Raw genomic sequence first — 144179 nt, 5'->3', positions numbered from 1 at the left:
GAAAGAGAGCAATGGTTAGCCTTGACCGCCTAGTAAAGAGCAGAGACATTAGTCTGCCAACCAAGATCCGTATAACCCGTGCTATGGTCTTTCCAGTTGTGATGTATGGATGCGAGAGTTGGACTGTGAAAAAGGCTGACCGCCGAAGAATTGACGCGTTTGAATTATGGTGCTGGCGAAGACTCTTAAGAGTTCCTTGGACTGCCAGAAGATCAAATCAGTCGATATTGTCGACCATAAACCCTGACTGCTCATTGGAGGGTCAAATTCTAAAGTTAAAGCTCAGCTACTTTGGTCATCTGATGAGAAGAGAGGAGTCGCTGGAGAAAGATTTGATGTTGGGAAAGGTTGAGGGTCGCCGGAGAAGGGGTAGGCAGCGAACGCGATGGTTAGATGGCATTCTCGAGGCGTTGCAGATGAAGCTATGTGATGTTAAGAAGATAGTGAGAGACCGGAAAGCGTGGCGTGACATGGTCCATAGGGTCACGAAGAGACGGACACGACTGAACGCCTGAACTGAACTGAGAGAGGAAACAAGAAAAATAAAAGGGCTGAACGTTATTTAGTCCGGGAAGAGCGCGATGTGGGCGTGCTAAAAGTGACGCAAATGAGAAAATCCTCTCTATATACGCACACGAGCACACTGCAGAGTTGCATTAGATGAAGATGCCTTTTATCAGCATGTAAGAGTGAACCATAGCTGCTTGACTCAAGCATCCTGGAGGTTGTTAAGAAACTCTAGGTTCACTAGCGTCGCTGGAGAACTACGGCTGGAGATAAAAGATAGAAGTCCTTTTTTTTTAACAGAAAGTGGCTGATATGATGTCAGTCTATTCGCATATTTCAAAAAGTAAAGTTTTCTTTGTTTTTTTTTACGATAGCAATATCTTTACAAATTTTATTCAAGGTTTACTTAAATGTTTTTTTTTGTTTTTTTTTGCAAAATAAAATGTTTGACAACGTATAATTTGTTATTCGACCTGTGCTGAAAAATTGCATTCATAGCTTTCATGTCGTGCATTTCAAAAAATTTTAGACGTAACATTTTTTCCAGAAAAAAAAAAGTCTAGTGGAAGCCTCTTTCCTGTGCAGTTACAAAGAATGGATTTGTTTTCAGTCAAACACAGTAAGTGCAAGAACGGCAGTTAGTCGATTGCATCGTGGCGAACTGAGGCCTTTGAAACTTGTGTTCTTGCCACCAAGCAGAGCCGGCACGCGGAGCCCAGGCGTTAGGGGAGCCCAGGGGTTTGGGGAAGGATCGTGCATAAGTTACTGCGTCCGACAGCACACCGAGGACGCTGCTTGACGAGAATCAGATGCCGCAGAGACAGAAGGACGGATGGGGGGTGTGATGGCAAAGGGTGGGAAGAGGGGCTAGGGGTACAGCAGTGTGCGTGACCCCTACTGCGTGTTCGCCTTCCTTGCGTTTCCGCTTTGTTCATATCTTTGTGTGTGTGTGTGCCTGTTAACGGCTTAGCAGCTTCGTGGTATGCTCTCGGTGCTCAAAAGTAAAGCGCCTCGTGAGCAGCTACTTACCATTGCCTCTTTCAGTTTTAAAGAAAGGGAATCTGGAAATGTGGTTAACTTTGAGGGGCCAGAGCATCTGTAGGGAACTCACGCGGTACTAAGCCAAGCTGTCTCAGGGCCTGTATACCGTCTGAGCGAGCGCCGTCAACCAAGTCTCACAGCAGTTTCAAGCTTTCTTTAGTATCGAGTATCTTTAATATACACGATACTTGAAAGATGTGTTTTCGATACCGATACTCCGATATTTTCATTTTCAATACACGATACCTAATACCAATACACAAAATGTATCTAAAGATAGTATCGAAGATACGTGTATGTTCGACACTGCCCATGACTGGTGGGAAACAATTTAGGCTAGCAACTACTAGGAAGTAGCCCACGGCAACAGCGCAATTGTCCGCCTCGTCAGCGTGCGGCGCCGCTCTGGTAATCTTCCGGCGTCCGCTGCTGGTAAGCGTTGCAAACTTGTTGTCTCTTTTAATGGCGCAGTTGAGGCCGCACGTCTTTTGACATTCAACTCAACAACACGCCGCGCCGTCGGACGTATAGCGTGTTGCACAATTAGAGGCGCGATGTAGAATGCTTCTCCCAGCTAAACCGCGGAACACTCGCAGTTAAAATTTAGCACAGAAATGGTATTTTGTTGCTAGTATTTTTTAATACCAAATTTGTTTGGGGTACTTGCCTGATTCGATCAAAAGCAGTCAGATGTTCTCATCTTATGCGGCGGCGACGACGCCAGACCACGGTGTAAGAATAAAATTATTCTTACACCGTGCGCCAGACGAGCAGCTGCCCCAGCGATGGTACTGGTGGCGCCACCTGATGCTTCTTACAACAACTAAAACCTTCTGCCAGAAACGTTCGCCCCCTCTTTTCCTGCTACAGAGTTGTTGTAGCAGCATGAGGTGGCGCCACTAGTACCATCGCTGGGGCAGCGGCTCGTCTGGCGTCGTCGCCACCGCATAAGAAGGGAACATTTGACTTCTTTTGATCAAATCAGGCAAGTACCCCAAGCAAATTTCGTATTAAAAAATACTAGCGACAAAATGCCCTTTCTGTGCAAAATTTTAACTGCGAGGATTCCACAGTTTAGCTGAGAGAAGCATTCTACATCGCGCCTGTAATTGTGCAACGCGCTGTATATACTCAAAGGCTGAATAAAAACGCCGTCGGACGGCGCTCTAGACATGGCTTCTTTTATGTCCTGTTCGTGAAAAGTGATTTAGCGTAAAAAGTTATTGAGGCAGGCCAGCTCGATCATACGCTTTTCGCACTCGGGAGCCGGGGCACGACAAACGCCGAAATTGGCCAAGCTTGATTCGCGATAGCAGCGGTTAGTGGTGTAACCGAGGTGAATGCTGCCCATGTATAACAAGCCTCAAATCTTTCAATGCGAATGAAGATGGCGCAATATCGAATAGGCACTGTCGAGAGAAAATACAAAACATGAAATTGGTCGCACTTCACGTAAATGCGGCGTAAATGCGGCGATGAATGGAAACCATCTCTCGTAGTAAATCCCGCGTTCGGTAGCTGCCCATATGGTTCATTCGCTGTGCGCTTGTGTGTACAGTTGCCATTACAATTCTGAAATTTAATTGCAAGCAGAGACATCCTCTTAGTTAACTATGCCACTCATCACTAATGAAAGTGCTAAAACAAAACACAAAATAGCACGACGCCGGACAAATTGTACGAACAGCACGCAGTAGCCGTTGTACACTGCCGCTCCGCAGCACCATTGGCGCACGCGCAGCCCAAGATGGCGTTGAGTAGAACCGGCATCGTTTATAGATCCTTAAAGGGCAACTCCGGAGGTTTTTTTGACATTCGAATATTCAAATAAAAATTTTACTTCAGATTCTACTCTCCGTCCTGACGCATTCTACAAAATTTGGGCGCCGTACAATAATCCGTTCACGCGCAACACGACTTTAAAATATGCTGTTTTCATGGCTTAAATTGAGACTATTTCTGCCGGCAACACTGAGTTTCTGACGTCACAAACAGTATACCAGCGTTACTGTCCACTTCCCGCATGATTATGAAATTGTGAGGCTTATATTGAACTACCTCAGACATTTTATGCAATGCTTCATGATTTCCATATGTTATTTTCACCATCCAACGCGCGTACGTGTGTTTTTCTAATACTGAGTGAGACGTCACCATTTCGTCAAGTGGGACGTGGTTTCTGGCCGTGAAAACAGTTTCGGTTTCAATTTGCTGTTTTTCCTTTTTAAAAATGCTTCTAATTGGAATTTCGAAAAACGGTTTTTTGTGTTGGAGTCAGGACGTGCCGAGGAATGTAATTCAACCAAAAACACAAAATGATGGAAAAACCACCGGAGTTGACCTTTAAACGTTACGAACCGGTGCGCACTTTCCCTGTTTGGCTCATACGGGGCGCGACTATAAAATGAAGATGGCGGCGCCCAGGCATCGAAACTGAAATCGCGCCTAGATTCCTCTAACCGCCTACGCATCCTGGAACATATTCGCCCATCGGTCCTGACCAGAGGCGTACGTCATTCATTACTTATAATGAATTACGTTTGTGAGTAAATCTGTAAATGATTACTTTTTAAAAAGCAACGTTTCGGGAAATCCGGGCATTTTTTCGGCAATTGATCACCAGTTATTCTTTGCAGAAAAGGTTAGAGGGTCGAAGCATCAGTGACATGATTGCATCAAATTGTTCGTCCTCATCACGACGGTGCGTAAAGATGCCTGTCATGTTGCGCTCTTCGTGGCCTTCCGTTATTGGTGCAGCTTCTTCTGGCAACTCTTCTCATTTCTCAGTTTTAGGCTAGACGGGTGTCTAGTAACGGATGGCGTGAGAAACTTTTTCAAGGTTGAATAGGCCTTGTCATGTTTCCACATGACACGTCGTCTCTGGTCTTCCAAAGAAAATACCGACACGATTTTTTCAGCATTTTGCAACCTTACCTGCAGTTCCAGAAAGAAACAGGAGCGCAGTCATAATATGCCACTCAAGCCAGTCTCTCCCACTATCATCCTTAGCGGCGGACGTGGGACGTCCTGTTATTGCCAGCTTCACGTTGTACCGTTGCCTTTTTTTATTATTATTCGGGACATTTGCCATCAAGCATAGTGAAAAAGGGAGCGGGAAGCAGGAGAAAGTTAGAAAGAGTGTAAATTGGTCTATTTTAAAAATTCTCAGAGGTTCCAGATAAACTTATTTTGTAGCGTCCACTTGTAGTCACATTCAAAGTCCCACCGCAGGCCTACTTAGGTAGCACTGTCTCACGGATGAAGTAGCTGGGCAGGTCTACAGCAGATGTTTCATATCGCACAGTTCCGGGGAAGCACCACAATGCGGGTACTTGTCGATGACTTGAAGTCGTTAGTCACCCCACCGATGACACACAGAAGGGGTCAGAGCCGTTCCTCCCGGATCCGGCGCACAGATACTTCCTCTTCCCGATCAAGTGAGATTACGGGGAGAGGGTAAGAACACGGAGGAATTAATTAGAGCGCATGTTCGCTGGCGCAAAGATTCTTTCTCGGAACCACGGGACAGGAACGGGTCTGGATCTGGAGGAAGAGGGGAAGGACAGAGAGGGCGGAAGCTGTGTGTCAACCCTCTTACGCTACCTATGGCTTCAAGACTACCAGAATCGAGACCACCGCTAAGGATGAGGGCGGCGCTGGTAAACATTCTCAAGGTTTGTTTACAGGCAACATTAATACTCAAACAAGTAGCAGATTGGACAGCCGTCGGTGTATCTCAGGTAATAAAGGGAAAAAAGTCGATGTAGCTCCGTTACCAAGAGCACCGGACGTGATATTCGGAGGTCGTGGGTTCGATTCCCACTATCGGCGCCTTGTTTTTTCTTCTACTTTGTACTTATCTTTCCAAAATTATCACTAATTCTGGTCGATAGAAGAAACCTAAATTAAAAAAAACCCTACGCTTTCCTTGGCCACGCCGACTGTTGCCTTCTTTCATCCGTGTTTCATAATGAGCACATTTCCCTTGCAGTTCTCTGCTGTAGCTAGCGTGGCATGAAAAAAATTCTAGAGGGCACTTTGGACCCCTAAAGTGCGATGAGGCGAAAGCCATTATAGCGCGGTGCATCGTAGCCCTCCACTACAGCAGGCGAAAAGCAAGGCGCCCGTGTACTGTGCGATGTTAGTGCACGTTAAAGAACCCCAGGTGGTCGAAATTTCCGGAGTCCTCCACTACGGCGTCTCTCATAGCCTGAGTTGCTTTGGGACGTTAAACCCTACAAACCACCAACGACCTCTATCTCCATCTCTTCTTTTACTCCCACCTTCCTCCCTTCCTTTACGGCGTGGTACATGTGTCCGCGGAGAATTGTGAGATACTGCGCCTTTTCTATCCTGTAAATAAATGTCAAACGCCGCTGATGCCTGCTGTACTCCATTGAACGAACTTTCTCTGCGAGCTTCATGCGGCGCGGCGGAACGCCGGCGCACCGTTGCCGTGCCGAGCCACATACCGCGAAAAACTGCGGCTGGCGGCGTCGGCGCCCGAGTAAGTAAACGCACGAGCTGGGTCCCCTTCAACAGCGCACTTTTCACACTAAATGTCATTTCAAGAGCAACACATAAAATAGGCAGCGTCTCAAATTGCGCGCTTGTAACTGCCTCCGAGTGTACGTCCCACGCCGTAGCAACAGCGTCACAGGCGCGTCTCTCTGAAGCAGGGTTTGGGCGAGTGTTGTTGAGCGGAACGTCGAAAAAGGTCCCGCTTCAGCTGTATCACCAGAGTAGGCAAATTCGAAACGCTTACAGCACCTTATGGCGCGACCTTACCAAAGCGGTGCGGACGACAGTGCTCTGGCCGTGCGCTGCTCCCTAGTCGTCGCTAGGCCTATTTTGTTTCGCATCGATGGTTCATGAAACAGCACTGTGATATACCCTCGTGCGATGTAAATGGTCTACTCATGAACTGCCTGGCTCTCAGTTCAATTATCTAACAATAAAAGCAAAGTATGGTTAATTTTGGCTCCGCTTTTCAGCGGAGGTGACGTGCGGCAGCCGTGCCGCAACGACGGCAGCTGGCTGTGAGCAGGAACTTGCTTTGCATCGCAGCTGTCGCTTCTATATCAGCCACTCGGTACGGCTTAGCAGTCCTCAAGAAGGATTCAGTATTGACATTTGACTTATTATTTACGGGAGCAATAACCTTTAGCACACTTTTCTGAAGTTTTTCGTATCGTCGGCGAGCACGACTAGAAGCTGCAGCCGGCGCGGAGCGGCAGCAAGTGCTGCCATCTCACGTGGTCGCGCCCAGGAGCGACCGTTCGCCCGGCCGCCGGCGAAAATATCTGGCCCGGCTTGATCGGCGGCGAACGGCCGCCGGGCAACAGTTCGCAAGGTTTGCCGCGGGAAAATTACTCCATGTGAGTCGGCCTTAGCGCCTCCTAGACATCTGAGTCTGCTTCTGTTTGCTGTATGGTGCGGCGTTCGAGGAAGCGGCAAATGAAAGGCGCCGCACGGATGCCTGGATCGGACGCCTGGCGGGGTCAGCTCTCGTGACGGTACATCGCGCGCCCCTTGGCCAACACAATCAGCATTTCAGTGAACGCATCAAAGTTCACCGGCGTTCTATAATTCGTTTACAGCAAAGAAAAGGCAAAGTATCTAGTCACTCGCGGAATCCCGCTATTATCCTCATGGTAGACAAGGGGAATTACGAAGAGGGTTTCACGATCCGGGGCGTGCGGAAGATATAAGGAAAATAAAACAAAAACTAGAATTAATGGAAGAAGAACGGTATCGGGGAGCATTAGTGATGGCAAGGACAGGACACAAAAGTAGGGGAAGCGCCATCAAAGCGAGCACTAGGGTTGGAAAAAGCAAATGCTGAAAGAAACTACATCGACAAAATAGAATGGCGCGGGAACTTGTCAGCAGCCAACGATCACATCTAAGCGGCTTTCAGGAACATTACCAGGCGCTTTTCGCGTCGCATGTAATAGACACTAGCACATTTAAAGATAAGTTTCTGGAGCTGATACTGCTAGAGAACGAGATAAGTGAGACAGAATTCGAGAATGCAATTGACAGTTTACACCACAGTAAATCACCGCTTGACCAGATGGATTCCAGCGCGGGTTTTAAAAAATTACAAGGTTTCAACGCTGCTGAGTCAAATATTGAGCGAGAGCATTAGCTGCGGGTGACCGAGCGTTCTTCTCTTTTTCTTCTTCTCAGGCCACATATAAACCCCCGCTCTAACCAAGTCGTATGAACGTGTCTTAGTGGCCTGTAGGAGGTATTCACTGAGGTTGTACGACCAGATAGCGCGAGCATTATTACGCCTCGCCTGCCATGTCGGAGGTCGCAGGTGGCACCAGCGAGCATCGGCTCGCACAGTATAAGGTTCGCTGCCCGTCGTACATTGGAAGTCATCCGTAAATATTTATCAAGTTAAATACTTCCGCATCCACTTTTCAATGGGGAGCCCTCTATGCGCATGGAGTACACTGCATTGGTATTTTCGTGCTCCGGGGCATAACACTGCCTGTTCGGTGCTGCAACAGGCATTCACCCATGCAACAGCTCAACAGCAAAAGTGGCCGGCTGCCCATTGCGCGCAACCCAACTTGCAGCTCATTAAATCCGTTCTTAGCTGCCACTGAGGCAGAACACATCTTAAAGAAAAAGTGCATTAATCGCCCCAATTCAAAAGCTGGCATGGTCCCGAAACGCACATTTCTAGTGGCGGTAGTCGGCAAACTACCGATTGAAGCTTTCACAGGCACTGTTCTCACAGTAGAGCTAAGCAATAAATTTGCGTAATTTGGGTGACAGAAGGTCGAGCAAATACTGTTAAGCGCTCGCGGCGTAAACGGCGCACACAGCGAGAATTGTTTACAAATTTAGTGTCGGCAACGTAGCTCTCTTTGAAATGCACATAACCCATGAAACCTATAGGTTAGCAACAACGCGATGTGCGGCGATAACTCTTGATATAGTTGTAACACGTTACTTGCAAGTCGGCAGAGGTGACAGCGCTAGCTAAAAGAACAGACACGTCGCTATTTACTCACCTCTAAAAACAGCACGCCGGCCAACGACGCCCTCAGGCACGCGTGGCTTCTTAGCTTCGCTCGCGTGTCAAAATATTAAAACGCTTTCATAGATTTGTGCGTTTTAATTTATTCACCTGTCACAAAACTTAACAGCACACTTCACAAGCAGGCCAAGATGTCGGAGAATTCAACGCGAAGCAGTGGTCTTGTAGTACGCTGCACACCACGCCGACGTTACAGCAGTCGTACGAGCTGGTGTTTTCACCGATCGACGTTTTTCTTGTTCCACGAAGTGCTCGGGTGTAAGTATAAGTATTTCTCACTCGCACGGTTTTCAATGGCGCACGCAGAAATTCTGGTAAGACGTGAAAAGCTCACCCCGGATCACGAGTTGAGTACTGCGGCTGGTTACAGCGCCTGCACACACGACCACGCATATGGCGAATGCCGCGCCGGCCGTTAGCACCCCTTGCAGATGACGTCACGTGCATACCTCCTATAGACCAACACCGTGTTTACAAACAAAGGGGGCGCTCGCGGCGCCGCAGCCAACTGGGGGTGAAAAATATATGGGCTTAGCGTCCATAGGAATACATGGAATCGAAATATTCGAAAGCAGTTTTCTCATTTCACGGGGCACCTTTGATGTCCTTATTCGGTTCAAAGCAACTGTGAACATCCTAGAACAGATCGTCAAAATATGAAATTCATTACCGAGGCGAAGTATTTTTAAAATACCGCGAAACATGTTGGGACGCGAGTTGGGAGGGCGACCCGTAGAAATACATGTAAACACAACTTACCGGAACATTTTTATCATCTCGCAGAGCATCAGAAGTGGTGGCCGGTCGTTAAACGCTGACCAGCGCTTTGAAGAAGTGTGTGATAAAGTATGGTGCGTCATTACGGAGGCAGCCTACTTAGACGTGGCTACCGGCCGCGCTACGCTGAAGGCTCGAAACCTAGAGTAGTATTGTTTTCGCAATAAAAACACTTCGAACATGAAATTACCCCTATCTTGAACTTGATTTTTAACAATGCTTTCAATGTTAATTCACTGCCTCACCATACGCGTCATCAGACACGGTCCTTATACCTGAAATGGATCAAATAGATAAATTACGACTGGTTACAACCAACAGCGCTTACAAACATTGAATACAAAATATTTATAAAGGCACTAGATCGAAGGTTGCAGACCGTGATTAAGGACTGCGCCTTTGCTTTCCTGCAAATCAATCACAATTATATACACCACTACAACAAACGCCGCTAAGAGGCAAACAATGAGAGGCAAAGGCCATGTTGGTCCCCACCTGACGTGTGGTATAAAAGGATGTGCTCGATTCTTTCCAATATTCATAAGGCGCGATGTGTTCTTGAGTGTTGCGATGACCGGAATTGCCGCGTACCATACATCAGATCGACTTCGAGAAAGCATTTGACTGTGTCGCTCACGAAATTTTGCAGCCCATTTAGGATCATGTGAATGAATTGGTTCAGTTATCTGCAACGGCGTTGCCCTGGCATACCAAAACTGCACAAGATTTATTGTAAACAAGCCTGGGGGGCTCCATTAGCATGCAGTGTTCAATGCGGCAAGGTTGCCCCTTCAGCCCTCTTTTCTTTTGTATTTACATTGACCTATAGCGCCCGCCGATGCTATAAAGCGGAGGCGCTGAGATCAGTGTTAGAGGAAAATTAAGATGGACAGCGCGTGCTCAGAGCGCAGGCTGACACGGCACGGGCTGTTCAGAATGAGAAGCCTGCCACGCTGGTCATCTTGCTCTGGTGCTCCATCGCAACAGGTGCTCCATCGCAACGACCAAGCCAAACTCTTGGAGGCGTTGAAAGAGTTCCTCCCGGCGGTATTCGTCTACATCGGCGACATCCTCGTCGCGAGTCGTTCTCCCCAGGATCACGAGCGTCACTTCCGGGAACTCTTTCAATGCCTCCAAGAGTTTGGCTTGGTCGTCAATGCCCAGAAATGTGTTTTCGGCTCTTCTGAGCTCGAGTTCTTGGGCCACCACATCTCGGCGCAGGGAATTCGTCCATTGATTCTCACGTCCATGCTGTTAAGGACTTTCCAGCACCCACTACCCTACGCGAGCTCCGTGAGTTCCTGGGCCTAGTGAATTTTTCACGGCGCTTTATTCCGCACTGCACCGAGATATTTTTCACCCCCTGACATTCTCCGTACCACCAAGTCCTCATCCTCCGCGATTTCCTGGTCTCCTGAAGCTCAGGCCGCTTTCATGGCTGCAAAACAAGCCCTCGCCGATTCAGTCGTCCTCATCCACCCTAGGACTTCCGCACCCACTCGCATCATAGTGGGTGCTTCTAGCGTGGCCATTGGTGCGGTTCTCCAGCAGCAGATCGACTCCGAGTGGCACCCATTGGGTTCCTTTTCTCGGAAGGTCCAGCCTGCCGAGACTCACTACAGCGTATTTGGCCGTGAGCTGCTTGCCATCTACTCCACCATCCAGCACTATCGCCACTTCTTGGAGGGCCAGCCATTTTACGTTCTCACGGACCATAAGCCTCTGGTGTATGTGTTCCGTACGAACTCTTCGAAGTACGTCGCCCGTGAACTTCGTCAGCTGGCCTACATATCGGAGTTCACAACCGATATTCGACATATCAAAGGCACCGACAACGGGGCAGCTGACACACTTTCACGCATTACCACCATCGGCGTGTCTTCACCTGCTGTGGACTGGCAATCTCTGGCCCGGGCGCAGCTTGAAGACCCTGAACTGCAAGTCCTGCGTTCCCACCCCCGAGACCTCCGTCTGCAGCTCGTGCCTCATCCGTTTGTACCCGGATCACTCTGGTGCGACATATCATCGGCTCTACCGCGACCGTTCATCCAGGAGGCCTTCCGTCGTGCCATTTTCCATTCCCTCCACGACATCTACCATCCTAGCATTCGAGCCACGCAGCGCCTCGTTACCCAGCGGTACGTCTGGCTGAACATTAACACCGACGTTCGCCAGCGGGCCCGCCCGTGCCTTGCTTGCCAGTCCGCCAAAGTGACACGACCTACCAAGACTCCCCCTCAGTCTTTCCTGCCACCTGGATCGCGCTTTGACCATATTCATCTTGACCTGTTTGGTCCGCTTCCCCCCTCTCAGGGCTACAAGTATATTCTGACGATGGTTGACTGCTTCACCCGTTGGCCCGAAGCCGTGCCAATTCAGGACATTACTGCGCAAACAGTTGCCAGAGCTTTCGTTTCAGCGTAGGTTTCCCGCTTGGGCTGCCCCGGCATTGTTACCACGGATCGCGGCCGCCAGTTCGAATGTGCCCTCTTCCCTTCGCTTACACGGCTACTCGGCACTAAACACTGCCGCACCACATCATAGCCATCCTTGTGCCAACGCCATGGTCGAGCGGCTCCATCGCCAGCTCAAGGCTGCCCTCACTGCGCGCCTGGATCGCGAGCACTGGGTCGACCACCTCCCTAGGCCTACGTGCTCCTAGGCCTACGTGCCATCCTGCGTCGTGACCTTGGCCGTTCGGCGGCCCAACTCGTCTTCGGTACATCCCTGTGGCTTCCCGGAGACTTGTTCGTACCTTCGGCTCCCTCGTCCCAGCCCCTACAATACATTCATCACCTACAAGACTGTCTTCAGCATCTGCACCCAGTGCCGCCTCGCTCACCTGCCCATCAAGTCTTTGTGCACTCAGACCTTGCTTCCTCGAATCATGTGTTTCTCAGGCCAGACGCTGTAAAGGCGCCTCTTACCCCTCATACGACGGCCCGTACCGCGTCAACAGGACGGCAAAGTCAGCGACAATCCTGCTGGATGGTCGTGAAGAGGTCGTCTCTCTATATCGCCTCAAACCCGCGTACCTCGAGACACCTCCCCAGGAGCTCCCCTCAGATGTTCTCGGCTTATCTGCAGACCTGCTTGCCGCCGTAACACCCCCATCTCTGCCCCGTCGGCGCGTACATTTCGCCATTCCGTCTAGGCGGGGGGGCGCCGACGCTATAAAGCGGAGGCGCTGAGATCAGTGTTACAGGAAAATAAAGATGGACAGCACGTGCTCGGAGCGCAGGCACGGCACGGGCTGTTCAGAATGACAAGCCTGCCACGCTGGTCATCTTGCTCTGGTGCTCCATCGCAACAGGCCTTTTATATCAAAATAATGAAAAATGACACTATTAATGAGTTTAAGTTACAAGCAGCCGAGGTGAAATTGTTGGCGTACGCGGACGACGATGTTGCTGTTCTTACGGTTGGCTAGGATCGAAAGCGTCCGTGAGTTTTCCCATGTTACCGGTAGTAGGGTGACTGGGCCAAGTACCTTGGGCTATAGCATGGACAGTGGCCATCGAAGCCTGACCACTTTGGGATTATTGGAAAGGGAAGGCGCCGGGAGAAAGCAGAGAAGTGGAAAGGCGCCAACAGATCCATTTCCACCAGAGCTACAGTATGTAATATTTTTTTTTTTTTTCATCAGCAAGCTACGTGTTAAGTGTTGCATTGTTCGCGTGTAAACTTACAAAAGCTTCACAGGATTTTTGCCGTTTTCATTTAGGGGGCGGAATGGGAGCGCTGCAGCCGGACAAATCAGTTCCGGCGGATTAAAAATGGGGGTTTGGGGCTCGGGCATCTCTTTTTACGCCAGGTGATATATCGATTTTTGTTTTTTCGCGACGTTTCCGACCCATTCTTGCGCACCGTCTGCCAAGTTAGCCTGCGGCACCTGTTGCTGGAGTTTGTTGTCTCCACCGAAGAAGTATCATGTGGGATTTCTGGATATTACAGGGAGGTCATCGAGAGTGCTAGGTTTTTTCCAGCGCATTTCTCTCTGGAATATTTGTTTGGTGCAATGAGAAGAGAAAAAAAGTACCGGATCTGGGATATTGTCGCGTGGTGGTGACCAGGGTCGATGACACAAATGAAGAGTCGGTGATTGCACTGAAGAAACTCTTTATTGGGCTGACTTGCGCCCGCAAAAGAACTAAGCAACTTGGCGGTGGTGATAGCAACAAACGTGCTCGTCGATCATTGAACAAAGAATGCCCGTCACACTCGTCAACGCTCAATTTAAAGGCTACTCAGAACAATCTAGATAACATCGCAAACTGCTACTAGCACAACCTGGAACATTGTAGAAACATACGCAAGTGATCGGAATCTTCGAGACAGATCTCGGCGCATCGTTTGCGACAAAGAAAATGATAACGCGTCGTATCGCGACAACGAGTATAACAAACACGGGATACAGAATTGATACGTGTGCCAGAATCACAGTGATAAGGTCGCATGCCGGCGGCTGTTAAAAAAACAACAAATACAGTTTTGAAGGTTTCGCGACATTACTGCCCCCTTAAAAAAACATCGCCTCGATGATCCAAAATAAACAAAGCAACTTAAATAGAAACATTACAAAGTTTAAACACCACGGATTCATTAACGCGCGTAATAAGGCTTCGGACGAACGCCATGTACGATTTCTGGGCGTGCGCGTCGCCGTTGTGATGCTGACGTTTCGTCGGGAATGACTTCATAGTCCAGTGGTCCGACGCGGCGAATAATATTGTACGGCCCAAAGTATCGACGCAACAACTTTTCACTTAGTCCGCGGCGGCGAATTGGTGTCCAAACCCACACTTGGTCTCCTGGATTGTACTCTGCGTGGCTTCGTCGTAAGTTGTACTATCGCTGTTGGTCTTTAATACGCAGCTGTGCGGGTCGTCGGGCTTCCTCTGCACGCTGCAGGTAGGCGGTGACGTCAAGATTGTCCTCGTTGGTTACGTGCGACAGCATTGCATCGAGCGTCGTCGTGGGCTCCCTGCCGTACACAAGCTTAAACGGGGTCGCTCTGGTCGTCTCCTGGACTGCCGTGTTATACGCGAAGATCACGTACGGCAAGATGGCGTCCCAGGTCTTGTGTTCAGCGTCGACGTACATGGCGATCATGTCCGCGATCGTTTTGTTCAGGCGCCCCGTAAGGCCATTGGTCTGGGGATGGTACGCAGTTGTTCGTCGATGGCTTGTGTGACTATTCCAGGATGGCTTGCGTCAACTCTGCCGTACACGCCGTTCCCCTGTCCGTGATGAGCACTTCTGGGGCGCCGTGTCACAAGAGAATTTGTTCGACAAAAAATTTGGCAACTTCTGCCGCGGTACCATTGGGCAGTGCTTTTTCTTCGGCGTAACGGGTAAGGTAGTCAGTGGCCACGATGATCCACTTGTTACCCATAAACGAAGCTGGAAAGGGGCCGAGGAGATCCATCCCAATTTGTTGAAAGGGTAGGTTTGGGGTTGGAATCGGGTTTAGTAGTCCTGTCGGTCTGATAGGCGACGTTTTGCGTCGTTGGCACTCACGACATGTCTTCACGTAGTGGGAAACTTCGGTGGGCAGTCGCGGCCAGTAGCACTTAATTCTCCTGTATTCGGCGCAACGTGCGTGCAAATCCTAGATGACCTGCTGTGGGCTCATCGTGCAACGCCTGCAGAATTTCCTGCCGGAGGTTTTTAGGCACTACAAGAAGTTGCGCGGTCCTGTTGGGTGCGAAGTTCTTCACGAGGAGGCCATTGCTTAACGCAAATGATAAATGTCGCCTAAACACACCAGGAGGGGAAGCGGTCTTTCCTTCTAAGTAATCGGCTAGCGCTTTCAGCTCAGGGTCTGATCGCTGTTCAGCAAAACTGCTGGCGCTTACCGGTCCCAAAAAGGCGTCGTCGTCATCGTCCTTCGGGGGAGCGTCGACGGGAGCGCGTGATAAGCAGTCTGCGTCGGAATGCTTCCGGCCCGACTTATAGACTACAGTCAAGTCAAATTGTTGAAGTCGTAGGCTCCATCTGGCAAGGCGGCTGGAGGGATCTTTCAAATTAGCCAGCCAGCAGAGTGCGTGATGGTCGCTTACCACCTTGAATGGTCGGCCGTATAGGTATGGACGAAACTTAGAAGTGGCCCAGATGATCGCGAGGCACTCCTTCTCGGTCGTCGAGTAATTGACTTCGGCTTTTGTGAGGGACCTGCTAGCATAGGCGATCGATCCTGTCCGGCACTCTTCTGGACGAGAACGGCTCCTAGGCCCGCACTGCTCGCGTCGGTGTGAATTTCGGTCACGGCGTTTTCATCAAAGTGACCAAGTACAGGAGGGCATGCAGGCGACACTTGAGTTCGTCAAAGGCTTCTCCTTGCGGCGCTTCCCATTTAAAAGGTACGTCAGCCTTTGTAAGCTGCGTCAACGGTTCGGCGATGCGCGAAAAGTTTCTGGCAAATCGTCGATAATAAGCGCACAACCCGAGGAATCGGCGCACAGCTTTCTTGTCGACAGGCGGTGGGAATTGTGATTGCAGCTGTTTTCACCGGGTCTGGACGAACGCCATCCTTACTAACGATGTGACCTAGGAACTGCAGTTCGTCGTAGGCGAAGTGGCACTTCTCTGCTTTTAGCGTTAGTCCCGATGACTTGATGGCTTCCAGCACTGTCTGCAGTCGTTTTAGGTGGTCTTCAAAGTTTAACGAGAATACAACAACGTCGTCCAAATATGAGAAACAAATCTGCCACAATTCAAGCCTGCCAGGACTGTGTCCATTACTCATTGAAACGTGGTTGGTGCGGAGCAGAGGCCAAATGGGATCACCTTGAACTCAAAAAGGCCGTCTGACGTGATGAATGCGATCTTCTCGCGATTTCTTTCGTCGACCTCAACTTGCCAATATCCGCTCTTCAGGTCCATCGATGAGAAGTACCTTGCATTGCAGAGCCGGTCGAGAGCGTCGTCGATGCGGGGAAGCGGGTAGACATCCTTCTTAGTTATGCTATTCAAGCGGCGGTAATCAACGCAGAAGCGAAGTGTGCCGTCTTTCTTCTTGACCAAAACGACTGGTGCCGCCCAGGGGCTGTTCGATGGCCGGATTACGTCATCACGCAGAATTTCCTCAACTCGATCGCGTATGGCCTGACATTCTCGCGGCGATACACGATATGAGCTTTGGCGCAGAGGTCGGGCTTGTTCGTCCGTTATAATGCGGTGCTTGGCCAGTGGTGTTTGTCGTACCTTCGATGATGACTAAAAGCACTCCCTGTAGCTTCGAAGAAGACTGCGAATCTGGTCTTTCCTGCTGTGGGTCAATGCCGGGTTGATGTCAAATGTGGGCTGACGGAATTGGTCCGGTGCGTCTTCCAGGGTTTAGTCGTGGAGGGCGAATACATCTTTGAGGTCTGCTAATTTGTCGAGAAAAGCGATCGTTGTGCCCTTGTTGAGATGCCGGTATTCTTCAGTGAGGTTTGTTACCAGCACCTGAGCTTGTCCTCTCCGGAATTTCGCGATGCCTCTTGCGATGCCGACACCTCATTCCAAGAGCAATTGGATATTTCCTTCAATGATTCCTTCAGCAGTTTCGATGTCTGCGCCAACTACGCAGACTGCGACGCTTGATCGGGGTGGCACGGTCAATTCTCCGTCGAGGACGTTTGGAGCGACGTGTTGCGTCGGAGTCATCGTAGCAGGTATAGCTTTGTCTGCAGAGAGCTTGATGAGCTTGGATCGGAGGTCGATGATAGCCTTATGTTCATTTAGGAAGTCCATGCCTAAAATCACGTCTCGGGAGCACTGCTGCAAGACCACAAAGCTGGTGGGTAAGTACACCCATTTACGGTCACTCTTGCAGTGCACCGTCCCGATGGAGTAATCAAGTTGCCATCTGCGGTGCGAATCAGCGGGCCATCCCAAGCGGTCATAACTTTACTGAGCTGAGAGGTTACGGTCTACTGATGACTGAATAGTCAGCTCCGGTGTCTACTAGGGCAGTGACTCTGCGACCGTCGACATCAACTTCAAGGTCGCTTATTCGCGTCCTCGCATTGCACGTGGGCCTTGGTGTCCGATCTCGGCTCCGTCGTTTCTTCAGGTCATAGCCGGAGCAACCATTGTTATTTCGTAGGGCGGCGGTGTCGGCTTGCACTCTGGTAGTGTTGTCGTCGATGTCGTCGTGTGGAGCGGCAATGAAATGGCTGCGTCGTCGTTAGTGGTCGTCGGCGGCGAAGGATCTTCGTCTTTTTGCCGTTGAGCAATAACCTCACCTCCAAAGGTTGCTGCCTTTAGTATTCCCCTACGAGACCTAGGAGACCGTCCTTGCAAGTAACCGCGGCCCGGCGACGCCAATCGGGCATTGTACGGCGATGGGGAACGTGACAGACGCCTTGGCGACGAGTGCTCTCCGCTGCGCAGGAAGTTGTTGATTTCCTGTGGTCGCTCGTCAGGACGGGGTCGTGGGGCGTCGACACCACGGAGGCCGATCCGCCTGTACGGGCAGTGACGGAGGATGTGCCCTGCCTCACCACAATGGAAGCAGAGCGGTCGATTGTTAGATGTCCTCCAGGCGTCGCATTTCCTGGGGCTTGGAGATCGTTGGTAGACTTGGCGGGCGGGGCCAAGGGGCGGCTTTCGGGGGCAGGATGGTAGCGACGATGGCTTGGGAGGTCGCATCGAGGTGCAGGACAACGTAATGCAGCAGCATAGTTCATCGCTGCTGATTCATGCACTGGAGCCGTCGGAGTCGTCGCTTAAGGAACGCCTGCCTGCTGGACTTCTTGACGTACGACGTCCGCGAGCGTCGCCACCTGGGTTGGTTGTGATGATGGCAGCAATCGGCGGAGCTCCTCTCACACGATCTCCTGGATGAGGTCCCGAAGATTCTCTCTGCTTGCAGATGCGCTGGGGTATTGGCTTGAGTAGTCCGGTTGAAGTGGTCGCGGCGAATCCGGGTGTCCAACGTCTTCTCGATGGTAGACGCTTCCGTTTCAAGTTCCGCCACGGTTTTTTGGCGGATTTCGGACAAGACCTGCAAAAAGTGATTCTTTAACGCCTCGCATTAAAAATTTGACTCTCTTACCTTCGGTCATGTTAGGGTCGGCGTGGCGAAAGAGGCGCTTCATCTCCTCAACGTACGACAGGACAGGCTCGTTATAGGAAGCCTGGGCTTTTTCCTTTTGGACGGCGCTTGAAAAGGCAGTCAAAAACGCTTCCTTGAAAATCTCCCAATCCTTCATAGCTGCCTCGTGATTTTCGAACCAAACTCGGGCATATCCTTGAAGAACAAAGTAGACTTGCCTGAGTTTCGCGGCGTCGTTCCAGCCATTGAATTCTGCCACATATGGTCGAAAAGGTTCATCCAGTCTTCCGCATCTTCACTGGGCAATCCTTGGAAGATGGGGGCTCCCTGGGCTGCAGAAAGACGACTGGTGCTGTTGACTGGGCGATTTCCAAAGTTGATGCCTTCCGGAGTCGAACGGGGTCAGGTAGCAGACTGTGTTCGGGTTGTAGGCCTTGGAGTTGACGGCTGGCTCGGTGACCTGTAGGCTGGTCTTCCACGGCGACAAGAACAAGGCTGAAGTCTTCGCTTGAAGGATCAAGGGCAGCACCTCCACCAGATGTCACGTGGTGGTGACCAGGGTCGATGACACAAATGAAGAATCGGTGATTGCACTGAGGAAACTCTTTATTGGGCTGACTTGCACCTGCAAAAGAACTAAGCAACTCGGCGGCGGCGATAGCAACAAACGTGCTCGTCGATCGTCGAACAAAGAACAACGCTCAATTTAAAGGCTGCTCAGAACAATCTAGATAACGTGCAAACTGCTACTAGCACAACCTGGAACATTGTAGAAACACGCGAGTGATCGGAATCTTCGAGACAGATCTCGGCGCATCCTTCCCGACAAAGAAAATGATAACGCGTCGTATCGCGACGAGTATGAACACGGGATACAGAATTGATACGCATGCCAGAATCACAGTGATAAGGCCGCATGCCGGCGGCTGTTAAAAAAACAACAGATACAGTTTTGAAGGTTTCGCGGCAATATTGTCTTCCCAGAACCCTTGTACAGGGCCATATACAGTGACCCTGGCAGATATATTAAAGAGAGTTAAGGGCAAGTGCCGCCAGGAGCTATGACCTTTTTTTTTAATTACATGCCGGAACATCACCAGCAACCCAAGCAGCACCGAAAATTAGAATAATGTTATAAATTTGTTATCTAAGTTGCCTGAATGTTGCTTAACATTCTGTGACATAAATATAGCATTAGTAGAACATTCAAAAGAAACGTTAGTAAAAATGACTTTTGAATGTTATGATAATAATGTTTATTTTGCATTATAAACATTATTTTAATGTTACAAACAAATATTGTTCTAATATTGTCTCCTAAACGTTAAAGTAATATTTGGATCATAACTATAAAGCAACATAGCATATATATTTCAAACACTGAGCCCCAGCACTTTTGCCCTTTTTCTTCCAGTAACCATGTTTTGTTTTTTTCAATAACACTTCTTTACAACTAGAGCTTTGAGATGATGACCGCTGTAAAATGCAAGCACAGCCCTAATATTTTGCAAGAAACTATTGCTTATTATCCATTCGCCACTATCACTCATGGAACACCCATTGGCGATGGATATAAAAGGTAGACTCTGCTATTTGTTCATAGGCGAGTGTAGGAATGGTGCTGTGTTATGGAGTTGTGCTTATTGTGGTCTTTGTAAAGCATGAAAGATGTGTACCATCATGAGCAGTGGTCTTAGATGTTCGTGCAAGGTTGCTCTACTTTTTCACGAATGTTACGCAAATATTAGATTTGTTGTTTAAATTATTATGGAAACATTATGCCAATATTTATATGTTTGGTTTGGTTTGGTTTGTGGGATTTAACGTCCCAAAGCGACTGAGGCTATGAGAGACGCCGTAGTGGGGGACTGGAAATTTCGACCACCGGGATCTTTAACGTGCGCTGACATCGCACAGCACGCGGATGCTTCTTCGTTTCGCCTCCATCGAAACGCAGCCGCCGAGGTCGGGTTCGAACCCGGGTAACATTGCTAAAACATTAGAAAAAAGGACATTACCAGCATAAAAATAATGTTCGACTTAAACAAAAATTGCTCTAATGTTTCAGTGCTACCTGGGAAAGAAGTTTTTGGAGGCAAGGAGCTTTTTTTTACCGTAGAGAGCACATTGTTTAATCTGTAAGCAACCGAAACAATAGATCATGTTTTTTTTACATTGCAGCTAGGGAAGGGGTTTATTTTTGGGATGTATTACAACAAACCATAAAGAAGGATTTTCTACTAGACTTACACGGCATTCAATATTTAAGCATAGAGAATGAGGATGGGGTTCCATTTGACGTAGTATGCTTATGGTCCTCCACTGTCACTCCAGAATTATGGAGTGGTTTACTGTCATTCAAAAAGTGGCTGCAGAATCTCCCGAATGGCTCTCAAGGGTAGAGCCTTTGTTGTCGCTGCGGGAGATATTTAATGCGACGAAGATACAGTTTAACACTGGCTGATCATGTACATTGCCTCGTGTGTCTTCTTTCATGTTTTGATCGGAGTTTCCTTTCTTGTTATGTCGTGTGCCAAAGCCAGGCAATAAAGAAAAAATCCGGGGCATGGCTCAGTTAGTAAAGCGCTCGGCTGGGAATATCCAAGGGATGGAGGTTCGATTCCCAGTGCAGACAATGTTTATTGATTTACTTTTAACTCTCGCTCTCGAAGGCGTGACACCCTCTGCCGACAGCTCCTGCTGACAATGATGAGAGCTTAAAGGCTTTCGCCTTAATAGAGTGAGGGAAATGCTTCCGACGCGGTAATTGTGTAGTGCGCGCGTCGTCAGGGCTCGCGCTGTTACTCACGTGTGGTGCCACGTGCATGCGTGTACAGACCCTGGCTGACGAGCGGGTCGCCTGGATAGCGGTGGCGCTCGGCAGAAAGTGCGGGTTTTAAGGTACCTTGGGCATACATGCGGTCACCCGCCAGCTCACGGGCAACGTACCTGCCTTTGCTCCGCACGCAAATGATGCTGAAGCAACTGCTCTGAGTACCTCTAGCGGCGTTTACATGGGCCCGACAAGAGCGGGTTGAGTTATTGGGTTGAACTCGTTATCAGATGTATGTGCTAATGGACAAGACGGGCAATGTCATCAGCCGAGCAGTTCTATAAGTAGTGAGGACAATGAGATAGGCGCAGTAGTGAAAAGCAGTTATACGTTCCGCCATTGATGATGAACAAGGTTAAGAAAGCTTTAGAAACTGACAAGCGGGAAAACTGCTGTAGAGGATTAGGTAACTGTAGGTTTGTTGTAGGACGGGGGGGGGGGGGCGATATGTCGTGCTAGGAAAACTGGCCACCCTATATATGCACAGTGCCTGGTGTCATAGACGGTACCGGAACCATGGAAGAATGCAAGCATTTTAATTCATAAGAAAGAGGACGCTAAGGACTTGAAAAATTACAGACCAATCAGCTTACTATATATCTGTTACGTATAAGGTATTTACCAAGGTAAACACTTAGACAACATTAGACTGCAACTGCAATCAAGCAAAAGATCAAGCAGGCTTTTGAAAAGGGTACCGATCATATCCATACCATCAACCAGGTGATAGAAAAATGCTCGGAATATAACCAGCTCTTATACAAAGCATTCATTGGTTGCAAAAAAGCATTTGGCTCAGCAGAAACCTCGGCGGTCATGCAGGCCTTGAGAAATCAGGGTGCACACGAGCCGTACGTGAAAGCGCTGGAAGATATATCCAGGGGCTGCACAGCAACCATAGTTCTGCATAAAGAAACTGAATTCCTATAAAGAAAGATGTTAGGCAAGGAGATACGATCTCCCTAGTACTATTCACAGCTTGCTTAGAAGAAGTATTCCTAGACTTGCAATGGGAACAGTAATGCATAAAGGTTGATGCACTAATCTGCAATTTGCTGATGACATTGCCTTGCTAAGTAACTCAGGGGAAGAACTGCAAAGAATGATTGATGATCTAGACAGGAATGGCAGAAAGGTAGGCTTGAATATCAATATGCGGAAGACTAAGGCAATGTTCAACAGCCTCAGTAAGGAACAGCAGTACACAATACATAGCAAAGCACTGGAAGTGCATGATAGGTGAATGTCTACTTAGGACAGGTAGTAACTACAAATCCATACCATGAAATAGAAATAACTAGAATAAGATTAGAATGGAGTGCATTTGGCTAGTATGTGCAGATTAGCAGCTTATCGGTATCGCTCAAGAGGAATGTATACAACTGTTGCATCTTACCTGCAGCAACTGCAACAGCTCACAAAGGTGCTAATTGCTAACAAGCTTCCTCCCATTTCCTAAACATATGGATAGAACATTAAAGAGCCATAGCCACGTGTTGCAATGGAACTGCCGGTGTCTCATCAACACGGCAGGCGAGATTCGTACACGACTGCGCATAGGTAAATTTCCTGCATGGACATTACTTTTACAAGAATCAAATGCTCTACCCCCGCTTTCTGGCTTGATTGCCTACTCTTTCTCGAGCATCCCAGACTGTCGATGCAGTGCTACCTCCAAGACACCTGGCAAAGCGGCCACATATATAGCCAATTGGTAAAGATTGAAAACCAGTGGAAAGACGCAGACAGAGAGAGGCACACAACGCAATGCCGGACTGAAAACTGAGTTTATTCCTAAGAAACTGACATCCATATATACCCTTCAGCAAAGAAGCAATGCATGCACACATGGCAAGGGAAAATACATAATAATAATCACAAGGAAAATTACCGTAACAGCGCGCTATCTATGTGCGCTGTAAAGAGCTAGGAACTGAAATTCTTTATTGCACAAGCTAGCAGATGTTTCGCTGACACAATTTTCATCACTTTTAATAATGTGAAATGCTTCCAGAATTTCGCTGTTTTACCCTGCCCCAAAATTATGGTTTCCTTATGCTAAGGCCTGCATTTAGCTTCCGCCAGTGTTTTGGCAAATTGGCCCCTTCGTCAGAAAGTACAGATCTTTCATGCTCACGAAGTCGGGCATTTAAGCACCAACCTGCTTGTCCAACGTACATATTCCTACATGATAATGAAATGCAATACACAACTTGCGTTGCACAGGGTACAAATTTCGTCTCGTGGTTCACCATGCACTGTGAGTTCTCCTTATTACTAATTCTCCTGCACAAACTAGCCAATTCACGTGGAGCAGAAAAAACCACTTAAACACCTTTGACTTTTGGCAACCTTTTTTATGTTGTGTGAAAGCATGTGCACGTAAGCATGACTTCGATCTTTCTTTTTCTTTTTCCATTTTATCCGTCAGCTTCGATTGCTTCGTCTTTAATGCATTCAGCAGTTTTTCAGAGATCCCTTGAATTAAATGCATAGGAAACCCCGATTCTATTAAACGTTGCTCTTGTTGTAGAAAGCTATCTTGCACGGTGTAAAAGTAGCTTTTCTGCAATGTGTTCTTGAGACACAGGTTAGCTATACTTCTTTTAGTTAGCTTTGAATGGCATGAACTGTATGGTAGGCTGTGCTGCACCATCAACTTATTTGATCTTACATATGGCACTGCCATCGGCAGCACTGCTACAGGCAAAAATGGTTGTTGGTATCTGTGACAGAATCCACACAAGCAGCCTGAGGCCTGTGCGTGTGGTGTGTGCTCCTCACACTACGCAATGTCTGACAGAAACTGATGCCTCCTGTTCCCAGAGGATGACATATCTGTCTATATTAAAGTTGTCTCCAAGAGATGCCGTAGTGCCTGCAAAAGAATTGCTTCACCACTTCACGCGTGCTTTAATTCCATGTATGGATCAAACCTGCCCGGCAATCTAATTCGTCATGAGGAGGTGGCACTGAAAAGAATCCACATGGGTGCTGCATTAATGCCTGCTGTCAAATCCTCCTTGACCACCCAGACTGCTCCCCCAAACTGCGCTTTCTCCTCAGCTCCCACTATGGAGGCAACACTGGACCATTTCCTTACAACTTGTCCTGCTCTTCACGTGACCCGCAAGGTACACCTTAGAAGCCACACTTACCACCCTACCAGACCACTTGATACAAATAACAAGAGTATGGACACATGGGCCACGCCACCGAGAGCTGGTGGCATTCATTGGGGCCACAAGCCTGCATCAATATATAAAGACCCTTATGCCACAGGGCATATTTGCAGAATAAAAAAATCACCTTACCTGTGCTCACCTGTGGGGCTGGAACGTGGAGGCTAACAAAACGGGTTCTACTTAAGTTGAGGACAACGAAGAGGGTTATGAAATCAAAAATGGTCTAATGTTAAGAGATGGGCAGCATGCAGGGTGGGTCAGAGAAATAACTCGTGCTTTATGGAGGCACAAACAGAAAAAGCAATTTACCTGATTGTGTACCCAGTTAACCAAAAAATTTAAAACATTAGTTCCTTTTCAAAACAATTCTACCTAACCATGCACCTGTGTCAATTCACAAGAAAGTAAACTCGAATTATTTTCATTTGAGATTAATTCTGAAGCAAACAGGGCATGCACAGCAATGATACTTTAACAAGGGGTAACTAAATTATGCATAGCAAAACAAAATACTCTCTTGAATCTGCAAGTACACTTCAATACAAATCAAGATGGAATGCTAACAAATAATATTTATTTAACGAAACCAATGCTCACAGGTAGCTGCTTTAAGGAAGTATGCAATCAAGCGGAGCATCATCAGAGGTCTTGTCAACAGTCTCTGCCAAAACATTATTCTCGAAAGGCTGTTCAACTTTGATAGTTAGCAGAGGTTGTGCATAAACATGGATGCCAGTGACCTCCATTCTGGATCCCTGTGCCAGAAAAAAAGATATTACTTACTACATATGTAGAGGAACATACACACTTCGAAACCTGAGTCACAATCATGCCTTCAAACTCTCTAGAACAGAATGCACCACAGAGCACTATGTGAATTGAATACATTACTCCAAGTTCCAGTGACACTAATGCAAGCATTATAACCAAACATTATTTCAGTACTCAAATTAAGATCAATATACAACACATTCAGCAAAATCCAAACACAGAAGGCAAGAAGCCAGTGTAGGTTCCTACCCTGCCAGACTCCACTATTTTACTGATGAGGCATTGCTTCACCCTTTAAATTCTGGTAACAGGTACCTGTCTAAGCTTCCCATATGAATAAGCTAAAATAAGCTGGAGACATGCAAACAGCTCATTGCGATGACACTATTACAAAATGGGACCTGGCAATTAAAGGCTTAAGGTGGGAAATGATCATGTAGTTCACAAAACAGATGCATTGTAACCCAACTTGTAAGCAGAGTGAATGCACAGGCTTCAAGACAAATACGCTCTAGCATATATTATAAATATGGCATTGCTAGACCAGAAAATACAAACAAGTTTCATTCACTACAAACTTTGAATGAAACAGTACATTACCTGAAGGGGCTCCAAAAGAATGTTTCCAACAGATTACTCCCCTTCCAAATATGCATTAGAGACCATGCAAAAGCACAAGCAGATGAAAAGATCACATCCGACACACCAGACAATGACACTAGTCACTAATCAGCACTGAAGGTGCTATACTTCAGTGCCGCCTGTACTTCTGCAGGCAGGTCAGTTGAAAAATTAAGGCTGCTTGAACCCTGCTTAGAATTTTTGAGTGCAGGTGAGGTTGCTCTTTTCTACCCTCACTCATCCTTGGTTTCTAAGCTTTTGTTTATTTTCCCTTTTTTACTGCAAATCTTTATTCTCTCCGTAGTCCCCGCAGATTATGCAAAAGCACTTGCAAGTGCACTGTGGCAGATGGTACTTAGCCCTACTGATCTTGTTGAGTGCTTTTTTAGGGCTAATTTTCTTGGCAAAAGGCAACAAAGCCATCAAGCCTGCAGGCATTATTTTTGTGCTACTACTGAGAATGGAACATCAATATAATGAATGTACAACCAATCACGCAGGCAGCACCAATAACAGTGCCCACCTCACATCTGCTGCCACAGCCCACTGCTACAATGTGGCACCACTAGCATGAAATAACCATTTCTAAAGCAATTTAAAATATAAAGCATTACAGCTTTATAATTCGCAAAGGTGCGGTGCCTTCGCAAGCAATATTTGGAGATCATAGTTGGGAACCAGCACACTGCTGAAGGTGAAGACAGTCATCAGCATGGCGGCAAATGCTCCAGTGCGAGCTACCTCAAACCACACATTATCAAGGCACTGCCTGTGCAACCCAAAACATGCATTTCGAGTGCTGTGGGCAGAAGTGTTGACGACTGTACTAGAAGTGTGGATGGGCTCGGGCTGCCCGGAAGCCCTCTTTCTCAGGCTTAGGCCAAGGTACGTCTTAAGCGGGCCGGGCATGCGCAGCTTTTGTGAAAGCGCGAATACAATCATAGTGCGCAGAGCAGAATGCATAGCATTTTCCAGTGTCCTCCCCAAGTGAGAGCTTCAGAGTTCTTAATTTCTCGGCATCGACCAGCCTCCTTGCCAAAAACATTCTTTGGTACCAGTCAGTGACTGAGCAGAAGGGTACAAGAGTGTTGCAAATGCCTCAATTCAAGCATAGCTTGTTTTTGCACAATATGTTAATTGTATATGTATGTGCTGTCTCAATATATTCAGCAAATGCTAAAACTCAAAATTTTAAGATCTTGGATAAAATTCTCATTCTGAAATTATCTTTCTGTATCATCACTTCAACTGCAAATACATATGGCATGATGGGCCGGGGCGGATGGAACTGGATGAGCACCGGGCTTGGATGCGCCGGGCTCAGGCCCTTTCAGAGTGGGGGCCGGGCAAGTCTTGAGCTCAAAATTTTGGCCCGTGCACACCTTTAGATGTACTTCTGGACTGCTTTCATCATAAAAGTATCAAGCTCATCATGAAAGCAGCTATTTATGCATATTTAACTGAAGTAACTGTGCATGTTATTTTTGTTCAAGAATGATATAAGTGTCTGAAGTAATGAAAAACTGTACTCGTGATAGTACCATTACAGCATTGTGCCACAGAGACTAACATACACCCAAAATGCTTTTCAGTGAAAGCAGTAGTATATCTGCAATAAGTTAAATGGCTTCTAAGCAAGGAAAACTAAGTTTCCCAATATACTGATCAGCAAAAGACACCTGTAGTCTTATACATGCGTACACTGCAACACAAAGCACGTCGTATTGTCACGGGTTTTATCGCTACCCGGACAGCAGTTTAGAAGAACAGGGTCAAAGGATGGGGTTGGGGCGCTGAGGCAAAGGAGGTAGAGAGCAGGCGCTTGACCAGGCAAAAGCAGCGGTGGCTCAGAACCACGCGCACTCCGCACAATCTTCGTCTTCTTCCCTCTCCGGAACTGACACTGTTAGCGCGGGTTACAGTATTATGAGACTGTCAAAAAATTGAAATTTTGTATCTTGTGATGAATGTAATTAATCTTTCTTGCTCATCTATGAGCTCTATTTCTGCACTAAATGCCTCTTGCACAAAACTGCCATGGCTACTACTGCAAAAATTACTTTTCTCTATGTATCTAAGAATTTCTGGTCACAGCATTCGTGCTTAAGCAATTTCACAGCAACTTGTGCATATCATGCTCTAATCTGCATCCATGGCAATGCTGAATTTGGATTTACTTGGCTAAGAGACAGCAAAGAGTAAAATACACTACACAATTGTGCCAATACCTCATTAAGAGGCTGATGTACAATACCCAGCAGTGGAAGCAGATAATATAAAATAAGTCACATCATCTAAAAGCAACTCTATTATGTCGCGTGTTTAATTGTTCTTCAGTGAAAACAGTAATATTTCTACAATAATTTAAACGGCTTCCAAGCAAGGAAAACTAAGTTGCTAAAAATACTTAACAGAAGACACTATACATGCATACATTGCAAAACAAAGCATGTAGCATTATGGGATTGCCAAAAAATTTAATTTTTGTAACTTGTGGTGAATGTAACTGGTATGTCTTTTTTGATCACTTATCAGCTTTATTTCTGCACCAAATGCCTCTTGCACAAAGCTGCCATGGCTACTGCTGCAAAACTTTTTTTTTCTCTATGTATCTAAGCATTTCTGGTCACAGTAAACATGCTTAAACAATTTCACAGCAACTTGCTGTGCACATCATGCTCAAACCTGGATTCATGACCATGCTCAAGTCGGATTCGCTTAACCAAGAGGCAGCAAAGAGGAAAATGCACCACAGTTGTGCCAATACCTCACCAAGAGACTGATGTACGAAAACCCAACAGTGCAAGCAGATAACGAATCTGAATTAAAATAAAAGTTACAAGATCATCCAAAAGCAACTCTATTACAATTTGTGTGTTTAATCATTCTTACAAAAGCAACTCTATTACAACTTATGCGTTTAATCTTTCTTACAACTGATTAATGACAGCAGCATCAAACTGTTGAGAGCCTGCCCACTGGGTCTGTTCCAATGTTGAAGCAAAGAAATTCAATGCAACAATACTTGCAACTAAACAAAACTGTGCTAGCTCATTTAAATTTTTAATGAAGATCCAAAACAGTGCAGTGAGCTAGCAAAAAGCAAAAGCAGTTCCTGCATGCTTTCTTGACACACTATGTGATGAAATAATGAGAAAACAAATGACTCGTAATGTAAAACTTCCTCCATATCCAAGCAGCCACTAAACATAGCATATGTACTAAATTAGCCATCATACTGTAAAACTCATAAATACAAACGACTATAACAATAGCTCTAGCTTGTCTAGACCATGCAATTTTTAATTGTAGTTCCACTAACAGACAAGCAAAGATGTGCTTCAACTATTAAAAAATTACACCAATGCAAATAAAGTGATATAAAGTATTTCTAGCACTATTTACCAAAACGTCACTGCCTTGTCGTGGCGGAGGGGCTTGCGAAACTCGAAGTCGTGAGCTCTGCTGTGTAAGGCCACCCAACATAGACAGGTTCTGACAAAATGTGAGTCACTGGAGAAGGTAATGGCAACCCACTCCAGTATTTCCTACCAAGAAAACCCTATGACCAGTCACAATAGCATTAATGATATAGTACCAGAAGATGAGCCCTCCAGGTTGGAAGGCGTCCCACATGTTACTGGGGATGAACAAAGGGCGATTCCTAGTAACTCCAGGACTAATGAAGAGGCTGGGCTAAATCCAAAAGGACGCTCAGTTGTGGATGTGTCGGGAAGCAACTGGAAAGTCCGATGGTGCAAGGAGATATATCACATAGCAACATGGAATGTAAGATCTATGACGCAAGGTAAACTGGATGTCGTCAAGCAAGAAATGGACAGATTGAACATTGATATCTTGGGTATCAGCGAGCTCAAGTGGACCGGAATGGGAGAATTTAATTCCGGAGACCATTATGTCTTTTATGTCTATTGTGGGCACGAATCCAGGGGAAGGAATGGGGTCACTCTCATAGTAAACAGAAAAATGGGCAAAGCAGTGCAAGGGTACAACCCCAAAAACGACCGAATGATTTCACTTCGGATCCAAGGTCACCCTTTCAACATAACAGTTATCCAAGTCTATGCACCAACCACAACTACTGAAGAAGCTGACATTGAAAGATTTTATGCTGACCTGCAATGCCTTTTAGACTGCACTCCATCATCAGACGTCCTTTTTCTCATAGGAGACTGGAATGCTAAGGTGGGGAATGAACAAATATCCAGAATTACAGGCAAGTTTGGTCTTGGTGAGCCAAATGAAGCTGGGCAGAGGCTAGTAGAGTTATGTCAAGAAAACAACCTGACCATAGCGAATGCTCATTTTCAACAGCACAAGAGGCGCCTGTACACATGGACTCCACCGGACGGTCTGTACAGGAATCAGATTGATTATATTCTGTGCCGGCAGAAATGGAGAAGCGCTATACAAGCAGTAAAAACAAGGCCTGGAGCTGATTGTGGCACCGATCATCAACTTCTTGTTGCCAAATTTAAGCTTTGATTGAGGAAAACGCAGAAAACTAGAAGGCCTTTCAGGTATGATCTGGATCAAATTCGATCAAAATATGCTGTGGAAGTGAGGAACTGACTTCAAGAATTAGATCTAGAAGACAGAGAGCCTGAAGGCTGAGACTGATAAAACTTTATTCACAATAAGTGGGAAAAATAGCGGAAGTCAGCTAGCGTGCCGCAGGCCGTGGAGACTTGGCAATGCCGACCCATTCGACAGCCTTGAACTGAATGCCAGGGTCATCGCTGGACCTTAGCTTGTCCCAAGCTGCTTTAGAGGGATCAGGCAAGAGTTCTGAGGGAGGCTTATGGGCTTTGCACGCCCAGATCATATGCTCGAAGTTGTCTTTCTTCCCACAAAACCAGCAGAAGGGATTCCTATCCTTATTTATGAATTTTGATATGCAGTTTGGATTGGGGAGGGTCCCCGTCTGTACCTGTCTCCATATTACTTGTTGTCTGGTCAGTGTTTTATGGGTTGGTGGGAGTGTTCTTCTCATTGCTTTGTAATGTGCAGCGAGTTCCTGGTATGATACAGCTGGCTCACCGAAGAGTTCCGGTTCCCGATCTTGCGCCACCGCCCGGCCGGCTAATTCTCGAGCATATTGGTGGGCAATCTCATTTCCCGGGTTCCCCGCATGAGCTGGGGTCCATATTAATTTGATATCTCTCGAGAGAGGAGATTCTCTCATTTCACTGAGTATTTGAGAGCCTGAAGAGATGTGGACTGATGTTCGTGATATGATACAAGAAGTTGCTACTAAGGTAGTTCCAAAGCAAAAGAAATGTAAGAAAGCAAATTGGTTATCTGAAGAGGCTTTGCAAATAGCTGAGGAAAGGAGGATGGCAAAAGTTATGGGGGAAAGAGAAAGATACAAGGTTCTCAATGCGGATTTTCAGAAAATCGCAAGGAGAGATAAGAATGCTTTCCTGAACATACAGTGCCAAGCAGTTGAGGACAGCCAATTAAGGAACACAAGAGCTCTGTATAAGACAATCAAAGAAAGCTTCAGTGCTAAGCTGGACACGATAAAGGACAAACGAGGCAAAGACCTCACTGAAGCCTCAGAGATAAAAGGTGGCAGGAATACACAGAACTGTACAAGGACCCAGAGGTGCAAACCCAACATAAGACAGTTGTGATTACTGATCTTGAGTCAGGCATCCTGAAGAGTGAAGTTGAATGGGCCTTAGCCAAACAAAGCTAGCAGAATTGACGGCATTCAAGCCGAGTTGCTTCAAAATCTACCATGACGACGCTGTTAACGTTCTGTATACATTGTCAGCAAATTTGGACAACCCTGCAGTGGCCACAGGATTGGAGGAGGTCAGTTAACATCCCCATTCCAAAGAAAGGCAGTGCCAAAGATTGTTCCAACTACCGCACGATCGCGCTTATTTCGCATGCTAGGAAGGTGATGTTGAAAATTCTACAAGGTAGGCTGCAGCAGTATGTGGATCGGGAGCTTCCGGACATGCAAGCTGGGTTTCACAAGGGCAGAGGAACTAGAGACCAGATTACCAACCTTTGCTGGATCATGGAAAAAGCAAGAGTTCCAGAAACCCATCTGCTTCTGCTTTATTGATTATGCAAAAGTGTTTGACTGCGTAGATCACAGCAGTTTTTGGCAAGCTCTCTAAGAGATGGGAGTTCCAATTCATCTCATCTGTCTCCCCAGGAACCTGTATGAAGGGCAAGAGGCCACAGTCAGAACTGGACATGGTCTTACTGATTGGTTTCCGATTGAGAAAGGAGTGAGACAAGGCTGCATACTGTCGCCCTGCCTATTTAACCTATATGCAGAGTGCATCATGAGGAAGGCCGGTCTGGACGAGTCTTCCGCTGGAGTGAAGATTGCTGGAAAACGTATCAACAACCTTAGATATGCGGATGATACCACCTTAATGGCAGAAAGTGAAGTGGAACTCAAGAGACTTCTGAAGCGCGTACAAGAAGAGAGTGAGGAGTTGGGGCTTAAACTGAACATTATAAAGACAAAGATCATGGCGTCTTGCCCTATCGAGTCCTGGAGCATCAAGGAACAAGAAGTGGAAGCAGTGACAGATTTTCTCTTCTTGGGCTCCAAGATTACCCCAGAAGCAGACTGCAGCCATGAACTTAGGAGACGCCTGCTTCTGGGAAAGAGAGTCATGGCTAGCCTTGACCGCCTAGTAAATAGCAGAGACATTACACTGCCAACCAAGATCCGTATAGCTCGTGCTTTGGTCTTTCCAGTTGTGATGTATGGTTGCGAGAGTTGGACTGTGAAGAAGGCTGACCGCCGAAGAATTGACGCGTTTGAATTGTGGTGCTAGCAGAGACTCTTGAGAGTTCCTTGGACGGCCAGAAGATCAAATCAGTCGATATTGTTGACCATAAACCCTGACTGCTCATTGGAGGGTCAAATTCTAAAGTTAAAGCTCAGCTTCTTTGGTCATTTGATGAGAAGAGAGGAGTCACTAGAGAAAGATTTGATGTTGGGAAAGGTTGAGGGTCACCGGAGAAGGGGTAGGCAGCGAATGCGATGGTTAGATGGCATCCTCGGGGCGCTGCAGAGAAGTTATGTGATGTTAGGAAGATTGTGAGAGACCAGAAAGCGTGGCGTGATGTGGTCCATAGAGCCACGAAGAGTCGGACACGACTGAACTGAACTGCCGCTTACTAAAGCTTCATACACCTGGAGTCCACAGGAACAATTAAACCTCACCTTCAATTTCTGAACAATCCTAAATGTAGACTAAAGCAAAAGTGGGAAAAAATTCAGATAACAGTCACACTTTTTCGGTACATTTCAGGTGTTTTTCAAAGTCACACACAAAGGTTGATTATATTCTGGGACAATTTAAAGAACCTACACACAACTCCAATCACTTCCAATTCAGTGTTAGAAAAATATAATTTTCAACTGCAATGCTTCACACCTTCCAGTAAAAAAAGGCCACAAGAACTTCAAATTACTAGAATGGCTACCAACTTCTCACGCAAGTATTGAAAGCCAAAACTACTTCGCCTGCCTTGCTAAAGCGTCAACAGTCATAGCCCATTATACAGGGTGTTCCAATACACGTCAAGAATTTTAAACAAAGAAATTGTACATGCTGCTACACCAAAAGTATGATGGCATGAATTTCAAAAAGCTTGCTTTATTCTCAATATATAGAACAACATACAAGTAGCACCGCCTGGCGCACCATGCATGCAAGGTGATGTTGGCTTATCATGCGAGGCAATGGACGAAGCAACGAGACGGCTGTTTTCAGATAGCATCAACACGCTAAAATGGAGCTTTTTTCAGCTGCTTTTGTGCCTCGTGTTCAGGGTGTCGAACCAGAAGTTTTTTTGTTCGATTCTGTTTCCCACCTTTTGGGTTGTTTCAGCAGCAAAGACACAATCCATTGCGATTTAAACCAGCCTGACCCTGCCCGAAACCTATCTAAACAGATTCGAATGGGTTTGAAAAAAAAAAAAAGCGGGTGCTTTTTTTACCTCAGTACAGTCTTTCTGGTTTCATTTTGTAATAAAAAGCTAAAATTTCATATTGTAACCAAAATTCTTTTTATCAGATGCTGTGACATGGTCCATGTAGATTGCACACACCACAGCAAATGTTTATGGGCAATCAACTGTTAGAGCAGGACCAGAAAATTTTCAATGGTACATAACTGGCAAAAGCTGCGACACACTAAATGCACGTTAAAGCAAAATGTTTCCTGGTACAAGTGTTGCATTATGGGACCACTTTGGGTAACAAACTGGATTCCAAGGGACAGAAAGCGTAGCAGGAGATGGCAGAGTTAGGTGGGAGGATGAGGTTAAGAACTTCGCAAGGGTCAAGTGGATACAGCTAGCACAGGACCAGGTTAATTGGAATACGGGAGAGGCTTTTCGCCCTGATGACGATGATGGGACCCTTTCAAAAACTTTTTGGATTAATGCATGAGTACTAGATGAGTAATTAGTACTTAGATGTTGGATCATGAAAACTGCACAATCTGCGCAACAAGATGTTTTGTTTGGATGTGCTTTCAGGCTAGAAATCAAGGTTTTTTTATTCTGGGTGTTCTTCAAAAACTTCTATTTGAATATTAAATAGGCTTACACAATGGGAGACCCAAGAAATTTTTGAAAATTTCAGTAAATTTGTAATTAAAAACGAAAACAAATGAGAATGAAATTGAGCCAGCAAGACATTACTTTCTATTAAAATATTCCTAATCAGGTTGCTAATTGCCTCAGGTTTATTTAGTGTTTTAAGGTGAGAGCCTTTCTTTTTGCACGAGTGATCTTACCAGAATGTGTGGAAAAGGCCCATCAGTGTCCATATGAATTGACACTTCAGCAAATAAAATAGTGGTCTAATCCGAGCTATACCTAGATTTTACTGGAGGAATGATTGTGTGCTGACCCATGTTCTGCTGCCACAAACATAGTTTTTGAGGAAACTTTTCATAATGCGTGTGCTCTGTGTTGTCACGCAGGAAAGAAAGTCACAATATATAACCGAAATAAACATTTGACTCTTCCTTAGGCACAAGGCAGACCGATAGTCTTTGGAACTACTAAAACGAGACCCTCTGAAGCAGCAGAAGAGAGGCGACAATCGCCCTTGTCATCATTAACACCAAAGCTACTATTATACTCAGCGACTCTAAATTCGCCATACGCAATTATGCGAGGGGCAGAATTTCCCAGGCAGGAATAAGCATATTGGGTCAAACCAATCACAGAATTATTCAATTGATATGGGTCACGGCTCACTTGCACACATCAATGCTTGAGGATTTATCAGACGAGCAGGGGATGCGGTAGTTACTGAGTTTCTGGAAGAATGGCTTAGCATCATTTCATATTACTAATCACTTTAAGCTTGACAAGATATTCCCCCTCCAGACAAATTTTTAGATAAGAGCAGACCACCTGGAGGCGACCCCAGACACATACCTTTACGACTCCTTACCTGTTGTCAGAATTCTATCCCGTACACTGTGGCGAAGTTGCCACTTATAATCACGTTGTGTTAGGTTTTATGGCACATAGGCAGCAAAGGCCATCATATGTCAAATGCAAGGTTCACATGTTTTGTGAGAGGAAGTTAAAATACTAATTTAAAACACTACAGTAAGTTCAGGACGTTTGCATCTTTTAAGAAATCAGTCAGAGTTGTTTAAACCAGTGAATTTTCTCCTAGGAGTAAGCTGGGGTGTAGCAGAATTTATTTGTCATAGAACTGTGGGCAGTGCTTTTTTCCAAGTTCGAGTTTCGTGCAGGAAATCAAGATGTGGTTTGTGGCAAATACCTCTCTGCAGTGTTCACATGTGGGTTTGTCTTTCTTTGCTAGTACAGGGATGGAAACTGGCTCGAGCATTTTGGAGCAGCTTTGGGAGCAGTAATAAAGCCATTTTAGAGCAGCTTTAGAGCAATGAAACGAGTGTTTTGGAGCATTTGAATAATGTTTTGGAGCACATTTCTAGGTTCAAATGCCTTTGATATAATTGCAGTTTTTTCTTTTTGAAATAGAAAATGTTCAATCGGATTCCTTTTTATGCAATTTCCAAATTCGCATTGGTCTCTCACTAGACAAATGGCCAACGGATGTAAATGAGGGAGCACTGAACAAGGGTAGAGGGGAGGAAGCCTCAGTTTGCAGGTCGAGTCAACATTTCGACAAGTGGGCTTGTCTTCTGGGCCCCCAAAGTCCACTCGTTGAAGTTGGCGCGACCTGCGAACTGAGGCTTCCTCCCCTCTACCCTTGTTCAGTGCTCTTTCATACAGTGTAGCCATCTTCCTTTCATTCTACCTGGATTTCCAAAGCATGTGAAGTTATATAACACAGGCTGACCTTAGCAACAACTTAAGACTAGCAGCAAACAGAACACTTGCTAGTGCACTTCATAACTGAACACCTAATCTGACCCAAGTGTTTGCCTATTTTGACTTGATAGATTCGTCTTGACTTTACCACTTCAATGAGCTCAAGCAGCGCCACCAATTTGGGGTTCAGAGTCCACCAGCAATTCAATAAGCTAGGAGGAGGTGCTATGTCACATGCACAGTGCATTTTTTTGCAATTAATTCCCTCCAATCACCTGTGGCTCATAGTTTACTTGTGAACAAATATTTATTATACTCCATGCTTCCTTTCCTTATAAAAATTTTATTTGTATTAGGCCCAGTACAAGCTGCATTATCCCTTTGCCCCAGTGCTATGACATTGTTCCACTGGTCTACTAAATTTTATGGCAGAACATCGGGGCAGCCAGTTTGGAGCAGCGAAAGCAGTTTGAAGCAGAATGAAGCAATTAGAGCAGCACTTCTACCCCTGCTAAGGAAGTTGTGTCAAGTGCGCGTGTCCGATACGAAGGCTGCACAAAATCTCTTTAATGAAACACTCTTGATGGCTGCATGTTTTCAATTCAATAATTGGTTTTACGAGGTGTAACTTATTTACTTCACATGCTCCCTGACATTTTTGTTTTCTCTGTATAAATCTAATAGCGTCATTGTGTGGAATTTTCACTTTCTGTATTTGAGCATTACAGGCGGCCACAGCACATGCATCAGCCCTATCATTACTGCTGATTCCAAAATGGCTTTGTAGCCAGCAAAATTTAATGTTACATCCTTGTGTTTTTGCCGTTACTATCTTATGGCCTATGTTCCCTACCATAGGCTTTGTTGCATTTTTGTGATGTATTGATGTAAGTAAGCTGAGGGAGTCTAAATGATGTTCTCAATGTTTACTATTTTTTCTACTGCTAGGAATATGACGCAACATTTGGCAGTAAAACTGAGGCATGTGGCAACCTATTTTTTCTTATCTTCTACTACAGAGCTGTCAACATGTTGTTTTGGAACCATCTATAAAAAGCTGTATGATTACTGTATTTGTAATTTGGTGCCAAGAACTCTTGTATAATGTGTAATCACATATTGTGGGATTGTAAAAGGGAATCAACCCCGCAATCTCTAATACAAGTTCCTACTCTCGAGCAATGGGAGGGCGTGTTGGTAAGCTCAGACCTGGGAGTTCAAACCCAGGTCATTGTATAGGCTACTCAGGTCGCTGTCAGCTGTGGACTGATAGTCACCTAGCACGGGCCGCCTGCATTCTGGCTTTTATGACAAAATAAATGTTACGCAATCCAATTCTAAGGCAATCACATTGTCCTCTTCCGAGGTCAGTGCTCTTGCTCGTCGCTTCCGAATGGATCACGTTCTTGACAATCGGCAGCAGTATTAGCAGAGCCGATGAAAACACCGTTAGCAACGCTGTTGGCAATTGACGAGTGGGATGTACAAAACGAAAATGGTCATGCAAGCACAAGCGCCGCCAGATGGCGCCACTTGCCCAAAAATTGACCAGAAACAGCTTTGTATGCTGCCAGGCCACACACTTTAGAAAATTTCCCACTAATAATTTTTTTCCTTTGCAATGTTGTTACTGTAGGCAGTATGACCGTTCGAAATGAGTACTCCTTCACTTAACAATATTTTAAATACTACAAAATATGGAAATTTTGGAAACTCCTTTTAGCCATACTATGCACCTATGGATTTTCTCTAGCCTTGGTGGATGGAACCATGAAGGATGGATGTTGAAAATGCAGTCATTAAATGCATTCCTGCATTAAAAATGGGCACAACTGTGTTTCAAACCCATGCCAAAACGAACATATTAACTTCCCTGGCCCATACACGAGAGCACTATTTATCACTGCAGCCAATCGCACCTCGTTTAAAACTGCAACACACTCTTGCATTTTGCAGTAAACATAAATTTTCAACTGCAACATGCTCGAACTGTGCAGTGAACATAGTCATCTTCATTAACTTCAATCTGTGCCGTTTCTTCATTTAACAAAGATAAATACATCGTACGCATATGCCATCTTAAGTTCAAGCAAGGTCCACAAACACAGTGACAGGCAAATCTACCAGGCAGTGACAGAACAGAAAATTTTTTTAAATGTCAGCACATCTAGTGTTATAACAGCAGCAGAAATGGTCAGGCTTTTGCATTTCTTCAATGCAGATTCTGCAGTGTTCTCAAAATGTTTGCTAACACAATCGTATGCTTAGTGCCAGAGGATAGAAGCCATGCTCAATGTGATGCCAGACTACGTTCTCTAGGGATGAATGTCCTTTTCTGAAGTTCTCAAGCATAAATGTTTTTTCTGCACAAACTCAAAGCTCAGTGCACAAGACACACAAGTTCAATGCAAATAGAACATTTGCTAACATGAGACAGTAATTGCGGTGCTGGAATTTATTCAACCTATTCTATTGTATCATCAAATAGTTTTGTTTTGCTCCATCACTACCAAAAATAGACGTTCAGTAAGTACTCTGGTGTCATAAGCACCTAAATACAACAGCAAACATTGCTTTTGCCTATTTGCTTGTGCACCTCACATGTATTTTTGTTTGCACATAAAAAAAATGTACTGAATTTTCTTGTGCTTCATAGATTTAGAAAATGACAATTCCTTCTTTTCAAACAGTGGTATGGTGCTGCCTTATACATGAATACCAGTACAGTTTAGAGAGACTATCGCTATTTCTATTCCATTGATTTAGACATTTACAAACTACTACTACTCCATTGAGTTTCCAGAATACTTATTCTTATGCCTCCTAAGCTTTTTAGTTAAATGAGGTTTAATAGCGCACAGGCAACTACGGCCATTATGCGCCAAACACAGGGTTAGATGTCTGGATTACTATAGTTGCCATAAAAATTTGGATTTCTTAAGAAATGTTAAAACTTGTGAAAAATGGACAAGTGCATGTTCTAAAAGCAGTGCTGGATAAAATGGGATGCAGTGACTGTAAAATAAGGTAAAATATTTTTTGCTTAGGTCTTAAAGTTTTGTGCACGCGATTAAAATGACTTACAGTGAGCTCATCAACACAGAATTCATACTAATTTTCGTTAGTAAAAAAAAATAAAATAAAGCAGAAATAAAACTTGTCAGGCAAGACCTCTTGGAAGAAAGCAGCAGAGCAGGTAACAACACAAAGCGTTAGAGGCACGCACACACACACAAAGACAACGCTGTCCGGCTGACCTTTACAATGTTTAGGTTATGAAAAAGGTGAAGGATAAGTTAGCAAGGGCGATTTATGAAGCATATGCAATCTGTGACTTGGGAGACCAATGTGTCAGCATGCCATCAGTGGTTTTGTTGAAGGAAGAATTTTTGCGTAAACCAGCAGGATGTTAAAGCCAAGGAAGAAGTTGGCTGTAGACGTGAAGTGAAGGAAGATGCGCGGTTTCTAGTTAATATAGTTGTCAGTGCAGCGTTGTCCTTCTGTGTGTGTGTGTGCCTCTTATGCTTTGTGTTGTTGTTACCTGCTCTGCTGCCTTCTTTCTTCCAAGAGGCAAGACCTGATATGGAATGACTATCCAGCCCAAATACTACGATCACAGGAACGACGCACCTCTGCTTCGACAAACCGAACTGTGGCATGCGTAAAGCTGGTGCAGATTCCGTATGCCCATGGCGCGAGAACCTTGCGCATGTTTTCAGATTATGCACGTCCCTTCGTGCAAACGTCAGCAACGGATCTTGCAGGTCAAGGACCCTATTGACCTCGCTATCTATCCAGGTGTAGTCTACAAACAGGAAAATTTAAGGTTCAAGCAGCATCAAAATGACGTCGCCAAAGGCAAAACTAACTCGAACACTTTAGCGCAACATCAGGACACAGGCCATGCCATCGAATAGGACGCAGCACGTGTGATTGCAAAAAAAAATTATTACCAAAACACCTTCTCATAGAATAGTGTACATTCAATCAATGCCACACATGATTAACCAGATTCGTGGCAATATCCCAGAGATATACCTGCGCACCTTTCAAAAATTGGCCATATATAGGTCCCTTCCTGTCCTTTGCATCATTGCGATCAAGTCATCCGTACAGGTGCCGAAACGTCAGTTCCATTTTTGTTTTTCCGCACCTTTGTGAGTGTATATTTTTTGTCAAGTCAGTATGAATTTCCCTTGCTAGACGGGATTCCGTCATACCTAAACTTACAGAAAATCAACTGAAGGAATCATTCATACTAGGCCCAAATACAACTCAAAATATGGACCAGCAAGCAGCTGCCCAAAGCAGCTTTCCTACCATCCACATAAACTAGAAGTGTGCGAATATTTAATACAAATCAAATATCTTTTATTTGATTCGTGTTTGAAAAACTGATATTCAGAACTTTTTAACATCGAAAAATACCAAATACACTAAACATTTTCACAATCCGCCTTTTGCGCGAGGATGTGGCGCCTTCATGCGGGAGCGGGCAGGAAACACATTGAGCGGCAGTGTAGCAGACGACGCGAAAGCGCACCATACGAAATGGCCACGCCAACGCTGGTAGAAAGCGAAAACTTCCCCCCTTTTTTGGCCTTGGAGCGGAAAGTAGTGACAGTGATTGCAGCATATCATGTTCACGCAGTATGGGGGAAGGTAGAGCGTTTTCACAATCCACTCATAACGCACGTACGCATATACTATCTTCGTATTGTAAGAGCGTGTAGCGCGGGCCGTGTTCGACGTGACAGAATGAGACGCTCTTAGCGTGCAGGTTTTCGGCAGACAGGAGAGCGTGGGGGCAGAGAGAGAGAGAGGGATCTCAAAGGGCAAAGCAGCCAGGGGTTTGTTGATGCTGCAGAGCTAGGTGGAATCGTCTCCTGTGACTTTGAGCGGCGCATATGCGCGGGGTGTCTTGAGTTACCGAGCACAATGCGGTCACCGCGGCGCCGGCATGGTGCAATGGGCGTCGCTTCCTCCTCGCGTCATCTACAACCGTGCAGCTATAGGATTTCATCCACGAATATCGGCAGAGAGTCACATATACACACCCCGTGAAAAGGGCATTGTCCCGGCCGGAATGCACACCTGCAGGAAACGCGCTGCATTTTTCTGGCAATGGATGATTCAGAGCTGTAGCCGGTTTCTGGCCTCAGGAGTCAGAACGGATGTGGTCGCAGTGGTGAAAAGGTTCTCGGTGCGCAGAGAATGGTCATTCTGTTGTGAAAGGATCTCCAACGTTCATTTCTGCCTCCGCCGCGATTTCTGCGGAATCAACAACTTGGCGACACATGTGAATCTCCTGATGCGCATCTCGGTCAGGAACCAACCCTGTTCTACGTCCAGAGCGATCCACTCTGCAAGTGAACGAGCATGAACCCTCCAGGAGACTCATTTATTGTGCCGGGCGGTTTCCTTGCCGTTGCAAATGGTTGGACGAAGACGACGATTATCGAGCTCCCTAACGAAGTGCATCTGATTGCGTACATTAAAGGAACAAAGTCCGGATGCTTTGGCGTGCACGAAGGAGAGCCTTTAATTTAAAAAAAAAAATACTGTGCGTCGTGCAAGTGCGTCATATGCTCCGAGCGGCAAAAACACAGATACTACAGGTATGTATGCATCTAAGCGAAATGGGCATGATGAAAAGTACCTACTGGAGTTTTCACCCAGGCTGTAGCGCACCAGTGATAGCTGCAATGAGGATTTCTTCGGTTCGTGATTGCTTCAGTTGCACCGGGGCCTGAAGGCGATGTATTTTGTCCCTTCTTATCTTTATGTGCGAAAGGGCTAGGTAGCTTAGATATCACAGGCGGCTGTGTGCGCTAGGCCGTAATATTTAGCATGTTTTATCGTGACTGCCACCTCACTAACAAGAAAAAAAAAAGATACGGCGTTTTAATGCACTGCCGTTCGCGAGCCTCATGACCAGCTCAACCACTCGGCTCGCTAACGGCGGTGCATCACAACACCCTTTTTTTCTGCCTTTTAGTCAGGCGGCAGTCGCAATAAAACATGCTAAATATTACGGTCTAGCGCACACAGCCACCTGTGATATCTGCGCTACCCGGCCCCTTCGCACATAAATAAAACAAACGACAAAATACATCGCCATCAGACGCGCCGAACAAATGCTCATTGCGGCTATCACTGGTGGGTTACAGGCTTGGTGCAAACTCCGGTAGATACTTTTCATCATGCACATTTCCTTTAGATGCATACATACCTGTAACGAAGTGTTTTTCGCACAGTCGAGAGCACGCAGTCGGCTGCCAAGGTCGCCCATTCACGTCTTGACGCTTGGTTGCCCTAATCCAAGCTTCACGCCGTTGCAGGTCGCGGCTCGCCGAAGGAAACCTAACAAAACGCGTCTTGCATCCCGGCACGCCTCGAGAGTGGCAGCCGTAAGCGGCACAGGTGGTTGGCATCGTTTTACCGAGGCTGTGAACGTACCGCGCCTCCAGCCCCCGTGCGTTGGCTATGAGTGCGGCGACGAGAAGCGCCGTCGACGCCTCTCAGTGTTTTCATCAGTCGCCGCTGGGGCTTCGCGCATGCGCAGAAAACTCGCGCAAAAGGCGGATTACCGCAGTTTTACCGTACTGTGAGCTTCACCGCAATGCTTGAGCGCATGGACTATGCAATGAAGCAACTTTAGAACTCTGCACGGTCATTTTTTGAATTAACGTTTATTGCATTCAGCAGCGATATGACCCCTCTACCCAGTTTCATGCAGGTCATTCTAGTACAAAAGGTGCTATATGGGACCCTGTATAAAGTTTATAGTGGATTTCTTAGCACAAATTTATATGTGGGCTGGTAGCCTAGCTAATGAGTCATCACCTTAATTTTTTTTCACATACAGTCGAACCCAAATATATCGAACTCGAAGGGGATCGCGAAATAGTTCGATATATCGATATACAGAAGTCGACTTCAGACGCCACTTGCAATCGTGAAAAATGATACTGTATTTGTCGCGTAATCAACCCACTCACATAATGAACCCAGCCCCCACTTCTGCCCTCGAGAATTTGAAGAACAAAAAAAAAGCGTTTGGAGGCGCGTCCCTCCGTTTCGACCGTCGCATCTACAGCTTATTTATTGGCAGCGCACCAAGATGCTACACAGCGATGTCACGTATGATAGATCCTAAGGTAGCAGGGAGCGAACTTGGCACACTGCCCATGATGGCTTGATTGCACAAGCCTGGTTCGATTTATCACACTGCGCTTGGGGTGGGCGTAGTCCACTGCCACAAAATTATTGGAAGCGTGATAGCTGCAAATGCCATTTGAAGCAAACAGTGTTAAAAGTCGGTGTCATGATCGCAGCTGACCGCGTGCTTTCATTGATTCATAGATGTAAGAATAGACTACTCTCGCAAGAAAAGCCTACCGCTCCTTAACGTCCGCAGCCGCCATGGCTTACGCTACACCGCACGTTCAGCATGACAAGGACGATTTTCGCAAAAGAAAAAAAAATTCAGCTTCTTAAAGTCCGCAGCCGTCACAGCATATGCTAAGCCACACGTTCAGCACGACGGCAATAAACGACTCCAGCAAAAAAAAAAAAAAACCTGCCGCCACTTAGCGTCCACAGCCACCGTAGATTACGCAACTGCCGCACGACACGAGACGTGCATCGAGCCGCCGCGCTCAGAGCGTTCACAACAAAAAGCTGGCTGAGCTGGCTTGTCCGCGCATGCATAGTGCGTGCTGCTGCGAACGAAGACCGGGAAAGAGAGTGGAAGGGGAGAGAGATAAAGCTCGATAGAAGAGTGGCACCCTTGCGCTTTGCTCTATCGCATTTTCTCCCTCTCCCGAACACTGCGGCTGCATTGGTTCCCTCTCGTTCCTTCACACACATGGCTTGCAAACGTCACATGCTGGCACGCAGATGTGGACGCCTTTGGGGAAAGGGCGTGGGGCTGCCTTAGACCAGCCGTCACCGAACGGTGCCCTCCCATTCCTACTGCGCGTGGCTTGAAAACGTCATGTGAAAAATGGCCGAGGGTGATGCGATCATCTTTGGGGAAGGCGTACTGTCCAATGCGTGGTGCGGAGTTCGACATATGTAATGACCGGTGAAATTGAGTTCGGTATACGATGCAGCTTTCCTACTTTTACATAGAATTTTCAAGGGGATATTCCGTGAGTTCGATATAACCAAAATTCTAATTATCCGGGTTCGACTGTATTCATATTCAAAAATTCCAACTCGCACCCCTAGCGCCGACTTCTCATTGTGAAGCCTCAGTCAAACTGCATCTGTCGGTATCACATCGCATTCAGCTCATAAGCAAGCGCCACTCACTCATTGTGACCATCACAAAATAGGCAAATGAAATATTTTTTTTGTTAAATTCATCTTCCAAAATAGACGTAATTTCAATGCCTAGGAAATTTCAAATGGTGCAACTTTTCCCAAACAGCTCAACAACGGAGATTGGTGTGGCGTATGTAGCAATATACAAGAGCTCTACTAATCGGGGCCTCGTCTCTTCCCTTACAGCAAGTTTCATGTGTCCACTGACAGACATCGCACCTTTTCTTTCCTACAAACAAGTTTAGTTTGAATGGAGGTGTCCACCGAAAAGTGAGATACTGCACCTTCCTTTCGACAAAAACCAACTGAGCGGTTCAAAGATGCTAAACTGATGTCGAGCAAGAGCTGTGTTGATGCAAGAGACAAGGCTGATTACATTGTTTATTTTGTCGATTTCTTTTATGCTGTAATGAATACGAACAGAGCCTTGTGACCAACTGTAGTAACTAAACTGCCATGGTTTTTTATGTTTATTAGTAAAATTGCAAATTGGTCTAGAAGAGAAAAATGCAGTATGTCACACTTCTGGGTAGATACCTGAACCATGCCATAAAGAAAGGGGGGAGCAGGGATTGAAAGAAGAGCTGCCATAGCAGAGGGCTCCAGAAAATGGCGGCGGCTCATTAAATTTAGCGGCTACTGTACGCAGTGTGGCTGGCCCACCAAATCTGGCACCCACTCAAGCCGCTCCCGAGTTGGCACCACCCCAAGAACGGCGTTCGTATGAAGGCTCCCTAGTTCGAAAGCGGGTGCAGGTTAAAGATCCCCAGGTGGTCTAAATTATTCCGGAGCCCTGCACAATGGCAACTCGTTCCTCCCTTCACCTATGGCACAGTTCAGCTGTCCACAAGAAGTCTGAACGATACTGCACCATTCCTTTGCGCCACCCTCAGAAAAGCTGTTGCTATGTGATGGGTTCGCACTGTGGCCACGGCGACCACCTTTTGCTTAATTCACAGAATAACACAACCATGGTGCAAGTGTGCAGTACAGCTAATATTCTAAAAGGAAAAACAATGATAAAGTGCTATCACATCTACTCTTAAGGCAAACCTTCAGCGTCCCCCTAAACCATGCCAAACCTTGCTAAATAATGCAAATACATGCTTAACAGAAGTGTAACTAAGCTAAAGCCATGCTTAATCCTCCATTTTTTCCATTTGTTCTTTTCACCTTTTTGCAAGCAAAAATTTTTCAATATGGTCATGATGTCTGCAGTGTATATTTGCACTTTTGAAATAAACAGGAGTGTGTCACAAGCAGCAATAAAAAGAAAAATAATGAAGGTAAATTGGCAGCAAAAGTGGGTCAGAACTATATATTGAAATAGTTCTGAATGGTTTCTCCAATTTGTTCAGGTTCAGTTTCAAGCTGGTGGACAAAATTTGAGCTTGGTTCTGGTGTTTAGTTCTGGTTCAACACCCTGCTTGTGTCAAACACATGCATACAACATGTGTGCATAGCAAAAGAGACTAACTAGCAACGGAAAGCAGAAATAGCCACTACTCATCTCTGCAGGGAGCACTTTTCATCTGCCATCTCACTACAACCTCCATGCATGAGCACTTCGTTTTTGCTTGGCATGAAAACAATATGCCACACTAGAAGGCACTAAATAAAATACAAAGCAAGCATGTGCTACATTTTGCTCCCACGACCATGTGCGGATGATAGGTGCTCCCACAGGGATCACTGAGGCCAGCTGTATCAGATTTGCCCTGAAGTGTTGGGTGCCAGACATGGGTGCATGTGGTAGCATTGCACAGAGCTCTGCCAAAATCCACCAGTAGGGTACCACCACCACTGTGTTTTTTTTCCCAGTCCAGTCCAAATGAAGGGTCATGCTTCAGCACTCTGAAAAAAAAAAAAAAAAGAGCAGGGCAGACATGGCTGGGCAAGCTTTTCAATGCATGCTGCTCTGTGGCTTTCAATTCAAAATACAAGCTAGGTGCACCGTCGCAGATTTCACAAGCTTGAGCACGTGTACGATATACGCATATAACTTTCAGTGCAGCAGCATCCTATGATAGCTTTGGGGTATGTACAGTCCAAATGAAGGGTGCTGTGTACGTCATACAGGTTGGAGGCTAGTTCCATTCTTTTATGGTTCGTTTCTTCACAGTGCATGTAATCTCCTTTCAGGCATTGCATATGCATATTCCATATACTACTTGCCACAGGCTCTGCTCTGGACTGAAGCAGATCATGAGATGTGAACATAGGTGAACATAGGTGAACAGATGCAAATTGCCGATTCAAGCTAGTTAGCATGTGTTGCCATCCTTTGTCCCCATTCTTAGTGCTGCTTTCTTGCTATGTGAACATAGATTTAGGCACCACGGTGTTGAAAGCATAATCAAACCAAACTGCACGAGATGCTGGCCTGTTCACTTTGCATGTTGTACCGCTCTGGCTCTGCACTGTCTCACCCCACTCTTAAGTAAGCCCACAAAAGTAAAAAAAAAACAACATTGGGGGCAGCTTCATGACTGTAGTCCTGTCGGTGTTGTGATAATCGAAAATTCAGCAATAAATGTAGTTGTGTGTTTCACTTCGTGTTTTCAATTTGTTTCTGGGAAAAACAGATGTAATCTGAGCACAGGATTGGCAGCATTAGAAGCGCCGGATATAAACAACAGCTTTTTTTACACGACACCTCCCAAGTGGCGCCACATGTATAGCTGAAGTTGCACTGCACCAGGTCCATATAAGCACTTGACGCATGCTACACAGCTTGCCCAATATTTTCCTTGCTAATTAAGTCAAATCTGCTAGACGAAGAAAAATCCACTGAAATGACAACAAATCTAAAACATTTTCTAGCTTCATAGCCAATCACATGTAGACACCAAAATACCTTAACTGCAATACAAAGACAAGCAAAGAAAATGGAAACTAGTGAAAGGTTATGAAACACTTTAATCCAAATAGCAATGTTCTGCATTAAGTGCTCTACAGTAAAATCTCGTTACAGTGAACACGTAAAAATTATGCTTGATATAGACGAAATTCACAATACAATATTGTAAAAAATACACACAACAGCAGTGCAGACAGTGTGATGGCAACATGGGTGATGCTTAATGAAGAAATGAGGAGACAGTTTCTAAAGTTTTGGTTCCATATTGAAGGCACTCATGATGCAATAAAAACTGGTGCCAGTGAGGTTGGCTTCCTCTCACATTATGAATGGCATGAAACTGCTGCAGGTAAAAAACTAGCTAGGGTGGCTTCTCCCCATCACAGCTGTGTGGAATGAAAAATGGTAGGTCGGAGTGAGTTAGTCGTTTTCACCACCTCTGTGACAGCCGATATGAGCACAGGATGGTTGCTGCAAGGCTACGACAGTTCACGCCGCTGCTTCCAGCAGTTTATGGGTGAGAGATGAGACTTGCACAGACCGCCTGGCCATGAGAAAGTATAAAGATAGGACACTTCACCAAAAGCAGCCTTGGGACCTATGTCACAACTGTGCAAGTGCCTAGTATCCCCACTAAATGGCAGAAAATGCAAGCATAAAAAATTGTTATATACAAGGACAAACTTGTGTTGGTAAATAATTATGCCAAAAAGCCAGTTTCATTAATGCGGCGAATCGGGCATATTAGTATGTAAAGACAGCAGTGCACAAAAATACGGATGGAAACAAGATGGCAAGGACAGCATTGAACTTCCAGCAGCACCATCCTTGTAATCTCGTCTCTGTCCTAGTCTTTCTTGCACTGCCATCCTTTGCTATATTTGAACACATATATGAAAATGTACTTTACTGAAAAAACATTCTGGGGATTTTTTAAGATCAGCAAGCTTTTCAAAATCGTAGCCACATCGCCATTGTCTGGAAGACATTGAGCATCAGATGCCTTTTCATGTGTTGGACAACGGACAAGACCCATCTGTCCACTTGTCCCTCTGCGCACATGTGTGCATGCAGGTGATTTGTTTGCAAAAATAATCAGGGGAAAAAAAAACAGAAATGAATACCACATGCATTCATTGTGTCAGCAGCTTTTTGGCAGTCTTGCGCATTCAAGGAAATGTCTCTTTAGTGCACCAGCATTGGCATGTATATCATTTTGCTTGTGAAGGAACACTTTGAACTGCCATATTCTTGTTAGGGATGACATTATCAATCTGCAGATGCAGTTATTCTGTATCGGGCCTGTCTGTCCCAAGCTGCTCTCAGTGTGTTTTTAACCTTTCTCAGCTGATTTTTTACCTTATCCTTGACACTCCCTCATGTAAAAAGTGAAAATTAGAAATTTTTATCAAAAAAAAAAAAGCGGAAAAGAGTTCAACAGAGTCAATTAACTGGTGAATGATCACTTGCTTCAAACACAAGACAAGTGTGCCAAATAGAAGGACTTGACAATTTATAAACGAACACCTGCCTGCATCATAGGTACACATTATGCAGCAGCTAACAATGAAATAAGTTGTTCAATGAAATTCATACAAGGAATTAAGCGTGATATGCAGTGTCCACCTCTGGCCAGAGCCGTGCGTCATGCCAGTGAAACCAAAAGCATGGGCCTGTTCTCACTAACAGCTAGGTGCACTAAAATCGATTGATCTGTGCACAGGCAGTCTCAAATTCATGACAGTGAAACCGAAACAGGAAGTGTGGGTCTACTGGGGTTTGAAGATGATTAATTTTTATAGCGCAGGAGCAGCTTTGGCCAAACAGTCTCATGGCACAGGGTATTTTGTTTTTTACACAAGGTGAGATCATAGAGCCACTTGCCAAGCATTTCATCCTTGGAAAGCCAAGCACTAGGCAAAGGGAAAGCTAGTGCCCATTGTAGTACTGGTGGGTACCTAGCGGCATGAGGGATTGAAGAGCCGCTGGAGTTTATAGGAGTGTCCGCTCTTAAATATCCTTTCTCCGTGGTTTGGCTTGCAGCCATCTATGCCACTCAATCTTCTGTGGTGCTGTTGATGAGTGCAAGAACACTACGCAGCATAATAAAAGTGAACCTTAGCATGAATACTTGCTGCACCCCCACAAGCCACTTGTGTAGCAGCGAAGCCTGTCACTTGTCATCCAAGCTGGTGCTGTTTGGCACTGAAGAGTTCAAAATAACCGTTTCAGGGCGAACTGCATTTGATGTGTAGTGAAAATTAAATGTTTATCAAAAATACATTTAGGAAGAGCTCGATACAGTGAATAATTCATGCTATCGTGTTCACCATACCGAGATTTGACTGTAAATGTAGTATAATAATAATTCAACTAATGCATTTCAGCTTCACAACACAATAAAAATATTAATAAAATATAGAGGCTAACCTTGTATGGTCGGTGGCCCAGCATTCTGTGTAATTTGCATGACATTTCACGCATGACAGAAATAAATGACCTGTAACCCGTGAATAAGTGGTTATGTATTTCATTTTCATTTCATTTCACAAATGACAAAATGCTGCAACTGCTATCACGGTTAAGTTGCTTGATGCTAAAACACTGCCTATTTAGAGCCTGCCAAAGCTATTACATCTGAGCAACACGACCAGCATAGACAAGTACAAGCAAGCATCAAGCCAGTGCATTAAAACCTACCACAGCAATGATTACTAAGTGAAATGATGACACACAGCAACACTGTACCAGGTGTTTCAAATAACCATACACAGATTTTACTTTCAAAAGCAGTGAATGAAACTTCAGTGCAGTCTTGGCTGACAAAATCCTGCAACTGCTATCAAGGTTAACTAATTTGATGCCAAAACACTGCCTATTTAGAGCCTATCAAAGCTATTACTTCTGAAAAACATGACATTTTACTCATGTTCTAAAAAGCAAGCACCAAGCCAATGCATTAAAACCTACCAGAGCAATGATTACCAAGTGAAATGATGGCACACAGCAACACTATACTAGGCAGTTCAAATAACTATACAGATTTTTCTTTTAAAAGCAGTGAAACAAACTTCAGTGCAGTCGTTGCAAGTCGAGTGCATGGAAGGGTGGGAGTGCAAAAACTAACTAATCAACTTTCTTATTTTTAGTCTTGGAGTATGAGTGAATTGTGAATTTGAATGTCATTAAAACCAAAAATAAGTCCAGTTCTTGAAGTTTCAAAATCAGCATAATGGTTTGCAATACCCAACGTGAAAAAATTGCTTTTGAAAGCTGCTGTTCAACTTGGCTTTCTAAAGTTCCACACTAATAAAATTGTGCCACATAAATTAAATAGATGAAGTTCATGTTCTTTATCACATAAAATATGACGGCACGATTCCTATGACAATATAAAACACAGGGTGCCACTTATCAGTGCAATTCCCAAAGCAGCAAAGCCAAATTATACCTCAGTCACACTAGCAGATTTAATGTCATTTGGTTTCTTTCGGTGCTACACAGTAAAATATGTCATTCGCAAATGGTGCCAATTACGATCAGCTATAAAAAAATACTGCCTTTAAGGAACATCAGTATGCATAAAAGACGTTTGAAATCACTGTGTAACATTTTAAAGCTGATCAAAACATTTCTGTATGATAAGTCAAGCGAAAAACATTACTTTTGGCTGTGCTGTAGCACTTTAGCTATAAAAATCCAAGCCAGGTATCGAGTCACCCACAAATTCGATAAATATAAACAATGAACACAGCGGAGCATGGTTACACACTGCGGAGACGCACGGAGACATGTAGAGAATGCAATTGCCGTCCAAACTGTGAGGCGCTCAGTCACAACTTTAAATAGTTCCGAGATAAACATATGGGGAGATGCAGTCACCAAGGAACACAGTGCCCAAAATGATTGTGAGTCGCTACCATGACTGGACCACTGCTGTGACCGAGTAATGCCGTTCCACTGAGCCTGCAGTGCGAATAATTTTACACCTAAATCAATAGGTTTTAGAACAAAACTCTAGAAATAGAATTTTTAAATTTTACTGTGTGCAGAATATGTTGTTGTGTTACTTGTTTTTGCTGCGTATCTGGCGTCAAGAGCACACATTCAGTTGCAATCGAATGTGAATGAGTTCCCCAAATTCATTCGATGAAGAATGCCATTCGAATCTAATGACATTAAATTTTCTCGTGTAGCAGGAAAATAATGACATTAGATGCTAATGTTATTCAATACGAATGACATTAAATTTGCTTGTGTGACAGGGGTATTAGCATGCTCTAATCATAATAATAATAATTGGTTCATAGGATAGGAAAGGCGCAGTATCTGTCACACTTGTTCTGTGGACACCTGACCCGCGCTGTAAGGGAAGGAAGGAAGGTGGGAGTGAAAGCAGAAAGAGAGAAAGGGGCGCCGTAGTGGAGGACTTCGGAATAATTTCGACCTTCTGGGGATCTTTAACGTGCACCGACATCGCACAGCACACGGACGCCACTTCGTTCCACCTCCATCGAAACGCAGCCGCCAGCCGTCGGGATCGAATCCGGATACTCCGGCACAGTAGTCGGGCGTCTTACCACTGCACCACAGCGGCAGGGCTCAAAAGCACATTTTTCATGCTTGATATTTCAAACCACAAATGGATGCTGCGTGAGTTTATTTCATAAACTGGACACATATTCAATGTTGAAGGTTTTTAATTTTGCAATTATTAATCTCAAGCTGGTCTATTAACTTTACTTGTCTCTTATTGCATTCTATCAACAGATAATGTCCAACCACCATTCAATTTACCTACACAAAGCACACCAATATCAGTAGTGAACAAAAAGATATATTTCAATTTGACTTACCGCAATAAAACTTGCACATGAGCTCGGTGGGAGGATAATGTCACTTACCACAATAGAACTTGCACGTGAGCTCGATGGGAGGATAATGTCAGTTTTTGCGCAATATCAAACAAAATTTACCTCTACATTAAGCCGCAATTTTTTTCACAGAGCAAATTTTGTCAACTGCTTTCTGCACTGTTTTATTAGTTTATTATTTATTAGTTATATCCGTTTTATTAATAAATAGGACACCAATTTTAAAAAGCACTTTTCACAATAACATAACGTTGACAGTTTTTTACGCGCAAGCCTTTTTCGTCGATCACTGCTTGACAACACTAAAGCATGGAGTCCGGGCAGCTTCCAGTGAACCTCGAGTGTTTCCCCATTTTTATAGCAGCTGGTCAAAATTCTGTCAGTGAGCTTCTAGACTGTAAGTCGAACCCAGATATATCGAACTCGAAGGGGAACGCGAAATAGTTCGATATATCGATAATTCGATATACAGAAATCGGCTTAAGAGGACACTTGGGATCGTGAAAAATGATATGGTATTTGTCGCGACCTACCCCCAACTTTTGCCCCCGAGAATTTAAAAAAAAAAAAAAAATGTTCGGAGGCGTCCCTCTGTTTTGACCGTCACATTCACAGCTCATTTATTGGCAGCGCGCCAAGATGCTACGCAGCGATAACGTCGCGGCATATTCATCTTTTGACTATGCGTTTGATAGATCCAGCGGTGACAGGGAGCAAACTTGGCAGAGTGCCCATGATGGCTGGACTGCACAAGCCTGGTTCGATTTATAACGCTACGCTTGGGGTGGGTGTAGCGGCGTAATCCACCGCCACAAATGCTAAAAGTCGGTGTCATGATCGCAGCTGACCGCGTGCTTTCGTTGATTCATAGACGTAAGAAAGGACGACTCTAGCAAAAAAATAAAACAAAAAACAGTCCGCAGCCGCCAGGGCTTACGCTGCGCCGCACGTTCAGCACAAGTAACATTATGTACAGTGCGAAAACCTAAGACAGGGGAAGAAACATGCAAACAAACAAGTGCTTGTTTGTTTACGTGTTTCTTCCCGTCTTAGGTTTTCACGCTGTACATAATGCTGAACGTTCACCAACTCGCCCAGCTGTCGGTTCTCCAAAAGAAAAAAAAAAAGATTGCGGCTTCTTAACGTTCGTAGCCGTCATAGCATACGCTCGCCACACGTTCATCACGACGGCAAGTATGAACGCCTCCCGCAAAAAAAAAAAGAGAAGAAAAAAAAACTGCCGCTTCTGCGTCCGCAGTCGCGCACATGCAGCACGACACGAGACGTGCCATGAATGCGCATCGCATGTCAGCCGCTGCGCACAGAGCGTTCACCACACACACTGGAGAAAGTGTCTGCCACGGGCTGAGCTGGCTTGTCTGTGCGTGCGTAGTGCATGCTGCTGCAAAGGAAAACTGGGAAAGAGAGAGGAAGGAGAGAGATAAAGCTCGGCAGAAGAGTGGGCACATCCTTGCGCTTCGCTCTATCGCGTTTTCCCCTCTCCTGAACACCACTGCTGCATTGGCTCTCTCTCGTTCCTTCACGCACATGGCTTGCAAACGTCACGTTCTGGTGCGTGGCAGCGATCACCCGGGCGCCTTTGGGGAAAGAGCACGGCCTTGCCCTAGACCAGCCGTCGCCGAACTGTGCCCTGTCATTCCTTCCGCGCGTAGCTTGAAAACATCACGCGGCAAACGGCCGATGATGCGATCATCTTTGGGAAGGCGCACCGTCCAATGCGTGGTTCGGAGTTCGATATATCGAACGACTGGTGAAATTGAGTTCGATATACGATGCAGCTTTCCTATACATTTACATGGGATTTTCAAGGGAATATTCCGCGAGTTCGATATAACCAAAATTCGAAATATTTGGGTTCGATATATCCGGGTTCGACTGTGTTTCCCCATTCTTACAGCAGCTGGTCAAAATTCTTCTCGGTGCTGCTGCCTGCTTTGTTGCTAAGATGACGATGAAACCTATGGAGAGACTTAATTCAAATAATTACAGCAGACTGGCTTGGCCTATTCATCCAGTCTATACTCCTCTCCTGATACAAATTTCTCACAAGCAAAGAATAGCGTTTTAGGTCATTCTGTACAAATACTGAGTCCAAATTCTTGTGTCCCTATAGAATCATAATCTTTCCAACAATTGCCTGATGAACATTTACTAATTACACCCCAAATCTGGTGAAGACCACCTCCACGATAAGAGAACCAGGCCTAAACAGTAACACTTCCGCTTCTGTGGTTTAAAGTAAAAACATGATGAGGTCCTTAGGCAAAGCACACAACAAATCTTGTCATTCTCACAAGGCAGGAACTTCGATTCTTATAACAAAATCATTATTATCCATACATCACCTATCAACACCAGGTGTTCGCATGCCTATATCATCTTGGAAAAACTCATTCTTTTCACAGGTGTGCTGATATTCACCTGCACTCCCATCATTTAGCTTGGCACATGGCACATGACGTTCCATACTCCATGGGGCCACTCGATTTTAATGCCAGGGGATAATCTTTATAAATGTCAATAAGAGAGAGAGACCAAAGTTTTCCCAGCTCACAAGAATGATACATTTCTCAACAAACTTCTTTGTTGATTAGGTCTGTCCAGGTGAAGATCCAGAAACCAAACTTCCTATGAATCTATAACTCTTCAAAGCTAGCATGCCACCTAATGAGTCAGTCTAAAAGTACTGAAGGCTGATGGTTTTTCCTTAAGGTTGCCGCCACAGATAATTGCCATTTGAGCAGTCGTCGAGACTAGACATCTAGCCCGTTGCTTAAAAAGTCTTCAGTGATACATGCACCTACACAATACGCCACAGCGATAGCAAGTTAAAAATAACTTAGAACAGGCAGAAAATGAATGCAATTGGAGACGCACATGAAAAACCAACGATGAAAAACTAACTGAAATGAGACAATTGCAGCCAGAGCACCTCCTCACAGGAAAGGGCATTATTGCATCAAGATATTTTCAGAAATAGCAATAATAGATTTTCCAGAACATCTTGGCTTTTTAAGAAAGAATAGAATATATAATATCTTTTTGTTCACTACTGCAATTTTCATGCCTTGAAAAGGGATGCATGAATCATATGAAAAACACCACATATCTGCACTGACCATATGAATATTTTATTTGCCTGCACATGTAAAAGGATTACAGTGCCTGCAAACAAAACATTCTAAACAATTCCAAGGCTGAACATGCACACAGCATAAATTATTTAGCTATGGTTGCTCAGCAATTAAGCACACCTTCAGTCATGAAAAGCTTACTTCTCAACTCTGGGCTCAGAACAAAATGGCCATCAAGCCATAATACCATTCAACCAGCATCACAAGATTAGGCAATTTCAGCAAACATTGGAATTTTGGAAGGAAGTACACAAATAATCTCAATGAATTCCCATTTCTTTCCCACAAAAATACCATGAGTTAGCCCAAGAACCACCACACAGTGGTGACCAGCATGAAAAAGACTGATGCAATAATAAAATGATTGTCCCACCTGCCCCTCTGAGACGGCCGCAGCAGCAGCTGCTGCTAACTCCGCCTCCTCACTGTTTCCATCCTCAATAGTTTGGAGCGAGAAGGTGCAAAACTCTGAGGCATGAGGCACCAGTTCAATGCTGTTAATGCTGTCATCTGACACCTCTGGCTCATTCTGGGTAACCCCAACCTTCTGAGCAGTAGGTGTTGTTCCCAAGGATGCACTGGACACCTGGACAGACATGCGCTGTACTAATTACACAAAACTACGAACACTTCCACGAAATGCCACCAGTCAAAAAGGACAACACTTCAGAGTGGGCCGCAAAGCGACGACAGAAGCTGGAGTGGGGCCATGCCTTAGTGAGTCAGCAAAGAAAAGGTAAAAAGAACCAGCAAGGAGAGAGCAAGTAAAAAGAGCCAAGTTTCACACGAAGAAAAAGGAAACGGCAACTCAAGAAAATATTCCCTGAAGTAGCTCTTATGCACTTCTTGTGATGACAGAATCAAGCTGTCCTAAGCATGCTGCCAGTAATATGCAATAAGCCTCCTGATGGTACCAGTTCATTTATGCATTTTTGATCCAGTGCCATACAGGCAAACGATACCCGAGTGAAGTCACCGTTTGAAGCAATGCAATAATTTATTCAACCAAAAGGCACCAAGAAATATATCCAGCAAACCTGAATAGCACTAGAACACAATTTAGTCATTAAAGTTTATCAAATGCTTAACAATTGTGTTGTTAAAAAACAAATTATTGAGTATTTTCCATACAAGTTGTGTGGACATGCCATATTTGCAACATCAAGTAAGTTTTCTGGTCATATTTCTGCCTCAGTGGCAACTTCGTCTGAAGTGAATTTGTGAAGTTGCTCTGTTAAAAAATAAAATAAAAACTTCTATTTAACCTGCACCATCTGCAAAAATGACCCAGTTCTGGCAGAAAACAAACAGAGGATACAAAAGCTACAAATCCAGCTATCAGTCTTTTTTACTTTATCTTCCACACATCCAGTCAGAAAAGTACCCTTGCCGACTACCTTGTGTTTTTAACTGACATAGCTGTAATTCAAACATAGCAGCTAGGTTCAGTGCTTTACTTATTCGTTCACTTGGATGTTTAACCAACATAGCTATATACAATAAACACAGACACCCTCATCAGGGTGCCTATGTTTATTGTATATAGCTGTCTGCCCACGAGAATGAGGGTAAGGGTGCCCTCAAAAGGGCATCCTCTCCCTCATCTTCAGAGGCTTCATGCAGCAGGGCAATGAAGAGGGAAGATAAGCACAAAATAATTGGCAAGGGCAAGTGTGAGGAAGGGGTGAGATAAGGGAAGGGGGCAGCAATGTGCACGTGATGATGATGAGGCAGGAAACCTTCAACCAGCCCTCTACAGTCATCTGCATCATGTTCTTGCCAGTGTATATTTCAGTTCATCTCAATTTTAATTCACTACTGCCCCTTGGAACTGCTCCTTGCAAGAGCATGCGCTCTTCCTGGAAAAGCTTGGGGAACCATACCTGGCCGTTCACAGTTGTAGTTGTAAAGGCTGCTATCATGAGCTTAAAAGGAAGCTGAAACGGTTTTTCAAATTGCATAAAATTAGGTGATTGGAAAGAAGGGGTTTTATTAATCGTGTGTCAATTATTTCTAAATTCTCTCGATAAGAAAAGACGAAATCGCTTGTTAAAAACGCACCGCGGGCACGCCCTCTTTGCTGCCGGGAGTGGGGCGCCGATACTGCGGAACAGGCGGATGTGACGTCAGTTGCGGAATACAGGCCGGCCACGCGTTTTGCACGCTTGCATCACTCCATCCCGTATTTTAATGACCGACGGATCAGCGCAATCTGCTGCTGGTGCCATTTGTTTTCTCCAGTTCGATCATTCTGTACTGAAGGTTCCACGTGTTAAAAGATTACACGAGGTCATCCAGTAGCTATGCAGCTGTTGCGGAGTGGCGCCCTCAGACTGTGAGCCTCTTTTACTCACTTGTAAAATAAATGTCGTTCGACGTTCTAAAAATATTTTCCTTGTGCTTTTAAAAACAAACATTCTTATGAGTGCATAAAATGACCAGTGGCTATCAGCATGGCTTTTCGTTGTGTGAACATTAGTGGTCCAGGCAACATGGTGCTTTTTAGTTTCCCAGAGGATAAGAAACTTTCAGTGCAGAGGGTCTCTGTCATGAAAAGGAAAACTTTCTTGCCTTTGGAATCAGCTATGTTTTGCCCTGATGATTTTCGTTTCAATGACAATCATCGAATCTTGGCAGCGATTGGGATCCCAATTAAATCAGCACAACTGAAGCCCGGTGCCGTTTTCTCATTGTTCCCACGCCTAATTGATTAATACCGTTGTTGCACGGCTGACTGGAGACTTGCTGCTGACAGATGCTGAATTCTGTCGGCCTCAGCCTTTTGGGAATTGCAGGCAGGAAACTCGGGACGGGGATATATAAGTGCTGAAATTAAGGCCACTCTCGAGTAATGGCAACAGTGAGGGAAACCACGACTTAGATCCTCCGAAGTGCAACCTCCTTCGCACGGGTAAGGCTGCAAGACAAGGTTACCGCACATGGACAAGAGCACGCGTGCAGTGCTACAGGTGCTCCTTTCTTAGGAGGATAGCATCATCCAGGGCACTGAAGAGGGCAATGTCACTGGGCAGGTAACAGACTGCAGGGCATTGAGGATTCAGGAGGTTACCTGAAAAACACTTGATATGAACTGATTAGCGGCTGCAAGCCATCAGACGGCAGGTTTCTGGTAGCTTCCTGGGCTACGATTGATGTGACAAAGTAGAGCTGTTGCTGGAAGGGCATTGGTGCACATGGCAATCGAATGGCTTTTCCACATCAGAGCCATATTGTCCGGACAAAAGCTACCACTATTTGCAGAACTTATGCGTCAGCCAATGACAAATTGCACAAACATCCACGCTGTATCCAGCAGCGCACTGCCAATAGTTATGAGGGGCATCAATGAATGACTGGCTACCCACCTCCCCCGCCACTATATCTTCCGTAGCAGCACTGGTGCAAGCAGTGGTGCGTGCAAGATAAAGGAGAGAACTAAGTCTGCCACCTGCAATGGAAGTAGGAACCTGGAAGTAGGAATCATATATGGCACCAGGGAGTGCAACACAGTCGAGCCCACTTATAAAGAGCCTGACAGTCACGTTGATTGTGTTCATTATATCTGAAGAATGTAGTAAGTGGACTTCTTATATTACACGAACAAAAATACAAAATCAATCAAAAGACAGCGTTTATTTTTTTAAAAACTCCAATCTGCATCTGCTTTTTCAAAGCACACCGTATCATGGCGCTTTCTAACCTATCCACTGCAGCCAAGGCCCTTACTGCCAACAAACTGTTTCACAAATGCGATTAACTAACTGCTGTTGAGGCACTCACCGCAACTAGCGGCAAGTCAAGCATACTCGACATCTTCGCAAGATACTTTGTAGGGCGAGTTGGTAAACATCCATTGTTAATATAAACAGCGCCAACAGGAACACAAGACAAGATAAAAGGAAGCTACAGGACAAGCGCTGACTCACAACTCAACCTAAGACTTTACTCCAAGGCCCAGACAAAAACAAATGTGATGAAAATGAAGCCTTCGCTTGAAACAACCCATGTTCATCTGCTACACAAAAAGTCACTCAAAAAAGAAATCGCTTTGCTTGAAAGAGCAAGAGAAGTCTTGCTAGCGCGCCTAATGTCCCTTGAAATGAAATATAATTCAACCAGTTTTCTTGTTAACTTTTCTTTGTGGCGATACAAAATTCTAACCTGGTCAAATATGGGAGTACACTTCTTGTTTTCCTTCTTCATTGTCCCCAGGAATGGCAATGTGAGACCACAAATGTTTTGTCCTTGCCACTTTCCAAGTTATTTCGGTGTTCTAGTAGTCTCTTGTTAATACAGCGCCCTGTTTGTCCTATATAAGAGGCTCCACAAGAGAGTGGAAGCCTGTACACAACACCAGTCTTACAGCTGACAAATGGGTCTCTATGTTTCACCCCACATTCTTGTTTCTTCGATTCTCGTTCCCTTTGAATAGCCGGGCAAATCCTCCTCATCTTGAGCGGGGCGGTCAATGCAACATCAACACCGTACCTCTTGCCAACATTTTTGAGGCCATGCGAAATCTTCCTCTTGCCAACATTTTTGAGGCCATGTGAATAGGATTTCACATGGCCTCAAAAATGTTGGCAAGAGGTATGGTGTTGATGTTGCATTGACCGCCCCGCTCAAGATGAAGAGGATTTGCCCGGCTATTCAAAGGGAACGAGAATCGAAGAAGCAAGAATGTGGGGTGAAACATAGAGACCCATTTGTCAGCTGTAAGACTGGTGTTGTGTACAGGTTTCCACTCGCTTTGTGTTCCTTTGTCCCCGTTTTTTGCACTGGTTTTTTTTATGTGCTAAGTATGAATTAACTGGCCCAAAGAGTTAATTTGATCAAATTATTAACGCTGAATTCGTTTAGGAAATGCGATAAAATCGGCTTTCAAAACATCACGTCAGCCACAAAATGCCCCCCGAAAAGAGACCGTTCGAAATTCCCGCGCGCCGCGGGCATTGCAGCTAGCCGATCGCCGCCATCTTGGGCTTGGTTTGAAACTGTTTTCTTGGTGCGTCATCTCAAAATGGCTTCACTCAAGCGGACTGGCTGCTTGCGCCCGTTTTCCAAAGGCCGTTTATGGTATCTGATTAGTTCTCACGCGAGTCTCCCATTGGCTGGCACGATCGGCGCGCCATATTCCGTTTTGCGTTCGCCATCGTCGCTGCCTCTTGGTGCGCGTCTACGTTTCGCTCGTGCTTCTCGATGTACCGCTTTATGCAGAGTTTTTCCTTGCGATCGAGATGCCAGGAAACAGTAAATTGTAACCGTGCGCGCAACGAGCCTTTGGAAGCCGTAAGAAATGGGCGTGGAACAAAAACCAGAAGACATCGGCCACAAGTGTGCCATCAGAACCTGTTTTGCAAACATCAACAACGCTGCTCCATGATGACAATGCGGGTTCAAATTACAGCGCCTCCCGGATCACGGTACACTTCGAGTTGACGCCGCCGCTGTGTACTAGTCTACGGCGGAGCCGGCGCACTGTGTTGAGTGGTCGGCGCAACATCCGTTCTGTCAGGGAAGTCAGCAACCCAACGCGAGTTTCACCTCACCATCAGCGTGGAATGCGACGCAAGTATGAATTCGCGATTGTGGACATGGAAGTATTAGCGCGGCCGCGGTGGCGGCCGCCCGCTCAGTACAAAAAAGAAAAAAAAAGTCTGCATGAATAACCTACCTGCTGTGCACCACCTTAAAATGAAAATGCACTGCAGAATATATCGTGCCATTTTCCCTGACTTGGCGAAATTTGTTATTGTTAACCTGACATTTTCCTGATTTTTCCCGGTGCATGAAATTTCCCCGACGATTCCTGGTTTTACCGGTTTTCCCGGTTGCTAGACGCCCTGATATACTGACAGCTGGCACTCTGCAAGAGCTGGTAGTACCAATGAGCAACTGGCCTAGTTGCGCCAGTCTCAGACAGAGTGCCATCAATCCTTTTTGTAACAAGACTTTTTACTATACAGATGCATGTAGTGACAAAATCATAAAATGTGCCTTCGGACTGTGGGATAAAGCCAGACGCTCTGATAATAGCTATGACCGTAAAAGTGCCGTGATAATGACTCGAGGATATACAGAGAGCTGCAATTTGGGGCACACCTAAAGACTGTGTCATTGCTGTATCAAGATTGGCTAGTGCTGATTACAAACATGACCATAAATAGAAATGATAGAAATAAGTTGGTGTGCCATGCACACATAGCATATTCTTCAATCTTCCAGTCGATAATGCAGGCAGACCATTTGGCAAGCTGTTTATTATCAGGCTGTTTATTTCTGAGCATTCTCCCCAACAGGAGCCAGAGTGTCTATGCCACCAAGCATATATGTTAGCCGAAGCCAATTTTTACTTTCCCATTACATTTGGTCACCGCGAGAAACATTTCTCTTCAGGCGTAAAATCTATAGTTAATTTCAAAGTGGAACCCTTTATAGTAAAGTCAGACCGCCAGAAACCTTTACTATATCAGGGTCTTTACTATATCAGTAATTGATGATGGCACGACCCTGAAGATGCTGTCTGGTAATTAAATGGCTATTTACTGAACACGTCTTGTTGCTTTATAAAAAAATTCTCTAAAATACCTTTCAACCCTCTCTTATTGTCTCTGTGCAATTTTATTTTTTTAGTAATAAGATTGTTGTTTACATCTTGTGGAAGTACCTCTTTAGCATGAATGCAACAAAGTAGCGAATACAGCAGAGTTTGATTTCATGTGAAAATTGAAGACTTGCATAAACATGGCATTATCTTCCACTGTTTTTGTCATTTAAGAAGCAATAGATTAGAAATGCGTGCGATAGTCAAGCATGGCAAAAGCGCACACGCCGTGCCTCCACTTCCGTGTCACCGCTGCCTCGTGCTTCGCACTGCACGGTGCTGCGAATGTTCGGCAGTTCCTTGCCTTCCCTGCTTCTCCCTGCACTTTTACTTTTTTTACTTTCTTAAAGGACCGCGCTGCCTTCTTTCCATGTTCGTAGCCAGCTTTACTTTTTTTTTTTTTCCCTATGCACCACATGCTTTCCCTCACTGCTCCAAGGCCTACGTAAAGTTGGCTTCTTTTCAATGCTGGTAAGCCTGGTAGTAAAGCCATTAAAAATAAATTTTTTTTGCCTCTCGAATCCAGAGCCTAGGTAGCGCGGGTGCAGCGATGTCATTTTGAGGGAGCTATCACGCTGCAGCCACAGGCATTTCACTATAACCGATTTTTATCAAGAACATCTTTACTATAATGAGGAAAAAATGTGCAGTCGTCAATGGAAGATAAACTGGGACTTCAGTTTCGCTTTACTATATCACTGAACTTTACCCAAGTTTGCTATAGCAGGGTTCTACTATTAGACCTGTTCCAATCATACATTTTACCTGGTAAAAAGAGTCCCAACAAACGTTCTTACTCCCACCAGTGAGCCGTGCAAGTTACAAAAAGCATTAAGAAATATACGTCAATGCCCAGGATGCCTGTAGATATTGCATGTACGATATTGGCCTATATATCAGATAACAGTATTGACAATGGTGCACAATTTCAACAGTACCTTGACGAAAGCCCACATCACTCAAACTGGATGTCAAGAGTAACTTCACACATGGATGAGCACAAAATTCCAGTTGGGCATGCCATACTGGCTCTACTTTTCCTTTTTGTTCTTTCTTGTGTTTGGAGTTTTCTGTGCAAAGGAAACTCCAGTAGTATTGTTTCACTCTTATGTTCTTATGATAATAAAAGGCCTATATTCCAAAGCAACAGCAACAAATCTGGCATGCAATTTATAAGTTTTGGAGTTACTCCAACAGCTACATATATGGAGCACTGCTCAAAGCTTCAGGCATGTACAAGCCAAATGATGTGGTTGCATTTTCCACCACTCCTGTAAGTGTAAACTTTTATCAAACTATGATAGCCGCGCACAATTTTCACAATTCCCTTAGAGGGTTGAGGACTTGTAACTACATTTATTACTCGGTCATGTAGGCATATGTCGACACAATGAAAAACTAACTCAACCATAGCTGAAAGCGAGTGCTATCGAACACATGAGGGCATATGTTTTTTATATAGTGAGTAAGGAACGGTAAAAACAGACAAGCAAAGGTAAGGGAATGCTAGCATATTTTATGGAATGAGAATTGGAGAGGGTCAAGGTTTAAAATGTGACAATGATGAAGGAAAAGCAGCAATTTCTCATAATTAAGATGTGGCAAACAGGGTGCAACTATCATTCACAGCAGATGCACAACTACCGTCAGTCATTTTGTCTGGCAAATACAGTAGAACCCCTTTATAGTAAAGTCACTGGGACCAGCAAAAATATTTACTGTATCAGGGCCTTTACTATATCAGTTGTTGGTGATGACATGGTCCTGAAGATGCTGTCTGGTAATTAAATAGGCACTTACTGAAAATGACTTGTTGCTTAATGAAAAAAAACTCTGAAATACCTTCCATCTCACTTTTATTATTTCTTCGTGCAATTTTGTTTTTGTTATAAAAATTTTTTACATCTTGTGGAAGTACCTCTTAAGCATGAGGACAACGTGCCATGAACATGGCGTCACTTTTTACTGTTTATATCTTTTAAAAGGCAATAAATGATAAATGCACGTGGCAGTCAAGTACTGTAAGACCGCACTCGCTGCACCTTTACTTTTTGCCTCCGCTGCCTCATGCTTCATGCTGCACAGTGCAGTGAATGTTTGCCCGTTTCTTCCCCTTCCCTATTTCTTGCTGCACTTTTACTCTCTACTTTCTGAACAGACCACGCTGCCTTTGTTCCATATTTGTAGGCAGCTTTACTTTTTTGTTTTCCTACGTGCTGCTTGCCCTCAGAACTTTAAGGCCTCCGTAAAGTAGGCTTCTCCTGAATGCTGCTAAGCGTGATGGTAAAGCCGCTTAAACGAACACTCTGTGTTATTTTTCTGTTTTCAAATACAAAAAATCTTTGCCTCACGATTCTAGATAGTGCGCGGGTGGCGATGTCATATCGTGGGAGCCGTCGCCGCGGCCAGGCGCACTTTACTATAACCGTTTTTTACCAGAAACATCTTTACTATAAAGGGAGAAAAATGCACAGTTGTCTAAGAAAGATTAACTGGGACTTCCGTTTCACTTTACTATATCCAAGTTTACTGTAGCGGGGTTCTACTGTATTCAAGCTCACCTTTGGATTCAAAGGAAGACCCTTCCTCTTGCGTCGGAATGCAGTGCGACATTTTGAATCTATATTCAGCTTAATTCTGTCCCAGTCAGAATTGGTCACATCAAATAAATGCTTCAGATGGCCTAGAAAAAACAAGATTTAAGTGCTTAGAAAAATAAAAATAAAGGCTTTTCTAGCAAAAGGCAGCCACCAGTAAACAAAAATAAGAACACAAGAGTCATTCTTTTTCAATGCAAACAAGCTGACAGACTGCTTTTCACAGTGTAGGTAGAAAAAAAATTGGATCACATTATGTGCAACAATCAGGTCATATTTAAAAGCAAAAATGCTACTGCTTGGCAAAGAAATATATGTTAGGAGTTAATGGATACTCTATGAGTTGAATATTAAATACACAATATTCATGCACCCATCAATGAAAAATTGAAGAAACAAAACATATCTGCAAGCATTTGTACAGCTTTTGTAATGTAGAAGGTTTACTATGATATATAACTACATATAACTAGTGCAAGCATTTGTACAGCTTTTGTAATGTAGAAGGTTTACTATGATATATAACTACATATAACTAGTGCAAATTCTATTATAACCTATGAAAAAATGAAAAAGTACTGTTTTGCAGAATGCAACCCCCCTCCCAAAAACTGCAATGATGACCATTTTCTTTTGTGCTCTCCAATTCAACACGCTGTTTACAAAATAGCTACGTGAGTTTGTTACTTAAAGTTAAGAAAACGTACAACAAAATTAGCCTATCAAGGAAGTAACCAATGTTACAATGTAATGCTCATCTCGGGAAAACTTCCGTTTCAATTTGGTCCCACTCTTGGGGACATCTAATATCCTTGATTCCACACTAGTAGAAAACACTGGTGCGTGTAGCCCAAAATCCTCAGTGCACTAGAAAACACATACAAAAGCCGCGTCACCCGAATGTGCTAGCACAGCGGTTCTCAAACTTGTCTCATGGGCTGCTTTTGTGGGATCCGCGAGCACCCAAGCAAGACTGCCTCTCCCTGCCACTTTTAGTGCAAAGCACTACTTAACACAATTAAACCCAATGATGAATTTTGTGCGAAGCCTATCCCGAGCTCCGAGAAGCAAAAGAAATGTTGGAGCACAGCAAATTCAAACCCAGGAATTTCTTATGGGAAGTATAAAACCTCATAGCTATTGCCGCACTCTATCACCCCATGTGTTTAACTGTCATTCACTCACACTGCGCATTGCAAGTCATCATCTTCATTAACTTTCATTCGTACGCAGTCGATCCAAATGCACCGGTATCGCATGCACTGCCTTCGGTTCGCTAAAGGCGACAGATCGTTTGACTAATGGACGTTGTCCACCCCTAAAAGTGACTTTGCACAATTTGAAAATTGAGTTGGCGCACAATCAACACAGACTTGACTCACTAGTGAAATTTGAGTGGCCCACCCAAAAATTAGTTGGCAGGTCTTTAAACGTGGATGGACAGCCGAGATTTGGATGCTTTCGCACAATACTGAATTTGCTGGCAGAGCCATACCATCACTCAATATTTTCCCTCGTCCCACTTCTCGTGGTGCAGGTGGACCAGGCAGAGTACCTGGCTCTTGTTAAAACTCATTTCAGAGCATTTGCTCTTTTTATCCTGCCTCATTCCCCAGTTTCACACCATTAGCGTTGGCACCATCTGCAGCACAAATCTTCACAGCTTGCTAAGATACTGCATGTACTGCCAGCTTATGTTTTCACAAGAGTGCCAGTGGCAGCTCGCTGTGCGAAGTTTGCAGCAAGTAAAGTTACTCCATCATTATAGGTCTAGAATGCCAGCAAAAAGATGTAAACAGAGGCACAGTGCGCACGGACGGCAACACAAGTTGGGGTACATGCACTCTTGTATGTGGTGATGGAAAGCATAGGCCACACAACCGAGTTAGCCAAGCCAATCTTAAAAAAAAATATGATCATCTCACAGCATTTTTCTGGGTATTAAAACGATGTCCATGATACCAGGGCAAAGTTTTGCAGCCTGGCAAGCCCATCTGCACCAAAAAATCAGTGTCTGCCTATGTAAGGAAATATGCCTATGCCATGCTGCCACCAGAGCAGGAAGCGGTAAACAGGCAATGAAAGCCAGGTGAGCCATTGCACTTCTCTGTTCACAACCTGGCCGGTCACCCCAATTCCAGTCCAGGTGGCACTGGTCGAGCACGTAAACGAGATGGAACGTTAGTCTTGTGACTGTTTTCTGCAATCTTGTTTAGGACGTGGAGGTCTAAGCGCAAGTGAGAGGTGCGCATTTAATAACTGCCTGAAGCAAGAAAACAAACAATCACAAAAGTTAAATAAATAAAAAAAAAAACTTGGAAGGGTCCATACAAAAGTAACATCGCCTGATTGTGATGCTTGTGACAACAGAATGTGACCGGGGAGAGTCCTTGGCACATATAAACAGCTGCTGGCGTTCAAGTTTGAGAACACCTGCCTAGCACAGCATTAACAGTCTCTTATCAACTTTTGTGCAAGTTCCACACAGATGGCAACTAAAAGAAAAAATTCACTCATTCACATCAAAGGTGGCTTACGTTACCAAGTCACAGCTATTGAAAATGTTCTCAGCAGCTGATTACAAATATGTCATACTGTTTTCAGAATGCATAAGCAAATTTTCCTTGGCAGAAAAAATCATATCAATTGGGTCAGTAGCAGATAACACTATCCAAAACAATAGTTCCTTATAATGCTTCCAATGCTTGTGCACCCAAGGTTATTTCAAGGCTTGCTACACATACATAATAAATTATAAATTCTGCATATAGCACGATTTAAAGTAGAACAGAGCAATGCAAATATTTTATGATGGGAAGAACTACACAAGTAAACCGAATGCAATCATAAAAGGTAGTCCATAAGTATGAGCAATTTTATAAAATATCAGACTTCACGACAGAGCACATTTGTTGCCATAAAACTTAAGTCACTTCACTCAATATGATGGTGTGATTTTACTCTTAAGCATAGCTCCAAGCATAGATGGCATGCCTAGAAACGGAAGAAAACAACGTAAGCCATAACAAAACCTAAACCTAGTTGCAATTACTTACATCGAATGCCATAGATCATCAGGGGGTCCAGCTGTTGCTTTTTGTGTTTCCCTGAACCTGAAATGTTCGAGCAAGCCTGGGTCTCTCTGTCAAACAGATGGTCAAGCAAAGTCAATGCCATCTTCTCAGGCGTACAGCACGTGTTGTTGATGTGGAACAAAGTGGTTGGGTTTATGGGGCAGCGCACTCTCATTTCCGGATTGTTCTCATCTCCGAGCCACGAACCCTGAGGGTAATCCGCTGCAGCAAACACAAAAGTGGCAAGAATCAAAACGGTTATAGTAGATGCTGCAAAGTATAAAATTCCAAATGCGCCTGTACCTTATTCTGGCCAAACGCACTGCCACAGAAGCCAAAAATTATTTAAATAACTCGAGAGACAACATAGATCCAGTTATTGCTCTCAGTGCAAGTTGATTCTGTGGCTTCTTCTGTGTTATTATTTGTACAGCACCAAAAAAAAAAAAAAACCATTTAAGGCCAAGAAAACCAAAATTAAAGATTTTCCCACCACAAACATCAAGCTCGTCACATCGAAGTCAAAAAGGACTAATTGTCACTATTTTGAAGCAGACGGCAGTGTAACATAGCTTCTGAGATTGGTGGCATTGGCATCTAAAATTCAGTGTCGATTCACGCAGTATACTTGCAAAATCAGCCAGTGATGGCAGCACCCATATTTATTTTTTTGCTTAATGAGAGCTCCCTTTCCAGAGAGAATCAGAGTGCCGTAGTCTACCCACACAGGTCAACTTCAATCTGTCCTCAATGGTTCTTCAAGATTAGGTTATATGTGTCGCCATATTACAGTGGTCAAAAGGCAAGGGACAATTACAGAAAAATTAAGAGCACACTTTGCCTGAGGCTCCTTTGCTTTCATGTTGCCTCCTTTGATACATTGGAAAAGCTGTTGCTTTCACTGATGCAGTCACCTAGCCCCACATAATAGCTGCAGGTATCTTCTTTACCAACGTTTTTTGACAACTAACGAAACAACAGCTGCCATCAGGAAACACGGAAGCTCATGACTTATAAAAATGTTGTCAAGCAATTACAAAAAAAAAAAAGCAGTGTGTACAATTCTGAACAAACACTTCTGCACTGTGCACAGCCAATCAACAAAACACAAGCTGATATATACACAACTTGAAAGGCAAATGCAACAACATGGTAGGCCTCATATAGATGACATAAGCCACTAAAGCTGCAATCAAAGGCGTTACACTAGTACACGTAACTAAACCTGCATGGTGGTAAGTATGCCCCTAACCTGCTGAATAAGCTGATTACTGATAAACTACATACAAGGAATTCACTGATACTTCATCTTGACAGCCACTAACCACTTTTTAGACCTTTTTAAATGCAATCTGAAACACACCCCCTTCACGCCTTAAAAACTAACATTTATTACTCCAATACTACCTCAAATTCAGTATGCCTCAGCTATATGCGACCCGAACCAAGCAAACAACACATATAGTATCAAAATCCTGCAAAGCCATAGTGCTAAATTAATCTCCTTATTTACCCACACTATGTGGCGTGGCAGCATTAAAAAGCACATGCACAACTGATAGCCTGCCACGTTTCCAAATTTGCATGCTTCGACTTCTCTTCATAACGACTTTTCCAGCACCTCAATCAACCATACAAAGTTAAATGCACTTGATTTCGCTACACCATCCATAGTTTACCACTACAGTTTACTGGAATAACCTACCATTACACACCGCAATAGAAGTCGACATTACCAAATTTCCAGAGCTCATTAAACGTATCGCTGACTAGTACTACGCACTAAAATTAAGTCAGTTTATATGCTTTTGTTTTTGCTTCTTAAATAGCATTTTTCACACCTCTCGCTTGTACCTGCTCTATAGGGGATATGCACTAAAGCCGTAATGGCCACAAATTTTGGCATCTATGCAACACAGCGAAAGGCTACTACAGAGCATGTCTATTTGGTTTATCTCCTGCTACGGCTTACACCACTGAAGATGCATGTTAAATGAAAAAAAATAGAAGCCCTGACATCACGTGAACAACCTTCAAATTGTTATTCATTGACTGCTGTATATTCTAAATATTACTATCGCATCTATACCGCATTAATGCTAGCATCTGTTTACTTATTTACTGCCTAATATTGCTTCACTGCATTTGTTTGTTCATTAGTTCTGTTATATTTTTGTGTGCCAGTACTCCCTTCTAAGTACAGTAAAAGCTCGATAATTCAAACTCGGTTAATCTGAAATCTCGGAAAAATCAAGAAATTCCTGCCGCTGCGTAATTGCTAATGTAAACCTGACCCAATATTTAAAAGCATCAGCCAGCATCAACCAGGTTGATTCGAAGACTTAGGTAATTCCTGATCCCAATTTCACTGCAAATCAATGAAGCAACAGCCCCTCAGATTCGTGAAGCAGTGCCGCAAAGCAATGTTGATGCTCGATGAGTCATAGCACCTCAACTCTAGACCCCCCAGGAAAAAAAAAAAAAAGCTGAAGCACAACATGGCTGCAGCAGAGTTGTGTTTCCCTGCAGCACAGCTATGGACGATCCCAGCGCACCACTTGCCGCTATGCATGCCGTGTGGACTCTACCCTTGTTCCACAAACGTGGTGGAGTGACTGAGCTCAACATAGGACTGTACCATTTATATTAATGGTGTGCTGTGGCTTAGAGGGTTAGATTGTCGACATATTGATTATTTAAGTGCTGTCCCGTCCCCCCAAGCCCACCTCCAGAAAAACGACCGTTAAAAATTTGGCTGACTGATTAGCCGCATATAAGGTAGCTACAGACGAGCAGCAGTTAGTACATGCCCCGTTATGGAACCTGTCCCCGGCAGGGCGCATGCGCATGCAGCTGCACTGTAGAAATTTCGAATTTCCCGCTGTATGTCTGGCTCGTTCACGCTGGTCGTTACTCCCTTTGACAAACAGTAGGTAGCATGAGAGCAACTTCTGATAATAATCTCAGGAGCGTGTGCGTGCTGCAGAATCTGAGACTACATGGCTGGGCAAACAGCACAGATTTGCCACAAGTCATTCAGGCCTACTCAAGTGTGGAAGGCAGGATGGAGCACTTTGGTATTTGCTGGCATTATAATAGGTTGCACGCTGTAATACCATCCAGTGGGAAACCACAACACATGCAATGGCGGGAGGAAGTGGGGGTAAGCGCAGCGCATTCTCTCAAAGCAATTTTTGCCTAAGCCAGATTTTTTTGGCCATCCATATAATTCAAAAATTTTGTTAATTCCAACATTGTTTAAAGCCCCAATGACTTCAAATTAACATGGTTTTACTGTACTATCTTCAATAGAGGGTTTTCAGAAGTATAGTGAATAAAAATACTGAATAATACAATCCTGCAAGGCAGCTTTTAAACCAATACAAGAGATGCGGATTACTTCAGTTTAACAACTTGATATGCTTCTACTTAGACCTTGTGCTTAATTCAAGGTCTTAAATATGCAACTTGAAATAACATGACCACACATTCCAAAATATGCAGAGTTTGTAAAGACTGGACGATTTCCTGTACATGAAGAAAAGATCCCATTTCAGTTATGGTTTGTTCAGTTTAACGTCAGTTTAACGTCCCAAGCAACTTAAACTTAGGCTATGAGAGACGGCGTAGTGGAGGGCTCCGGAAATTTTGACCACCTCGGGTTCTTTTAACGTGCACTGACATCGCATAGCACATGGGCGCCTAGCTTTTCGCCTCCACCGAAAAGCAGCCGCCGAGGCCGGGATTCGATCCCGCATCCTTGGGCACAATAGTCGAGCACCCTACCACTGCACCACACTGACAGGGTAGATACCATTTCAGATCTGAGTGTTTCAACTCGCAAGCTTTAGAACCTCCAATGTGCAGTAAAAGACTGAGTTTTCGCAATGTTTACAAAATATGATGAAAACCGAGAATTTTATTTAAAAAAAACACTATTCCCATAAAATTTTCCACTATGAGACATGAAATGTGCAAGTTTGAAAAGTGCAGTAATCATGCACAACAAACAGTAAAATATTCGTTAAATCGCCGAACGAACATCACTTATTCGGCAATTACTGTACATGCAGCCAAAAATGTAGCTGGGCCAGGTCTTACTGCAGTCAAATCAGTTAAATACGAATTGGTAGTTTTCACTTTTCTAAGAAAGATATCAATTTGGTAACATTGCCACACAGCCCTACTAACTTTCATGCTGTAGCATAGCTCATTATTTGTCTCAAGGCCTCCACATGGCCCGAGCCTGGTGGGCCAGGCTTGGGCCACATGGAGACCCTTTGACTCAGGCTTGGGTTGGGCCCAGGCCAGAGTATATTTGTCTTGGACTTTTGGGTAGGGATTGCCCAGTCTAGAATACACACAACAAAAACCAATCACATTTCTCACATGCAAGCATCCGAGTTCGCCCCTGATGTCAGTTCCCCTCTACACACCATTCTCAATGTGAACGGATGTTCTGCCAGCCGTCAATGGCATAAGAGAAGGGCCACATGCAGGTGTATTGACTTCCACTTTGGTAGAACAGTCGCAGATGTTTAGGTAACCGTTTCGAAACTCGTGCCATGCCGCTGCTTCTCATGGGTCTCTACTGCAGCTCGCACTGAGGTACACGGAATCCTCTCTTGCGTCAGAGCCCAGAGAACATAGCAGCGGCACCATATATATATATATATTGTAGTGAACTATGCGATCGATTGCGCCCGAGATGAAGCAGAATTTTCTGCACTGTGCGACGCACCACCCGACGACAACCGTTCAGTGTGTCCTCAAAAGCTCACCATCGATGAAGATGTCGACGTAGCACCAGAGGCTTGTGCCCTTGTGCCTCTTTCGTGTCCTGCCGTGTCAGCCATTAGTGTTTTATTTACACCGTCTGCATCCTTCATCCACCGCAGGCACCTGCCGCTGCCGTCTGCTGTGCTCGATGTTCACGGTGGCTTCACGAAGCTACTCATCTACAATCCGTCTCCGCGCCCAATTACTCTGCGACATGGGGAATCTCCCGGTTCTATTGAACCAGCCCACCTTCTCTCTGACCTGGACGCCTCCGAGACCTACCATAGTAACTACATCGATGCTCTGCAGTCCGATCCGAAGCCTGATTCGTTGCCAGACGACTTCTTCCGAACCGCCATCGATGACTCTCTTCCTTCCACCTACCGTACACAGCTTGTGGCCCTTTTACAGATGTTTCGCTTCACCTTCGATGCCGCCCACACACCTCTCGGCCGCACTTCCACAGTCGCGCATCACATTCAGGCCGGCTCTAACTCGCCTTTTCGACAGCGCCCCTATTGTGTGTCAGCGGCAGAGCGTCACGTGATCAATGAGCAAGTTGAGAACATGCTATAACGTGGTGTAATCCGTCCATCTCAAAGCCCTTGGTCTTCACCAGTGGTGCTAGTAAAGAAGAAAGATAGTTCGTTTCGCTTTTGTGTCGATTACCGGCGCCTCAACAAAATTACCCACAAGGACAATTACCCCCTTCCGCGTATAGACGACGCTCTTGATTGCCTCCAAGGTGCCGAGTACTTTTCGTCTCTTGATTTACATTCCGGTTACTGGCAAGTGCCAATGGCCGCCTGTGACAGAGAGAAGACCGCATTTGTGACGCCGGATGGCCTCTATGAATTTAACGTGATGCCCTTCGGTCTGCGCGATGCGCCCGCCACATTCGAGAGGATGATGGATAACATCTTGCGGAAGTTCAAGTGGCACATCTGCCTCTGCTACTTGGACGACATTGTTGTCTTTTCCACCGACTTCTCTATGCACCTGCTTGCAGCAAGTTTTGGTTTGCCTTACTGACGTCGGCCTGCAACTGAATCTCAAGAAGTGTCACTTCGGTGCCAGGGAGCTGACCATTTTGGGGCACATCGTCTCTAAGGAAGGTGTTCGCCCTGATCCGGCCAAGCTTCGCGCAGTGGCGGAGTTTCATAAGCCAGTCTCGCTCAAGCAACTTCGAAGCTTCATAGGTCTATGCTCCTATTTTCGGTGCTTCGCGCGAAATTTTGCTTCTATAATTGCACCCCTGACAAAACTACTCGGAGGAAACAGTGACCTAACTGCGTGGTCGGTCGAGTGCGACGAAGCGTTCATCGCATTGCACCATCTTTTGACTTCGCCACCAATCCTTCGCCACTACGACCCGACAGCCCCCACCGAGGTCCATACTGATGGGAGTGGTGTTGGCCTCAGAGCTGTCATGGCACAATGGAAAAATAGCTTTCACGAATACGTCGTCATGTACGCGAGTCGGGTCCTCTCTAAAGCTGAATGCAATTACTCAGTTACGGAAAAGGAGTGTTTGGCAATTGTGTGGGCACTAACGAAATTCCGACCCTGTCTGTACGGTCGCCAGTTCGAAGTCGCCACGGACCACCACGCGTTATGTTAGCTGTCCTCTCTTAAGAACTTGTCCGGCCGCCTCGCACGATGGGCTCTCCGCCTTCGGGAATTTGACATCCGCGTTATATATCGCTCTGGCCGCAAACACATGGACGCCGACGCTCTGTCTCGTTCTCCCCTTGCCAACGAACCTGCTTGCTCCACGGCGGCTGATCCCGTCCTCTCCTCTCTAACCATCGCTGACATGCCTGCGGGGCAGCGCAAACACCCGTGGCTCGCATCTCTTACCAAAAGCGTGTCCACTTGGACTTTACGCCGTCAAGCACCACACTTTGCCCTACGAGACGGTCTTCTGTACCGCTGCAATTATATGCCTGATGGTCAACAGTGGCTTCTCGTCATTCCCCGCCATTTACGACATGAATTTGCACCTCTTTCCATGCCGACCCTCAGTGTGCCCATCCTGGTGTAGTCAAGACATTTCAAAGAATTTCTCAACGCTACTATTGGCGCGGCATGTACGGTTATATTCGCAAATACGTCCGCTCCTGCATCGCCTGTCAGCGCCGGAAGTCATCCCCACCGCGTGCTTCTGGCCCCTTACAACCACTTCCATGCCCGGACCGCCCGTTTGACCGCATTGGCGTTGACCTTTAAGGGCTACTTCCCAGCACGGTTTCTGGGAACCGGCGGATTATCGTCGGTATCGACCACCTCACCCGGAATGCCGAGACCGCCGCTTTACCCGCCGTTACTGCCCGTGAAGTTGCCCTGTTCTTGCTACATCATTTTGTTCTTCGCCACAGCGCGCCGCGAGAGCTGCTGAGTGGCCGAGGACGCGTCTTCCTTTCCAAAGTCGTTGATGCTCTTTTGGCCGAATGTCGCATCATACATCGGACCACCCCAGCCTATCACCCTCAAACAAACGGGCTGACTGAGCGCTTCAATCGTACTCTCGGAAATATGCTGACGATGTACGTTGCCGCCGATCAGACTAACTGGGACGCTGTTCTTCCTTTCGCGACGTACGCTTACAACACTGCCACGCAGTCAACCACTGGATTTAGCCCTTTCTTCCTCCTTTATGGGCGCGAGGCGTCGTCCACGATGGACACTATTTTACCATATCGTCCCAACTCCTCCGAGTGGACTCTCCTTTCAGACGTTGCCAAACATGCGGAGGAATGTTGCCAGTTGGCCCGGAGTTTTACATCGGAATCTCAGGGCCGCCAAAAGCATCACCACGACAGAGATCAGACGCCACACGTTTTTCCTGCAGGATCCCTTGTTTGGCTCTGGGTTCCTGGCACCCCACCAGGATTGTCATCAAAATTTCGAACCGAGTACCACGGCCCCTACTGCATTGCCCGCCAAACCTCCCTTGTGAATTACATCGTGGAGCCACTCACTCCCTCTTTAGACATGCGTCATCGCGGCCACGAAACTGTGCACATGAGCCGCCTCAAAACATACTACAATCCGCTCCTCTTGCCCTCACCATAGGTCGTCAGGATGGCTCCTCTTCGCTCTGGTGGAAATTGTAGTGAACTATGCGATTATATTATGAAGACGAGGATGAACTAGGCGAGAATATCACGAAGACAAGGATAAGAATGACGAAGTGCCGCTGCGCTACTCGAGCTCGCTTGTGGAGGCCTAGACTGGCTGTGTTCTTGCGTGGTTCGCCGTACAACTTCGAGAGGGCTATTACCCCTGTTAAAACACAGTAAAACCCCCCTTTCAATATATATATCACTCATTGTGGCCTTGCACTGCTGCTACCCCCTCTGTAGCTCCCTCCCTTCCAGTGCAGGCTTGGTTGTTGTTCTCCGCTATAAATGCTCATCCACAAAATAATGATGGCATCGTTTCTTCCCATGAACAGCGGACTTATTCCCTTCTGTGTCGTCATTGCTTCAACTGCACTCATAGCAGGTCAGGCCAGGACCTGGCCAAGCCCTAAGTCTGAGCATAGGGATGGGCCAGTCTCAGCATTGGGCCGTGCCGTACCCCTTGTCGGTAGTGTAGCGTATCACCAATGCAGCCTGACAATAAATAACTGTGCCATATAGTTGGTTCCCTTGCAACAGGTACCAGCACACGCCTTAGGAGAAACATTATTACCTTCAGTGTTGAGTGCTATGAGGGTCACACTTGAACCAGCTGCAAACGCTGTTACAGGCTCTTCATCCAATGAGACGATTGCAGAAGACCCTATGACACCAGGATATTAAGGTTGTTGCCAGAGCCCAGTCAAAGTAATAAAAAGGTATTACCTCCAGTGCTGAAAAGACAAGAATTTTAAATTAGAAACACTGCCCAAATATTTACCTCTAAAAGTAAACATCAAATGCTTGTTATACCTGGATGGATACATATATTTCTATTACTAATACATTAAGTGCATCCCCCAGACGACAAGAGATAAGGACACAAGATAGGCACTTGTTCTGTCCGTCTGTCTTCTGTCTCTGAGGCATGCTACATTCATTATGAATCAACTAGTCCAACAGCAAGTGCTAATGAATGGACATACCTGCCAAGATGAGAAGACGAAGATGATGTGTGCTCTTTTACAGCTGTTGACAGCAACTCAATTTTGTCTTCCAGTGTCTGGCATTGGTCACTTAAAGTATCCAAACGGCCCTCCAGCATCTGAAGTTTTCCTAATACATTCTCCTTGAATGATTGAAGCAAAGCCTGCGGGACAAATTACAAAGAAAACACAAATATTATACAAAATACACACAAGACCGTCTGCCATACAACATGACACACAAAGAATTACACTGTAAGGTTGATCCATGTCACCCAAACGCATCCGTTTCAAGCCCTTGGCACTCTCGCCATCTTCTTCATTAACTGGGTTGTCAGAACTGTTTGAGTGCTTCATACTCCTGGAAAAAAAAAATAATATATTAACTTATAGCTTCACATTCTCATGAAGAAACAGCCAATACAGGGAGCCCGAAGAAACATAAAAGATTGCAAAGAAAACAATAATATGCACAAGTTTCTAATTCTGGGTACACATGCGAAGACCATGGAACGAGTCAATGACAAAACAGGCACTGGAGAAACAAACATTTACAGGGTACCTAACAAAAGTGCTTTGTGCACCGAAATCACAAAAAAAGCTGAATTTCCTTGTCACCTAGATGGGTAATTGAGATGTACACTGTGCAAGTTCCACAGAGAAATAAAAAAAAAGCCACTGGTTTGTGACTGCATACTTAACAGCTTTTTTGTATGGCATGTGTGTGTATGATCCAGATGAAAACTCAAACTGATATTAAAAGTGAAGCTACTTGCAACAGAGTGGTTCCACTTGTTAACCACTTTAGTGCAAGTGATCTCCTTTTGGTCTCCAAAGTTCCACTTGAAAACCACTTTAATGTAAACATTGTGGGTTGGTCCCACAAGTGGATTGCACTTGGTAACTACTTTGATGCAAGTGGTCTCAGTTTAAAGTCCACTTGAGACATATATTCGTATGAACATTTCCATTTCCAGCAAGTAAGGCCGCACTAGCATTGTTCTCATAATGAGCTGTTGGCAGTTTACTACTATAACCTACTAAATTGTATTCACCATTTGTGCAATCACTGCACACAGAAATGCATGAAATAACTTCACTCAATTGAAAGCTTCCCTAGTGTCAATATGAGACCCATATACAGAGGCTATACAAAATGGAGCAAAAGTGTGCTCAATGGATGGATGCACTGAGTTGATGATAGCATTTGAGCTGCTTCTTGCCTGTGATATATGCTTCTATAATTCAAAAGAAAACATTCGACAGAGGTCTGCCTGCTGAAGCTTGCCGCAGTCACACCTGATGAAGGAATTAAGCAGGTTCTAAAATGTCCCCACACACACCCCTTACGAAGGAACCTAGTAGGTTTTGAAACATTGTCTTTTCATTTTGGTTTGCCTTCCCTTACAACTTAAATTAAAGGCTTCTACATTTGTCTTGGCTTCCATGAAAGCACATATGATTCTCGTTACATCAAACCATTTGCAAATGGTTTATGTAGCAAGTGGGACCACTTAAGAGTGGTTTATGACACAATTTTAACCAGGTAGTGAGAAAAAAACCTTCGTGTTCCAAAGAACTTTTGTGGGCACCTGTACATATACTCTGCATGAAAACGCGAGCTGCTTACTAAAATAGTGCAATAAAATTAGCTCTGTGAATGCAAAAGGTTGTACTTGTGGTGGAGTTACATGCTACACTGCACTGAGATCATGTGCAGAATGCATGCACAACGATAATTACATACATCCCATAGGATACTTCTCCCAGCTAAACCACTGAATTCTTCAAATTTTGCACAAAAATGGCACTTGGGTGGCAGTATTTTATTGTGCCAAATATTTTCAGGATTCTTGCCTGATTTGATAAAAATAAGTCTGATATCTACTTCGTCTGTGACAACGTATAAGCAAAACAAGCCACTGTCCTGCACTGATGCTGGTAGCACCATCATGTTTTGTTTGTAGCAACATTGCCACAAAGATACGATAAAAGAAGGTGTGCTGATGGAATTGTTTTGCAGAAGGTTCGAAGGGGTTTTTTTAACTGCTTTATAAATAATAATCACTAAGACGTAGTTTGGTCAAAACTGCACTAAATATGCAAGTTTTTTTATCATAATAATTCGTTTTGGGCATCGAATGGAACCATCAATGTCATCACTGGGATAACAATGGGCACTGAAACTCCATTGGACGACCAAATAAGATACGAACGTCCAGGTTCATAAGAGGTCATCCTGTGGGAATCCAGTGGATATCACCCAGCCCCAATTTTGAAGTCTGTTCTTGCTTTTCTCCTGCGGATGTCTGTAAGTCGCCCGAGATGGGCGTTAATGTCCTCAACCGCACTTTCTTTGAATATTTCAGAACTTCCTTCCTGAACATTTCTGTATTTGTAAATGCAGATATAAAATCTCCCTTGGGTTCATTCAAGCTATGTGAACACCATCATGCTTTCTTGAGTAGACTTGAATATTTGTCAGCTAAATTTCAGCTGACCCTGGGCTCATATGCAGTGTCAAACAGCATAAACAAATTACAATTAATCTGCCAATGGAAGTAGTCTTTCTGGTGGAAATGCATGCAAGGATTCTAGCTCGGAAGCAGGTTTCTGGATTGGCTATATTCAGGGAAGCTACAAGCACGAGTTGTAAGCTGCCAGGCTTGTGTGACTGCCTCGTTGCATTATTATTACCATCCGTAGACCCACTAAAGTTCCGTACTAGCACTCAATCGACATTTAAAACAGTAGACACACCAAATTGCGACTGCACATTCTGTCGATGGAATGATGTGCTGCTCATTACCGAACATGACTAGCCACGTGAATTGCATAAAAAAGCAGTAAATAATTTAAAATTGAATTTTTTCTCCCATGCAGTTGTGGTTTCAACCGCTGCAAGATGGCTGTGACATCATAGATGCACTGAAGTCATGTGAGGCATACAAAAACAGGTATTTATCGCTGCTTTGCTGATTTTTATTCTCAAGAATGTTTATGCAGGCCTGCCCAAAAGTTAAAATTGCAAAACCATGAATAAGCAACAATTATATATCAGTTTTTTTTATCACTCAGGTGACCAAAACGGGTCTATAACGTCCCAACCATCGCTCAGTGACTGAAGCCGAAACCGAAGCTGCATGAGGAAAAATTCAATAGTAAATTATTCAGCTGGTGTAAGCGAACTCAACTCGGTGAATCATGTACACTATCATTCTGTGGACTATTTCAAAGAAAAAACAAAAATGTGTCAAAAATTTTTTATCTCTCCTTACGTACACATTCCTATTTCGGCGCTCCTGTTCAAAAGTGCATTAATGGTCATGCTTGTCAATAACAAGAGCAATATAGCAATAGTAATAACAACTGCAACAAATAAGATACCGAAGGCTTCAGCGAAATTAATTCGTATTTACACTGAGCTGGTGCCCAAGTTCCTTCGGCTACACGCAAAAGGCGTCTGAAACTTCAAGCACAGATGTAACGCTGTGCAGCAAATGAAAATGAAGCCACAGAGCCGAAACCGATACTGCTGCCTCGTCACGAGAGGACCTCTTCCAATGATGCCTAGTCTATCGCATGGTGTTCTCTTGTTTTGTGCATGCATCTGTACGTGCGAACTCACATGCAAGGAAGCTGGGGAAAACGCACGTTTTTATGTGTATAGAAGCACTATTACATGCTGAAGCTGCAACTCTAAACCTTTGGTACCTGCTGCTACGAAAGGTGCTCAAGATGGCTCCTTTTGGTTCTGTTGTAAAGCAGACAACGCATGTAGTGAAAGTCTCTGTCAGAAAAGTAAGCTGAAGCACACCTACAGCAATGCCTATAATCATAGTTACATATGCACTTTGTTACAGCTGCATGCTGTGTGCTGCTGTACAGTATGCAATCGTTTGCGGTCGCATGCCGCTGGGAGCTGCTGCGTAGTGTCAGTACTGTCTGGCGCGGTGGAGTTGTGCAGAAAGCACACAAGAAATATCCTGGAGAAAGTGAAGCAGAAGACAAAAAAAAAAGCTTTTCAGCTTCTCCATTCCCTGCACGCCATGTAAGAGTATTCTCCAACTGGCCAGTCTTTTCTTTCACAGTCTTTGTGCAGATGTTTGGAAACCATACCTTTTGTGAATGTAAACGATATTGCTCAAAAATATGACTCAGAATTTGACAGACTCCCTGAAGACACCACAACTTCTGTGAGCGCCGACAAAATTGTTGAGAAACTTGACACAGAGACTGACAGACTGTCCAATGTCTCAGCGTTTTGTGACTGGGATTGCATCTGGCGATCGAGTGTTGGCACGGATGGCTCCCTTCCAGATTTGCCCGAGTCCAGCCCCAGTTTGCTTCATGATTCATTGGGCTATGATGTTATAATGCAGTAGCTCCATAAAAAGTTTTCGCGATGCCCAGCATCAATAGGCAGTTGAAAACAACATAGAAAGGAAGGCACTGAGCAGACTGAAGCTTTTGCAATGTCAAAATAGGGCTTCTAAACTTGATCTTCCCAATGTATTGCACAAATGGCTGTAAATAAAATGTTCACTGCTGCTGAAAGCCAACTGAACACAGACAGGCATAAGTGGTGAGCACCATGTGGAAAATTGTAGTATGAGATACGGCATTACGCAACTAGGTGCTCCATACTAGACATGTTCTTCACATGCACTTATTTGGTTGCTGTGTTTCATACAGGCTGTGAAGTTTTTCACTTTCAGGTTTTAAGCAGAGTACTGCACACCTGCTGAATATTATTCATTACATGCTACAGCAGCAGCAGCAGGGGGAAATACTTAACCCTTTAACTGCCCCTCCCGAGATATCTCAGGATACCATACAAGCACAACCCCTGCCGCTTTCGAGTATACTCGAGTTGCTGTTAAACTTACTCCCTGATACTCCCGATTCTACTCATATAACAATAATGATGCGGACATGTCGCACAATCTGTGGAGAAGACACATAAGCACATAAATCTTGCAGGGCAAATATGAAACAACATATGGATTGGATGTTTCTCCACCCGCATCATCACCATCATCATTGCTTTCTCGCCGTCAACACTGTATCCATGGCAACACAGTGTGCAAAGTGGATCCATGGTTTGACGGGTGACGAAAACAAACTGCCAAGTAGTTCTTACTCAAGTGAAAGTGACAATGATGAAGCAGCTTAGCTAAAAAGCTTGTTAACAAAGACAACGAAGAAGTGATCCTGCCCCCATAAAAACGGGCAAAAAGCGGAAGCCTGCCGAGCGTAATAAAAATATTTAACTAACATGTCCTGCAGAGAGCCTCGTAGTGCATTACTAGCATAAAATTTCCATGGATTTAATATATCAAAAATCCCGGCTAACATGCAAAATAACTCGGCAGGAAGTGTGCAGCAGTCCCAAAAATACTCGACAGTGAAAGGGTTAATGTTATTTGAAGACAATATCTTCCACCTCAGTAGCACCACCAAGCACACACTTGATTAAACAGCCTTTCAGCTGCTTTAAGGAACTATTTGAATTTGAAGACTGACTTGACAGACACTGGTTTCTTTCCACACCTCTTCTGACTCATTTGGTATTTTTGCCAAGAACAGAGTTTCGATACAAAATGCTTTCCCAGAAGCAACGCATTCATTATCGAGGTTGCTGTAAATACATGATGGGAGATATTTACTTGCTTTTCAGTCCATTTCATTCAGAGCACTTTTGAGATTGCTACGTTACTTCTCAGTGCATGAGGTCATTTTTTCCTCATTGCATATGCCGTGCTTTCATGTGTGTGCAGGTTAAAGAGTTCATGGAGCTTGTTGGGGGCAGTGACAGAACGACAAGAAGAATAGTGGCCTACTGTATGAAAGGCAAGGTAAAGACTGAAAACAGCGAAAGGATGCAGACACAGAGAGGTACACAGGTCAATGCTGAACTAATAACTTAGTTTATTTCTAAGAAACTCACATTCATTCATAAATACCCTTCAGTGATGAAGCAACGCATGCGCACTTGAAAAAAAAGAACATCTTGACGATTGGCGACCTTTTTTGTTGTGTGAAAGCATGTGCACAATGATTGACTTTAATGGTGATGTGTATGTGCAGAAGAGGGGAATATGTATAGGCTGGAGTGTAGTGGCAGTCTCAACCAACATTGATTTGGCCCGTTTTGACACCTTACTAAAAGAAAGATTGGAAATGACCTGTGTGACTAAATAAAGTCTTCAGATATGTTGATGACTCCTTAATACTTTTGAATTTGCTCCCAATGAATCTACAGGATGTAGCCACTAACATTTTCTGTTCTGTTCTGTTCTAAAGCTCTAACATTCACTCATGTACTACCAGACCGTAGCAATATTAGGTTTTTAGACATTGTTCTAATGTAACATGACAGCGGGTACCTTTGCTGGACCTATGCTCTAAGTACGAAGAAGGCCTTGCTACTATACAACTGATGTCATTCAAACCTGTGTCTCAAAGATGAGTTGTAGAAAAACTGCTTTCACACCATGCAAGAACAAGAGCAACATTTGATAAAATGTTGCTCTTCAGGGTTCCCTATGCACGTAATCCAAGGGATCTCTGAATAACTGCTGAAGGCAGTAAACACCAAGCAAAACAAGCTGGCAGATAAAGTGGAAAAAAAAAAGATTCAAATCATGCCTTACATACACATGCTTTCACACCATCAAAAAATGTCACCAATCGTCTAGGTGTTGAAGTGGTTTTTTCCACCCCCGTAACCTGGCTAGTTTGTGCAGGAGAGTTAGTAATAAAAATTCACAGTGCACGGCTAACCACGAGACAAAATTTGTTCCCTGTGCAACGCAAGTTGTGTATTGTATTACATTATCATGCGGGAAAATGTATGTTGACAGACGGGTCACAGCTTAAATGCCCAACATCGTGACCATGAAAGATCTGTAATTTACGATGAGGGGGCGAATTTGCCAAAACACTGCTGGAAACATAAATGCAGGCCGTTGCTTAAGGAAACAACCGTTATGGGGCGGGGTAAAACAAAGAGCTAACATGAAATCCTGGAAGCATATCATGTTATCAAAAATGGTGAGAGTTGTGTCACTGACACGTCTGTTACCTTATTCAATAAAGAATTCCACTTCTTAAGCTCCTTACAGTGCACATAGGTAGCCTGCTGTGATGGACATTTCATTTTACTCATGATTATCATTATATTTTTTTCTCTTGCAATGTGCGTATGTGTTGCTTCTTCGCTGAAGGGTATATATGAATGTGAATTTCTTAGAAATAGACTCAGTTGTTAGTCCAGCGTTGTCCTGTGTACCTCCTCTCCGTGTCTGCGTTCTTCCGCTGGTTTCAATTTTTACCAATATATACCAACTGGCCCTGGATTGCATTGAACTGGCACTGGAAGTAGTCAGCAAATATGTCTACTTAGGACAGGTAGTAACCACAGATCCGGACCATGAGAGGGAAATAACAAGGAGAATAAGATTGGGATGGAGCGAATTTGGCAAGCAGTCGCTGATTATGACTAGCACCTTACCGCTATCACTCAAGAGGAAAGTATACAACAGTTGCATCTTAACTGTACTCACCTATGGGGCTGGAACGTGGAGGCTAACAAAGAGGGTTCTACTTAAGTTAATGACAGTGCAGAGGGCTATGGAACGAAAAATGGTAGGGGTAATGTTAAGGGATAGGAAGTGTGCAGAGTGGGTCAGAGAAATGACTCAAGTTAGTGGCATTCTAGTGGAAATCAAGAAGAAATGGGCATGGGCAGGACATGTAGTGTGAAGAGAGAATAACCGATGGTCGCTTAGGGTAACAAACTGGATTCCAAGGGAAGGAAAACGTAGCAGGGGGCGGCAGAAAGTTAGGTGGGCGGATGAGGTCACAGGGGTCAAGTGGATGCAGCTAGCACAGGACCAGGTTAATTGGAGGAATATGGGAGAGGCCTTCGCCCCTGCAGTGGATATCGTCAGGCTGATGATGATGATGACCAACTGGCCCAGCTTTCCACTCTATTCTAATGGTGGATGAGGTGGCCGTGAAGTTTTCCTGAATGGGGCAAAAAGAGAAACTTAGCTTCTTAGCCCTGAAAATTGTCAAAGCAGTAAGAGATGTGTGGTGTACTTCTTTAAATTTTCTCTTAAATTTCGTTGCATTTTCATGCACAACCCCTATTCACTAAAACAGAACTTTTAATATCCCTCATATAATTTTTATTACCTGATTTATGCTAGGAAGCACAGCATGTAAGCACAAGATGTATTTACTGACTATTCCTTCATGAACTTGGGCTCTTCAAGAAAGCCGGTTTGGAATGTGTATTGCAACGCGGCAAGTAGCTCAATTTCTCAAATAAGTGCTTACATTAAGGAATATGCAGTGCAGTAGTGTTCAGTGCCATTTTGCTTTATGCTTCTTCTGACAAGCAAGTGAAGCAGCAATCAACATTTAAGCTACCCAGTATCTTTAGTGGTAGCTTTTACAGCTACTTTTGAGGGCCTATTCGGTTTACTTCATCATTTTCAAGGCCTGTAAATGCTGTATGGAGCTCCGGGCTCAAATAGCAATAGTACATTTAATGTAGTAATATATAAAGGCTAGCATAATACAGTGTCACACAATAGTAAAAGGGATGCTTGCGTGGAGCTGTTTTATTAAGCTGTATTTTCTTTTCCAGCTTCTGCAAGCAAGGTGCCTAACAGCACTCCAGTCATCATCGAGGCTGCCGTAAAATCATGGTTGCGGCATGCTCCCGACTGCCTCCTGCCCAAAGCGGCAAAGCAGCATTCTAACAAGGAATAAGTGCACCAAGGAGCAATTGGCAAAATTCACTGTACAGCATGCGAGCAGGATATATTTGCTTTAATTAGCAGCAAAAACAAAGTGCTCTCTTCTAGTTTTGTTTACTTCATGTGTAGCACAGTAGCTGATTTGTTTGGTCCAGCCTAGAGTTTTTGTTGGTGGAGTGGGAGCACTACTTTTTTTGCAGTTCTTATTTGCATTTTACTTTAATGCAGTATTTTCCAGAAGAGAAATAGAGTAGTTAATCTTTCAATGAATTGCAAGTTTATGTCTAAGCTTACACATTTTTGTTCTAAATATATATAAGCCAATAAGGCCTTGTTCCTTGATTCAAAAGTTGTAGCCGAAATTTGAGGCAAAGTGCAAGGAATTCGATGTTCAGGAGGGTGTTGTTGCAGGCTAGTTGGTTTAACATTGCTAAAAAGGGAACAGCGCAAACACAGGACAAAGCGAGGAGCACAGTGCCTGTGTTGTTCGTTCCTCGCTTTGTCCAGTTTTTGCACTGTTCCCTTTTTAGCAAAGAATTTGATCTCAGCTGTACTATATTTCAGTGAAAATGCCTGTACATAATAATTTCCAGTTTCTATGTTCATATACTGCAACTGAGAGTACTGAGATGTAATAAAAATACCAATTGCCATTTTCTCTTCTTTTTTTTTTCAGTTGGCAAAAACTGGAGCATCACCTATAACTTTGATTTGGGTCAATAAAAGCTACATTTGATTCTGTAAACCTGTATAGAGCAAGACATTGAAATTGCTGAACCGTGACATTTAATATTTCCACAGTGCATCAGCAACCGAAGACAGGATATATCCTGCCCTCGAGCTGGCAGTGCAAAATGTAGATGTATGTTTTACTATTATCATTATTTCAAATATACTGCCAGCATTAATTTAAGGCCTTAGGCAGTAGTGGGTAACAGAAAAAGGTTAAAATAGAACACAGTACAAATGAATAGCAAAGACATTCTCAACACAGGTCGTGCATGCAAAAAATAGAAAATCAGAGCTACTTGTACACCACGGCTGTGAAAGAAAACAGCACACATGGTAACACCACAAGCAGAAAGAAAAAAATGGATGGGCTTTAACCACTGCATAAAGATATATTACATATTTCAGTTTTGCTTAAAGGAAACAAAATTTTTGTGTTCCTGTTTCATTCTTTGCAATGACACGTAAGACATTGCTGTACACAGATGATAGATCACCATGTGATATTTACCTACGGCCATTAAAAAATTTATAATCAAATTTCTTTTCTCTGCTGCTTCTGTTTAAACAGCTGAGAGATGGTTTTGATGTCGAAGTCTAGTCTACGTCATGTGAGGGATGAAAAAATAGTGCTATGGTCAATCCTGTCATTTCAATTTATTACAATGCTAAAGCCAGTCTTGCGCAAGAACAGGGATTGTAAAAATTAAAAAAGATGCGATTATATATCCCTGTTTTGTTTCTCTCTCATGCGATCTAGACTTGACTTTGACGTCACAAACATCACTCGGCTGTTGTAACCGAAATAATAATAATTGGTTCACAAGAAGGGAAAGGCGCAGTATCCGTCACACTTGTTTCTGTGGACACCTGAACCGCGCCATAAGGGAAGGAAGGAAGGTGGGACTGAAAGTGGATAGAGAGAAAGGAGCTGTAGTGGAGGGCTACAGAGTAATTTCGACCACCTGGGAATCTTTAACGTGCGCTGGCATCGCACAGCACATGGACGCCTCTTCATTTCACCTCCACTAAAACAAAGCCGCCACAGTCGGGATAGAAACTAGGTGAAACAGGTGACAAAAAAAAATTGAATTTTAATTTACTTGTTCGTTCGTGAAAACCACATGGTGATTCAATGCCTTAAGCATCATTACCAAGAAGAAAATTTAAACAAAAATTTGGCATCTCTACATCTTTAAGGGGGGATGCGGAGCTATAGGGTCCACTTTTGAACTGCTGCACCAATTTCAATAAACTTTTTAAGGAAAGGCTTATCTTCCTCTTACTAGAATATATTGTTTTTTCACCTTAGCATGAAAAGAAAAACATTGTAGCTATCATAATTAGTAATGAACTGTCAGCTTAGGAAAACTATCACTTAAAAATACTTAAAAAATCATGAAAATAGCTTCTTGGTAGCAAAATGTTATTGCAGGCTAGTTGGTGCATTTCTTAAAGTTGGTTTTAATTGCGGAGCAATGGGGCACAAGGAGCAGAGTAGACAGGAGAGTGCCTTGTCCTGTCTACTCTGTTCCTCATGTCTCGTTGCTCTGCACTTAAAACAAACTTTAACTTCTAGGTAGTTCACTATGGCATTTTCTTTATGACATTTTCCTGAAAATCTGGGCACTTTAAAGATGAACTTCATTTTTTCTGTTATACTTAATTTTTTTTTCTATAGAGAATAATTAGGAATCTAAAGAGTCCCTTATCTTGTTCCCAACAAAATTTTAGTCCAGAAACAACCTTGGAAGCATCCTTTGCTAAAAGGATTTGGAAAATTTTCCCAACAGTTGTGCTTTTGCAAGAAGTGCAAACGCAAAAATTAGTTCAAAGATTTCAGAACGTGCTTTCAAATTTTGGGCATAAATTAATAAATCAAAGTGGTCATGACACTGCTCTGGGATGACTGCATCGAGTTGCCTTTTTTTTTTTTTTACGCAAACTTGCCATAAGGCATATTATATAAACTCAAGTAAATGGTTTTTTGTGAGGAACCGGAGCAGGCTCCCACTCTTAGCGTTGTCGGTGAGCCATTTAGAAAAGTTCTCTTCCCTTGTTGTGGTTAGACCCACTTCGCGCAGAATCTGTCCTTGATTCCCTTGTCCCTGCACAAGTCCATAGCAGGTGGCGAACATCCACTTCTGCAGCTGGTGTGGAACACTTTGGGCATGTGGTTGGTCCAATATCAGCTTGCGATTCCCATCGGCATTTTACCGACGGGGTAAGGACCGCCCCAGCTCTTATTTTTTTTTCTACTTTGCAGCTGTCTGCATTCATGCAATGTTTTCCTTGGTTTCTTGCTGGGCGTGCCTCATTGTTTTCCATTTCCATCTCGCCGAGCCCTTTGGTTAGCCAGGCTCCCAGTAGTCCGAAAACAGTGTCCGAAGGTTATGTACTGCGTTTTAGTCAATCCAAGCTTCTATTTCAGTTTACCAGCCACTCCGCTGCTACCATGGCCCGAAATTTGCCCTTCCTTTGTTTTTCTTTTTAGCTGTCTGCTGTTATCTCTATAGCCAGTCCTTTTTGGCTAGAGAGCGCAAAAAAAACAAACATTCTAACTTGGGGATGCCCTCTATATTCAGTTTCTTGCCCACTATGCAGCTGCGTCTTGAAAGCAATAATTATAGGCGCTTTCGGTGGCGAGTGCACCTCATCACGAAAAAAAAATTTTTTTTACTGTACAGATGACAACCAAACTTGGTGAGAAGTTTCTGTAATACATGCACAATCCAAAACAACAAAAATATAAAAGCATGTTTTCGGTGAAAATTATAATTTTAACCTCGCATCCTTGTGCACTGCAAAATGAATCGACCGAGGACCAAGGTGTCAAACTTGAATTTTCCCAGGTTCGATTCGGGTTCACGCCTTTCAGGTTCAGTTTCGGCTCCGGAGACTCAGTTTGTTCCGTTTCGAGCTGGTTCGACCCTGCCTGAACAGGTTCAAACAGGTTCAGAAAAAAAAAAAAAAAAAAAGGTTCTGGTGTATTTTTTACTCCACTATTTTAATATGCAGTTTTCTTTCCTGTTCCAGTATACAAAAAACGCTAAAAATTCATACAGTAGTTTTTGTCATCAGATTTGACGGACTACAATTTGTTGTACAGACCTCAGCAAAATCTTTATAATGAGTGCCCAACAATTAGAGCAAGATGGGGGAAAATGATGGCTACTTTCAGTGGCACATAACCAGCTAAAATGCCGCGTGCTGAAAGTTGAAAGAACATAACGTTTCCTGCTGCGTTTTTCAGGTATACAAAATTTCACATGAACTTTAGTTAAGAGCAAAACCTCTACTATTACATGCACAGCAATGTTTCGCCTGGCTCCCACTAAAGCACTCTGAAATCAGATCAGCATCGAGCCGAACACACACCCCAAGACTAACAATATATGCCATATGTGTGACTATATATTGCACAGCACACGAACGCCTTTGCATTTTGCATTTCTATGGAGGTGAAACGCAAAGGCAACCATGTGTTGCGTCCCGAAAAGCGCTCACAAAAGTCTCCTCCGCCACGTATTGGGGTTGGAGTCATTGTATTTGCCAGAGAACCGAATTACTTGTCTAACTCCTGTGGCCGCAATGTGATGAGACCATGGTCTTGTTGCGCATCATGTTTGCCTGCATGGGCGCATTACATACCTTCTTCTAGAACCACTTTGAGGCTAGAATGATATGTTTAGGCGCATAATTTACAACAAGCATGACATGACATCATGGCTGCTTGCAAAAATTTTATGTGCTCAGTAAATGCTGCCAACCTTTCTATTAATGCGTAAGCATTAAGTAGGTATGTCGGCAGCTTCGTGTTACCAAAATTGTCATCACCATTACGTTCTAACGAAACGAGTTATTAGAAAAAGAATGGTTGCATTTGATAGATGACCAAAATATCTCGCTGGGGAAACAATTTGGTGCATGTGGGTTAATTACGTAATTAATTATGGCCAATTAAGTCAATCAGACATCAAAATAGCCGGGAGGGGTAATGGCAACATCTAAATGGGGTCGCACGGTATTCAACTTGCGGTGACATAGGCTTAACTACCGGTGGCCGGAAATTTTAGATGTCTGAAGTGAACAAGCGGGAAAGGGCACAATTTGCATGCGCAAATGGTGGGAATGGTTAGAAAGCGTGTAAAGACAGGTAACCAACCAACTGCAGTTTGAAAAGTTCCAAGAGCACTCTAGAATCTGCAGTGAAGAAATGCGAAAGCCAGAACATTACTCCTGCACACGGTACACTGCGCGCCTCTTGACAAACACAACCAGTTTTCCGTTTATATCAAAGTTCATCGGCGTTCTATAATTCATTTACAGGAAAAAAAATGTGCAGTATCTATCACTCGCGGTATCCCGCTGACACATTTCGCGGACAACACAGCAACACTCGGGCTTACACATTTCTCCAGTGTAGATTCTGCAGTGTTCTCTAAAAGTTTTTGCCATCATACAAAAAACTGAAGGAAGGGGACATTGCTGAGGATTGTTGATGTCATTTGAGTTTGATGAGAAGAGAGGATAAACTTTAGTCCAGAAAATGCTCTCTTGGCACCGACTTATATAGATGGCACAGCAAGCGCTATTGTAACTAGTGAATAGAGTTCTGGGCGCACCAACTTCTCCTCCTCCCAGAATTTCAAAACACTAGAGTCTGCTTATTCTGGGCACCTTTTCAAATGTGCAGACAAGGCTCTGTACTTCTTCAATTTGGAGAGAACTGCTGCTGTCTCCGAGTCATTGCAGGCAGTGTTCTCTTTTTGTAATGAATACTTCAAGCTCATTCTTAGCTTGTAAGCTCTTAGGGGGAGATTCTGCTGCCACATGTAGCGGTACTTGATCGCCACCGGTGATCCTACAAAGCCGCTTCTATGTGGTGACCAAATGCTGTTTTGCTCGGCACCTTTCCTAGCTGGTCAACATAATGTGGTATCGAAGGTCTCACATTGTAGTTCTCCGGATGCACAATTACTGCCATTCCCTCTGCTGTTATTTTTTTTTTTTTCCCGTAGGGCCTAGTCGCAAGTTCCTGTGTTCCACTTGACCTCATTCCTCTCCCTAATTTTCAAGGCTTTTGTCCCGACTACCTCGTCACCGCACAACCCGTAGACCAGGTTACTCATTAGTTACGTTTTCCCTCAATAGTGCACTTCCAGCTTTCAGTACCACCTATCTATTTAGACAGTCCTTAGGTATTCACATTAATGACGGTGGATAAAGTGATTAAACGCATTATTTTTGTCGACACCGTAGTTCTACGGGCTGAAACGACAGTACACCAAATAGGGCTTGTGAATGAATACTCCTACCAGTAAATCCACTCAGTTCTTTTACTCCACCCCGTCGTCTTCATATTTGACGCATCGCGGCTTCACTCCTGGCATAGTTTAACTTGCCTTTGCTCAGGGAAATAACACGAGCAGTCATTGCTAGGGGCCAAAGGAAGAGAAGACAAAAGAGGAAATTGACTTCTGGGATCATCTTGTGCTCAGTTCAGATGCAACTCAAGGACTGATCGGTAAATTGCTGCCCAAGGCGGCCTTCCCACCATAAGCCTGGGCTTATCATTCCGAAGTCTCAGTCACCCAAATCGCATCTGCTGGCATCGCATTGCATACTGCTGCTATGTTCGTGCCATGCAACTCATTGCAATGTCGTTGGACTATAGAAAAATCAAATGATTTGCGAGCCATTCTTTTTTTAAAGATTCATCACTTTGTTCTTGAGTTGTGCATGGTTATATTTTTATTTATCTGATTATGTAACTCAACTTATGAATTATCTGCTATTATTCCACCGCCTAGAAAGGCTCTCAAATGGGGCAACTTTCTCCACGAATGGCGCCATTGCGCAGCACAGCGGCCACCCGTCTTCGGGATGAATGATAGCCCGACACCAGAGATTGGTGTTTGCATGTGGCAATATATTTTAAGATGAAAGCCTTTCTAAGCTCTTGGTGAAAATCTCACGTCGGCAAGATTTGTCCACGAAGTGTATCAGCGAGATTCCGCAAGTGATAGAGACTGCACCTTTCCTTTCCTGTAAACCAATTATAAAATGCCAGTGAACTTTGATGCGTTCAACAGAACGCTGGTTGTGTTCGACAAGGGACGCGCAATGTACCGTGTGCGGCAGCAACGCTCAGTCTTTCGCATTTCTTCACTGTAGATTCTGCAGTGCTCTCGGAAATGTTTTTTTTTTTGTTCTTGGCATTTTCTAGCAAGCGACGATTTTTATATATTGTTGTCATGTTTGCAGTGTGCAGTGGCACTTTGGAAATAAGCAAGAAGAGCACTTTACAAGCAACGATAAAAGGAAAAATAATGAAGGTAAGTTGCCAGCAAAAATAGGTCAGAACCATACCGCGAACCAGTTAGGAATGGTTCCTCCGATTTGTTCCGGTTCGGGTTCAGTTACAATATGGCAGGAAAATATTCAGGTTCAGTTCCAGTTTTGGGTTCGGTTTTGGTTCGACACCCTGCCGAGGACCTTTCTATAGTGTCTCGATTTAACAGGTTCTAATTTCAGAAATAAGAATTTTTGAAAGCACTGGTTTTGGAACATATATATATTTCATTTTTTTAATGGTATGATCGTGTCGGACGTCTGATGATTAATTCAATATACACATTATTGTCTATTCCTAATTTATTATGGCAGAGTAAATACATGAACTTTAACTTCTCTTTACAGCGTCTGACCTGTAATGTTTTAAGTTCGCTTGTTTCATAAGTGTGGTTGACGATGTGTGCCAGCTCTCGGAATTGAATACAAATCAGATTTTTTCTGAATGCTGCCTAACCTGTTGCTGCTGCGCTGGGGGTATGGATACATATAATATTGTTACGAAGAAGAAGATAGGCAGTGGCGCGAGAAGAGCCCTCGCGCTAGGCCAACCATTAAATCATCCTTCACCCTATCGCCACGTTGTGCTGTCCTCTTCGCTTGTCACCACGTAACAGTTTGGTGGAGGTGCGGGGTACGTCATCCCCATCCTCACCTTGGAGCACTGATGCCATCTGTAAGCCGGGACCATCGACCGAGGGCCCAGGGACATCGCCGAGCAGTTTCGCCCCAGCCCTTCCAGCCCAGACCCGACCAACTACCAACTACCACCGCCCAGCCCCCAGCCCGGACCTGAAGACAAGGAGAACAGACAGACCAACCAGAACCGAGACGAAGAACCCGAAAGACCCGAATGACCAGTAGGAACCGATGGACACGAACACGCAACCCCCGCCCAAGCCGCCCGACGTGACCTCAAGCCATCGGTCCCATGGACTCTGGTGACGGATGGTTGACAACTCCAGGGGAGGCGGATCACCCACACATCAGACATCGTGGTGGCAAGCAAGTCATTCACTCCTGTCTTTCCTTGAACATCCTCACCGTCACGTCACCATCAACTTCAAGCAAACCGATCGGGACGATCGCTCGGTGGCCCCGGGAAGTGTTACGAAGAAGATAGGCAGTGGCGCGAGAAGAGCCCTCGCGCTACGCCAACCATTAAATCATCCTTCACCCTATCGCCACATTGTGCTGTCCTCTTCGCTTGTCACCACGTAACAATATAGCAGTATTTAAGAATGGGCCTAATGAAAGTTTTATGCACTAAACGTTTAACTTCTTGGGCTGACGGCGCAGAGATCTCCTCAAGTAGCCCAGCTTTTGCATGCCCTTTTTTGTGATGCAAGTTATGCATTTATTCCATCTGAAGTCAGATATTAATACTACTACTACCAAATATTTGTAGCCTTTTACAGGAGAGGGAGCCTGTCCATGAATAGATTATAATAAATTTGATGGTTGCCATTTTTATTGATTGCCACTGCTACTGAATTCTTTATGTTCATATTCATTATCCCTGCCGAGCACCATAATTTCTATAAGGAAACTGCACTGCCTAGGTGGCGCTGCGATTGTCCTGCAGCGTGACTCAAAAATGCAGCTGTTAGCTGCTTGGCCTTTTGGTTCGTGATAAACAATCGAGCATATTCTGCACCATTATAGATATGCGTGTGACAGATAGCGTCCTTTCCCAGGCATTCTCGATATAGCCCAGTTATCTGACACACGCCATGCAAAGCTCCGACAGAGCATGCAATCTGATCCCTGTAAGCTCATGCAAGTGGCTTAAAAACGCCCTATCAAACCGCCTCAAAAGCATTTGCTCTTCTCACTAGGATATGGGTTACGGTACGCCGATCGACACAGCAAACTTCATTGCAGGCTGCGTACAGCAATGTACACAGAACTTAGAAGAGTATGTGGTCATCTGCAAACTGGCTTAATTTCACTGGTATATTTGAGAATGTTGGTTTGGTTTGGTTTGTGGGGTTTAACGTCCCAAAGCAACTCAGGCTATGAGAGATGCCGTAGTGGAGGACTCCGAAAATTTCGATCACCTGGGGTTCTTTAATGTGCACTGACATCGCACAGCACACAGGAGCCTTGCTTTTCGCCTCCATCGAAAAGTTGCCACCGAGGCCGGGATTCGATCCCGCGTCCTTGGGAACAGTAGTCGAGCGCCGTAACCACTGCGCCACCCCGGCGGGGCATATTTGTGAATATATTTTCAATAAAGGCTTGCTTCTATGGTTTCATATGAATGTTTATGACGTGCTTGTACAAAGCCAGTTAAGAACATAAGCTTTTGATACATATAACGTGAGAAACTGGTGAAGCAGCTTGTAGAAATGTAATAGTGAATGCATTTAGGCCTTCAGTGGACATCCAAGGGAGTTTCAATGCCCACTGGGCAAACGCACGTGCATGCACTTGTTGTGCTTCACCGTCGCCAAAGACGACGCGATGTCCGACATCTGATCAAATTAGCAAGGTAACCCAAACAACTTTTAGCATAAAATATACTAATGACCAAATTCCGTTTAAGTGGAAAATTTTAGCTTCACGGATTCAGTGGTTTACTTGTGAGAGGCATTCTACGACTTTGTGCACAGTTGCGGACAGCAGAATATGGACCACAATTCGGCAGTTTAAGTCTTCTGACACATTGCCTAGAAAAAATTATTAATGTTTGATGCATACACAAGTAATAAACTTTGTCTTCGCATGTAAAGGCAGCAAGCATTTCTACTCTTATTATGCAGCATGACAGAAGAGTCTGTACGCGAAAACATTGTCCATATTTCTTACAAGTGATTCTGTGGGCACAAAATGGGCCCGCAGCTATTATGTGCACAAATTGTGCATATAACCTATGAGTGCCAAAACATGCTATGCTCACAAATTTATTTGGTTCACAAGCGTTACTTGGCGATTGCAGTTTGTAAATAACACTAAACTAATTATGATGTCAATATGTGACGTCACACAGGGCTTTGGCCATATTTTTTACTTTTACAACGCTTTTGAGGCTCAGTTTAAAGGAAACAACTAATTGCAATGGCCGTGTTGTCTCCTGCAAAGCGCTATCCTTCTGAAGACATTGTAGAAATCCTCAATTTTTCGCACAGTCTTAATCCTTAAGAAGCCTTGACATGCATTTTCTTAACTTCTCTTGTTTTCTCACTCTCCCGTAAGTCTTTATTTGGAGGTGATATCCCTTAAATTTCTTCCTGCCAGTGGTGGTGGAGAAAACATTCATTGACTCTTGAGCCTTACGAATACAGCCTACAGGGAGCTTGCACGAACGCTGAAAGCGCTATACATTTTGGGTAATCTGGGGAAGTCCACCATTTTCCTGTACAGTGCTACAGTCGACCGTGGAGCGGGCAGCGCAAATAATGCCAAAGCGATGATTTACTGTGCGGTCGTGGTTTGTAACAGCCGAATGCAGATTAAAGCGCAAAAGCTTAAGTCCGGACAAGATGACTGCGGGTTTTTCAAAATACGAAAGGTACGCTTGTATGAATGCCACAAGATCAGGAGCGATCGGAACGTCGTAGACGAGAGTGGCTTGCACACATCAACAGACATGGCATTCACAGCAGTCTGGACAAATACCAAGTGTGTGCACGTCATTTCGTGTCAGGTATGTAAGCGCTCTCAGTGTTTCGTGCAAGCACCCTATATCGATGAGTCAGCTCCATATAGGGTGCTTGCACGAAACGCTGAGAGCACCATTTTCCTGTACAGTGCAGCAGTCGACTATGTAGCGGGCCACGCAAGCAGTGTCAAAGCGATGGTCTACTGTGCGGTCGGCGGCTGTAATAGCCAAATGCAGACTAAAGTGCAAAGGGTGAAGTCCGGACAAGACGAATGCGGGTTTTCAATATACCAAAGGTACGATTGCAAGAATGCGACAAGACCAGGAGCGATCGGAACGTCGCACACGAGAGTGGCTTATGCGCGTGCACCTCGAATGTTGTACATTGAGGCACGGATTGCTGCAGGAGCTCACCAATCTTGCAGGTCGGTGGTTTAAACTTTTCGATTACTGCAATCCTGACACGAAATGACGTGCACACACTTGGTATTTGTCCGGACTTCTGTGAATGCCTCTGTTGATGCATGCAAGCCATTCTTGTCTCCGACATTCCGATCACTCCTGGTCTTGTCTCATTCGTACAATCGTACCTTTGGTATATTGAAAAACCCGCAGTCGTTTTGTCCGGACTGGCCTTTTGCACTTTAGTATGCTTCAGCAGAGCCCACGAACGCACTAAACCATCGCTTTGGCCCTATTTGCGCGGCCCGATCCACGGTCGACTGCTGCACTGTACAGGAAAATGGCGCTCTCAGCATTTCGTGCAAGCTCCCTATAGCGTGGGGTGGCCGGGAGCTTCTGGCTCTCAGCGACTCTTAGAGCCCAGCCCTCCAGCTTCTCTTGTGCAGCCGGGTCCGAGCTAGACACCGCAATCTCCCATCGTAATTTTGCATGCATATGCATATGGTTGGTTGGTTTGTGGGGTTTAACGTCCCAAAGCGACTCAGGCTATGAGAGACGCCGTAGTGGAGGACTCCGGAAATTTCGACCCCCTGGGGTTCTTTAACGTGCACTGACATCGCACAGCACACGGGCGCCTTGCTTTTCGCCTCCATCGAAAAGCTGCCGCCGAGGCCGGGATTCGATCCCGCGTCCTTGGGAACAGTAGTCGAGCGCCGTAACCACTGCGCCACCCCGGCGGGGTGCATATGCATATGCATCCGCCTGATATGTGTAAAGTATCGGCAAGTATGTTGCTTCACTTATTTTTCCATGGTTCATTGTCTTCCGCCTCATTGTGCTTGGCTGTTTAAAACTTTTGGGAGATTCCCTCAAAAACTCGCCAGCCATCACCGCGCATTGGTACGGTCGTATGCTTCAACATTGTCAAGACTTTATTGGCAAGATGACAGCCACTCGGTCACATGAAGCCCCATCGGCAAGCGCAATTGGCGGTATCCACGTCGCATCTAAACTCACGTCGAGAGAAGGGCCCGTATTCCGAGATTGCGTCGTTATCGAAGTGTCGCTATCTCACGTGACCTCGAGTCATCTGATTGGCCGAAACGCCGGAACCGGGTGTTGCCACTACGGAACCGGAAAAGGTGACATCATGTTCCAGCGTTTCCACCAATCATATTGTTACGATACGGCAAGCCGATAAAAACAGGAGAACAGAGGACAGAGAGATGGTCGATGACAGTGAGATGACGTTTAATGAAAATGTTGCCGGGCCTAGCGCGAGCGCTCCTGTCCGCGCCACTGCCCGCTTCTTCTTCCTTGATGTCGTCCGTAACATGACCCGGGGCCACCGAGCGATCGTCCCGATCGTGGACGAGGCAATGCACGATGTTGATGATTCCATGGCATGATGATGGGCGTGTCTAGGTGCTTGAAAAAGAAGAGTAACAAGGAAGAATAGAATGGCTTGCCGGCACGATGATTCGCGATGAACCTTGGCAGGACACTCCCGGGCCACACGTTGCCACGACTCGATGGCGGAGGCCAAGGCACGCACCGCATGGCATAGGCAGGGGAGAATGTATTGAAGTGTAGCGGTGTCTTGGGTCGTCGGGTCCTTGGTCGGCACATCAGGTCAGTGGGGTCACATTAGGTCATTCGGGTCTCTCCTTGTGTCTTGTGGTCATGTGTGTCGTCTCAGGTCAGTCTCTCCTTCGTCGTGTCTTGTGGTCGGGGCGGGGGGGACGGGGCGGAGGAACGGCAAGGTCTTGCTGGGTCCGGCAGGCTGGGGAACAGCCATGCAGTGCCTCCTGACCTTTCGCCGACGGCGCAAGAAGTCGCAGGGCGCCGACGTCCGGGCCAAGATGAGGGGGTGATGATGAAGTACCCAGCACCTCCAACCAAATGTTACGATACGGCAAGCCGATGAAAACAGGAGAACAGAGGACAGAGAGATGGTCGATGACAGTGAGATGACGTTTAATGAAAATGTTGCCGGGCCTAGCGCGAGCGCTCCTGTCCGCGCCACTGCCCGCTTCTTCCTTGATGTCGTCCGTAACAATATGACCCGAGTTTGGGGAGATAGCGACACTTTCGATAACGACGCAAGCTCAAAATACGGACCCAGGACAGAAAGCGAAAAAGTTGTAGGCGTTACTCATTCGGCCGACCGAAGGGTAGCCATGCATGCAGAAATTCGAAGCCGATCTGTCGCCGTCACCGAGCTCTTCCCTACTTGGTGCCCATCGCTCTGGACGTCAGTAGTTAGGGCCGCGATCCCGGCCGTAGTGCCGGCGGCGTTTCGTGTTCATAGCATTCCTCTCTCTACAGTACTGTAGCAAATCTAACGTGTCGCAGCAAGAACACTACACAATTCACTAACCTTTCCGCCGTTGAGCTTCTCATTGTTGACTCGTGAAGGCGCACACTTTTCTAACAAGGTCGAAGAAAACGCGCTCACTGGGTGCAAGCGTGCAAGTCAATGGATCGTTTGGATGGATGAATACGGCTTGAAGTGCTTGAAGCTTGAAGCCTTGAAGTCTCTTTGCGGTGAGAGTCAAAAGCATGGTCAACAGTCACTCAGCCAAATCAAGATAATAATTGCATTGTTTAACGCAGATGCATGTCTTTTAGAAAAAAACATTTAATAAATTATTCGCATTCAGTTACTTATAAAGGGCTCTATTAGTTTTCTCTTGAAATGTGCCAGCTGATCGCCAGAGGGTAGTGCGGCTGAAGGCGTTGTAGTTGAGTGTTGAGTCAGTTGAGTCGTTGAGTTGCCCGGTTGCTCTATGATTGTTGGATTTTTGGCGGTGTGCGCGCCTTTCGCGGTGGCGTTTTTGTGTCCATGTTCGTGCTCTGAATGACGCTTCATCGCGGCTTTACTGCATACGAGAGCTGCACGTTAGGCTCTGGCATGGTACAGAAAATCTAGCAGGGCGTGAGAGCGGACCGTTTCAACTTGAACATGTTGCCTGGGGTCGGTGTTTTCGGCACTGGTAAGTCGGTGCGAGTACTTGTCCCGTGTTTGCGCTCTCGAGGTTTTAAAGTAGAAGCTATTTGGGGTAGGACTGCAGACGCGGCGAAGGAAGCCGCTTTGGAATTGGGCATTCCATTTTACACCAATAAGGAAGACGAGGTTTTACTCCGCAAAAGCGTCGATTTAGTTTGCATCATGTGCTCTCCTCATTTGCACGCCCAGATTGCCGTCAAGGCTCTAGGCATCGGAAAGCACGTCCTCTGCGAGCGCCCTGCTGGCTTGTCGCAATCGGAAGTGCTTAAAATGGTACGAGCGGCGCAGTACTATCCAGCACTTATATCAGTGTTATGTCATAGCCTGCGCTTTCTGCCAGCGTACGTCCATATGAAAAGGAAGATACAAGACGGTTATGTGGGAACTGTGCAGATAATTGAGGCCAGAGTGCATTGTGGCTCTCTTGTTCACGATCGCTACGACTGGACTTGCGAAGAGTCCATGGGAGGTGGGGTGCTATCCACCTTCGGTAGTCACGTAATCGACATTGCAGCCTTCGTGACGGGTCTTCGCGCGGTTCGGGTGCACGGTCTGACGAGGACACTAACCAAAACGACGGACACAGTGTGCGGTATCCGACAAGTGAGCAGCGACGACTTTTGCACATTTCAGATGGAACTGAGCAACGGCGCGTACGCAACGGTCACGCTCAATAGTCACTGCGCGGGTCAGTTCAGCCAGGAGCTGCTGGTGTGCGGCACTCGCGGCAACCTGGTGGTGCGCAGCGGAGACCTGCATGGACAGCGGAAGGGCGCCAAGGAGGAAGTACTCTACCTGGATGTAGAAGACCTGAAGCAGACACCAGACAGCGTAGTGCCAAAGCCACATGCCAAGGGACTCGTTAAGATGGTCACTGCACTACGGGATGCCTTTGCCTCACGGGGTCATGGCCAGGGCTGGGCCAAGGAGCCAGCCGACAGTGCAGCCAGCTTTGAAGACGGCCTCTACATACAAGCAGTCATGGAGGCCGTACGCCAGTCATCTCAGGCACGCCAGTGGGTGCGTGTGCAATTGCTGCAGGATGAATCTAGCCATAAGGGTTCCTTCTGCTGCCTTTATCGCATGGCCAGTGCCTCCATGTAGAGGCTTTATTTATTCTAACCATGGAGACAACGTACAAGTACTGCACAGCTTGCCACCTCCAGAGCACAGGGACAAATGTGAGGAGTGAGTGGGGAAGGGGGGTTACTTGTTGCAGGTTCACTTCACAGGTGATGCAATATTTGAATGGGTGCTATAGACCTTTTCACGACCCTTGGAGAAACCGGTTTGACTGGGCTGAGAACCAGGTATGAGGGGAGAATATCCGCAGCTTTTTCCTCTGTTACGAGCACAGCCCAGTCTCCAATATGGCAGCGCCCTCTGTCCAATTTTGAAAAGGTCTATATGTGCTGTCATGGACAAAAGTGTGGTTTTCACAAAAAATAATTTATTTCTATGCTGTCTCGTTAGGCAGAAAGCTTATATTCATTCCAGTGAAGGGTACAAGATCATATCCCTTTTGTCTTGCTTTTCATTGACCTGCTGTGCCCAACTGCATAAAAATGAATTCTTTTTTACAGATCTACATCCAGCAAACTTTTGTCCATGGCTGAACATAGCCCTCACAGTCAGTGCCACTAATGTACAGCTTCTGCGGAGCAGAATTATTTGCTGGCATTTATTCAGCCTCCTTTTTATTTCGCCAGTATTCTTACAGGTGCTACTGCCTTTGTGTTCTTACCAAGTGGCAGGGAACACGGCGCACAAAATGTGTGCATCTTTTCTTGCTGATATACTTAAGTAGTGCAGTATTTGTAGGTGCCTGAGCAACAGAGAATTCAAAGCAACTAGGTAGTCATTGGCACAGCATATTCTTCTTGAGGCATGCAGTGAACACTAATGGCAGTTGCACTTACGGGCATATACAGCAAATTATGGGTTGTGCTAGCATTAACATATATGCCCTCACTGAAGCTACGTATGCATTGTTCATCCTGTTGTGATTACAAGGTAGCTGACGATCTCAGGTTGCTTTTAATCTGTGCTGTCATTGTTAGTACCTGTTCAAGTTTTGAATGAAAGTCTAGTCCTTTTCTACAAATGGCCTGCAGTGCTTATTAAAGGGAAGGGTAGGGAGGCCCCTTTGCCAATGATCTTGAGCATATTTGAGGGATTTCGTGATTTGTGCTCACTGCTGCATTTATTTTGTTTGGCAGCTTGTTCTCATTTTTTATACAGTTGTTTTGCAAACCGGCAGGTGCTTTTTTTATGTTTCTTTGCACAACTTTGTCGCAAACTTGAATGCATATTTCATTCTTGTCTCCTCTTGACTGTGTAGCACATCACTTTCCCAGATCTTGTTGTCAGTGTTGCCTCTGCAAATAATTAGTACTTAATGTAATATCTCACCAGCTATCAATGAAAAGATGGTTGTTATACAAACATTATGAAATGTTTGGCAAATTATTAGTAAATGCACAAACATCCTATTAGGATGCAATAAAGTTCAAGATAATCGTTTAATTGGAGTGACCTTGCCTTTATTATGCATTTGTTGTTGTTTCTTCTCGGCATGCATATAATCACTTTCTAACATATCATCCACTTGTTGCATTACATCCTTTCTCTTTGAAGTGGATTTCTGGTGACTCAGTTGCGGTTCTTAAACACTTAGACCATTTTTCATTGAACTGTTCTTAATGCAAAAGCATTACTTCTCTCATCACGCAAAAACCTTATGGCTTTCATGGCTGAGAGGTGGCTAGCAAAATACATCATCGCTACCTGTACAGGAATAAAAATGGGTGACACACACTGCGAGCCAAGCACCCACGATGCGACACTTGTATGCATTCAGACCCATCCATCACCAAGGCCACCACCATCTCAGACAAACCTATACATGACATTCATCTATGCATGTATATACACGCCACTGGCTGACCTTCATGTAGCACCAGTTTTCCCGACTTTCATATCAAAATTGCGATGCAGCCATTTGTCATATAGCATTCTAGGTAGTGCACAGTTTTTTGTTGCATATAGCATACATGTGCTAGTCAAGTTGGTAGCTAGCTTGTGACAGGAATTCAAACTACCAACATATCTGTTTCCAATAGCTGGCTTTCAAATCGAAGTTTCGGCAAATTCGGCTCCGCAGACACCACATGAAGCACGACAGTCTATGTGGAATACGCTAGCACGCTGAAAACAATACCAGCAGAAATAATAATACAGATTGAAAGCCTCACTCGAAAACATTTCACCCGCGGGACTGTAATGCTTTTGTATTCGTACATGTGAGCAGTTGTTTATTTGCTGAATTTTTTCACCTTCAATTCTAGTTTTCCTTCTATCCATCTCCCATTTTTCATTCTGTCTGTATTAAGCATCGGATATGGCCTGGCCAATTAAAAACATGCTGGTAGCCATGAGCAGTTGACATTTCAACTGAATGCTATGCCAACACTGGCTTTGCTTTCCTGCTCCTCTTTCACAGGTTATCAGCTCAGGATAAGATAGCAGGGGCCGAATGAGCTGGCTCAGCTCTGTGGCGGGCGATTCGCAGTACAGCTTGCATGCATTTCCCGACGAAAAAGAGTCAGAATCGAGGGAACAAATCGCCCCCTATGCACCTTTATGCTGGCCTGACCCGTTGGTGTGCTGAACAGCAATCGCTGCGCTGCCCAGCATTTTATTGCCATTCCTAGGGTATGGCAATAAAATGAGCATGGGTAGCGCTAAATAAGGGGGGGTCGTATTTATTATAACACCAGCCTTTGTTTATGGCTGGGCAGTTTCTTCACTTCCTTTCTCCTGAGCACTGAACACCATTATCCTACAGGCATGAGTGGGAAGAATTGTGTCTCAGTTGCATGGATGTTCCTTTGTCGATGCCATTGGCCAGAGGACATCATTTGAGCGGCATTCGCCGCGGAGATATGGGGTCCCCACCTAATACAATTTCCTTTAGCCAGATCACTAATTGTGCAGGGTCCTACAAAAACGAATTGCCCCGCCACCCGGAGGGGGGGGGGGGGGGGGACAGTTTTTACGAACGGATTTGCATTTGCTCACGGACTGAGGGGGCGTTTTTCCTTGTTATACTGTCAGTCCCGCCATGTGCTCTATCGACCGGGAGAGAGTAGGGGAGTGGCAAATTTTTAGTGTTTTCTATTGCTCCCTTTCTCCAACTTTTTTCCGTGAGGGAAACAAAGGGCGTGCAGTGTCCCCTGTTATCTCCTTGTCTAAGAGCTGGTTGCGTTTGTGTTCTGTAAAACTACTGGTAATGCATTACTGTCGCGTGAATCCCATTATTCGCGAAAGCGTTGGTACCCCCATGCTGAAAAAATTTCTGAAGGTGGCGTCGACCACTTGTGACAGAAGTTTGGTTTGAAATAGAAACAAAGCGCATAAAAAAATAGACAATGACGACAGCGCCTCTCCTGTCTACATATGTGTCGGTCTCGTATATTTCGCGGTATATGTTCTAAAAATCAACCATATAAAGCCTCGTGGCCTTAAAAAATAGCAATCATGCTGGCAGGCTTTCAGTGCGAAAGCGCTAGTAACCCCATGTAGGCTAAATTGCGCGCCAGCTTCGGCGTTGGCCGTTTGAAGCCTGGCAGCCTCACAATATTCCGAGCATCCCTCAGGGAGGTGACAAACTCTGGCACCTTGCACCCCCCCCCCCCCCCCCATTTGAAGTCTCGAAAATTCACGAGTGGCAGGCGGGTTCTCACGTCTCTGACTACAAGGATATGTAGTTCCATTGAGTTTGAACTGTTTACCTGAAAGAAAAGTAAGTATAACCTCCTTGGTCTAGGCCACCTAAAAAGATTTTGCCGCAGCACGATCATCATGGCTTGAACTTAGTGGTAGAGCGAAAGCTGTGAGTGTTGCAGCGATAGCCTCTTTATAACGCCTGCTTTTCAATCCGCGGTTTCTTCATAATTTTTATTTAAATTAGGTTTTGGAGAAAGGGAGTGATATATGCAGTGTATGTCAAGTGGGTCCGGCGTACCAATGGCACATCATGTGGGACTGTGCCAGGTTCCCGACCGAAGCTCCATCCAGGACATACCCGCCGTAACTTCAAAGTGCTGTGCAAAGTACAGACAAGGACATTCAACTATGGGCCGTCCAGCAGGCCCGGGGTGCGCTCGAAAAGCACAAGCCTCACAACCCACCACAAACGGGCCAAATGAGGTAGTGCAGAGTAGGGCATAACCCCGGGTCGACGCTTGGCCAGCGTCACGACGCGTTAACCCGTCGTTTGCCAGCTCCTTAATAAAGTTATACATACAAGGAGCCTTATACTTTTGAGTGGACGCCAAGGAATTGTGGACACCTACACTTAAACAAGTCAATATGATGTTTATATATTTTTTTGTATATTGTACATTGGTTTATAAGAAAGTAAAGGCGCAGTATCTGCCAGACTTGAGAGGAGGAAGATGGGAGTGGAAGCGGAGACGTGCACGGACATAGCACAACCCAGGGCTGCCTCTCCGTTTAAGTTAGGTTTTGGGGAAAGGAAGGCGCAGTACATTTGGTTGAACACCCAGCAGCTTCGTTTCGATGGAGGCGAAATAGAGAGGCGTCCTTGTGCTGTGCGATATCAGTGCACGTTTTAGATCCCCAGGTGGTCGAAATTGCTCTGTTGTAGGCACAGTCCACTTTCATGCTCTGCGCATGCGATGTCGGAAGACGCCTTCCTGCTCGACTCAAGCCCTGTTTACATGAACTCGACCGGGTTTACATGAACCCAACCGACGAGCGGCGACTACGGCAGCGCCTTGCGTCGAGGGGAAGAACTAGCAGAGGCACCCGGCTCCGTTCTTTTTTCGCGCATCTTTAGTGTTTTCCATGCTATTCTCTCCCACTATGCCCCGACTCAACTCAACTGCGTTTACATCCTTCCTGCAGCGGAGTCAACCCATCCCCTGCGCCAGAGTTGATTCGACTTCTCGATCCGACTCGACAGCGTTTACATAAACCATGTAGTCGGTTTTCGACCCTATAACTCAACCCGCTCCTGTCAGGTTCATGTAAACGCCGCTTCGGTCAGCTCTCCGCGGCGGCGCGCGCATGCACGTGCGAAAACTGCCCTTCCCTCCGCGCCGGCGCGGACATCGGCTGGGATGCCGCTCCCTCCTCCTCTCTCTAACGAGCGCAGCGGCGAAACACCTGTGGAACCGGAACGGCGCAGCTGGTTGTCATGGTTACGGCGCATACGCTGTAGCGGCTTGTGCCACGCACGGCGACCTTGGCTTTACATAGCGTAGCGAAACTTCAAGAAAGCTGGCCTTAATAGGGGAGCTTAAGAGCTATGGAACGGAAAATGGTAGCTGTAACGTTAAGAGACAGGAAGCGTGCAGTGTGGGTTAGAGAAATAACTCGAGTTAATGACAATCTAGTGAAATCAAGAAAAGGAAATGGGCAGGGCATGTAGTGCGAAGAGGACAACCGATGGTCGCTTATGGCAGCAAATTGTATTCCAAGGGAAAGAAAGCGTAGCAGGGGGTGCCGAAAGTTGGGTGGGTGGATGAGGTTAAGAAGTTCGCAGGAGTCAAGTGGATGCAGCTAGCACCGTTCCGGGTTAATTGGAGTAATATGGGAGAGGCCTTCGCATTGCAATGGGTATAGTCCGGCAGATGACAATGATACGCCTTAAAAAAACAAGAATTTAAGCGTGTTTGTTACCGTAAAAAGTATTTGTCTTCTGCAGCATCGTGCCGTGTGCAAAAAAAAAAACTGCATTAACTCCTAGTGACATGCAAGTTTGTTCTGACTATGGTTCCGGGCAATGGAAAACCCATCAGATGTCATGATGCACGAATATTTGTGAACTCATACAAGTTACAGTGACCTTGTGCTCATTATTCCAAAGTGGTGTTCAGGCTGTTTTCCACAGCAACAGCTTACAGACTCGAGGCATCGTGGCGAAGGCGTACCAGACTCAACTCCTCCGCCCCCCCCCCCTCATTCCATCCCCCCTCATGAAAAACATTTCCTTTTACTCCAGTAGTACGACTTAAGTCGTCCTCAGACCTAAGGGCGACACCTCTAGATTGTACGATTGCTTAATGAACTTAATTACGCGAAACGAAGGGTTCCTGGGCCTTTGATGCTGGCTGGTCTGCGCACGTGCAGCCAACAAGCATGAAGTAGTAGCGCGATTCCTTTGCACGTGTTGTTTGTGGGCACGTGTTTTCATAGCTGTGCGTAAACGGTCGCCTGCCAACGGCAAATGCAAGCGTTTAGGACGTTGGATTTCGCTCTCTCCGGTGGCCTTATGCCGTCGAGCAGCCGCATTTGATGCACGCACCACTACGCGTGCGTGGTCCTGGCCGCACGCAACGCCCTGTCCTTGCCGTGCCTTGGCCTGCGTGCGCGGACATGACGTGACGAGTGGGCAGCCGCCACGCAAGCGAGCGTGCGCGCTGAGCCACTCGCAGCAGCGAATGACCCAAATGGTACCATGGCTATCGAAAAGAAGCAGGCGTCAAAAGCTAACAAAAAACTACTATCGAGCCTGAGTAGCGCATGGAGCACAAGACAAGTAGACTGGATGATGCTCGTATATCGCCGCTAGCCTGCCATAGCTGCTGTACAGCTAATAAGGATCGCTCATCGTGAAGAAGTCCAGCTTTCCGAGACTCATTTTAATTGGGAGGGAAATGTGAGATATTGTAAGATGCTGTTATTTATTTATTTATTTATTTATTTATTTATTTATTTATTTATTTATTTATTTATTTATTTATTTATTTATTTATTTTACAAGACAATGCCGGCCTCAGTCTTAGGCCTTAGTCTAAAGTTTAGGGGGATCCCACGATGGTGGAGTAGAATTTGGTAATGGGGGTGTGATTACTCACTGACGTCCACCTAGCGCAGCCATACGGCTACAAAGGAAAGCTATACAGCTGTCTCAGAATCTTCGTAGTTAAAGAAAACAAAGGCATTTGGTAGGAGTGGGCAGAGCAATGAACTCCTGAACAAAACGAACCGCAAAAAAAAAAAAAAGCATTGCAAGAATTCAAATAAGGACACAAGCAACAATTTCGCTCAGAACGGGCGCAGGGAAAGTTCCCGGTCTAGCGCAACCATGAATTTCTTGACCCACACAAGTTGGGCATATCATTCCATCAATATGAAACCAGAAAAAAAAAAAAAAAAAGTGAGAGGGAGGGAAGAAATCAAGCAGGAATAATGTGAACGAAAAATAAAACGCCATATATAACAAGGCGCAGAAACAGCATCACAATCGTACTGATGTGCTAAAATACACCACATATAGTGCACGTTAAAGAACCCCAGGTGGTCGAAATTTCCGGAGTCCTCCACTACGGCGTCTCTCATAGCCTAAGTCGCTTTGGGACGTTAAACCCCGCAAACCAACCTAAATTGCACCATGCATGCCCGATCACTTGAGCAGCAAACGAAATCTATGGACAATAACAACGAACATGCAAATGAAGCACCCGAGGCCTTGAATGCTGTTGAGCATATGTTGCGGAATGGTTGGACAGTCGGGCATTCCACTGTGCTGGTGGTGAGCGCATTTCACTCATTTATGCACATGTTGACGGGACTGATCTAAGCTTGCAATAAAGGAACAATTTGCTTTTAAAGCTTATTTTTTTCCTTTTGCACTCGCACCGAGTGTTAAAAGAAAACCAAAGGGCTGCGTTTTTGAAAATAATTCTGAGGCAGCTTTGGAATGTTGTAAGATACTTTTATTAAAGCATTGATAGAACCGGTCTAAGCTCCCTACAAGTACCGGAATTTAGCTTCTGAAGTTTGTCCCGCGCTCATAACGAGTAATTAAGACTATAACAGAAAAACCAACGTTTTTGTATGTAGATAGGAAATAACTACATGCCCAGCGCTTTATTGTGTCGTATATGCCCGCTGGTCTTTCAAAATGAATGCCTCCAACCTGGCCAAATAACCGCTCAAGCAAGGTTATCTAGGGAGGATCTAAGGATATATTGATTGTTATTGCACGTCATCTATACAGTATGTGGAAAAAAAAAAAAATAATGAGTCTTTTCTTGAGTTTGTGTTATATTTCTGGGTTTTTCTGGCAGGCCTCGTCTACCGCGTCTCCCCGCCCCTTCCTGCGTGCTGTAGTAACGTAAGTGCTGCGCAAAAGTGGAGACCACGTGATCTGCTGTGATTGCTGATTTTCCGTATAAAAATACGCGTCTGACAAAAATACTCGGGCAAGCGGGCATGGGAGTTACCATACGCAAATCGTCAAAACAGCCGGTGCGCCGTCAAGAAACGTTGACATGCAGTTTTGTAAAATCGCGTAGTCTCTCCACTTTTGCGCAGCACTGTACGTCGTGTGTGGCATTGATTAGTCGAAATGCCAGTAAAGCTCTCCGAGAATGCGCTCTTACCTTCACTCGTGAAATGTGCCAGATGATGGTCATGGTTGTTAATGAGTAAAATAAAATATTCGCATTTTGTACACTTTTAAAACTGAAGTGCTTCACGCATTTCTTCCTTCTTTTTTTCTTTTTGTCACTCTCAACGTTCAATGCTCGTTTTCAGGCGTGGTCGCCTTGTTCATGGTTCGCAAAGTGCATACAGACGCGCCGTAGGAAATGCGAAAAGCCCTGGCAGAGAACGCAGAGAGAAGTTGCCAGGGGATCACTGCCCCCCCCCCCCCACCCTCCTTATTTGTTTTTATTTATTTATTTATTTATTTATTTATTTATTTATTTATTTATTTATTTATTTATTTATTTGAGAAGGCTGGTTCTTGGATAGCAGGTGACAGCTATAAAGAAGACATCACATCGCTTACCCTCGCCTCTCTCGGAAACTACTGCTGCCTCACCTTTAAGTTGCACCTCAATGTAACCCATCGTTTCAAAATTATCGATGGACGTTGGCGTGGTAGATTATGCTAGATTATCAAGATCAAATGGCGTGGAAGATTAGCGAGATTATAAAAAAGAACTACAGCTTATTCCGAGCGCAAGGTGTCAGTGCACGTCTGGGTGGCTGTGTTCCCCTCACGCTTAATTCCTAGCCCTCTTTTCCAGGCTTGCGCGTGATTTTGGTGTACTTTCGTCCTTTTTCGAGAGTGGACGCTGCACGTCGCAAAGAGATAAAGGGAAAGCGTTCTCTGTGGAGTTACTGTCTGTAAGTACAGGATACATATGTTGTATCAATATAATCTAGTATTTCTCGGGCAGCCTCAAGCATTAGACCTTTCCATACACTCATTCCATCTTCTACGTCGTCAAGCAGAAGAAAAGCAGCGAGAGCGTCCAGCGTTCCCATGATAGTATTAAATTCTTGATCACCGTGTTCTTGAGCTTGCATGTAAAGACTCGCTAAAACGAACCTTCAAATGTTTCGCCAGGTATTTCGGCACAAAATGAGGAATGCATTTAGGGTAACACTTCCAAAGACCACCTTCACAGTATTTCAGGGTCGCCCTTTCAATGTCGCACATAAGGGCAGCAGTAAACCGCGTGGTGCTAAACAAAAATGACGATATAATAAACTTGTTGTTTAAGCTGCTATCTGTTGCACATTCAGTCCGTACACTTTTAGCCTGTACATTTGCCTGTACTGCGGTTACGAGAGGTTTAAAAGCACCCACATGGGGACACTTTTTCCCTAGTATTTTCTGAGGCCAGTTCTTCCGGGACATCTTTCTTTCTCTTTTTTTTTTTCGAACCCATGGAAAATACCATATAACCAGCCGGTGCAAAATGTTAAGGCACAATTTGTGCAACATTAAAAACGGCCTAGCGAAAATAGGCCCCATGCCCTCCGAGCATCACTAAATTCAGGACACGTAAAATAGCCCTAATTCCTTGCTATATAGTAATGATGTTAAAAGTATAGATAAAGCGATGCAATATGCACATGCAGACGATATCAATTTGCTTATTTCTGGTTTTAACATTGATAGTCTGGTACTGGAATGCAACGAAGTTCTGTGAAAATTGTCTTCTTGTTCAAAAGTAAACCGAATGAAGATTAATGCTACCAAAACAAAAGCAATTACATTCTGCAAGGAATAAGGAAGCTCCGGTTAGCCTTACATTTCTCTTTGATCGCCATCAAATCTAAGTTGTTCACGATCATAAAATCCTTGGTGTAATTTTTCATCTCGCTTATGCTGGGACACTCCATTAGTTAACTATACAAGACGAAACTTAAGATATACCAACAAGAATTGTCTAATTCTCAACTATATTGCTGTACCTTGCTTTGGTGTTCTACCACAAAAGCGAATTTGAGCAAAATACTTACCTTGCAGAAACACAATTCGCCACATTGAAAACACAGAACCATTGCTACTACAAAACAATAAGTAAGTAAAGCTTTCAGATTACTTGAAATAGTTCCTATTTGGATATTTATGACTTCCGCTTGCTTTTTATTTCTCCCCTCCTGCAGTTACTAACCAACTAGCCACATTGGCATGTCTGGGACGCCGAACCACTAGTACACCCACAAGAAATCTAGATAGACTATATGAGAAATCCACCGTTACCGCACGTTCTACAAACACCGTGCTTTGTCTTACAATCTTCCATTTAACAAATCCATGAACACTGGTTCAAATTGAAGACAAATTAGGTCCCTATTTTTATATTCATAATTGAATTAGTTTGTCGTTGTTTGTTTGTTTTTTTTTTTTTTTTTTTTGTTCCGGATGTCCGAGATACATAATTCGTTTTGCCGTGTAATTAGCTTGAAATGTCTTGTGTTGGTCTCGGTGTTTTGAAACTCCTATTAATTTGTTATTTCTTATTATTGGTGCCAGCCATTTATGTATGCTTTCTAAACTGCTCTAATGGTCTCTTGGGTCTCAGTCAAGCTGCTTGAGCAGCTTTTAGTCCAGGAGACCATCCAAGCCTTGGAAAAATAAACTCAATTGAATTGAATTTGTCTGCAGCACAATTACTGCGTGCGCGCCGCTGATCACCTTCCTACGGTTACTTTTATTCAGTACATCGCACGCACACCTTGATAGAGTGCCTTCGTCAGTGTGGTGAAATTGCTAAGCCGAAGCTGCGATGGTTGTTGCTGCCTGAAAGAGGGAGCACGATGGATGCCCGAGCCGAGTCGACACGCTGCGCCAGTCTCGATGAGTCACCTCTTGCACTCGCAATCATGCGGAACGTTGACCTCGGAGGCGTGCAGAGCGTGTGTCAGTGCATTGCAGTGCTTTTCGATTAATTTATCGCTCAGAAACGTGTGTCCTCCCCTATATTAGCAGCTTATCGTTTTCTTATCCTACCCAGCACTAGCCGGCGGAAAAACGCAAGTTCTATCGCGTAACTGTACCCGAACATTGGGAGCATCATCGTTTTACCCGGATGAGGTTTTGTCGGATATGCTCTGGGGAGGACTTGGTGGTGGTTTCATGTCAGTTACACAGTGACTACCGAACTGCGGGGTCACTTCTAGAGTAATATTCATCATAGCGAAACGCATCTCGAACGAAGCCGACTTGGTTCAGTTTATACAGAGCCCAAAGCGAATGAGGGACGCCGTAGTGGAGGGCTCCAGAAATATCTGTGCTGACATCGCACAGCGCACAAGCAGCTTGCCTTTTGCTTCCATCGAAAAGCGGCCGGGATCGAATCTGCTTCCATTACTGTTGCAAACCGTGTCGTGACGCTGGGACTAAGTTGACCCGGCCTTCACTTGGTAGCGTGCAGAGACTCGGGGTTGATGAAGGATTGAATCTTCGAAGTTGGTAAAATATATACAAGCAGGTTTAATGGCACTTTGAGAAAACTTATTTACATGATTATTTACATGAAAAAGAAGGGTATATTAACAAAATGGCAAGCGTAAAGAGTTCATAGCGAGAAGCGTCTTGGATGAGCCGTTTACCCAGGGCTCAGAGCCTTTTTTTCGTGCTCTGCAATGTCCTTAAAACCCCCTATGTCCAGCCCCCCTCTGAAGATGCTGACCAACCAGTTCCAGGGCAAGCCCCTCAGATATCGACATCCAATCGAACACATCACTGCACTGATGGTCTGAGGCACTGACTGGTCCGGCATTGATTCGTTGGGCGTGATCACTAGTTGGCGGGAAAAGCTTGGGAACGGCGAGGAGAGGAGGTACATTTCTATTCTTCAGCAAAGAAACGATAGGCTGGTTCCGGCAAGTGGATTTCCTTCTCAGAAACCCAAGCACGTGCGCGCCACATACTGCTCCCAGCATTGTCCCTTTTCGACAATTGCAAATCTTTCCTGCATTCCGGGGAAATCATTTAATGGCCGTATGCGTCATGCTCCTTTCTTGTCCTGCACGTCAGCGGACGTGTCACTCTGTCGTCTCCTTTGGACAGTAGGCATTCCTCACTGGACGATAGGGCTTCTCGACGGGAAGGGTGAACAATTGAACCAAAGCACTTCCGGCTATTTCCCGCAGGGGGACATTTCTTTGTGTTTTTCTAGACGTTCTCTTGACAGGGTCAATTTGACATTTGCAGGGTGTCCACAAAGCAAAACAGGCTTACACAAAAGGATTCCTGGAAACAGGCTCACTTAGCGCCCTTGTACCAACAGCACATATCCACAGCACTTATCCATGCCCACAGGCGAACAATAGAGCGCGCAAGAGCGGATGATGCACGGTCGTAACAGCCTCCTCCCCCGCCAGAAGAGTCTCGGAGGGCAGCAGTCGCAGCTGCTGCATGAAGAGACGACTTAATGGCCTGCACATGAACGCTTGAAGCTCGCTGTTGCTTGTCGCGTTGTCTTGATTGTCGTAGGGCAAATTGCTCGAGCTGTCTGAAACTCAACCACATGTCCAAGCAAGCACTCGGCTCCCGTCTGAAGAGACCAGGTTAAAAGAAAACTGCCATTGTTGTTCGAGAAAAGCCCACTCTCAAGACGTTCAGGACCCACGTATGCCTCGAAAACCAAACGTGCTGCTTTACATAGTCACATATATTCAAGCGCACGAAAAAAAAAAAAAAAGAACCTGAGTATCAATTTGGATACATGGCGAGGAACACCTCGGACCGCTTAGAAACAGCGGCTAAGCGCGTCCGCATTCCCATTTAACTTCCCCTTTTTGTATCTTATTTCAAAATTGTACTGCTGTAAAATCAAGCTCCACCTAAGAAGGCGACTGTTCTTCGATGTCGCAGTTTGCAGCCAAGCCAGGGGACAATGGTCCGTCTCTACGGTGAATTTGGCCCCTCCAAGGTAGCACTGCAATTTTTGAATGGCCCATACAATGCAAGCGCACTCTTTCTCTGACGCGCAATAAGCCCTCTCTCTAGAACTCAGTTTTCTGCTCAGGTAGAGCACAGGGTGCTCATTACCGTCGTCATCTCTCTGGCAGAGAACAGCACCTAGCCCTCGATCACTTGCATCACACTGGACCGTGAATTCTCGGTCATAGTCTGGAGCTCGCAATACCGGACGGCTAATCAGCACAGCCTTCAGGTTTACGAAGGAGGCTTCCTTTTGTTCGTCCCAGACTACATTTGTCGGTTCTGTCTTGCGGAGAGCGTCGTTCAGAGGGCTGGCCAAAGCTGAATAGTTAGGGATGTAGTGATTGTAGTACCCAGTCAGACCCAGGAATGCTCGAATTTCCGTCTTCGTGCTCGGCCGCGGGTAGTCTGCTACCGCAGATATCTTAATCTCGCTGGGTTTCCTGAAACCTTGACCTACATTGTGACCCAAGTAGTCCACGGTCGCCCTTGCCAGGCAACATTTCTCGGCCTTTACGGTTAGTCCAGCTTGACGCAAAAGGCTCAGTACTTTTCTTAGATGTACCATATGGTCCGCCCATGAGTCGATGTCATCTAAATAAGGCACCGCGAATGTTTCACACCCCTTTAAAACCCTATCCATGAGTCGGGAAAAACAAAATGGAGCATTTTTGAGCCCGAAACTCATCATTGTTGGCTGGTAGCTGCCCGTCGGAGTGACGAAAGCGGCGTATCTGCTGGCGCGTTCAGTGAGCGGTACTTGCCAGTATCCTCGAGTAAGGTCCAGCGTAGTCACACATGCCGCTCTACTGACCTGTTCTACTCTCTCCTCAATATTCGGAATAGGATACACTTGATCCCTGGTGAGAGAATTTAGCTTTCGGTAGTCTACCACAGGCCTAGGGTCTTTACCTGGAGCTTCTACTAAGATCATAGGCGAAGCATAATCGCTTTCCGAGGGTTTTATTACTCCCAATTCCAGCATGCGAGTTACTTCCCTATCCAGAATTTCTCTTTGCCTTGGAGAAAATCGGTAGCACCTTGATCGTACTGGCACGTCTGAAGTCAACTCAATATCGTGCTCAGTCAAATCAGTTCTACCTGGCCTGTCCACGAAGCAGGCCTCAAACTCTGTTATTATCTCCTGTATCTTGGGATCATTGGCTTGCTCCATAGCTAAGTCCTCTCGAGTTCCACTTAAAAGTCTCGTGAGATTACTAGACGCTGGCGGCAAGAGGTTACTTTCAAGAACGTCCTCATTCCGCGTCTCATCAAGCTCAATTTCAAGTTGACTTATCTGAGATGCCTCGCTCTCAAAGTTTTCTGACCCGCTATCTTCCGCCTCGACCACTGTTTTAACTGCCGTTTCCTCCGCTGTGGAATTTTCTGGTATGAGCAGTGTAGCTAGTTCTCGCGCCTTTGAACGTGTTAAGGCTTGCACAACTCTGTCTCCGAAAAGGATGCCCCTCTTTCGCAGTAGCATGTCCGATTTGTTGGAAAACAAATACGGATAGCACTTAGGAAGCTTTCCTGAAACGGCAGCCTCGGTTGTTAACTCGCCGAAAGGGCCCTCGATGACCACGCTCGCGATTGGCAAGCACACACTCTGTTCCTCCACTACCTGGCGGATCCATGCACACTGTCCTGTATAGTAGGAAGGCGACACATACGCCGGATGGACAACATCCATCGTTGCGGCCGAATCGCGCAGTACCTTGCAAGGCTTCCCGTTGACTACTAGGTCATGCAGGTAGGGTTCCAAAAGCTGCATATTTTCATCGCAGTCACTGACATACGAGAAAGCAATCTTTTCTTTCCGGCAGTTGACGGCAATGTGACCCTGCTCATTACACCTAAAGCATGTGAGCGGCTTCCTAGCCCCAAGCTTGTTCTTTGTGTTCTGCGCGTTGGTCACTTCCCCACTTTTCTCACTGCCGTCCTTTCTAGGGCGTTTGCCTGAAGAAGCCTTCCTTTCTTCGTTTGCAAATCTAGCAAAGTGCCTTTTCTGACGGTTATTCACACTCAACTTGGGATTGCGGGGCCTATCCACTACTGGGTTGCTGAATTGTCGGCGCGAAGCGTACTCCTCAATGCGTTCGGCAGCTTCAGGTGCCGACTTAATGTCGCCTCGGTCCTGTAACCAATTTCTTTCTTTTTCTGGGAGGCAGTTATAAAACTGCTCCAAAAGAATTCGCTCGACTACAGCGTCCCTATCACTGTAGGAATCAGTGCTCTTTAGCCACTCGCCCAAATTGACTCTTAAATTGTATAGGAATTCAGGGTAACTCTCGTCCCTGGACTTAGTAGCATTCCGAAAACGTTGTCTGAACGCCTCGGCGCTAAGCCTATACTTTCTCAGAAGGCAAGCCTTGACCTTCTCGTAGTTGTCCGCGTCCTCCTTGCCTAACCGCGCGACAACCTCCGCTGCCTCGCAGGGCAGAACCGTCAATAATCTCTGAGACCAAGTGTCTCGCTGGAAGGACAGTTTTTCGCAGGTTCGCTCAAAGTTAGCCAGGTACAGACCGATATCCCCTGATATCACATATGGCTGCATGTACTTTGACATCTTGAAATCTGCCTCCTTGTTGAGAAGAGGTACCGCTAGCTGGGGACAATTGCCCGACCTCTTGCTCAACTCTAGTTCTAATTTCCAGAGCTCAATTTCTAGCTCCAGCCTTTTTGCTTCTCTTTCAATTTCAGTTTCACGCTCACGCCTCTTTTCCTCTTTTTCCCGCTCTTTCTGCTGTCTGAGCTGTTCCTTTTTTTGACCGATGAGGTTCCATGCTTCACTGAGCTCCTCATCATCGGTTCCCAGATCAGTGATTGCCTTTATAATCAAGGGTTTTCGTGCCAAACCACTTGTATCAATTCCCAATTCCTCACACAATTGCAACAGTTCCGGTTTCTGCAGCTTTTGTAGGTCCATGATCGCTCCGAGTGTCGGCTACTTCCAAAACAACTGTGCAAACTACCAAACCTAAAGGCGTTTCCACACTCTTTACCAGTTCTAAAATCTAACCCTGTTCTAGAACCTGGTCCACATCAGAAGAAAAGCCAAGCACTCACCCACACATGCGATCGATGTTCCGAGCTGCTTTCTTGTTGGCCGATTGTTGCTCCTGCTTGTTGCTTGAGATGCCACCTCCGATCGCAAGATCTTGTGGCTTATAGCTTCAGATCCACCTCCAATCACCAGATGTTGTGGCTTGTAGATTCAGATCCCACCACTGGTCACCAGTTGTCGTGACGCTGGGACTAAGTTGACCCGGCCTTCACTTGGTAGCGTGCAGAGACTCGGGGTTGATGAAGGATTGAATCTTCGAAGTTGGTAAAATATATACAAGCAGGTTTAATGGCACTTTGAGAAAACTTATTTACATGATTATTTACATGACAAAGAAGGGTATATTAACAAAATGGCAAGCGTAAAGAGTTCATAGCGAGAAGCGTCTTGGATGAGCCGTTTACCCAGGGCTCAGAGCCTTTTTTTCGTGCTCTGCAATGTCCTTAAAACCCCCTATGTCCAGCCCCCCTCTGAAGATGCTGACCAACCAGTTCCAGGGCAAGCCCCTCAGATATCGACATCCAATCGAACACATCACTGCACTGATGGTCTGAGGCACTGACTGGTCCGGCATTGATTCGTTAGGCGTGATCACTAGTTGGCGGGAAAAGCTTGCGAACGGCGAGGAGAGGAGGTACATTTCTATTCTTCAGCAAAGAAACGATAGGCTGGTTCCGGCAAGTGGATTTCCTTCTCAGAAAACCAAGCACGTGCGCGCCACATACTGCTCCCAGCATTGTCCCTTTTCGACAATTGCAAATCTTTCCTGCATTCCGGGGAAATCATTTAATGGCCGTATGCGTCATGCTCCTTTCTTGTCCTGCACGTCAGCGGACGTGTCACTCTGTCGTCTCCTTTGGACAGTAGGTATTCCTCACTGGACGATAGGGCTTCTCGACGGGAAGGGTGAACAATTGAACCAAAGCACATCCGGCTATTTCCCGCAGGGGGACATTTCTTTGTGTTTTTCTAGACGTTCTCTTGACAGGGTCAATTTGGCATTTGCAGGGTGTCCACAAAGCAAAACAGGCTTACACAAAATGATTCCTGGAAACAGGCTCACTTAGCGCCCTTGTACCAACAGCACATATCCACAGCACTTATCCATGCCCACAGGCGAACAATAGAGCGCGCAAGAGCGGATGATGCACGGTCGTAACAACCGCTTTGGTATAAGTTAGGATAGGTTGGCATCAAGGGAAGTGATGTTGAGTTTAATTTCAGGCTCAGTTTTCTCGCTGAGGGAGTTTTGATGATAACACCTAAGAATTTTTGTTGCTGTTGTTTTTCGAACGTGCACTTGGCAGAAATCGTCCCTGTGTCTCTACTGGGGTGTAAGGTGTCATTCTGTCTACACCTGTTTCACTCAACGTGTGCATAATATAGTGATATGTCAGAACCGACATTTGCAGCTTGATACGCGCAGCTATATCCGTTCGCTTTACACGGGGGGCGTACTGGTACATGTTTTGTGGGTATAGTGCGCTCTGCAAACAAAGGTGGCGCTCTGATCGGAAGTGACGTGAGGTGTAGGCAAAAACGCAGCCTGCCATTACTGTGCCAAGCCACGCTGCCTTCGGAACCAACCGGCGCGTGCGAATACCTCAAAGCGTGCGCGTCCCGTGTTGCTAAGAAACGTTTCTGTTTGTGCCTGGAGAGTAGTTCTGCAATTTTTCAGCCTATTGCCCGGTTGTAATTGCCATGCAGGGTGCTATATTGGGCTCCTTCTCCGTGGCGGAAACAGCACGGCTACAGTGGACACTGGACGGATAGCTGTATACAATGACTGATTAAATTAAATGAAAATGAAAGAGCGAAAGGTGTAAGAAATATTAGTCGTCTACACAGTTAACTTCCGAGCCGATTGCTAGAGCGTCCAAGAATATGGTGGAGGATGACTCCATATGAAAGACGAAGAAACTTTTTCATGTGATGAACCTTTGATGGGCTTTCTGCTTCTCCGAGCACCTTTACTCTACAGAGGACGTAGAAAATTACCCGAAGCTTACGTCGTACAGTTTCTATCTTTTAGTTCACTGTAACTTTGCCTGTTGCCAACTTGTCTTATTCTGCTCGATGAAACAGACGGTTTGACCTACTACTAGCTAATAGTGTTTCAAACGTCTGTGAACGGCCTAGGTCGATCATTCACAGGTTAATGCCTACATGTAAATCCGTAATATTGTTCTCACTTTGCTCTCTTGACTTTATAAGAGAGGTGTGTGAGTACACATACAAACATTTTCTACGAGCTTGCAGCGAAAATTACAGTCATTTTGTTAAGCTATTTTAATATAGATCGAAGCTGTTTATTCCAATGCACGCCATCTATTCTGCTTATTTTGCATCCATCATAGCCGATTTCGCTTTGGAACAACTGCATATACCATATATTATACTTATCCTGCGATCGAAGGGTGTGGTGAGTGAAAATGTGTTCGTCAGGTTCTGAACAACCTTCAAGAAGCAAATTCAGATAATCTGGGAAATAACACTGTGTAACTTTGTCGAGATCCTAGCGACGTTTACTCGCTTCCTAGGACCGAAGAGTCGCTTGTTGAAACTCGCAAAAGTGAAAACAGAGAAAAGCGAGCTACTTCGAGTCCGGTGCTGTTTCGGCAACATCGCGCTTAGCGGATCGGTGTGGTCGGCTTAGCGTGACCGCTCAGGGTGACTGGCAGCAGCTTTTGTGTCCTTTTCCGCCATGAACATAGCTCGAGTAGTGGTGTAAAAGAACTGACGGTGCGGCTTCCCTGCGTTCGACTTAAAATCACACGTACACAGAATATCGCGTCTAAACTTATGTTGAGAGCACAACAAAACATGCACGAGCTGCAGGCGTTTGTTCATGCCCTTATCGTCGCGAAGAGCAACCACGATGACTAATAGCCGCAAGCAAAGTGGTCAAGTCTCAATACAGAAGTGCAACGCACGTTAGCCGCGAAGGCGATCCGTCGCCTTAAGGTCTTGTCGCGCTCCACGCCGCTGCTTTTCGCTAATTTCATCTCTATTCGACCGCAAGAGTTTTAATGAAAACAGGTGCCGTTTTCTTTCTTCGTCCTCTCGGCGCAACCAACCGCACCGCAGTTTGGAGTAATATATGGAATTATGCTCGAAAACATAGCAAGCGCCGCGCATCCAATGCAGACGGCCCGGGCTTTTGCCTACACTACGAAAGTCACTGCTGTCGCCAGCGCCGCCGCATCTCCCCTGACCTCACGGACTGACGCTTGTCACGGTCATGTCATGTTGCTTTGCTTTGCATATGGACACTATGGATAGAGACACGTGTACTTATTCTATTTCCTCGGAAGCTCTTCTTGTTCAAGTGCTCATCAGTGTTGCTGCTGTTAAACTGGACGAGTTCTACAGAAACTTCTTTAGATTTGTTTTTTGTTTTTTTTTTCAGAACAGGATACGTCATGGGTGTAGCAAGCACATCTCTGAGCGACAGGTGTAATGGTACTGCTCTGTTCAAAGCAGGACAGCTTGCGTCCTGCAGCGTTCCCTTGTTCGCGTCATTTTTGCGCTGGTTTCGCAATTGCGAACCAACTGGCCAAAACTGAGGAGGAGGAGGAAGATGAGGAGGAAAGGCAGGGAGGTTAACCCGTAAAAGAAACCGGTTTGCTACCCTGCACTGGGGGAAAGGGGTGAGTGGCTATAAAAGTTGTGAGAGAGGGATGGGTGAAGTTAGTACAGTCACATCACAAAACTGAAGTTTTGATAAAAAGCCCCAGTGGCTTTGTAAAAAAAGAAAAAGAAAACGCGTGTTTTGTTGATCTCTGATCGTGAGTAAATATAGGGGTACAAATTTTGTGAGCCATGGACACTTTACACGTTTCTCTCAAGCGCTCTTTGCGATGCGAAGTGGTTGATAGTGTACAAGAAATGTACGGGAAGAAGTTGCGAAAAATGCGCACAAGGTTGATAGCACAGACGCGTGATTTTATCATTGAGTGTTAGCCGGCACTGGCTTTTATGAGGGTCCACTTAACCAGAGTGAATCCGAGGTGTAAGTATTGCGCTGTATACACTCACTATTAGCGCTTACATGTATACAAACTGCAATCGCTTACCGTCGTTAGCGTTGCTCTTACATCCCGTTTTTTATCCGTGCAACAGTCGCCAAGGCTGCGTTTCTGGCGGACGGGAGACCATAGGTGAAATGGAGAGAGAAAATGAATGCGCGGAGTGAATAGGGGGCATGATGCCACGCTGTTTCCCCTCTGGCTTCGAGGCGACATGCGCCAGATGCCTTTCTCGCCATCGCCGCGGGAGGTTTCTGCGGGACTCGTGTAGATGATTTTCGTCGTCGTATTTTTCTCCGGCTGTGGACAAGGCACGCGATTAGCGGCAGGAAGCGGAGCTTCTCTCCTCCTACACGGTTTGCCGAGCGCAGCAAGCACGAAGATTCCCGGCGCACAAAGCGCAGCGCTTGGGCCAGCTTGACAGTGTGCGAGCTTTGTTCGGCGACTAGGGAGAGTCAATGTAGCTAGCACCCTGGCGTTATCGCGATAAAGCAGCTGCTGTATACTCCATTTCATAGCAAAGGCCCTTGAGGCCAAGTTAGAAGGCTCTGAATACACTGTTTATGTAGACGCGGCGGAATACAAAGGAGGCAACTCTTTTGCTATCGTGGGCGTGAACGACTCGGGAAAAACATTAATGGCAGGTTCAATAAAAACAAACAACTCAGGGACAGCGGAGGAGGCGGCTATCGCCATGGCGATGGTCAGCACCAAAGCGGTTACCATAATTAGCGACTCCAAATCTGCTGTAAACAATTTTGCGAGGGGCACGATCTCTAAAGAGACAGAGCGAATTTTAGGATATAAAGACTGGAACCAAAAACAGGTGGAATTAATATGGGTGCCGGCACACTCGGGGAACAAAGGAAACGAGCTTTCTCACAGTATAGCTCGAGGTTATGTCAGCCGAGCAGTGAGCCAGGTTGATTCCCTCAATTTGTCGAGAGATGCACTTATCTCATTTCATGACTACACTAATCACTTTAAACTGGAAAGGCGGATATATCCTCCACCAGACAAGGAGCTAGACAAAAGGCAGGAAGTAATCTGGCATCGGCTCCAGACGCGTGCCTTCTTCAGCCCATCTAAATTAGCGCACATGTACCCAGCACAATACAATCCAAATTGTAAACACTGCGGCGAAATAGCAGGATACGATCATATATTATGAAGCTGCAAAAAAGCGCCGCCACCAGCGGACCTACTACCTGTCCCTTCTTTTGAGCGGTGGGAGGCTAGACTGGCCAGCTCAGACCCGTTAACGCAAGTTCGGGCTACTGAGTGGGCTCAAAAGGTCGCCGAGAGCAACGGACTTGAGGCCATCTAAGTGTAGCGCCCACAAATCGCTCATTGCTGGCAATAAATGTTTTCCAATCAAATTCCATAGCTAGCAGCACTATGGAAGCTAGAAGACCTTTTGTACGCATGCAGATATGGTTGCCGCATACACATATGGCAAAATTACTTTGAAAGTGAATAAAATTACATTACTAATTTCTTTACTGAAACTCTCGGAAATGTAATTAAATTACATTACTAATTAATGCTCCTACTAATTATGCTAATTACTAATTATGCAACAGCGAAGTAAAGCTAGTAAGAAAACAGCTTCTCTCCAACGTGACGCACACATTCTTTCGTCTTCCGGCCAAATTTCGTACCAGACAACTATTCCCTCCCACTTTCCTACACCACGTGTCATTAAAAGAATAAGAGAACGGCAACAAAACTACAAAAACAGAAGCATGCTCGAACGCTCGTGGTACGAGCGGCGAACCAGCGTCTTGCTGCTTCCGTGGTCCCAAGAAACGACTTCGACACCTTGCGCTTAGCTCACGCCATGGACCCTTCCGCCTGTCTCCCCCACTCCCACCCTCTCTTGCACCATGGTGACGAATGTAACTAGGCATCACTGTGCCCTAGCTGACGCAGCAGGGAGTGCCACTGCGCGCTTCCATGAACTCCGGCCGTAGCATCTGTCCCTTCGGCAGCCCCTTGACGCCTTACATCCTGCTGCTTGGGAAATGGCTGCGAGCAATCCATAGGATAGCCGCACTAAATGACCTGGCTACACAGGAGGTCTCATAGGAGCGTGTCGGGGTAGCTCGGCTGTCTCATACGCAGAGTTCTGCTCAATTCTGTTTCCTTGTGCCGATCCGTTACGCTGACCCAGACTGGCCACACGTCGTTCCTGCTTTCGCGGCACTCGCCCGTGCTGCCTGTTGAAAGAGCAGTGGTGCACTAAGGGTGTAAGGTACTGGGAATGGAAAGATCAGCGGCGGACCAGCCCGTAGACAGTCAGGTCGAGCACGCGCAGCGATAGCAGTGCCACTGACTGAAATGTTCCTCGCGTACTTCTTGCTCTTCACGAAAAGTAATTTCGAAAGGAATTAATTACTTGTACTGCGAAATTAGTCGAAAAGTAATTTGTTTGCATTACTAAATTACCATATCAAAAAAGTAATCCATTACATTACAAAATTACCGAAAAAGTAACTAAACTGCAGCAATTTCATTACTGTAATTAAATTACTGCCATGTCTGGCCAAACAGTATAAATATACTGCCTACTTCCCAAAACAAGATTCGGAAGCTTTAGATTAGCATATAGCGTTACGTTACGTTACGTTTTTTCGTCACATCCCCGCATTTACTTCAACGCATGTAAATGAGGCCGTGGCGCCACTTCTAGCAAACTATAGTTGCACCATGGATTTTTGTCAACGAACTGACTTTCTTCTTTATCACGACACGGATATATATATATATATATATATATATATATATATATATATATATATATATATATATATATATATATATATATATATATATATATATATATATATATATATATATATATATATATCCGTGCCGTGACTCTGCCTCTCCTAGGCCTAAATAAGAAAGTCAGTTCGTTGACAAACCTGGTTTCAGCCCAAAAATCCATGGTGCAACTATAGTTTGCTAGAAGTGGCGCCACGGCCTCATTTACATACGCTGAAGTAAATGCGCGGATGTGACGAAAGAACGTAACGTAACGTAACGTAACGTAACGCTATATGCTATTCTAAAGCTTCCGAATCTTGTTTTGGGAAGTAGATACAGTACATTTATACTGTTAACATGGCAGTAATTTAATTACAGTAATGAAATTGCTGCAGTTTAGTTACTTTTTCGGTAATTTTGTAATGTAATGTAATGTAATGTAATATTCCTCATCCCGTTGCCAAGGATGCGGGATCGAATCCTGGCCTCGGCGGCCGGTTTCCCAGGTGGTCGAAATTTCCTGAGTCCTCCACTACGGCGTCTCTCATAGCCTGATTCGCTTTGGGACGTTACACCTCACAAACCAAACCATATATATGTGCGTGCGTGTGTGTGTGTGTGTGTGTGTGTGTGTGTGTGTGTGTGTGTGTGTGTGTGTGTGTGTGTGTGTGTGTGTGTGTGTGTGTGTGTGTGTGTGTGTGTGTGTGTGTGTGTGTGTGTGTGTGTGTGTGTGTGTGTGTGTGTGTGTGTGTGTGTGTGTGTGTGTGTGTGTGTGTGTGTGTGTGTGTGTGTGTGTGTGTGTGTGTGTGTGTGTGTGTGTGTGTGTGTGTGTGTGTGTGTGTGTGTGTGTGTGTGTGTGTGTGTGTGTGTGTGTGTGTGTGTGTGTGTGTGTGTGTTGTGTGTGTGTTGCTGTAGATAAAACGAGGCCAAACGTAAGTTCAATGCGCCGTTTACGATTAATTAGCGTACTGGGAACCCCATGAATAACGACGAGTTCACTAAGAAACGAGACGCCCTCGCACCGCCGTGTTAGCCTCGTGGTTTTATCGAAAACAGGGGTCGCGAACACTAAACTCGAGAAGTAGCGCATGTGACGCGAGCGTATTGCGTTAAGGCTCGATTTGAAATAGTGTTTCGTGTATGCGCACTCGAAGACCTGCAGGTTATCCCATATGCTCGGAGGTCCATTTAAAACTGCCACTACATTTCACAGTGTCAGAACGTCGCCTTTGCAGCTCTGGTAATGCTGCGAGTAACTACTGAAGTACAGCTCGTATACACACCCACGGCCGCTCGATGGAAGCGCGTGCGCTTCCATCGAGCGGCCGTGACACACCTAAACCTTCACCAGCCCCTACCCTGATCTCGAAGGAACGCTTATGCAACTTTGTTACCTGCATGGCTCTGCTTGGACGGTGCAAAACAGGGTGATCTGATGCTCCAGTCAACCATCAGGCATTGTAATTGCGTGGTAATGTGCTCTGCCGACTCATTCGTGCATCAGAATTGAGACTTGTGTAGGTTTCTTTTCCATCACATGCAGAACAGAATTAGAACAGCAAGAAATAGCATACACACGTAGTGCCATGTGTATGTGCTCTTTCTTGTCCGCTTCAAGCTTTGAGAATAAATCCAGGTACGATATGTAATGATGTGTTGAACGGTGACAGTGATGTCGGGTAGCGCAAGTGGCGACTTGAGCGCTGGTTGTGCGCCAGCTTAGCGAGAACGTACAAAAATACATGTGAGGACTGATTAGCACGAATCAATGTGTGACCGAGAACGGGCCTTTGTAATGGGACACAAACACAAACCAAAAAAAAAATAACGGTATTAAGGAAGCACGTTTCTAAGGTGACTACGTTGGAGAAGGAGGAAACGTTTATTCAAACAAAATATTGAGCTGTGGGGGGATTCTGCGTTTATTTCGGGACCACATTAGCTGTTGCCGCCCACTGAGCTCCTGGCCCAGTTCCCGTTGCCAGGCCGATGGCTGAGCTGGGCAGTTCATACCCATTGCTCTTGGATACAGGGTGAGGAATGCGTATATACCATGTGGAAGATGGCGGCCGACTCACCGCAGTAAGGGCAGTATGGGACACATTACCTGGGGAATTAATATGGCATGTAATCGCGTTGGGTGAGGGTGCACTCTTGTTTCTTGTTCTGTGGTCAGGGAATCATGTCCTGGTGTGTATGTTCGGTAGATGAGTCTGTATAATGCTGTGTTATGTTTGGCTAGTGGGATGGAACATCCGGTATCTGCATCATGTGGGGCCCGGTTAGTCAAAGCCCAGGTAGCTGCATGCGCCATGACATTCCTGCGCGATGTCCAGAGTGCCCTGACGTCCACTTGATTACGACTGCCCTTCTCGGCGGCGATTGTAGTATAATTCTCACAGCAGTTCGGTTGATTCTTCCCCTGAGCAGCCTTGCCATCGTTTAGAGAATCTGGGATGATGGCGGCTGTGCCCGGCCCTCCACTTCTCCTCACGCCGCGGCAGATCCGCGGCGGGAGACCTGCGCGCTCGCTATTGGACCTCTTGTGCCGCCGCCAACTCCTGCCTCCGAATTGGACAGTTGAAGTGCCAACGGTTTCCTGGCCTGTAAAAGAAGGCGCTGCCGCTTGTTGGGGGAGACCGTCGTGAGCGTCCGTCGAGTGTTGTGCTACTTGCCTGGAAGAAGCGTGGCGGAGTCTCCCTGGCCGTCACTGTGCGAAGACAGTCGCGTGTAGCCAGTAGCTTTCCGCCCCGTGCCGATATTGTTCTGTTTCTTACCATGACTATAATGTATAAACACATTTTGTTAACCTCACCTCGTGGACTCGGAGTCTTGACACCCGGACACGGACCAGATCGGGACAGAGGACCTCTTGCTTGGCTGCCCTTGGGGATTGTGTTGTGAACCCAAGCATTCTTAGAAGCTGTCGCCCATTGAGTTTATGTGTCGTATAGTATTTTCCTTTGGGCTGCTCTAGTCTCGCCAGTGTGACGCTGTGGGTACGGCGCTCGACTACTGTTCCCAAGGGTGCGGGATCGAATCCCGCCGCTTTCCGTTGGAGGCGAAAAGCAAGGCGCCCGTGTGCTGTGCGATGTCAGTGCACGTTAAAGAACCCCAAGTGGTCGAAATTTCCTGAGTCCTCTACTACAGCGTCTCTCATAGAATCAGTTGCTTTGGAACGTTAAACCCCACAAACCAACCTTTGGGCTGTTCTAAGATGCCTCAGCTATAGCTTTTGATGTCTGCCCTAAGAGTATTGTGGATGTGCTTATCAGTAGGCCGAGTGCTTGTCTGAACCCACTGCGAATTAGTCCGACCGTATCGTTGCGCACATACTTGGGTTTCGGAAAAGAATGTCCCGCGAGAAAACGTCCCCATTTTTCAAATGTATGCCATCAAACGTCCCGTAACCACAATACAGTCAACTGCATAGCTAAATGAAAGAGGTAAGCGTGACTTAATATGCTATAGCTTTGTGACTGCATTTTTTTTTATTTTTCCATCTGAAGTATTTTCGGCTCCGATTTTTATTCAGCAATCAGTAAACAAATGTAGGAAAAAGGAAGGGCTCGTTATGAGATACTACAAAGGGAGTCATCAGGCACTGACACCAAGGAAAGCACAGGGAATTTTGTGTTTGATGATCAGTGCGAAATAATAATGTTTGTTTAAATTATATTTATTTTAGAAATTATTTTTGTAACATCAGTACACATCTTAAACACGTTAGTGAGCCAATACGCACCACAACGCGTTCACTAGGTGCCCTTCTAACACGCTTGGTACCAACGACCCTTCGTGGCCTGTGTTTCGTGCCCGCCTGTCGTAAAGAAGGCCTGGACTCGAACCCCAATCGCGACCAATTTTGTCATTGCATTTAGTATTTTTTCCGACCGAAAAAAAAAAACTAAATGCAATTAAATTTTCGACCGAACGAGCGCAGTGCACGCTATCGCGTAAAAATCACATGATGGGATACGAATATATGACATCCGAATTTCGCGTTCGGTTCTTTGCCGATTGAGCTAGGGCGACGGTTATTCAGTCTTCTCTTTCTTAGGTGTCTATGTTGCGTGTGACCTATCATTTAGAGAGAGAGAGAGGGAGAGAAGGAACTTTATTTGCACCCGTCGGAGAATTTATAGGGAGTCATTCCTCCGTAGCCGTCGGCCGGGATCTCTTGGATCGCGGCGGCAGCCATGGGTCAGACAGATGACTTTACGCTGGCCTTGTTCTTCCCGATTGAGCAGCAGTGCCTCCCAAGAATTCCTGCTTCTGTCTGTGTTCGTCAGCGCCATCCTCGTCTACAACAGCGGATGAGGAGCTTCCTTTGTTACCGCGAGTGTCTCGTGGAACGCGATCTAACGGGGAGTTACCGGTAAAAGCTGTGTGGTATCTTATAGCCGTCTTACGTTACGTATGCAAGATAAGATCAGACTTATTGGGCACATGTTAGGAGGTACATAGAAATCGTATAGGCGAGGATCCCAAAGTCGAACAACTCTCACGGGACTTTCGTTAGATTAATACTAAATTGACTAACAAACAAGCAACAACACAGAAAAGTACTTAAAGGGCCCCTGAAACGCTACTTGCTCTAATATTCTATAGTGAAAGAATTCAATAGAGGCGGCCTTTTTGGAGTATTCGAGTCAAATTTAAAAGCTTTGCGTGCAGTCGATAATTTAGAAATATTTTTTTAAGAAGTACTCCTGGCGAACGCTCGCAACTGATTAGGTCGACAAATTCTCCCGCGCAAACTTCCCATATGACACAAACCTCGCAAATGACGTCATCAGGACTTGCTGGGTGCGCCCACTCATTGAACGCTCTCGAGTGACGTGCAGAACGGGACGTGATGGAGCGCCGTCGCGGCTTGTTTTCTTCACTTTTTTCTTTTCGTTCGCGCCGGCATGCGTTGAGTTGAGGAGGGAGAGGAGGAGCGTCATTTTCGATTGGTGATATTTTCGGTGTTAGTGAGGCCAACTTAGTAGGAGAAGAAACAAGCTTAGTAGAAAGTAGAACAAGCACATGCTGGCGGTTGCATCCGAACCGACGACCTCCAAATTTTGTTCTTGACTTCCGAATTCGGACATCATTATTTCACAGTAATCAACACGAAAAACAAAATCTTCTATGATTTCCTTGGTGTCAGTAGCTGTTGGCTGCTTTTGTATGTATCAACACTCTAAATAATTCCTACAGAGAGATACCAATCAGTGTTCCCCACAACCACCCCATAGATAATGCTGCGATAAATGTTCCGAAATCAGAACAGAAATAAAACACACTGCCCTTGTCTCGAAAGAAAAGCCTGCCATCTTGTCGCAGATGCTGGCAGAGACCTCAGTGGAGAATAAAAATTTTCCGTAAGCTGCGAGCAGAACCCGAAACATGGCATTCGCCAACAATGAGGCCAAATCTACCCACCGAGTGTCGGAGACCTTGTTGTTGAGCCACCGTGGACACAGCGTCAATAAAATTCACGCGGAAACCTGAAGCTGGAAAGCACGGCGGGAGCGTAACTGTGTGTAAGTCCGCTGAAGTCAAATGCACAAAACAGGGCCCGAGACCAAGTCTGTTTATTTATTTATTTATTCAATATACCTTACAGGCTCCTGAGGCGGAGCATTGAGTAAGGGAGGATGGAGGGGGGGGGGGGGGGGGGGGCACATGAACAGTGAAAAAAAAAAAAAAACATTGCAGGCTATACGGCAAGATAAAGATTATATAAAGGCAAAATATAACAAGGTCATAAAAAAGACGAATAACACCCAATGACACGCTCTATTTCGTGAATCCCGGTCGATTTCAGGGGCGATTGTGTCGGGAAGACTGATCCATAGTGAAATGGCTCGTGGGAGTGCAGATGAATTGAACGCCAACGTTTTGCCAGGAATGCGTCGAAAGCTAGCCGCGATGATATGCGCAATGGAGCGTCAACGGGAAAGGGGCATGGTCTCGGGCTATGAACATATTTCTGAAGGAGGCATTAAAGGGGCGAGTTGTCGACGAAGTTGTAATGGCTGAAATGAAATGTCCTGTTTAATTACTGTAGACTAGAGTTTGGTTTTTAATTGCCTGAAATGTAGCGAACGGCTCTATTCTGTACAGATTCTAGTTGACACGTTAAATATTTTTGATACGGTGGCCATACTGCTGAAGCATATTCTAGCTACGGACGGTCGAAAGTTAGATAAAAGAGGCTACGTATACGGTTGGCGGAGACTTGTGCAAATTACGGCGGAAATACCTTAGCGTCTTTAATGCTTTGCTACGAATTGTGGAAATGTGCAAGGACCACGATAGGTTGCCCGTAAAATGAATACCTAGGCATTTTTAAGATGAGGCACGGGGAAACAACAGAGTCATTTAATAAATAATTAAATTTGGATGCGGTCTTATTGCAGGTGAACGTGATAACCTTGCACATCTTAACGTAAAGAGTCATTTTCCAGGCTTGACACCAGTTAGAAAATGTGTCAAGATCGGCCTGAAGAGCTAGATGATCGTCGGCGTTGTTGATCGTGCGATAGATAATACAATCATCCACAAAGAGCCTCAATTGAAAAGGAATATTACCAGGCAAATCATTAACATATATATATGTATATATATATATATATATATATATATAGAAAATAGCAAGGAGAAATAAGAATGCCTTCCTGAACATACAGTGCCAAGCAGTTGAGGACAACAGCCAATTAAGGAACACAAGAGCTCTGTATAAGACAATCAAAGATATCAAAGCAAGCTTCTGTGCTAAGCTGGGCGTGATAAAGGACAAACGAGGCAAGGACCTCACTGAAGCCTCAGAGATAAAGAAGAGGTGGCAGGAATACACAGACGAACTGTACAAGAAGGACCCGAATGTGCAAACCCAACATACGACGGTTGTGATTGCTGATCTCGAGCCGGGCATCCTGAAGAGTGAAGTTGAATGGGCCTTAGCCAGCCTTGCTAAGAACAAAGCTAGCGGAATTGATGGCATTCCAGCTGAGTTGCTTCAAAACCTCAACCATGACGCTGTTAACATTCCGCATACATTACGTTAGAAGATTTGGACAACCCTGCAGTGGCTACAGGATTGGCGGAGGTCAGTTTACATCCCCATTCCAAAGAAAGGCAGTGCCAAAGATTGTTCCAACTACCGCACGATCGCGCTTATTTCGCATGCTAGCAAGGTGATGCTGAAAATCCTCCAAGGTAGGCTGCAGCAGTATGTGGATCGGGAGCTTCCGGACGAGCAAGCTGGGTTTCGCAAGGGCAGAGGAACTAGAGACCAAATTGCCAACCTTCGCTGGATCATGGAAAAAGCAAGAGAGTTCCAGAAACCCATCTACTTCTGCTTTATTGATTATGCGAAAGCGTTTGACTGCGTAGATCACAGCAGATTGTGGCAAGCTCTCCAAGAGATGGGAGTTCCAATTCACCTCATCTGTCTCCTCAGGAACCTGTATGAAGGACAAGAGGCCACAGTCAGAACTGGGCATGGTCTTACTGATTGGTTTCCGATTGAGAAAGGAGTGAGGCAAGGTTGCATACTGTCGCCCTGCCTATTTAACCTATATGCAGAGTGCATCATGAGGAAGGCCGGTCTGGACGAGTCTTCAGTTGGAGTGAAGATTGCTGGAAAACGTATCAACAACCTTAGATATGCGAATGATACCACTTTAATGGCAGAAAGTGAAGTGGAACTCAAGAGACTTCTGATGCGCCTACAAGAACAGAGTGAGAAGTTTGGGCTCAAACTGAACATTAAAAAGACAAAGATTATGGCGTCTTGCCCTATCAAGTCCTGGAGCATTAATGGACAAGAAGTGGAAGCTGTGACAGGTTTTCTCTTCTTGGGCTCCAAGATTACCTCGGAAGGAGACTGCAGCCATGATATTAGGAGACGCCTGCTTCTGGGAAAGAGAGCAATGGTTGGCCTTGACCGCCTAGTAAAGAGCAGAGACATTAGTCTGCCAACCAAGATCCGTATAACTCGTGCTATGGTCTTTCCAGTTGTGATGTATGGATGCGAGAGTTGGACTGTGAAAAAGGCTGACCGCCGAAGAATTGACGCGCTTGAATTGTGGTGCTGGCGAAGACTCTTGAGAGTTCCTTGGACTGCCAGAAGATCAAATCAGTCGATATTGTCGACCATAAACCCTGACTGCTCATTGGAGGGTCAAATTCTAAAGTTAAAGCTCAGCTACTTTGGTCATCTGATGAGAAGAGAGGCATCGCTGGAGAAAGATTTGATGTTGGGAAAGGTTGAGGGTCGCCGGAGAAGGGGTAGGCAGCGAACGCGATGGTTAGATGGCATCCTCGAGGCACTGCAGATGAAGTTATGTGATGTTAGAAAGATAGTGAGAGACCGGAAAACGTGGCGTGACATGGTCCATAGGGTCATGAAGAGTCGGACACGACTGAACGACTGAACTGAACTGAACTGATATATATATATATATTATATATATATATATATATATATATATATATATATATATATATATATATATATATATATATATATATATATATATATATATATATATATATATATTAAAGGGCCGAGTACGCTGCCTTGCGGGAAACCGAAAGTTGCATCGGATAGGGGCGAGGAAAAGCCATTAACCACAGTAAACTGCTGACGCAGTGTTAAAAAGTTGTGGAGCCAAGATAGCGTATGGCCATCGAATCTAAGAGCGGCTAGTTTTTCTATTAGGCGGCAATGTGTTCGAAAGCTTTCGAAAAATCCAGGAAAACAAAAAACAATCTGTTTTTCAGGTTATTATTCATATTAAAGTGTATACCAGTAGAAAATTCCAATAACTGTGATTCGCAAGAGTATCCATTTCTAAATCCATGCTGATTAGCGAAGAAAAAGTGATTAGATTCCAGATGACGTTAGATATGGGATGCAAATATATGTTCGAGTAATCTGCAAGAAATGCACGTAAGTGAAATCGGTCGACAGTTGTCTGGTAAATGTTTGTTGCCAGACTTAAATATTTTACCAGACTTAAATACGGGGATTACCTTGGAGATTTTCCAATCCAAGGTAGCTGACTAACGTATAATGATTGGCGAAAAATATGGCATAAAATGAGGCTGGAAGCATTAACTCCAGCTTTCTGTCAAGTACCTTTCAGTTACGAGGCAACTGTGGGATATTACAAGATACTGTTATGCACATGTTGATGGAAATGGTTCGAGCTTCAGACGTGTGACAAAAATTTTCTCCTATATGTGTTCCCGTTCTTGTGCCCAGCAGTTAAAACATGCCATAAGAAAACCAGTGGGCTGCGTTTCTGAATGATTGCTGTAATGCAACTGCGGAACATTGTAAGATGCTGTTTATGACCACATTGATAGAAATGGCATAAACTTCCGATGCGTAGGTGAATTTTGCTTCTGAAGTTTCTCCTGCTCTTGCAACGAGTAATTTATTTATTTATTTATTTATTTGATACATACTGTTAACCTCCTTGCGGAGGTTGTTGCAGGTTTGGGTTATAAAATAAAAGCACAAAATGACAAATGTTGACAGTCCACACTTGCTAACTTTTTACACAATTCTATATGGCAATGTGGAACAAGAATTAGAAAAGAAGAGAAGGATATGATACAATACAATACAATATGATACAATGCAATACAATACAATATGGTACAATGCAAAAAATCCAGTGAGGTGCTTTCTTCAAAATAAATGTAAAAAAAAAAAACCTGCAAGCCGGGAATGGATCTGCCAATTTTCATGGTACACAGTATGTGAACAAAAAAAAAGCGTTCAAAAACTCTTTTTTTTATATATATTTTTTTTCATAACTTCTGGACATGTTTTGTCCTTGGAGAACAACAATTCGGCACACGATCCGGTTTTAATTTCGTTCTAAACGGTTTTATGCTCAGTATTTTAACGTTCCTGACTTTCGTACGCTTCGTCCTTTAGGCACGCTTTTTGTGAATGCTTTGTCATTTCTCTTCACATGTTTATCTATATATTGTTTCATTACGCCTAGAAATTAATTTCCTTTTACCGTTATTGATTTTGGCTAATTTCACTTACATATAGTTTTATGGTCTTATAGCTTTCATTTTTCCACGAGCTGATGCCGGTCATCCACAAAATAATGATGGAGGAAAGAGAGAATCGTTCTGCATTTCAGCAACATCACCGCCGGGAGTGCTTTGTGTTGTGGTCTTCCTTGGCATGAATACACACTGCATGGCTGCGGTGGGATCTGGTGCTGCAAAACGCTTCATTCTTGTACCTGTAAATATGCCAATATAGAATGCAATTTGGTTCCCGAAAATTGTATTCCTTGGGTAAGTTTCCACTTGCGGACTTTTTTCGTAGGGGCTGCTTCCTCAGGACCCCCTCACTTTTTTTTTCTTCTTTTTTTTTTCAGGGGCATTTTTTTTCGCACATGCCTACGTTACAGTACAATACAATTAACTGTACAACATGGGGAGTGTCGTCAAGCAAACGCTATTAGCGTGCATATAGTCAACATACAGACACTTTCGCCGTATGTAACACAATATTTTTTTTTTTTTTACGGTAATCGCTAAGGGCCTGTTACAACAACTAAACTTGAGACCAGAAACAAAGGTTTTCCTTCTTCACTCACTATAAATGTATTTGTACCAAAGGTGATAAGAACGCGAATGTGATTTCACACCTCGCCACCTGCTAGTATAAGGACTGTGTTCCTTACGCTGCGATGTCGTCTGCTTATTTCTCTGTTCATTTTGTACAAGCGTATTACGGAAGAGAATCGCGCACCCCGCCTCGGTAAGTCAGTGGTTAGGGCACTCGATGACTGAGCTAGAGGACTGCGGGTTCGATCCCTGCCGCGGCGGCTGCTTCTCGGTGCAGGCGAAACTCAAGGCGGCCGTTGTGCGATATCAGTGCGCGTTAAAAGTCGAAATTATCCGAAGCCCTACTACAAAATTCCTCACAGCCCTAGTTGCTTGAGACGTTAAACTTCATAAACCAAACCAAACCAGAACGAAGATCGCGCTGTGCTGAATATATTTTTATTTCCTAAACTTAGTTACCTCGAACTCAGTGCCACATTTGCCCAAAGTGCCCCAATTTTCAAATTATATATATATATATATATATATATATATATATATATATATATATATATATATATATATATATATATATATATATATATTAAAAGGATAAAATAGCATATATGACACAAGTTCTGCCTGGTGTTGGGAGCATGGTTAATTGAAATTTAAATTTCTTCACATAGGCCTTTGTGAGTTATGGACAAAGCGCCTTCCTTCTTCTTTCTTCTGAACGCGTCGACGCATCCCGGATGTCCAAGCGAGGGCAGCTCTACTGGCTCTACTATGTGAGTGACGCACCTGCGACAGAAAGGCGCCGCTGCGATGTCAGGGTCACACTGGTTGTGCCGGATTTCGGAAGCAGTGTTGCCGCAACGGTGCACACGTATCATCTCCTGTTTCCTCTCCGCTGTCGCGCGCCGAGTGGCTAAAGCGCCCGCAGCAGACGTCAGAAATACACAGCCGCTCAGTCACCTTTGTCTGCCGCCCGGTGTCGTGTCCTGCTGATAGTCTGTGACGTGGTTGACGGTTGACACGTTGTTTCATGCCGGAGATAGCCGGCATCCTTTAATGAAGGATTGCCGCGTTGTCTGTAAGTGCATTACGTGTTGCCGCGCAGTAAAACAGCGGTTTGTCTCGGGAATGCTGTCATTGCTGTGCGCCGGTGATGTCCAAAGGCAACATTAGCGAATAAATTATTAATTTCATCGCCTTCATTCTGAGCTTCTTTGGAAATATATATGCAGACAAATTTAACAGTCGTAATGCGAATTACACAGTGCACGAATATGAATCGACCATTATGGTTTAGTTAAAAAAAATGTTTTCGATAAATTTGCCATCCATATGCTCTTGACGGCATCTGTACATTAGTAGTGTAAATGATTCGCACTTAATAATAACGCTAAGCTATATTGGCGGATGCCAACTGGCGATCCGGAGCGTGGCCCTGTATCATTGAAAGAGTGCGAGTTCGGGACGTCCAGTACAAACCAAGGATCGTAATCCAAATCGCTTCTTGAAATCGGAGAGCAACGGAACGTCGACTGGAACACAACAGGACCGCGTTTGCCGAACTGAGGCTCCTCCAGGGCTCAAGTGTGGCTCGAGACTCCCTAAGATCTGTGTCCCCCCATCACCACCTCTCTTGAATTTCTTCCTCTAAAGAGAGCTTTCCTCTATGTTCTTCCCGCCGAATTTAAGTTTTGATCCTCCTGCCGCTGTGGAGCGCTCTGCTCGACAATGAAAGCGGTGAAGTCAACCGGTCAAAACAGCGTGCCACCCTTACGAACATCTGAGCTGCTCCGAACTGCAACTGCGCGCGTCATTCGAGCCAGGCTACAATAGGGTAGTGCAATGCAGAGGCACAATGAGCAATCGTTGCATAGCGGCATCCACTATGACCACCAGCTTTGTTGGAAATAAATTTGCCGCGGCCCCCTTTTTACTGCTGCTCTTGACAGTGCATATAATTTTTAATGGATATTTGCGTATGCTTTTCTGGCCTCCTCCGCGCTGCAGGATTCTGAAAGCGTATCACGCGCCCATTGCCACCAAGACAGGGATCGTTCAGATGAGCTTTGGTTGCTCCGCGGTCGTGTCGCCTCTGCAGTACGCATCTCGAACAAAATATTTTCGGGATATATCTCCGCAGTCCAGCCTTATTTCCAGTTGAGAAAATGCAGAATGGGAAAATTAATAACGCTCGGCGTTTCCCGGATGCGGCGCACCGCTTCCGCGTGTGTGACGGCATGGGTAATCGCGCGTCGTCTTCCCGACTCGGCGCGCAACGGTAAACATAGTAATGGCCCTTTCACCGCTCGGCGACGAAATGAGCGAGACTGCCGGTGGTGCGCCCATTCCAAGTCGCGAAGCGCGGGCTACGCCCGTCGGCTCCGCCTCAGCTGGCCCGCGTGCACACACAAAAGAAATGATAAAGAAGCACCTCACGAGGCGCAGCCGACAACAGGAGTCACACTCGGCTGCCCGTGTTCGCCGCGCGAGTGAAAAAGACACTGCTAAAACACCACCACTTTTTTCCTAGCGCGCCCCTTCCGTAGCGACGGCTCATTGTTCCCGTTTTTCTTGGCTCGCCATCCTATTACGAAATGACGATGGAAAGTGCAGCCCTTCCCGCGCGGCTGTCCGTCCGCGGCCACTCCTGGCGTGGCTTTCCTCATTGCGGCCGCCATCCTGGGTAGTAAGCGCCGCCGCCCGCTAACCCAGTTCTTTGACGCACTGCGAAGGAAGCAGGCACGCGATTACCGGACAAGCTCTCCTCCCTCCGCTCGTTTGGGCAGATGAGCGGAGAGGCCAGACTCGTGCGCGTTCGCTTTTATGGGCGGAAGTGCTCGTTTTGTGTAGAAGGATACGAGGACCAGGTTGAAGGCCGCACGCGCGATATACCCTCCAGATAGAGCTGACTTTTTTTTTCTTTTCTTTTTTTTTCCCCTCTCTTCTGTCATTAGCTATGTTAGGTCCCCTTTCTTTCGCATCCGTGCGCAGCATCAATGATCGGAATTCCTTTTCTTGCCGCTTGCTTGTCTCTCTGTTCCGGTCCGTGGTAGTAGAGGCGCATCGTTATGCCTCCAATGCATATCTGACACTGTCTAAAACAGTGCTGAGTAAATCATTTATATATCATTTTGTATACAAAGAAAGTGCACACGCTTGGTACCTTTTTCCTTTCTCCATTTGCTGCACGCTTTGAATGCCTGGAATGCCGACAATGGCATCGCGGTAAATATAAATCGCTAATTCCAATCTTGGGTAAAATGTTTTCTTCAAATTTCGAAATCTTAACCGCTCGAAAGAACGAGGACAAAGTGAACGGACGCAGACATACGCGGAGATCACTGTTGAACATGAGCGATTTGCAACAATTTGCGCGACGGAAAATAGTGCTTTAGATAAAGGCTCCCTGCATAATTGTAAAGAATTTTCGCTGACCTTAAGGTTTCAAATATCGAGGTTCTATTTGACGCTCTTTTTGTTTTTCATTTTTACGCAGCGTATATATACTTCTCGTTCGATAGAAAAGGCGTAGCCGTTGGTGTCACAGTGTCCCAGTATTGAGCAACGTGTCGGAAAAACGAGTTCGAAAAAAATAACACGCACATGATTTCATATCAAAATTATGACTCAACCGTTCTTTGTGCAGCGTTCATGGTGGTGCCATACCATTTCGCTTCCCATTTGGCATCCATATGATATAGTCAAGATGGAGACTATTCTGCTACAGGGATTCGAACCGGCGACATATACGTACCTTCAAATGCATGATGCTCATTGTTAGTGAGGCAGATATTGTGCCTTCCTTTCCCCCCCAAAAAAAAACAAAGCAAGCAAAGCCGTTTAACACTTTGCCAAACACTGCGCCAGTCTCCCAGTGCCAAACATCCGCGGAATGAAAGGCGGTGTTAAAGGCGCTATCGCATCTACACTTAAGGCGATGCTTAAGCGTGCTCCTAGTTTTTATTTGTACAAGCTCTACGCAAGCAAGAAAATGATAAATTGCGCTATTCTATAGCTAGGCCGTGGACTTTCCGTTGTTTATTTTACAGAAAAATTGGTGGCATATTTTCTTTTTTTTTGGGTTTATTTCTTTTCGGGAAATCGATGTTTGTCTCTCTAAAAGCGGTGATTATGAGCGAGAAGAAAGAAAATGAAAAAGGAGGTTTACAAAGGGTCCGATAGAAGCAAAGAGCATCATTTTCTTTACTTTTTTTTAAGGAGGGGGGGGGGGGGCAGACACGCTGTGCACCATTAGCTGTAACAGTAGGTTTAATTGTTTTAATTGTTGACATTGCGTTAGTATGGTTATGTGGACAGAAAATGCTCCTTCAGCATTAGTACTTGACATCTTAAAAACGCTCGTGACAATGCGGGAAAGTCGCGGGCATGTAGTTTCCAGAGCAACAGGGCAATGGCGATACCATTAATCAAACTCGGCGGCAAGTTTGAACCTCTGGATGAAGATTCTTCGGGAAGCATTATCTCGCAATACGAACTGGTAGGCTTGTTCTCAGGGGGTGTGCTCCTTCAGCGGCTTTGTTTTCCACAAGGTCAACAATCGTACGTCGACCTATAGGGGTTACCTAGTGAAGTCGTAGCGGGCGTGCAACTCGCTTGCGCTCTTTGTATAAGGCTGTGAAAATGCGTGTAGCTACATCCTTAGGTCCTCATCTACTGCGTCCATTTCTCTGTGATGCTGCTTCTGCGCTTAAGCCTGATTTCCTTCAAGGCAACAAGTTTCACTGAAGAGGACACGTCTCGAGTGCGAGGTTCTTCTCCAACTCAAGCGTATGCATAACCTCGAGTAACGAAGACATGCTATAATATGTCTCGTACAGAAAGACTATTCTTTGAAACTTTGGCTCACGGGGGGTTTTCCTCAGACATTTTTGGCTTCGTTTACTTTTTCACTGCAGAGTTAAGTTGTATCCGACTAAATTGAAAAACAAAACAAAAAAAAAAAGCTTTCTTGCCATTTGTGAAACAAAAGGATACGAAATTTTCTCGTCGAAAAAACGGTCATTGAATAGCCTCAACACGCGCGGAAACCGGTGCTTTCCGTCTTGAACCGCTTCCATCATCTTTTTTTTTATTTTTTTTTTTTAACCTGCAACTGTTGATCAGTATTCTTCGGTTTACACGGCCGATTTATAGTTCATTGCTGCGGCAGCTTGTCCCTGCAAAGGTAATATGCTAAGTGAAATCTTGCACGATAATATCTTAAAAAATTATCAGTACGTTAGTTATAGCCGAGTCAAGTGCACATCTCAGAATAAAATATGCGGGTGTTAGCAGGCGCAAATCGTTTCTCTAAAACCTTCAATTTGCAATTTGTCCTTCGATCTGAGGAAGTAACAAACAGTTTAAACTGTAAAAGTAAAAGAAGCGCCGGCGAAAAAAAAAATGCATAAATCTACTGCGCGCTAACCGCCGGCGCGCAGTGGTTAATTCCTTTCTAACGCGTACGAGATAGTCGTTCTGAGGCAGTTTAACGGTCTTAACACGCGCATGGTGAACGTGATGTGGCGCCCACGTTTGGGGTATAATAGGATTGGCGTTTGGCGTTGAGTCTGTGTGTTTCCGGCTAGCGGCGTCGTCAAGCAGTGTCATCCGTGAAAAGGGTTGTCGGGGACGCCTTCCAACGCCGCGACGCCAAGAGGCCCCTCATTAATGGCGCCCTCAGTGTGGCGCCTCCGCGGGGGCGGACAAAAGCGACCCCTTCGGACGTCCCCTCGCCAATGCCAAGCTCCTGGTCACGCCGGGGCTCGTCATCACGCGGCCCTGGAGACAAGCGTGCAAGGCCGTCCTTGCGCGATTCTTGGGCCGTTCGGCTTGGCTGATGCCCCGAGACGAACCCTCTTTCCTGGCAGAAAAGAAAAAGAGCCGCGGTTCCCGGGACGCCGCCCGCCAGTGTCCAGACACGCGCGCCATGAGGACGGCTCTGCTGCTCTGCCTGCTCACCGCCGTGGAGCGCCGCCGGAGCTCGGCGTCCCACCACCACGCGCAGCCGCCGCCGCCGCGAGCAGACTGCTACCACCAGTACTGGCTGTACCAGCCAGCACAGGCCGTGGGCGGTTTTCAGTATCCTTACGCGCCGTCGGGGCACCATGGCTACTATCCCTACCCTCATGCACCCGACCATCACCGCAGTTACCCCGACGGTCGTTACCCCGACGGCCGTTACCCCGTCGCCGAGCTTCCTCCGCCCCCTCCGCCACCTCCACCGCCACCGCCGTCGCTGCCTTATCCTGGACCCTGGGTCCCATCGTATCCGAGGCCCCCGACTCCCAAGAACCTGGACCCTTTCCCGGGCAAGTTCCTTGGCATGGGCTCAGTACGTTACCTGAATGGAGGGCGCGACGTCGAGCTGGTTTGCGACCTCCACGGGAATCAGCTTGTTTCGGTAAGTTGGAATTTCACTTTTAGGCAAATCTCGAACGCTGCACGACTTGAAGCAATGTAGTTTTCTTGGAACGTCGAGGATCCCTCTTTCACAGCTTGGGGTTTTTATAAGTTGTGTGGCGCAGCATATATATGTATCTAAAATTGCCGAGTCCACTCGCTGACCGAAGACGATTCTGCCCAAGTTATCTCGGGAGTACATAGGCACTCCCTAAAATGCACCCTACGTGGCTACTTCATCCAAGAGAGCTTTGGGAGAGAAGATGGCGAAATATGTCAAATATTGTTTACACAATGTATTTTCCCCAATGGCTTGGATTAGCCATACCATCGAATCTGAAAGCAACAGAAAAGAAAAACACATGCAATGGCATGACTGAGCACGAATCACTTATTTTGTTTAGCCAACGGCATCCATTTTTCGAATAATGTCAGGTACCTTGCTAAAGCCACACAAGTCCTACATATACAGGGCGGTTTTTAAACCGTTTGCGAATTGGTACTTTAAAAACTAAGAGAGATACACCTGTACGATCTGTGCAGGTTGGTTTTATAGCAAGACAGACGTTGCATTCATGATAGAACTAGAGCCTCGGTTCGGGCTTGTTGGTGACAATGCATAATGATTAAGAGGCAGCGCGAATAGACAAGGACGAACACAAGACGACAGCGCCAGTCCTGTTGTCTTGTGTTCGTCCTTGTCTATTCGCGCTGCCTCTTATGACTCATTACTGATAAAGCTTAATGATTAGAAGATTAAGTAACTACAGTTACCTAATCAGCCTCTTTATTTTTCACTTTAAGGGTCCATATCATATTGAGAAACCGCAGGCCGTCAACAGCATATACATGGGTGTGTGTTAGATAACAGTAATCGAGGTCCCATGACCATTTTTCGTTTCCAATTAAATTTTTATAAACGCTGGGTAAATGTCTAGACACAAAGGAATAAACCTTAGTTTTGCTAGATATGCAGCAGTTTTTTCGGGGAAAAAAAATCGTATATCACTAGGGATGGAAAACGCAGTCTTTTCCATTTCAAAAAGTTGCAAGTTTGGAGCTTTGCTGGTTGCACACTACAGCTTTACCGTGCATTATTTTTATTCAATAAATGTGTGTAACCTTTACTTTAAGGAGAATTAATAAAGCATTTTTCCTTGCCACAATGTTTTTAGTAAAATATCGCAAACTTTGCTCCAGGGGCAACGCGCTGCAAAAAAGTCAATTTTCAATCTTGCAATCTAGCACAAAGAATTAAATCGTTGCAACTAAAACGTTTTGTCATTATGAAGGCCATGTTCCTAGTTTCAGGTAAAATTTTAGGCCCTAGACGGTTAGTTGTTTTCTCTACAACACATCTAATCCGGCCAAATTTCGAAAGCAGCAAAAAAGGAACAACTTTGGTTCCAGTTAAAAAAAGAAAATCATCTTCGATTTTTATTAAAATCTCTGAAGAACCCTCAGTGCCTCAGAATCTTTAGGAACTAAGAGGTGTTGTATTGTAGTGTTTAAAATTATGCAAACTACTATAAAACTGCTAGCTTGCACTGAATTTTAGCCCTCAATTCTGGCACGATCTAATAAATTGCTGTCATTAAAACATTTTCTCGCTATTAATTTACGCAGGTCTTGTTCTTCATTCCTGCGAAAATTCATAGCTCTGCAATGGTCTGTTCGTTCTCCGTATTACTTCGAAATTGGTCAGTAGTCAAAAATGTAAAAAATGGACAACTTTGTTTAGAATTTAAAGAACATCACCGCCTTCGATTAACACCAGGTACTTAAAAATATTGCTTTATGTAGAATAAAAATGTAAAAACAAATATAAAACTGTGCGCATGATTTTATTCTATAAAATGCTTGGCATTCCCCTTAAGAAGTAGGCGTCAGAAATTCGATTCATCATTTGTTGAATTTAGTTACATTTTATCTCATGCAATATCCAAAGCTTTCTCGGTGCTTATAAAGTCGTTTTCTGCTTGTTGGTAGAGTTAATTAGAGCTGAAAATGGAATAAATTCGCTATTTCTTGACATTTCATAGAAAAACACAACTGACGGTTTAGCTTTTACTCTCAGTTCAGTTCAGTTCAGTCGTTCAGTCGTGTCCGACTCTTCGTGGCCCTATGGACCATGTCACGCCACGCTTTCCGGTCTCTCACTATCTTCCTAACATCACATAACTTCATCTGCAGTGCCTCGAGGATGCCATCTAACCATCGCGTTCGCTGCCTACCCCTTCTCCGGCGACCCTCAACCTTTCCCAACATCAAATCTTTCTCCAGCGATTCCTCTCTTCTCATCAGATGACCAAAGTAGCTGAGCTTTAACTTTAGAATTTGACCCTCCAATGAGCAGTCAGGGTTTATGGTCGACTCTATCCTGTAATAATTTTTTTGTATCTTGCAGTGGCAGTGATATTCATTCCAGCTATTAATTACATTATTTCTTATCTCGGTTATGGCAAAAATTAGCAATAATGTACCTTTCAAGACGATTTTCCTTAAATGCATTTACTATCATAAGCAGAATGCTCTGTAGCATGATAACGTTGGTGGAATTATATATGCCTTTACGCCTGCGGCATTAATCAGCCAGGACGAAGAGTATTACTGTCGAAGGAGCTACCTAGCCCAGAGAAAAGGCGAGGCGAAACAAAGCGAACCCGCTATCCATCTAACCTTCTAAGTCTCAAGCTAAACGCGACACCCGATGCTTTGCAGGTTAGGTGGAAGGCGGGTTCGCTTTGTGTTGTCTCGCATCGCCTAGCCTAGATGGCGACTGTTCTTGTCGAAAGGGAGATTGTAATAAAAATCGAAGATGATGTCTTTTTTTTTTAATTGAAATCAGTTGTCCCTTTTTTGCTGTTTTCGAAATTTGGCCGAATTTGATGCGTTTTGGAGAAAACACCTACCGGTCTAGACCCTCAAATTTTGCCTGAAATTACTAATTCTAATTTATAGTTCAGCCGCAGGTTTTCTTTATATTGTTTTACCGGCTTATTTTGAAATTGCAACATCGCTATAAACACTGGGGAATCAATACCACCATTTCGCAGCTTGAGAATGAAACACCTCTAAGACGGGCTTCGCCGCGTTATTGCTTAGCTTTGCCACAGCACATTAAAGTTGTCTGTAAGGCTGGCTTTTTTAATTTACACTGGTGTTGTTAGGAGAATGGGTTTGCCTACCTTATAACTACTGCGCGCGCGCGCGCGCGCGCGCGCGCGCGCGTGTGTGTGTGTGTGTGTGTGTGTGTGTGTGTGTGTGTGTGTGTGTGTGTGTGTGTGTGTGTGTGTGTGTGTGTGTGTGTGTGTGTGTGTGTGTGTGTGTGTGTGTGTGTGTGTGTGTGTGTGTGTGTGTGTGTGTGTGTGTGTGTGTGTGTGTGTGTGTGTGTGTGTGTGTGTGTGTGTGTGTGTGTGTGTGTGTGTGTGTGTGTGTGTGTGTGTGTGTGTGTGTGTGTGTGTGTGTGTGTGTGTGTGTGTGTGTGTGTGTGTGTGTGTGTGTGTGTGTGTGTGTGTGTGTGTGTGTGTGTGTGTGTGTGTGTGTGTGTGTGTGTGTGTGTGTGTGTGTGTGTGTGTGTGTGTGTGTGTGTGTGTGTGTGTGTGTGTGTGTGTGTGTGTGTGTGTGTGTGTGTGTGTGTGTGTGTGTGTGTGTGTGTGTGTGTGTGTGTGTGTGTGTGTGTG

The 144179-nt window shown here is 45.2% G+C and overlaps 3 protein-coding genes across 3 annotated transcripts in view; 2 read left to right on the top strand and 1 right to left on the bottom strand.

Moving 5' to 3' along the window:
- Positions 1-44859: 44859 nt before the first annotated feature.
- LOC146205865 (protein BANP-like) lies at positions 44860-98921 on the bottom strand. The gene is made up of 9 exons (XM_084590518.1): positions 98784-98921; positions 76796-76904; positions 76534-76707; positions 76132-76237; positions 67639-67878; positions 64547-64668; positions 55755-55967; positions 49783-49852; positions 44860-46346 (listed from the first exon to the last, which is right to left on the bottom strand). Exons 1-8 carry the CDS (start codon positions 98804-98806, stop codon positions 49829-49831), a joined length of 1011 nt encoding a protein of 336 aa, XP_084446644.1. The 5' UTR covers positions 98807-98921; the 3' UTR covers positions 44860-46346; positions 49783-49828.
- A 198-nt stretch (positions 98922-99119) lies between these two features.
- On the top strand, positions 99120-101939 carry LOC146205864 (glucose-fructose oxidoreductase domain-containing protein 2). Its single transcript, XM_084590517.1, has 2 exons — positions 99120-99399; positions 100047-101939. The coding sequence occupies exon 2, from the start codon at positions 100047-100049 to the stop codon at positions 100515-100517; it is 471 nt and encodes a 156-aa protein (XP_084446643.1). The 5' UTR covers positions 99120-99399; the 3' UTR covers positions 100518-101939.
- Positions 101940-140023: 38084 nt separating this feature from the next.
- The window catches only part of LOC146205863 (uncharacterized), a 20800-nt gene continuing 16644 nt past the window's right edge, over positions 140024-144179 (top strand). The window contains exon 1 of the mRNA XM_084586962.1: positions 140024-140497. Coding sequence (XP_084443088.1) covers positions 140024-140497 — 474 coding nt within the window. The remainder of the gene's footprint in view (positions 140498-144179) is intronic.

The sequence above is a fragment of the Amblyomma maculatum genome, chromosome 1 (assembly GCF_055883805.1).
Source record: "Amblyomma maculatum isolate TAMU_Amacu chromosome 1, ASM5588380v1, whole genome shotgun sequence".
Classification (NCBI taxonomy): domain Eukaryota; kingdom Metazoa; phylum Arthropoda; class Arachnida; order Ixodida; family Ixodidae; genus Amblyomma; species Amblyomma maculatum.
This window is presented reverse-complemented; position numbering and strand designations above follow the sequence as displayed.

Bases quoted from the DNA above. Each gene is read 5' to 3' on its own strand.
- LOC146205865 (XM_084590518.1), bottom strand. From the start codon at position 98,806: ATGAGAAGCTCAACGGCGGAAAG. The intron at 67,879-76,131 runs GTAATAATGTTT...TGTTTGCTGCAG, and splicing joins CATAGCACTCAACACTGAAG to CGGATTACCCTCAGGGTTCG. The intron at 49,853-55,754 runs GTGGGACAATCA...CACGGGTTACAG, and splicing joins CGGCCGTCTCAGAGGGGCAG to GTCATTTATTTCTGTCATGC.
- LOC146205864 (XM_084590517.1), top strand. From the start codon at position 100,047: ATGGAACTGAGCAACGGCGCGTACGCAACGGTCACGCTCAATAGTCAC.